At 59.5% G+C, this 126,933-nt stretch overlaps 7 protein-coding genes and 1 pseudogene across 11 annotated transcripts; 2 read left to right on the top strand and 6 right to left on the bottom strand.

Annotated features, from left to right (window-relative positions):
- Positions 1-4,079: 4,079 nt before the first annotated feature.
- Positions 4,080-10,303, bottom strand: CCDC166 (coiled-coil domain containing 166). The gene is made up of 6 exons (XM_082674398.1): positions 10,272-10,303; positions 9,677-10,178; positions 9,076-9,585; positions 8,619-8,714; positions 8,328-8,450; positions 4,080-4,948 (listed from the first exon to the last, which is right to left on the bottom strand). The coding sequence occupies exons 2-5, from the start codon at positions 10,115-10,117 to the stop codon at positions 8,445-8,447; spliced, it is 1,053 nt and encodes a 350-aa protein (XP_082530524.1). The 5' UTR covers positions 10,118-10,178; positions 10,272-10,303; the 3' UTR covers positions 4,080-4,948; positions 8,328-8,444.
- Positions 10,304-19,105: 8,802 nt separating this feature from the next.
- On the top strand, positions 19,106-25,593 carry MAPK15 (mitogen-activated protein kinase 15; the record flags this gene model as incomplete). Its single annotated transcript, XM_082675303.1, is given in 22 exon segments — positions 19,106-19,307; positions 19,594-19,667; positions 20,874-20,972; positions 21,271-21,300; positions 21,407-21,497; positions 22,387-22,493; positions 22,497-22,517; positions 22,621-22,750; positions 22,753-22,783; positions 22,969-23,036; positions 23,039-23,053; positions 23,056-23,112; positions 23,830-23,887; positions 24,167-24,233; positions 24,237-24,304; positions 24,422-24,527; positions 24,652-24,829; positions 24,944-25,077; positions 25,165-25,287; positions 25,291-25,293; positions 25,415-25,431; positions 25,433-25,593. Coding segments are annotated over 22 exon segments (1,836 nt in total). The 3' UTR covers positions 25,590-25,593.
- A 1,741-nt stretch (positions 25,594-27,334) lies between these two features.
- On the bottom strand, positions 27,335-33,651 carry FAM83H (family with sequence similarity 83 member H). The gene is made up of 4 exons (XM_082674926.1): positions 33,190-33,651; positions 32,075-32,239; positions 31,865-31,989; positions 27,335-31,646 (listed from the first exon to the last, which is right to left on the bottom strand). Exons 1-4 carry the CDS (start codon positions 33,634-33,636, stop codon positions 28,910-28,912), a joined length of 3,474 nt encoding a protein of 1,157 aa, XP_082531052.1. The 5' UTR covers positions 33,637-33,651; the 3' UTR covers positions 27,335-28,909.
- Positions 33,652-41,455: 7,804 nt separating this feature from the next.
- On the top strand, positions 41,456-72,363 carry IQANK1 (IQ motif and ankyrin repeat containing 1; the record flags this gene model as incomplete). The annotated part of the gene is given in 18 exon segments (XM_082675302.1): positions 41,456-41,570; positions 42,760-42,996; positions 42,999-43,028; positions 57,472-57,509; positions 57,513-57,605; positions 58,443-58,511; positions 58,513-58,623; positions 58,691-58,794; positions 58,796-58,856; positions 58,928-59,053; positions 70,941-71,030; positions 71,142-71,223; positions 71,313-71,392; positions 71,525-71,633; positions 71,725-71,818; positions 71,899-72,017; positions 72,020-72,032; positions 72,096-72,363. Coding segments are annotated over 18 exon segments (1,839 nt in total).
- Positions 72,364-72,619: 256 nt separating this feature from the next.
- SCRIB (scribble planar cell polarity protein) lies at positions 72,620-94,100 on the bottom strand. The gene is made up of 38 exons (XM_082674802.1): positions 93,924-94,100; positions 92,600-92,717; positions 92,413-92,491; positions 92,233-92,322; positions 92,075-92,131; positions 91,926-91,989; positions 91,760-91,834; positions 91,547-91,691; positions 91,026-91,144; positions 90,613-90,812; positions 90,341-90,507; positions 90,136-90,266; positions 89,908-90,042; positions 88,884-89,051; positions 87,982-88,392; positions 87,194-87,256; positions 86,581-86,670; positions 86,064-86,141; positions 84,870-85,193; positions 84,699-84,779; positions 84,361-84,615; positions 83,947-84,057; positions 83,555-83,848; positions 83,272-83,451; positions 77,102-77,212; positions 76,975-77,022; positions 76,739-76,813; positions 75,569-75,631; positions 74,920-75,003; positions 74,682-74,789; positions 74,435-74,594; positions 74,202-74,346; positions 73,923-74,108; positions 73,664-73,806; positions 73,549-73,586; positions 73,350-73,424; positions 73,059-73,110; positions 72,620-72,980 (listed from the first exon to the last, which is right to left on the bottom strand). The coding sequence occupies exons 1-38, from the start codon at positions 94,080-94,082 to the stop codon at positions 72,835-72,837; spliced, it is 5,028 nt and encodes a 1,675-aa protein (XP_082530928.1). The 5' UTR covers positions 94,083-94,100; the 3' UTR covers positions 72,620-72,834.
- Positions 94,101-95,123: 1,023 nt separating this feature from the next.
- On the bottom strand, positions 95,124-107,461 carry PUF60 (poly(U) binding splicing factor 60). 4 transcript variants are annotated; one of them, XM_082675050.1, is made up of 12 exons: positions 107,343-107,461; positions 102,806-102,904; positions 100,476-100,571; positions 100,272-100,361; positions 99,352-99,402; positions 97,126-97,287; positions 96,961-97,053; positions 96,601-96,814; positions 96,332-96,522; positions 96,069-96,204; positions 95,638-95,873; positions 95,124-95,550 (listed from the first exon to the last, which is right to left on the bottom strand). In XM_082675050.1, the coding sequence occupies exons 1-12, from the start codon at positions 107,364-107,366 to the stop codon at positions 95,251-95,253; spliced, it is 1,692 nt and encodes a 563-aa protein (XP_082531176.1). In that variant the 5' UTR covers positions 107,367-107,461; the 3' UTR covers positions 95,124-95,250. The 4 variants fall into 4 exon arrangements, with proteins under 4 accessions (XP_082531176.1, XP_082531177.1, XP_082531178.1 ...); XM_082675051.1 differs by lacking the exon at positions 99,352-99,402; XM_082675052.1 differs by lacking the exon at positions 102,806-102,904 and having other exon boundaries at positions 107,343-107,377.
- Positions 107,462-110,865: 3,404 nt separating this feature from the next.
- Positions 110,866-118,492, bottom strand: NRBP2 (nuclear receptor binding protein 2). The gene is made up of 18 exons (XM_082674848.1): positions 118,074-118,492; positions 117,478-117,600; positions 117,307-117,408; positions 117,120-117,209; positions 116,930-116,985; positions 116,741-116,835; positions 116,568-116,591; positions 116,412-116,495; positions 116,285-116,340; positions 116,093-116,188; positions 114,902-115,034; positions 114,683-114,785; positions 114,519-114,569; positions 114,301-114,436; positions 113,304-113,357; positions 113,149-113,212; positions 112,984-113,039; positions 110,866-112,893 (listed from the first exon to the last, which is right to left on the bottom strand). The coding sequence occupies exons 1-18, from the start codon at positions 118,194-118,196 to the stop codon at positions 112,825-112,827; spliced, it is 1,515 nt and encodes a 504-aa protein (XP_082530974.1). The 5' UTR covers positions 118,197-118,492; the 3' UTR covers positions 110,866-112,824.
- Positions 118,493-118,866: 374 nt separating this feature from the next.
- Positions 118,867-122,880, bottom strand: LOC309835690 (epiplakin-like; annotated as a pseudogene). Its single transcript has 3 exons — positions 120,546-122,880; positions 119,124-119,221; positions 118,867-118,986 (listed from the first exon to the last, which is right to left on the bottom strand). The product of its transcript is annotated as an epiplakin-like (transcript).
- Positions 122,881-126,933: the final 4,053 nt, after the last annotated feature.

The following is a 126,933-nucleotide window of genomic DNA, read 5'->3' as shown; positions in this document are numbered from 1 at the left end:
GCTCTTATTCCCAGGACTTGGTGAAGAATAATGAAGCTCTGGTGGAAGAATTTGATTTGGGGGAAAGTGCCCGAGAACGTTCATGTGTGCACTGCTGCGGGCATGGGCCAGCCTGCTCCTGTCTCCTGGGGAAGCACACAGGGTGGGGTTTAGCCCCCAACTGTCCAATCATTTGTCTGCGGCTAAGCTGCTGGTTTTCAGCCATAAATGATGGTCTCGCCACCATTTGGTGACAGCCTGTGGCTTGCTCTCTGGAATGTCAGGGTCCATGTGTATGGGGGTGGGGGACCCAGGGCACTTACAGTGATACTGGCCCCCACCTGACCCCCAAATTCCCCTTCCATTATGGAGCGTGCATGGGCTTGTGTCACTGGTTTTCCTGAATCTCCCTTGGTGCACTGAGAAGGTTCAGGGCTCTTGGGGTCAGGTGGGGGCTTCAGGGCTGCAGCTCTCACTTTCTTTGTCTCACAGATCAGCCCTCAGCACCTGCCTTTCCCCAGAGGGGCCCACACGTCTCCCCAAAGGCCTCTGCTGTTCCCACGGATGTGTCCCCGGTGAGCACCACCTCCCTGGGCCCTGCAGGCTGACCAGGACCCCAGCCCCCAGCCCACCCGTGGGAGTGGTCCACCATGGGGGCTCCAGAGGTCTGTGCCTGCCTGCCTGCCTGCCAGCTCTGTCTTACGGAGTGGGGGGAGATGTGATTCAGTTACATTGAGACCATAGTGGGTGTTACAGAAAACATGAAAACGCACTTGCTTCTCTAGGTGCTGAAGCTGCCGTAACTCCGCACACATGCATTTATTGGTTGATTTCTCACAGTCTGGAGGCTGGAAGTCCCAGATCAGGGTGCTGGCATGGTTGGTTCTGGTGAGGGCCCACTTCCTGGCTTGTAGAAGGAGAGAGAGAGGAAGAGGGTGCAAGAGTGCTCTGGTGTCTCTTCTTACGAGGACCCTAGTCCTATCGGATCAGGGCCCCACCCTATGACCTTTTTTAACCTTAAATACTTCCCTAGAGGCCCCACCTTCAAATGCAGCCGTACTAGGAGTTAGGGCTTCCGCAGATGAATCTGAGGGACACAGACATTCAGTCCATGACAGGAGCCTTCCCTTGAGCCTCAGCTTCAGGCCTCTTGAGGTTTCTTCTCCTTTGAGACCCCCTGGCCCCCCGCCTTTTCTTCCAGACACGTGCGTTTCAGCTTCTCTCCATTTACTGTCCTGCAGCCTCAGGAGCGGCCATGTCTGACGTCCTGCTCCTGGCGGGAGCTGTTTGTGTTGCAGGTGGCCATGCACTCCTCAAGGGAAGAGTGGTGGCGGTGTGCGGACCCTGGCCGGAGGGTGCTGGGCCGGGGTGTGATGCCGGCAGTTTCAGGAGCTCGGCTGAATTCAGCCTGCAGAGCCCATCCAGTCCCTCGATGGCGCCAGGGCCTCGAGTTCAGGCTAAGGGGGTGTGGGAGCTGGAGCTCTTGTCCTGTGTCTGTGGAGGGGCCGTCCTGCACCAAGTCTGGCCAAGGGCATTCTTCGTGCTGCCCTGGAGGCAGCCCCCTCTTCCTTCCTGAGACCCGTCCACCGTTAGACCTGGCCCCGCCGGCAAGGAGGGTGGGGAGAGCCTGTCGCGGTTTGGCCCTGGCTCCCTCCTCCCTGTCCGTCCTCTCTGCTTTGGGGTGGCTTCCTGGACGTTGCCCCCAGGGCTGGCCTGCACCCTCGCTTTGTCTTCTATACAGAAAACCACACCTCTTCTCTCCTTGGAGGATTTCGAGGCCCCATACCTGGCCGCATCTCTCGCCTGGAACACTGGGGTGAGCCGCGGGTTGTGGGACGGGAGAGACCCGCGTTTCAGGAAGTGCGGAGGGGTCCCCAGGGTCTCCCTCTGCTCCCAGGGGAGATCAGCGCCCAGCACCCACCGATGACGTTCTCCCCTCCCACTGGGACCGTGGGCAGGAGATGCTGTCTGACCGGACCCTGGAAACCCGGGCTGGCGCCCCGCCCCTGCACGGAGCGCTGCTCTGCTGCGTGCCGAGCCGGCGGGCGCCGTGGGCGTGCACAGCGGGGGGCCTGAGAGGGTGTGGGTGCTCCAACCTCGCGGCCGCCCCAGCAGGCGCACGCCCGGCATGAGGTCTCGGGCCTGACAGCCCTGCTCTGAGGGGCTTCGTGTGTGGCCGCGGGCAGGTGACTTATTCCTTGTGCTCGTCCCAGGGATGGTGAGGGCGCCTCCTGCCCTTACGGGCGGTGGTGACTGTGGTGGTCTTTTGTTTTTCATTTCAGATTCCCTCAGAAGTGAGATCGAGCAGACGTGTGGGAATGAGACCAGCCGGGCAGACACTGGGCTGTGAGGAGCCCCAAGACAGAGAGGGTCTCGGGTGCCAGGTTGGAGGGAAGCCGAGGGTGAGTGGTTCAGAAGGATGTGGGTCCCCGTCCCCGGCACCCTCCCCCAAGCCAGGAGCGGGGGCTGGTTAGGGGAACTGAGAGCACAGTCTCTATCCTGACTGGTGTCTTTGTTCCTGTGTAAACACAAGTATGTAAGGTGCTACCCGGCTCTTTAGGTGACCGCCCAGCGTTACAGCCCTCCCTCCTACGGGTGACACCAGCGTTGACCTAACTGGCCTCATCCGGGTGAGCGTTTGAGTTCACTTTCAGCTTTCCACCATTTATAGTTTCAGCTCGTCTGTGTGCTCCTTTCTCACTGCTGGGCCACTTTCTTGGAGTGAATCCCTAATTAGATGGGAGTGAGCTGATGAGACACGTTGTGTGGATTTTCTCCTGTCTCGCTGCCAGCCTGTGTAAGTGCCTGTTTCCTCCACCGGGCAAGGGAGGCCCTTTACCAGTGGAGACACTGTAATCGCTTCTGGCAGCCCTCGAGCCAGGGGTGGGGTGGGCAGTGGCTTTGCCTTTGAGCATTTCCAGTGTGGCCGGACCTTCAGGCGGGTCCCGGACCTTCTGCGACACCAGAGGAACTACAGAAAAGAGCAGCCCTTCGGCTGCGAGGTGTGCGGACAGGCCTTCAGCCTGAGAGGCCGCCTGGGCCCGCATCGCCAGGCCTGCTTGGAGCGCGAGCCTCACCGCGTGGCGACGGCGGGAAGGCCTCCCTGTGCGGCAAGGCTCTGCGGGCCCCAGGGCCTCAGCACCCGCCGGAGCCGCTGCGGGAAGGGCGTCCACCATCTGGGCTTCCTGACGAGGCATCAGGGGAACCACAGGCGCGGGGAAGTGGAGGTGTGCGTGGGGGTCCTCTGGCCATGTTCACATCAGGGAGACTTGCGGGGAGAGGCGACTCTTTGTTCCAGACTCCAGGCGTCTTTGCTTGCCCAGCCCCGAAGTAAAAACCTGCAGAGTGGGCTTCTCTAGGGCACCGGCTTGCACTTGGAGACTTGGTCACTGGGCAGGACACCTGTCCCCCTTGCTCGTGGGAACGCTATTTCAGGTTATCCAAAGGCTTGGTGAAGGATTTTAATTTTTGTCTGAATTCCAGAGAGAAAAACATGGGGGGCCATGAGGAGCTAGCAGAGCCCCAGAGGCATTGCACTGAGGGACCACCTCTCCCCGATTTGAGCAAACCAGTTGTAAAAAGGCTTTTTTGAGACAATCATGGAAATTTGAACATGGATTGGGTATTAGGTGGTATTAAGGAGTTTGCTGTGATAATGACAGTGTGGTTCTGTTTTTAAAAGTCCTTAAGAAGGATGCATTCTGACAAATTTATGGGTGAAATGGCATAATGTATGGGATTTGCTTTAAAATTCTAATTAAAAGAAGAAAGACAAAACAGTATTGGCAAAATGAGTTGTTGAAGCTAAGTGATGAGTATGTTTGGAACTTTCCTACATTTTTTTTCTCATTTTACAGGATATTTATATTCTAAGTTCATTAATACATACTGAAAATAGCCATTAAGTTATCAAGTTACGAAGCTGTGTCAGTCTGCTCGGGCTGCCATAGCAACACACCACAGACCAGGAGGCTGACACGGTGGAAGTTTATTTCTCACAGTTCTGGAGGCTGGAAGTCGGAGATCAGGTGGCCGGTTCTGACAAGGACCCACCTCCCGGCTTGCAGACGGCACCTCCGCACTGTGTGCTCACGTGGGGAAGGGAGAGAGCGCGCTGGTGTCTCTTCCTTTTATAAGGGCTCTAATCCCATGACGGGGCCCCACCCGACAACCTCATCTCACCTCATCACCTCCCAGAGGCCCCACCTCCAAACGGGACCACACTGGGGTTAGGGTTTCAACACGGGATTTGGGACGGGGGATACAATTCAGTTTATAGCAGAAGCTTCTCTGGGTCAGTCCTGCCCACAGCCCAGCTGGGGAAGGGCCTTGCTGCTTCAGGGTGGCCCCATCATGGCCAGTGAGGCCTTAAGGGCGCGGGGCCCATGGCCCTCTGGAATAAATAGAAATGTGCCCTTTGGAACATCCGAGTGGCTTTTCTTATTTATAAAATCCAAACTTTTGTGCCAGTGCTTATATTTTCCTTCCAGCTCAGAGCTGTGAGCAAGGAAGTGCCTGGTTTGCTCCCACCCCACGTGTGGAGTGGTGGAGGCCTTCAGGTGGCCTTGGAGTGCAAGCTGGGATGGCCTGTCTTGGGTCTTTGGGCTTGTCCTGCAGCCCAGCTGGCCGTGCGTCCAGGTCGCCTGTTTCTGGCTTTTACTCCTTTGTGATGCTTCACCTCGTGCCGCCATCGTGTGGAATTAAGTGTGGACAACACAGAACTGTGCCATCAGCTACGCTCCATCTGATGACGATTATCGAGTGATACCAGTGGCTGCCGAACAGGGGGCACATCCGGCTCCCCTTGCTGGCTGGCTTGTCCCAGCCTGCAGTTTCCTCTGTGCCCGGCTGGGCAGGCCCTGGTGGCGAACGCTTTGAGGGAGTGGCAGCGGGCAGACGGCAGGGACGCAGCTGCCTCCTTGTGTCCTTGTGCACGGCTCCCTGCGAACCCTCTGCTGGATGCGGCACCCTGGGGGGAGAAGCGTGGTGGTGAAGGCGCAGTAAGGTAGGTCTGCACCTCAGCTCCCTGTCCGCACGTCCCCAGGGGCAGGTGTCCTTAGGAAGCACCAGCCTTCTCAGCAGTGGGCTGTCCCATGGCTGGTGGAAAGGGACGGGTGTGCCCCTGGTGCCCGAGGCGTCCACCCCTCCGCACACCTTCTCCCCGGATGCACCCACCACGTGCGATCTGTCCCTGAGCAGCTGCCGCGGGACCTGGCCCGCAGAGCAGAGCATCCCACACCTCCCATTTGGGGCCCAGAAAACCCAAGCCGGTGGGTCGTTGCTGCTTCGTCCCTGTCCTTCGTGACCCGCTGGACGCCCCTCCCCAGGAGTTCCTGTGGACGTTCACCCCAGGGAGAGGGGTGAGGTCCTGGCTCCCTTGGCCGATAAATCGGGCAACTTTTGTCTAGAAAAGGGAGCCAGTCGTATTGTTTTAGTGAGATTTATTCCAGGTTAGGGGTCAAATGAGCCTCACAGTAAATGAAGTATCTCCCTCTGGGAAACGGCAAAGAGCGAAAGACCCCCTCCCCCGGCCCGAGGGATGGTCTGCGGATGGCGGAGTGTGTCCTCAAGCGCCCGTCCTGTGCTGTGAAAATAAGCACGTGGTTTTGGTTTCTTGTCCTCAAAATAATGGACTCGTTCTCTCCACGTCCTTCTACGGGTGCTTTTGTCCATCTCTTGTGGCCCTTCCGCGTCCCCATTCTTCTAACAGCGTCGTGACACGTGTCCCCCGGGAGGCCACCTCCTGAGCTGATGTCTGCATGCATGGCTGTATCGGTCTCCTGGGACGGCCGTGACGAAGTGCCACAATCTGGGTGGCTGAGGACAACAGAACTTACTGTCTCAGCTCTACAGGCCAGAGTGTGAGGTCAAGGCACCAGCCGGGCCGTGCTGCCTCTGAAGCCTCCCTCTCTCCAGCTTCTCATGGCGCCGGCCATCCTTGGCACCCCTTGGCTTGTGGCCACAGGGCTCCAGCCTCGGCTCTGCTGACACAGGTGTGGTCCTCTGTGTCTCTTTTTTTTTTTTTTAATAATTAAAAAAAAATTACTTTGGGCTGCTTTGGGTCTCCGTTGCTGCGTGCGGGCTTTCTCTAGTTGTGGAGAGCGGGGGCTACTCTTTGTTGCGGTGTGTGGGCTTCTCATTGCAGTGGCTTGTCTTGTTGTGGAGCACGGGCTCTAGGCCCGTGGGCTTCAGTAGTTGTGGCTCGCAGGCTCTAGAGCGCAGGCTCAGTAGTTGCAGCGCACAGGGTTAGTTGCTCCACGGCATGTGAGATCTTCCCAGACCAAGGCTGGAACCCGTGTCCCCTGCATTGGCAGGCGGATTCTTAACCACTGCGCCACCAGGGAAGCCCAACCACTCATCTTTTAACTGTCGCCATGGTTCTGACTTGCCCAGAATGTCACAGAGTCGGAATCATGCAACGTGCAGCCTTTTTAGGTTGGCTTCTTTCATTTAGTGATTTGCATTTAAGGTTCCTCCGTGCCTTTCCACGGCTGATAGCTCATTCCTTGTTGGTGCTGATTAATATTTCCTTTTCTGGATGGACCGCCATGTACTTATCCACTCACCTACTGGAGGACATCTGGGTTGCTCCCAAGTTTTGTCAGTTATGAACAAAGCTGCTATAAACGTACATGTGCAGGTTTTTGTGTGGACATAAGTTCTCAGTTCCTTTGGGTTGGAGTGTCATTGCTGGATCATATTATACAAGTATGTTAATTTTGTGAGAAACCACCAAATTGTCTCTTTGAGTGGCTGCAGCAGTCTGCATCCCCTCCAGCAAGGCATGGGGAGTTTCTGTTGCTCCACTTCCTCGGGGCCTATGGGGTGGCTCTCCTCCATCCCCACAGGCACCGTCAGCTGGCAGCCTGCCGGGCAGACCAGGGCTGAGTTTGAGCAGCTTGTTAAGAGGGAGATGCTGGAAAGCTGTGCAAGGAAGAAGGAACTACCAGAACCAGCCCAACAGGGTTCTGAATGTGAACTTTTTATCAAAGCATAACGTACATACAGATGTGTCCCAAATGCTAAGGATGCAAGTGGATGAATTTTCACAAAGGGTAACAATGTCTAATTTGTGGCTTAACAAAAGTCCAGGCAAAACTAAAATGTTGTTGTTATAAGCCTTCCCTGGTGGCGCAGTGGTTAAGAATCCACCTGCCAATGCAGGGGACACGGGTTCGAGCCCTGGTCTGGGAAGATCCCATATGCCGCGGAGCAACTAAGCCCGTGCACCACAACTACTGAGCGTGCGCTCTACAGCCCGCAAGCCACAACTACTGAGCCCACGTGCCACAACTACTGAAGCCCAAGCGCCTACAGCCTGTGCTCTGCAAAGAGAAGCCACCGCAATGAAAAGCCCACACACCGCAATGGAGGGAAAAAAAAAAAAGAACCTATTGATAACAAGATTTCATTTTTTTGAATAGATTTATTTATTTTTTTTTTGGCTGCGTTAGGTCTTCGCTGATGCGCACGGGCTTTCTCTAGTTGGGGCGAGCAGGGCTACTCTTCATTGCAGTGCGTGGGCTTCTCGTTACGGTGGCTTCTCTTGTTGCGGAGCACGGGCTCTAGGCGCGCGGGCTTCAGTAGTTGTGGCATACGGGCTCAGCAGTTGTGGCGCACGGGCTTAGTTGCTCCGTGGCATGTGGGATCTTCCCAGACCAGGGCTCCAACCGGTGTCCCCTCCATTGGCAGACGGATTCTTAACCACTGCGCCACCAGGGAAGTCCCTCAAGTGAACTCTTCTCAGAGAATTTGTGTTTGATGCTGCCAGCCCCCCACCAGCACTTCCAACCCAGAACCAGAACATTTAACTAAATTTCCACGGCAAGGTTGGCGGGGGCTGGGGGGGCTCTGTTTGAAAGCTGCGGTCTGAACTCCTCCCTCCACAGGGTCCAGGTCCATGGGCCACGGTGGCGCATCCGCCCTGGTCTCCCCCACGCTCCACCTCCCCAATGCAGCCGTTGATGAATGCAGACCACAGGTGAGGGAGAGCGTACTAACTGGCCTCCGTGCACTTGGACTGACAGCTAAATCAAAATTTAAAATTACCCTCCCCCCCGGAACTCCCTGGAGGTCCAGTGGTTAGGACTTTCACTGCCAGGGCCCGGGTTCAATCCCTGGTCAGGGATCTAGGATCCCACAAGCCGCAGGGCGCGGCAAAAACAAACAAAAAAACAATAGGTTAAACATAAAAACACCTGTGGCTCCCCGTGGCGCCAGAACAAAGCCCACGCCCCCCCCCCCATGGCTCTCTTGAGCAGCTCAAACCGCGCTGGCCCTCCCGGCGCCACACGCAGTGGACCAGCTCCTCCCTGGCCCGCCAGACTCCCTTCCTGCTCTCATACTACCTGTCCATGCCCGTGATGTCCATCTCTGCCACCAGACTTCAGCCCTCATGGGCAGGACGATGGCGTGGCCGGCTCCCTCTGCCCCTGCCAGAGGTCAGCTGTGGGGTTGAGGGATGCTCAATCCTGGCAGACACACAGGGCACAGGACGATCAAGCTACCTTGCAGCTTGGAAACTGGGAGCCATAATGAGTGGTCCCTGCGCCGGCCAGAAATGCGGGACAGCGAAGCAGGCGGTGCCAGAGCGGAGAGGGGTGGGGAGGGGGTCACACCTTTATTGATAATCCACTCACCAAATCCGCGTCCTGCGCACCCCCGTCTCCCCCGCACCGTCTGGCCTCATTGGCCTTCCTCCGGGTAAGTTCAGGATCTCCCCAAGGCGCCTTCGCCTGCAGCGTCACATTCACGGTCTCCTTCGACTGGGGGACGGGAAGAGCCCGACCCGGGGACGGACTTCCCAAAGAGGGTGGTGTTCTGTGAGGCGGCACGCAATGAGGACCGCGAAGGGGCCCAGGAATCCAGGCGTGGCGGGGTCAGGGACGGGACTCGGGAGCCTGGGCGCGACAAGGTCAAGGACGGGACCCTGGAGCTCGCATGCGATGGGTCGTGGCATGGGACCCGTGATTCCGCCTTCGAAGGGGCCAGCGACAGGACCCTGGAGCCAACACGCGACGGGACCAATGACGGGACCCAGGGAACCGCGAGCTTCGACAGCAACGATGGGGCCCAAGAGGCCGCGCGCCACGAGACCTGAGACGGCTTCCGGGAGGCCGAGACTGATGGGGCCCAGGAGGTCGCGCGCGACTGGATCGTGGTGGAGGCGAAGTGCTCAGGGTGCGAGTTGGCCAGCGGCGGTTGCCAAAGCGGCGGGCCCTCGGGGCCCCGGCGCAGCCAGCTGTGCACGTGGGCCAGGTTCCGCATGTCCTCGTGCTCGCGCCGCAGCTGTTCACGCTGCTCCAGCAACTGGCGCCGCGTGTCGTGCAGCACCTGGGCCCGGCGTTGCAGCCGCAGCAGCTCCTGCCGCAGGCGCCCGTTGTCCTCTCTGATGGCCTGTGTGTGCGCGATGAGCGCGCGCGCCGCCTCCCGCTCCGCGCGCCACGCCAGGGACTGCACGCGCTGGCGCGCCTCGCGCTCGAAGGCTGCTTTTTCCTCCTGGAAACACCGCTTCATGCGATGGAGCAGCTGCATGTGCTCCACGCGCATATGCAGCAGCTCGCGCTCCAGCGCCCGGATCCGGGCCAGCTGCTCCAGCTGCAGCTCCTGCGGCGGGGCCGCGGGTCAGCTCCGGTCCGCGGCGTGCACCCACCTCGCCCTGCCCGCGCCCGGCCCTCCCGCGGGGGCGCGTACTGGCCTTGTAGGGCTGCAGCTCCTGCACCTGTCGCGCCATCTGCGCCGCGCGCGTCTCCATCTCCAGCAGCTGCGCGCACACCCCCTCCTCACGCCGGCGGTAGAGCGACGCCAGCTCTGCGCGCTGCCGGTGGATCTCCGTCAGGTCCACGCGGTTCTGCTCCTCCAGCCGGACGATAGCGTTGGCGCAGCGCTGCGCGCGCGTGCTCACGTAGCTGGCGTAGAGCCGGTTCTCCTCGCGCAGGCGCTGCGCCTCGCAGTCCAGGAAGGCGTTCTCCTGCAGCTCCTGGTCGACGCGCTCCTCGCAGGCGTCCAGCTGCTCCGAGAGCAGTTTGTATTCTCGCTGCAAGTACTGAGCGCTCTCCGATTGCGGCGGCTCGGTGCCCTCTCCTGCCGCGCCAGACCGGCCCCAGGCGCTCGGCCCGCGCTTCCTCTTGGGCACCATGGGTCGAGGCCTCCAGCCCGCTCCTCCAGCTCAGCCCTTCCCCTCGACCAGCCCGAAGATTCTGGCGGGGTTCGACGCGTCTCAGGGTCACGAGGTTGGGAGAGGCAGAATCAGGAGTTTGGGGTCAATCAAGGGTCAGGACATCGTCGCCAACCTTTACTAGGGGGCTCCTTCAGGACCTTGGCCGCCCGTCGGGGTTTGTCCACCTTTAGCTCTGTTGGCGGTCAGCCGAATGGTCTCCCTGGAAACAGAACTTAGCCGCCCTCCCCAACTCCCGCCCCGTTGCTTGCGCAACAGACTGCGAGGGGTCGGGGCCTGCTCTCAAGGCCGGGCCGGTCCTCCGCAGTCTCGGACCCTGTTCCTTCCCAGAGCACACCGCACCGTGGGCCGCCCCTGCCCCTCCCGGGCTCCTGCGCCGCACACATCTGTCGCGGGAGTGTCTAGGTCGACCTGGGTCTTTTAATTTCTGTTTCGAAGCAAGGCAACCGATGGGCAGAGGTTTTTAAATTTTAAGTCGTCCGGGCCTCCCGATTCCCCGGCGAGGTGTCCTCGCGTTAAAGCTCATAAACGCCTCCTCCCAGAAGAGGTGTGGCGAGCGTTTCGTTCTCCTCTGTCTCCGGATTCCTCGAGACCGGGTTCTTCCCGGCGGGGCAATTCCCGATTACGCAATCCGGATGCAATCGAAGGTGGAGTCCTGAGGGAAGCCACGCCACGCCACGCCCCCAGCCCCGGTCCCGCCCGGAAGACCTCCAAACCACGCCCAACCCGGGCTCGGCTCCATCCCGGCCCCGCGCCCCCCGCCCGGTCCGCCCCCCGCCACCAGCCGCAAGCGTCCACCTCTGCGCTCCCAGCCCAGCCCGGCCGCAGAGGCTGCGCTTTGCCTCTGCCCCGCGGCGATTAGAGGCAGAAGGGGACCTTGTCCCCTCCGTTTCCTCGGGCTCCATCCCCGCCGACAGCCACGGGGCGCGTGGGTGTTTCCGGGAGCAGCCCCTCTCCCAGGGAAGAGGGGGGCGCCCGGCCTGCAAGCGGGCTGAGATGCCCGCCACTCCGGACGTCCGGTGGCTTTCTCTCACTGTGTTGGGAAAGCGGTGCCTGGTGTCCACCAGGTCCCACCACCGCCCACGGGAGACGGAACTCACCTCCAAGGGCCCAGATTCAAAGCCAAGTGTCACTCTTGATACTTCTCCGCACCCTTGGGGTCCTTCCCCCCTCCCTTCGTGAATGGCGTGGGGGTCTCTGTCCCTGCCGGGGCCAAGGCTGCAGTACCCTCGGACTCCGGCCGGGAGGCGTCTGGAGGGTCACTCATCTCTTGGCAGGGACACCGAGCTGGAAGGACACCGGGAGGGAGAGGGCCAGCAGTGTGCTCAGCTTCTGGCAAGGCTGCTCCCTCCCGTCCCCCTTCTCCTCCCACCCCGGCCCCTTCCCCCCAGCGGGCTCTGCTAGGGGCCTGCAAGGACCTTGAAGGCTGCGGCAGAACGTCCCACCGGCTTGTTCCTGGGATGCTGCCCTCACCACTCAGCCCCTGCCCCCAAGCCTGGACAGGCCGCCGGAGGGCACACCTTCCTGCCCTCACTTACTGTTCCTTCTGCCTCGGAGCCCTCCCGACTGAGCTCCGGAGACTTGGGGTTTGCGCCCCTTCTCAGGAGTCCCAGTGGGGTTGGGCTGTGTGTCTGACCCGGGGGGTGAGCACTTCCAGCGGCCTCTGCTCCCATTTCACAGATGGAGAAACAGGCAGAGTGAGTGAGCTGCCCACGGACTCCTGAAAGCACTGGGTCTGTGACTTGGACCTTGGTGGGCTCTTCCCACTGTGTGCACTGCCTCTCTGGCTGAGTCCTCTCCTGTCCCTGCCCTGTGCCCTGGGGCAAAGGGAGGAGCCAGCTGCTTTTAATTGAATCCCACTCCACGGCAGCCTGAGGCCACATGGCCAGTGCCTATGACCCTTCCACCTGCCAAGGCCAAGTGGACCTGTGGAGGTGGGGGTGGGTTCAGGTGATGCCAGAGACCCTGTCCTTGGAGCTCAGCCCCGGTGGGAGTCTGACACCACAGAGGCGGCCAGATGCTGAGCAGAGGTCAGACAAAGGGACCCTGGGGGCCTGGCAGTAGGGCTGCCTCAGCCCCACCCCGGTACCTTGTCCGTTGATCAGAAGCGCAGCGCTGATGGCGATCACCATGGCAACGGGGAGGATGGGCAGGAATGTGAGTGAGGTCCAGGAGAGCCTGTCTATCCAGTGCGTCCTCTGGCTGAGGTCAAGCCCTGGAGAGCCCAGACCCAGCTGTTCTCTGTGCCCTGGGCAGGACCCAAGTCTGTCCCCTCCCCTATATCCCAGCTTGTGTGCTGCCTGCAGACCTGCCCCACCCCCTCCCCTCACCCCAACCTAAGCTGGCCCTGGGCCAGGCACCCTTCCTCCAGTGGCGGCCCCTCCACAGCCAAGTACCTTGGAATCGGTGCCAGACCCACACGAGGCTCACGGTCAGCCCCAGGTGGAAGGACCAGATCCAGGCCACGATGTGCGTCAGCTCCCACAGCCATGGCGCCCCTGGAGGAAGTACCCTGTCCAGACGCGCGGTGCAGTGAGGGACACGGCAGCACCGCCACCCGAGTCCCATGAGCCAAGGCGGGCAGGAGCCAGCGGGAGCCCCGGGGTGCGTGTATGTGCAGAGCACGTGCGGGCCGGCTGGGGCTCTGCGGTGACGCTGCTGCGGTGATCCGGGCCCTGGCCTCCTCAGGGTCAGCGGGGTCGCAGCTTCGGGGAGAGGCTTCGCTGGAGCCCAGGGCCTGTGGGCTTGGCTCCCCGGTCCTGCAGACCGGGGCGGCTGGGCCTCGGGGTGTGGTCCGGGTTGGTGTGCATGCCCCCCCTCCCAGGGGTGCTCCCCTACCTGTTTGTGAGGAAGAGGATGACAAACAGAAGGAGGCCCAGAGCCCTGTGGAGGCCCCGATGGCGATGCCAGCGCCCACCTCCACGGGCTGGCTCAGATGCCCCTGAGAGACAGCCACGAGGAGGCGCCCGGCTGGGGGGCGCACCCCCTCGGGGGACCCCCGTTTCCAAGTCTGGCCACATGATCTAGAGACAACCACAGCTACAACCCCGAGGTGCTCTCCTGGGAGGGGCCCAGGCAGGTGCCTGGAGTGACCTGGGGTACCTGGGTCCATAGCCCACACTGGGAGCAGGAGAGAGGGGAGCCCAACTTCAGAGACCCAGGTGCAGGGGAGCACAGCAGGTCCACCCCACAGGGTCGGGGGCTGCACCGGAAACAGGGTGAGCGGTGGGCTACACTGTGACACACATGGGGACACAGCTGATATCTACTCAGACTTGGACGCCGAGGGGAAGGAAGGGGTGGGGCCCATACTCAGACTGTGACACTCTGCAGTGTGGGGGGTGCGACCCCTGTGAGCTGGTCTCCAGGGTCATAAGGAGGCTGGTGATGGATGAAGCAGGAGGTTTAGGCCAGATCGTTTCAACCTGGGGGGTTTGACCTGCCACACGCCCGCTCCCCCTAACTCTGGGCCTCCTGGATGAGGCCCCCCAAACTGCGCATGATCTCCCCGTGGGTCAGCTAAAAATTAAATGCACAGCCCCCACACTTCTCAGTGCATAGTAAATACCGCGAGTCAACACCGCGCTCGAAACCAAGGTGAAGGTACAACTGCACGCAATCAGACTGTAACTGACAACCGAGGAGAAAATAAACACTCGCCAAATTCACATCTGCCAGGGTATTTGGACAAGGGAAAGCTGGACTGGGTAGAAATAATGGCCCCAAGAGAAAACACATAATAGCAGATTAAAAAATTACTAATGGATGAATCACATGTCCACTGGAAATCTGATTTAATAACTAAGTAAATGTAGTAAAGTTCATGCTGCAGAATTCCTGTTTTGCTGAAACTCACTGATTTGGGGATAATTCTGCTTAGGGCCACGTTCTTGGCGGCAGAATGGCAGGGCTGAGGCCTCCTTTGGCTGCGGGTTCCTGGGGGAAGGCAGGGAGAAGAGGGGCTGGCCTGCTAGCTGGCACACGTCCCTGCTGCTCCAGGGGCCAGAGGTCCCACTGCCCCCAGCAGCTGCGTTGGACTGCTCCGCGCCCCCCCCCCCACCAGGCCCCGCTCCTGTCCACTGAGTTTACTACAGCTCCCACTTGCCTTTCCTGCTGCCCGCAGCTGGGGGAACGCCCAGCTGTGCCTTCCGAGTCAAGCATGCCGACCTTCCTGGCCTCTCGGCCCGCTCCTCACCTCGGACCCTCCGTCGTGAGTCCAGCTGTCATCCCTTTCAGCCTGTCCAAGTGGTGATCAGTCCTTCCTCCATTTCCATCGATGGGCCTTCTGTTCTCTCCGTCCTTGTGGCCATAGAGTTTTTCAGTTTATCTTTATGTTTTTTGTTTTTTTTTTTGTGGTACGCGGGCCTCTCACTGTTCTGGCCTCTCCTGCTGTGGAGCACAGGCTCCGGACGCGCAGGCTCAGTGGCCATGGCTCACGGGCCCAGCCGCTCCGCGGCATGTGGGATCTTCCCGGACCGGGGCACGAACCCATGTCCCCTGCATCGGCAGGCGGACTCTCAACCACTGCGCCACCAGGGAAGCCCTTTATGTTTATTATTGATTATATTTGGGTAATACTCCCACTCATTCAATGGACTTGCCATCTCATCTAAGTTATCAAATGTATTGGTGGGAGGTTGTTGACAATAAACCCTTATTTTCAATGTTTGAAGGATCTGGTAGGAATGTAGTTTTTCATTCCTGACACTCGTAATTCCTCTGTTAGTTTTCTAATTTTATGTTTATTTTTATATTCTGTATCAGTCTTCTTGATTACAAGATGTCAATAATATGAAAACATTTTTAATATAACAGAACATTTAATTACGTCCTCTTTCCATCAGTGCACGAGTCATTTAATGATGATTATATCAGCCATTTCCGCTGGCAGGAGGCTTTCCACTAAAGGCTCCAGCGGTTTCCACGGTACCATGTTTCTCACCAGATTTAGTTCATTTCCAGCCTGAAGAATCCCCTCTCCTGTTTGGCCACTCTTCTGATTTTTTAACGCTGGGTTCCCCTTTAACCGTACGCAGCTTCTCATCTGTGATCTCTTCTGTATGCTTTCTACACTACATTTTTAGGGATTGGTTCGAGAACTCTAGATTCACATTTTTTCCCTCTGAGTACATTAATGATGTCATTGCTTTTCCTTCTGCTTTGAATTGTTTTTTTCTGATAAAAACTCTGCAGTTATGCTTATTTTTGTTCCTCTGCATGTAAATTTCTTTGGTTACTTTTAGTATTTTTTCTTTATCTTTTAGTATTTTTTCTTTATCTTTATTGTTTTCAGCAATTTAGTTACGAGTTCCTTTGTGTTTTTCCTACCTGGGCTTCATTTAAATTCCTGGATCTGTGAATATCTAATTTTTTCTTTAAATTGGCAAAAATTTCAGCCATTACTTTCTCAAACATGCTTTCTGCACCCCCCTTTTGTTGACACTGTCCCACAGGTCAGTGAGGTTTTTTTTTTTTCCTGTGGGTTTCAATTTGGATAGTTTATATTGCTGTGTATTTGAGTTCACTGATCATTTTTTCTGCTGTGTCCATCCACTGAGTTTTTCATTTCAGATATTTATTTTTCAGCTCTAGAAATTCCATTTGGTTCTTTTTAATAATTTTCCTTTCTTATTTCACTGTATTCATGCTTTCTTTATATCCACGAGCATACTTATGGTAGCTGTTTTTAGAGTCGTTGCCAATTCCGTCATCTCTGTCCTTTCTGATTTCACTGTATTCACGCTTTCTTTATGCCCACAAGCATACTTATGGTAGCTGTTTTTAGCGTCACTGGCAATTCCACCATCTCTGTCATTCATGGGGCTGGCTCTATCAGCTTATTTCTCTCCTGGATACGGCTTCCTTTTTGCTGCTTCCTCCCAGCCTTGTAACTTCTTTTTTTTTTTTAGGTGAAATCACATAACATAAAATTAACCATATTGAAGTATACACGTTAGTGGCACTTGGTACTCTCACAATGTTGTGTAACCACCACTGCTATGTGGTTACAAAACATTTTCATCACCCCCAGAAGGAACCCTGTACCCATTAAGCAGTCACTACCCGTCTCCCCTCCCCTCAACCCCTGGGAGCCACCAACCTGCTTTCCCTGTGTATGGAGGTACTTATTCTGAATATTTCATTTAAGTGGATCACATAATATGCGACTTCGTGTATCTGACTTATTTCACTTAGCGTAATGTTTCCAAGGCTCGTCCACATTGTAGCACACATCAGTACTTCATTCCTTTCTACAGCTGAATTATATTCTATTGTCTGTATAGATAATATCTTCTTTATCCATTCATCGGTTGATGGGCATTTGTGTTGTTTTCACCTTTTGGCTTTTGTGAAGAGGCTGTTGTGAACACGTGTGTACAAGCATTTGTTTGAATACCTGTTTTCAGTTATTTTGGATATATACCCAGAAGTGGAATTGCTGGGTCGTATGGTAATTCTATCTTTAACTTTTCGAGGACTTGCCAAACACTTTTGCACAGCAGCTGCACCATGGACATCCCTCCAGCACTGTATGGGTTCTGACTTCTCGCCATCCTTGCCAAGACTTTTTTCTGAAAGTCATCCTAGTGATTGAGCGTGGCCTCACGTGTCTTGATTGAATTTCCCCGATTGCTAACGACGTTGAGCATCTTCTCCTGTGGCGCTGACCATTTGTATATCTTCTTTGGAGATATGTCTATTCAAATCCTTTGTCCCTAATTTTATTTATTTTTATTTATTTATTTTTTTGTTGTAAATGTTTTATTTGCTTAACAATATATCTTCAGCAACTTTTTCAGGGCAGTATATATAGATATAATATTGTAAAACACATTACTAGCTATGTGGTATTCTATATATAATAATAGCTGTATAGCATAATTGAAGTAAGATTAATTTAACCAGTCTGATACTGACGAACACTTACATTGCCACCAACTTTTCCCTACTAAGACAATGCTACCGAAAACTATTTTTGCCCGCTTGTGAGATTTTTGTATGACAAATTCCTTTTGAATCAAATGATACATGCATTATACCTTTTTTTATAGAGATCGCCAAATTGTTAGTGAGCTACAAGAGAACGAAGATAGATAACAATACCAAGAAAACAACACGTGAACAAAACAAGAATTTCAACGAGACAGAAATCATAAAAAAGAACCAAACAGAAATTGTGGTGCTGAAGAATCCAACAGAAACGAAGAATTAAACACCCAGTGGAGAACTTCACCAGCAGGCTCGATCAATCAGAAAAATGAATGACTGAATTTCAAGCCAAGTCACTTGAGCTAGAGGAGGACAGTGGTCCGTGAGGCTCATGGCAGATAACATGGAAGCAACGTCCGCAAGCCAGAAGGCGCCCCAGAGGCAGCGTCGGGGCCACGCGTGTGGCAGGGAGGCCTGGGCTTTCGCCTCCCTCTGGTTCCTAGGAAGCTGGCCAGCAGTCAGCGCAGGAGCGGCAGAGCAGAGGTGTAGGCTTCAGCACATCTTCCTCCCCCGCTTCAGCCTGAGCTGGGATGTCCAGGTCACCCAGGTGGCTGGAAAGGGGGTCAGCTGCCCAAGCTCGGGAATTCTCTTCACCAGGATATGGAGGCTCTTCAAGCACCAGGAGCACAAAGTTATTGTTGGGTGGAAAGTGCAAGGAAAGGATCATCCGTTACCGATTTCCTGTGAATGAAATGGTACATACATCCCCTTCCAATGCGCTTTCTCATTGGCTCCTTCCAAACCAAGGGCTTAAAGCTGTGATTGACATTTTTCCCATCATAAGTCCTCTCGGGACATTGTATAGCCTGTGTATAAACTAAACTCCAGACTTGATTCAAATTTCACCAGTTTTCCCACTGCTGTCCTTTTTCAGTTCCAGAATCCAATCCACGGTGCCTTTAGTTATCATATCTCCTTAGTGTTCTCTGGTGTGTGACAATTTCTGTCTTCCTTTGCTTTTCATGACCTCATTTATGTAGTCTCCTCTTGAGGTACTCGTAGGTTGTTTCCAGTTTTTCACAATTGCAAGCAATACTGCCATGAACTTTCTTGTATATTTTGTACAATGTGCTAGTATTTCTATGTGACTAAAAGCTTTCAGGTCCTTCTAGCTCTGATTTTTTCCATATTCCTGTTTATAGATGAGGATGCTGCAGAGTTGCAAAGTTATGTCACTTGTCCATTGTCACACAGTGAGTCCGTTCCAGAATTGGGATTAGAGGCTCCATTTCTTGACTACTAGTTGACTCAGTGCTCTATTACATATCACTGGGAAATTATTCTTGTAAAAAATTATATCCTCTAGAAAGATCATTCAGCATGCTATATAAAATCATAGGACGAAGCATCTTCTTCACTGTATCTACCAAAAATATTTATTGGGGCCTAAGAATAGGGCCCTCTATGAATGCTATAGGAGACGCTGAAAGACACAGGAAGTAGTTTTTTCCTTCAAAGTACTTGCGAATTTAGTTCTGCACATAATATTCATTAACTTAACAAATGGTTATTGGGCTGGTGGCACAGCGGTCAAGAATCCACCTGCCAGTGCAGGGGACACAGGTTCGAGCCCTGGTCGGGGAAGATCCCTCCAGCTTTGCCCACCGCCCCCTGCTGATACCTTGGTCTCCATCCCTGGGCTCCAGCCACACGGGGCCTCCTTGTGGCTCCAACGCGCCAGGCACACTCCCACTCGGGGCCTTTGCCTGGCTGTCCCCTCGGTGCTCCCACTTCCTTCCCTGGCTACCCCCGCCCGTCGGCCCCCTTACCTGGCTTCCTTTTTCTGCGAGCGCTTGACCTCTGCGCACGGCAGCCCCCTCTCAGCCAGTCTCATAGACTCCCACCGCCTCCAGGTTTGCTCTCCCAGCCGCTTGCCGGGACCCCCGTCCTGGAACTAACCCCTAGTTTCCTGGCGGTGCCTCAGCGCCTGCCCAGTTCAAGCGCTCGCACCCGCTGGGGATGGCCCGGCCCCTGCCGCCAAATGCCCAAGGAGTGGAGGGGCTGTCTGCGAATGACACCCTAACCGTCGGCATCCCCTTAGCAGAGACCGGAGAAGCAAGGCGGAGGGAGGAAAGAGCGTCCCGGGCGCTGGGCACTGCACGTGCAAAGGCCCGGATTGGTGGAGAGGTTCTGGAGGCTGCAGCAGGCTCCTTGGCCGCAGGTGGGGCGGGGGGCGGAAGGCGGAGAGGGGCACCTTCTGGGCTCTGGCCTGGGCCACGCGGAAGTGCGGTCGGCAAGGCGGCGAGGGTCCGGGGGCGGTGCCGAGGGGGCGGGACTGCGGGGTGGGGCTCCACGGCAGCCCCGGATTGGGCGGGGCTTGGGCTGCAGACCCCGCTCTGCCCCGCCCCGGCGCAGGCGCAGGGAGGGCTCCGCCGTCGGTTCCCAAGGCAACGGCTTTCAACAGTTCGAGCCCAGCTAGTGTCTGGAGGCCTCCTGGCGCCCACCAGCCGGCATATGCGCCGCCGAGATGGACCGTCACGTTGCCCAGCGATACCTGCTCAGGCTGCGGTTCGGAAAGGGGATGAGCTCGGAGGCGCCCGGGCGTCCGCCGGACCAGGCCACCTGCAGGGCGTGGGCAGGGCCAGTCGGAGGACTGTGGCCTTCCACTCTGCCAGGGACTCCTGGCCTTGGGTCCTGCCTCCTCCACGAGTTGGAGGTGTGGCCTGTTCCCAGGGAACTTGTCATCTGGCTCTGGGAGACAGGTGACAGCCAGGACCCCCAAGACCTCAGTTCGGACCCTGGTGCACCATCCACCCACCGTCCCCACCCACCACTCCCGGCTCCCGGGCTGCCCCTCCCGTGCCCACAGAATGCTCTAGGGAGACCGGGCACACGTGATCCAGTCGCTGAGGGGGAAGGGCCTGAGCCAGTAAACTGAGTGGGCAGAGTGGAGGCCAGAACCTTGTGTGAGCCCATGTGCATTTGTGATTGTGATTGTGTGAGCCTGTGGGACTGTGTGAGAGTGTATGTGTGAAGGTGGGTCACTGGGTGTGTGCAAGTGTGTGATGAGGGAGGGGAGAAAAGAAAGTTTCAGACAGTGCAAGCAGCAGTGCAAAGGCCCTGAGGCCAGGACCTGCTGGGCTGTTGGGAAACAGCAGGGTTGAGGTAACAGGATAGGAGTTCTAGGGGGATGGGCTTATCATGTGGGGCTTTGGGGAACTGCAAGGACTTTGGCTGCTACTGTGAGTGACACGGGGAGGGCAGCAGCCATTGGTACCACCTTACAAGGCTCGCCCCGCCCACTCTGTTGAGGATGAACAGTGGGAGTGGGTGAGAGAGAGTAGTTAAGAGATCAGTGTAGTGATACAGGCTGGAGGTGCCAGAGGCTCAGACCAGGGCGGGGGCAGCAGAGATGGTAGAAAGTGTTCGGATTCTGATGAATCCTGAATGTGGAACCAACAGGATTTGCTGACAGGCTGGATGAGGTATACGAGAGAGGGATCAGGGTGACTGTCGGAGAAGGGGCAGGCTTCAGATCCTGCCCAGGAGCTCCCTCCCATCTGTGACCTCATATCCTCCTGGGGCCTCCCCAGATACTCTCTGGTCTCCAATCCCCCTTTGTTCCTATCAGCCTCCACTGGAGGCCCCTCGGGGGCCTCGCCCCTCACCACACAGCATCCCTCCCCCGGAACCAGAGCAGGAAAGAGGAGGCTCATGTCTGCAGGGGGCGGTCTGGCCGGGCAGAGGATGGCCCTATGCCAAGCAGGCTGACCGCCCTCCTCCCCAGGCCTACAGCATCGTGTGGAAGGCGGTGGATCAGAGGACTGGCGAGGTCGTGGCCATCAAGAAAATCTTTGATGCCTTCAAGGACAAGACGGATGCCCAAGTAAGTGAGTAGGAAAGCGGTGTGGGAAAGGATGAGGCAGGGCTGTGGGGCGGCCCCCCTGCTGCCTTGTGGGAAAGGATGAGGCAGGGCTGTGGGGCGGCCCCCCTGCTGCCTTGTGGGAAAGGCGCAGCTTGAAGCCCAGTCACAGCAGGTTTGTGGCATTTCTCAGAGCACCGCCCCCTGCGACCTCGTGGGCCAGCGGGTGTGCAGGTGGCGAGCATCAGTCCCTTCGCATCCTCTCCAGACACGGGCTTCCTTCTTGCTCTGCAGCCACACTCACGTTTCTGTCTCCTTCCAGAGGACGGTCCGGGAAATCATGCTGCTCCGCGTGAGTGGCCAAGGCCGTCTGCCTGCTTCTCCAGGTGCAGTCTCGCCAAATAAGGGGGAAGTGTGGCCCCTTGACCCCCAGGACACAGCCCCCGCTCTCTCCCCAGGAGTTTGGGGACCGTCCCAACATCATCCGCCTCCCGGGTGTGATCCGGGCAGAGAATGACAGGGACATTTACCTGGTGTTTGAGTCTATGGGTGAGTGAGGCCTCCCTCAGACCCCAGCCCCACCTTTGTCCCGGCCCAGGATCCTCCCACCCACATCCCAGTGGTCTGGCTCCCTCTGTATGTTCCTTTGCTGCTTGGTCCCCGCAGTAGCCAGTGCACTCAGCTTGGGCAGTGTCCCTGTGGAGCTGGAGAGTGTCAGCCCCCCAGGCCTGGTGGCAGGTATCTTGAACCCTCTCTGTGAGGTTTCTGCTTTGTCCACTGCTTGCAGCTGCATTTGTTGTTTTTTAATTTTTAAAATTTTTATTCATTTATTTAACTTCTGGTCTTCGCTGCTGCACGCGGGCTTTCTCTAGTTGTGGCGAGCGGGGGCTACTCTTTGTTGCGGTGCGCAGGCTTCTCATCGCGGTGGCTTCTCTTGTTGGAGAGCACGGGCTCTAGGCCTGCGGGCTTCAGTAGTTGTGGTACACGGGCTCAGTAGTTGTGGCTCGCGGGTTCTAGAGCGCAGGCTCAGCAGTTGTGGCGCACAGGCTTAGTTGCTCCGCGGCATGTGGGATCTTCCCGGACCAGGGCTCGAACCCGTGTCCCCTGCATTGGCAGGCGGATTCTTAACCACTGCGCCACCAGGGAAGTCCTGCATTTTCTTTTTTCTACTCATTTGATAAAACAAAGGCAACATGAAATAAAGTATAAAAATAATTCCACAAACTTTTATTGCTGTGCCAACAAAGCCAGTGGACAAGCTTGAGAAGCCAGCAGGGGCTCCTGGGCAGTGCACACGTCCAGGACACGGCTCTGAGGCTGCAGTGGGACCTGAGGTCTGTGGGCATTGGGCAGGCTGAGGTGCCGCCATGAGGGCTCAAAGTGGGCCAGACTGGCCCGCTCTCCCCAGGCCCACCAGACTGACCTGCACACCCCCCAGACACCGACCCGAATGCCGTCATCTGCAAGGGCACACTGCTAAAGGACAGCCACAAGCGCTACGTCTTCCACCAGCTCCTGCGGGCCACCAAGTTCATTCATTCAGGATGAGTTATCCACCAGGACCAGAAGGTGCCGCCCAAGCCCTGTCCACTGAGCTCCACGGCCCACACCCCCACCCCAGGGTCCTCAAGCCGCCACCCATGTTAGCCCTCAGCCCACCTCTTTTCCCGAGCCATCCAACGTTCTCCTGGACACCAGCTGTTCGGTGAAGCTCTGCGACTTTGGCCTCGCCCACTCCCTCAGCGGCCTCCCTGAGGGGCCCAAGGGCCATGCCCTGACGGAGCACGTGGCCACGCGATGGTACGGGCTCCGGAGGTGTTCCTGTCCTCGAGCTGGTAACGGTGACCTACCCCCATCCTGCCGCCACCTCCCCCTACAGGTCCCCCTGTGCTCTCCTGCCCCGCCAGGGCACTTGGGCCTTCTTATGCCCCCAGTGTCCGAGACCCCCCAGAAGTACCTCCTCCCACCCCCACCTCCGCCTCTGGGGCTCCCCCAACAACACCAGCCCTCCCTGCCCCAGGTACACCCCCGGGGTGGACATGTGGAGTCTGGGCCGCATCCTGGGGGAGATGCTAGCGGGGCGGCCCCTGTCCCCGGCACGTCCACGCTCACCAGCTGGGGCTGATCCTGGAGGGCATCCCACCACCCTCCGAGGACGGCGAGTGTGTGTGCGGGCACACTGGGCACCAGGGACACTGAGGGTCAGAGCACACAGCTGTGGGAGGGGCAGCACCTGCCGGACCAGGACTGAGAACGGAGGACAGCCCGGGAGGGGATGGGGGTGGGGACGTGAAGGTGGAGGGACGGGGAGGGTCCGGAAGCCTTGGGAAGAGTGGAAAGGGCAGGCCTTGCCGAGGGTGGACCCAGAGAGGAGCTGCTGGGGGTTTCGGGGAGCAACTGGACAGAGTCCACCGGGGCCACAGGGTCCACGAGGGTCAAAGAGTGCTCATGAAGGGTCCATCTGGGTCAGGACAAGGGCACTAGCTCTGCGGAGGGGTGAAGCAGGGGTCCTTCCTTCTCCCTGGGGGAGAGGGACGAAGGACAGCGTTGGAGGAGCCCTGTCCTCTCCCCGGGTTTCTGCTCTGGTGGAGAAGGCAAGGGGCTCCCCTGTGGAGGTGGGAGCACAGGGTATGGGGGACGCGTGTGCACGTGTGAGCGTGCAGCCTACGGAGGTGCAGGACTGGCGCACGTGTGGGTGTGCTTACGCACGAGTGGCGGCGCCCGACCCGGTATTCGGGGTTGGAGCCCTGCCAGAGAGCCAAGGCCCTGCAGAGAGGAGGTCGCTCAACGGGTCAGAAGGGGTGGCCGGCGACCCCCCTGAGCTGCCCGCCCGACCACCTTCGGGACTCCTGATTACAGCGCCTTCGGCGCCCGCTCCCAGACCTCCTGGCTCTCGGCGCTGGCTCTGGCGCCTCGGTTGTGCAGCGCCTGGGGTCCCGGTGAGTGCGGGGGCTTCGGAGCCAGCCCAGCGCCCTTACCGCACCTTCAGGGTGCCCAGCCCAGAAACTGTTGCCCAGGCTAAAAACGAGGAAGCCCCAGTGTGGGCGCAGCTCGCCCTGGCCGGCGGCAGGAGCTGCACCAGGCCTTGGAGAGGCGACCTGAAGGGAAGCAGGGCTCTGACGCGCCTGCGCGCTGCCCGAGGGTGGTGCTAGGGAGGGAGCAGGGAGCAGGAAGGGGGGGGCGGACCCTGGAGCGGCTGATAGGCCGGCTGCCCACAGGCCGGGCCCGACACTGGACGCCCTCCTGCCGCCCGACACCCCCCCAGAGGTCCTGGACCACCGCGAGTGACCCCTGGTGTTTGCCCCCGACAAGCGGCTCAGCGCGGCCCAGGCCCTGCAGCACCCCTACGTGCAGAGGTAGGGGAGGCCCGGCGGCCGGGCAGCGGTTGCTGTGGGTCGGAGAGGTCACAGGGGCTCGCCCGCCGGCAGCCCAGGTCTCGCCTCTCCAGCACCCGCCTCGCCGGCGCCCCGCAGGTTCCACTGCCCGGCCCGGGAGTGCACCCTGGAGGCGGACGTGCGGCTCCCGGTGCACGAAGGAGCCCAGCTCTCGGCCACCGAATATCGCAGCCGCCTCTATCAGGTGCTCCGGCCCGCGACCCCCATCATCCCCCGTGCACGCACCCTCGAGGCCTCCCCCGCCCCAGCGACCCCCAACCCCCTGACGCCCATCCCGCGCACCTCCGAGCGCCCCTCGCCTCTCGCAGATGATCCTGGAGCGCAGGGGTAACGGCCGCGTCCCGAGGGAGACGGGCCTGGGCGGCGTCCCCACGCCCCCGGCGCCCCCACTCAAACCCAGAGCCGCGGCCAAGCTGCCCTCGGGCTCGCCTGCACGGAAGCCCGGACGCCGGCCTCGAAGTAACCCCGGTCACGGCCCCGCGCACGGTGTGTGGTCTGGCGGCCGCCCGCGCAGAGCTGCTGGGGTCCCTGCTGTGTGGGGCCACCAACCGCCAGCAGCGCGGGACCCCTGACTCGGGACTGGAGCTTCCGACCCCACAGATGTCCCCGGCGGAGCCAAGGACCCTCCCAGGCAGAGCTCGGCCCCCCTGCACCAGCCTCCGCCCCCAGGAGGTCTTGGGAGAGGGAAAGGGCCCCGCTGGGCGACGGCAGGGCTCCCCTCGGCATCCTGCTGGGTAGGTCGTGGGAAGGGGGCACGGGAGGACCCCTCCCGCAGATCCTTCGCGACGGTGCCAGTGATCCTGCGACACACCCCTTCCTAGGTGAAGCCCAGCGGGAGGGGGGCGGCGCCCTCCTTGACCTCGCAGGCCGCCGCCCAGGTGGCCGTCCAGGCCTTGATCCGGAGTGACCGGAACCCGGGCCGTGGTGGCAACGCGGCCGGCGCGTGACCGGTGAGCCCGCGCCCCTCCCGCCCTCCCCTCCCTTCCACCTTCCTTCCCCGTCCCCCGTCCGCTTCCCTCGCCTCAGGTCGCTCCCTCCACGCCTTCTACGACGGTCCTCGTCTGCTTGCAGGTTCCTCCCCGGCCTCCCCGGAGGCCGGCCCGGCCGGAGGATGTTCAGCGCCTCGGCCTCGCAGGAGGCCCAGGGGGCCGCGCGGGCCGTGCTCGGGGGCTGCTCCCAAGCCTACGGGACCGTCTGCCACTCGGCGCCGGGCTGCCTGCCCCTGCTCCCCGGACCCCGCGCCTGAGCCGCCCTATGGGGTCTTCAACCGGCCATCCCCGGCACCCAGCCCCGCGCCCCTCCCCTAGTCCCTGGATTGCCCCTCCTCCAGGCCTCCCGCCCGCTCGCCCGCCCCCCCCCCCCCCCCCCCCCGCCCCAGACCCCAGCGCTCTCCACCCACCTTTTCCCCAACCCGCCCTCTCCTGGGCACATTTGAGTTCTGCAGCTTGTCCAGGCCTCTCTGGGGGAGTAGATGAGGTTCACACTCCAGCCTCAATCACCTTCTCCAGTAAAGTGTGGTCTGTGTGTCCCAGCCTGCCGACCCAACCTTCCTCCTCGGCTTCCTGCAGCCCACCCCTTTTCGAGGACACAGCCCTTGAGAAGCCTCATGGGCACCATATGCTGTCACCCTGGGCTCCTGTCTGGTCACCTTTGTCCACAGCAGGCCTGCCTGGCGCTTGAGCACATCAGATCCCAGCTGGGGCTGCTGCAGGCTGTCCCCAGGGTGGTCCTGGCAGGAGAGGGTCTTGTGTAGTGCATCTGTTGCCTGGGTGCAAGCTACCATGTGACCACATTTGTGGCCTTGAGCCAGAGCGGGAAAAGGGACAAGATGGGGCAGCGCCCCTGACTGTAGCCATTGTCAGTCACCCCAGCCCATGCCCCACCAACACAGTGACTGACACCCAGTTTGTCGCCAGGCCTTGGTTGGGGGAGGGGGAGAACAGCTGGAAATGTCTTGTGGGGCTCAAGGCTCCCTCCTCTGGTCATCACCAGGCAAAGGGCCTGGTGTGAGCCCAGGTGGTGTTGGGGCCAAGGAGGTGGGAGGGGCCCAGCGGGCGCTGAGGTGTCTCCTGGTCCCAGGCACGCCTCACACCGCGTCTGACCCTGGGCAGCGGTCAGGACACAGGGAGGCCACTTCCTGGCTGCCTGGCCGGAGGAGCTCACAGCCTAAGGGTTTCGGCCTGTGCGGTGCTGCCAGGAGCAGGAAGCTCTGCCCTACTGTAAAAGACACGGGCTGCTGCGGGGGAAGGGCGAGGCTTGGGCAAGGAGAGCTGCACAGAGGGTGGACCCAGACCTGGCAGCTACAAGAGAGATTCAAAGGCAGAGAGAACAGGGCTTGGGGGAAGGCTAAGCGTGGGGCCACCACAGTTCTGGCTTGGAGGTGAGCTATTCACGAGATGGGGACTGCCCGAGGGGCAGCTGTTTGCATTTCTAGAGCCTGAGGCATAGCCCCAAGTGATAAACAGGGGGACAAATGAGACTAGGATGAGTGCCACTGCCCAGAAAGGGGCAGGGCGCCCAAGAAGTCCAGCCCTGAGTGCAGAGGCAGTGCTGCTGGGACTGGAGGGCCAGGGAGGCCCAAACAACTGGCACCCAGGCCAGGGGAAGCCCCAGGCCGATGGGAGCTTCAAGACGAGGCTGGGAAGTGTCTGCTGGGCTAGGCAACCAGGGGCTGTGCCGACACAGAGGGCCAGGCGGCGGCGAGGATGGGCAGCAGGCAGCTAAGTGTGGCAGTGAAGGGAGGCCTGCACAGGAAGGGGCCGAGAGGTGGAAGGGGGCTGTGTTGGTTAGAAGGTGCGGGTAGCGGTATGGCAGTGGAGAGGGGGAGGGGCCCTTAGTACACGCAACAGGGATGGGTGGTCGCATCCAGAGGGAATCGGAGAAGGTCATAAGGCTACAGGTTGCAGCACAAAGCTGGGTGATTGTATGCATATAACTATACACACACACACACACACATTGGGGAACGTGCTGGAATATTTTGTGCCTTGTTTTATTAACACCAAAATGTGCAGCATCACATTTGAGGAGACGTCTTATTGAGCACGACGTGGAGGACGCAGGTGGCAGGCGCTGAGGGCCTCTGGCCTCTCCCTGGGCAGAACCTCCCTTTCCTGCGAGGGCCTCCCTCAGCGATAGGCCCGGCCAGGTCTGCTAAGAACAGCTGTGCACCAGGCCAGGTGAAACCAAACTCCTCAACAAGCACGTGAAGGCCCAGAAATGCCCCAGCTTGTCCGGTTCCCCAGTGACCTTTCCCATTCGAACCAAAGTCTCTGCTGTTACCCCTACCTGGGTGGTGGCTTTGGTAAACAGACTGCGAGCCGCCAGGGAGCAGGTGTCCCCCTACCCCACCTCCCCTCCGTTTACCAGCTACTCGGTCAGAAGTGCTGCCTCACTCAGCAGTCTGGTTCCTTACATCCTTTCCCAGCCAGAGCAATTAGGGTTCCTTATACTTGAAAAAAAAAAAGAAAAAAGAAAAAGAAAAACAACCTATTTAAAAAGAAATAGCGCAAACACTAATTTACCAGTACTAGCACCTACTGTGGGGGGATTTTAAGCATCTGGTGCCCAAATGTGCCACTCCAGATCTACTGTCCGGAGGTAAAAGAAAAGATACAAGAAAGCTAAGGGGGGAGCCTTGGACAGATTTTGGGGGGCTTGGTGACAAAGGTGGAAGGAATGCAGAACAGGGTGGAGTTGGGGTCTGCTGGGCACCTGCAGGGCAAGGACCACTCCCACCTCACGGGGCATGGAGACCCCTCAGAGCAGTGGGCTGGGGCTCAGGTGCCACTGCACCTTGTCCTCTGCCCTCATGGAACAAGAGCTCCGCATCCAGCCCCTTTCTGCGGCATGGCTGGGGATGGCACCTGTGAACATGTGTCTGCCAGGGACCTTTGTGAGGGCAGCACCCACAGTCCTGCACAGGGCAGCCCCTCGGGGGCCACCTCCCCACGCTGAAGGGATGGGCCGCCAGGAGAGCTGCCAGGAGGGTGGAAAGGGGCAGGGCAGGAAGTGAACCCGGCGACCACGGATACAGGTGGGGAGGACAGGTCCTGAGAAGGGGGGAGGCCTTGAGAGAGGACGGGGCTGCCAGGCACAGAGGAGAGGCCACAGCACAGCCAGAAGGCCACGAGCAGAGGGGACCCCTGAGACACAGACACCCTGAGACACAAGGACCCCAGAGAATGGGGGACTGAGGCACAGAGGCGGGCCCCCTGAAAGATGGGGGACTGAGGCACAGAGAGATGGGTCCCTGAGGTGATCCAAAGGGGACCTGAAGCCCAAAGAAATGGTGCAGTCAGACGCAGGTCAGGTGGCGCTGAGGGTCCAGAGACTGAGGTGTGAGAAGAGCGGGAACTGGGGAAGTAGGGCGGGGGGCAGCTAGGGGCTGGAGCCCCCAGGGAGGAGAGGCCAAGGGGCAAGAGGCAGGGAGGACCACCGGGTGCGCCTCAAGCGGAGGCAAGCTCTGGCTGTGCTCAGCCCGGTTCCGAAGGCTTTGGCTGAGGACCAGGTGTTCTGCCTGACCGTGATGCCGGCACCCCGACCTGGGCTGGTGGGCCAGGAGACTCACTTCTTGCTTTTGAACGTACCCAGGAGCTTGGGCATGAACTTGCCCACCTTGCTGTCCCTGGTGTCCTCCGCCGGGCCCTCCCCGGCCCCCGGGCCCCCGGGCTCCTCCTTTTTGCAGAAGACCTCGAAGCGGCTGTAGACGCGCTTCTCTTTGCGCATGCTCTCCATGCGGTGCAGCAGTCGGTCGCGCTCCGCTGCGCTGGCTGGCAGCGTGCGGTTCAGCCGGCCTTGGGTCCCCAGGCTGTCTGCGAGGAAGATGGCAGAACATTTGTCCTTGTCGGACATGTCAGGGGCCCGGCCGCCGGCAGCTGGAGGGTGGCCCAGCTCAGGGCTGCTCTGGGCCGGGGTTGGCGCGGGGCCTCCGCGGTGCTTCTGGCCGTGGGCGCTGATCTGCTCCAGGATGGCTTTCGTATCATCCCGCAGGTTGCTACTGTACAAGGCATTGGCCGTGGCCGAGGCCACGCACCCCCGCGGGCCCCGCTCATCTCCTGTGGCAGCCTCGGTGCTGTCAGCCCGGCTTGGCGATGGCCGCCGGGGGCTCTCAGGTTGCCCATTCTCCTGTGGCACCGGGAAGCTACCCTCATCCTCCACGCGCCGCTCACCCTTGGGGTTCAGCAGCTGCCGCAGCCGCGCAGATCCCCTGCGCAGGATCTCCATGGGGCCACCAGGCGCCTCCTCTGTGGGCCCGGTCTTTGGAGACTCCCCGGAGAAGGGGAGGGGGAGGCTGCCCCTGTGCTCCGGCACAGGGGGCACCGGGCTTCCCTTGTGCTCAGGGTAGGCAGAAGCGGGACTCCCCTTCTGCTCGGTAAATCCCGTGGTGGGCCTGTCTCTGCAGCTGGGAAACCCTGCAGTGGGACTTCCCTTCTGCTCGGGGTAAGCTGAGGTGGGGATCCCTTTTGGCTCAGAGTGGGGCGGCTGGTGCGCCCCAGGCCCCTCTGGTGGGGGGCTGTCCCGCCCTTGCGGGGAGGTGGAGCGGCCCTGGGTGGAGAGGAAGCAGGAAGGCAGCCGGTCAGTGCCGCCGCTGCTCCCGCCCAGTGTGTCCAGCAGCTGCGTGGCGGTGAGAGCGGCGGCTCCCGGCTGCCGCTTGGCCTCCTGGTGCAGCTGCTGCGTGAAGGAGTCGCGCAGGTCTAGCAGGCAGCTTTCGAGGCTGCGGTGCTCGCTCCCACCGCCCCCAGGTGCCGACACCTCCTCCCGCCACGCCTGGGACAGGATAGCCTTGCTGTGGCTGGCGACCGTGACTGCTGCCCCCATGCCGCCGGCGTCTCGAGTCGGGCCGTTGTATTTCTCCAGGAGCTCGGCCACCTTGGTGGAGACAGCAGAGCGCATGGCCTTGCCACCGGACGCCGGCATCTCGCTCACCACCTGCTCCTTCTCCGCGGTGGCCGCAGCAGCTCCGCCTGTGCCCTCCGCCTGTGACGCGCTGAAGATGAGCGAGGAGCGCAGCCGCGAGCTGCGCTGGATCAGCGGGTTCGGGCGCAAGCGGAAAGTGTCCTGCTTGGCCAGGCCGGCCTCCAGGCCCTTGGGCTCGGAGCTGTCGCCACCACCGCTGCCGGAGCCCGGGAAGGACGTGGGCACACGGAAGCTCGAGGTCAGCAGGTCCCCGGCGGCCACCCGGCCCCCAGAAACCAACACGTCGTCTTCATAGGCCTCGGCCTCCATGGGTGCGGGCAGGCCCTCGTCGCCAGCATCCTCACCGTGACAGCCGCTCAGGTAGGAGGCGAGGCGCCAGTGCCGCAGTCCCGCCCGCCCCTCGGGCCGGCCTCTGCGCTCTGGCTCTGGCTTGGGCACAGTCTCTGGGCCTAGCCTCGTCACCGCTTGGCAAGGGAAGCGCTGTCCCAGGTTGGGAGATGGGGCCCCGGCCGGTTCCAGACCGCGGAGCCTGGGCCCGAAGGCAGGGTCAGAGCCATGGCGCACCTCCCGTGAGGCACTGGATGGCACGTAGTCCAGCCGCTGGTGTCCGTCCGGGCCGAGCTCCGGAAAGCGCTGCCCGGCGCCCAGCGTGAAGTCGTCATGGTCCGCGAAGCCAGGGCGGCCAGCGCGCAGCTTCTCGAACGGGCCCTGTGGGCGCGCTGGCGCAAGCTGCGGATCCCACTGGTAGTGCTGCTGGTAGAGCTGGTCGCGGTGGAAGTGGCTGGTCTGGAAGCGTAAGTCATCACCGTAGCCGAGGAATGTCTGCCGTGACACCTGTCGCGCGGCAGCGAAATTCTCCACGGCTCCCGTGCCGTCGGCGGCCGCGTAGCTGTGCCTTTTGAAGGCGTCCATCTCTTGGTGCCGTGCCTGAAAGAAGCCCCGCGGGCCCAAGAGCTCCCCGCCTGGTCCGGCCTCGGTGTCCAGATGCCGCGACAGTGGCCACAGCCCCGTGTGCGGCTCCAGGGCGCCCCCCGGCATCCGCGGTGACTCCTCTCGACGGAGGGCCGACAGGAAGTGGCGGTCGGGGTCAAGGAATGAGGGGAAGCCCAGGCCTTCTTCCCGAGGCGGTGGGAACAGGAGGTGGGCTCGTTTGGGTAAGGAGAAAGGGGTCAACGCCCCGGTCACCTGGCCACCCATGAGGGGCCCAGCCCCCGCGTATGGAGCCAGGGCGTAGGCGTCCATGCGAGCTAGCGCCCCGGCGGAGGGTACCAGCGGCTCGGACTGTGCGAAGAGGATGCGGAATTCCTCATCAAAGCTGGAGACCAGCTCGCCCTGGAACACGTGTGCCAGACTCCGGTGGATCTTCTCGAAGGACCACATAAAGCTGGGAGTAGGGTGGGGCCAGTCAGAGGGAGGGGGCGAGACCAGTCGGGGGAAAGGGCGGGGCCTGGGTTAGAGGGAAGGGGCGGGGTCGAGTAATGACCCAGGCCAGGCTGGGGCAGGACCGGCTGGAGCTGTGTCAGGGGCTCCAGGAGGAGGGCTTCTGGAGAGGAGGCCCTTTAATGGGGAGGGGCTGGGGGAGGGCAACGGGGCTGCGCGCACCTGTAGCTCCCGCTCATCACCACGGCACAATCCACTAGGAGGAACTTCTCCTTCACGTGGCCCTTGAAGGACTTCCCGGTACGGCAGTAGTAGGTGGGGCCCGCCACAGTGCGCACGCGTAGGAACTGGGGCAGGAGAGGCGTCATGTCTCTGAAGAGGGATCTTACCCCTTCCCTCCCAGCCATCCCCTCCCCCCCTCCGGTCACTCACGTCCACGTGGTGCAGGTTGATGTGGCACTTGTCAGCCATGTCCAGGAAGTGCTGCGCGTTCACCTCATCTAGGAGGATGTAGACTGGCACGCGGCGCGCAGCGGCCTCCAGCACTTCACTGAGAAGGTCCACGTCGGTGAACATGTCCATCACCACGGCCACCACCTGCGGGGGGGTCGAATCAGGGACGGAGGACAGACCCCTCCACGGTCCCCACCATTCTCTAGCCATACCTCCACGCCCCCGCCCCCAGGGCAGGTTGTCTCTGGATGCCAACAATGGCCACTAGCTCATCCCAGGGGAGAGTGGGGCCCTGTCATGGAATGGGGGTCAGAAGGGAGGGGGCTGTCAGAGGGGATATGGGCTGCTGGTCTGCTAGGTGGCCTATGATGGAGCCTGAGGCAGGCACAGGGCCTGCAGCCTACTGGGGGCGGGCTGTCCTCCAGCTAGGAGCGGGTGTTCAGCCCAGGGCAGAGCCCTGATGGCACAGGGGGCAAGGCAGATGAAGCCCCCCAAACACCCCTGCCTTACAGACGGCTGAGCTCCCAGGACCCCAGGGCAGGTATCAGGGCTGAGCCCGAGGCTCCATTTCTGCCCCTGGGAGAGGGTTGCCCCGGGGGGGGGGGCGGGGGGCAGAGGCAGAGGCAGGGGTTCTTAGTGTCTGAACCTGCTGCCTTAGGGTCCATGGTTTAACAGCCTCCCTTTGCTATTTGCCAACTGTTTGGGGTGCTGAGGGCACAGGGGTAAGAAGCTGTCAGCTAGGTCAAGGGCAGGACTAGAGAGAATTCTCTCAACAGTAAAGCCAGGCAAGGAGGGACCCCAACCATCCCAGAGCCCCTGAGTTTCTGGGCACTGGCCATGACCCTGGGCAAGCAAACCTGTGCAGTCTGCAGCTTGAAATAACCAAACCCCTGATGACCCGGGAAAAAGTCTGCCAGGGAACCCTCATCACAGCTCGAAGCCTGGAGACGCCTAGCCAGCCAGCCCTGGCCCCGCCCTTGCCCCCTAAGCTGGGCATGCTGGTATTTCTCCTTCACCCTCACACTCCTATTCATGCTTCACGGTCCAGCTCAGGCTGCCCTTCCCCACTGCCTGCTGAGCCTGTGACAGCACACCTGCTGGGCAGAGCGGATCATCCTTCGAGCCTCATCCTTGATGCAGGGGCTGTCAGGTGGCGGCGGCTGCACCAGTGTGGTAACCTCAGTGCCCTGGAAGCCGAAGGTCAGGGGCCAGCCCAGGTCGAGTTCAGGCACTGCCTGGTCTGAGTTCACAGGCCAGTAGGTGCCCGAGGAGCCATCGAAGTCCATGTTGGGAGGGCTGCTTTCGGGGGGCTCGAGGGCAACGTGCTGTGGGGCCCGCAGGTGGCGGCTCACGTGCTCCAGCTCCTCAGGGCACAGGAAGGCAGGTGCCCCCTCGGACGCTAGGAAGCTGCTATAGGCCTCCGGCCCGCCCTCAGCCAGTGCATCCACTGCTAGGCGGTAATATTCTTTGTAGTGGGGTGGCAGGTACCCGGGTGCCAGTGGGTTATCCCCCTGCGAGGAGCTCTGGGAGCGACGGGCCATGGCGGGGCCAGGGACCTGGGGGAAGGGCAGGAAGACACGTTACAGAGGCAGGGGCTCTGGGCCCCCCCCACACACATGCGGACACACATCATAGAAGGGGCTGTCAGTGACCTTGCGTGGGCTGTGGAGTTCAGCCCGTGCCTGGAGGTCTTCCAGGGCAGCCCCAGAACCTAGCATGCCCCCTAGCTGGGGGAACATCAGAAGAATGCCCCGACACAGGCACCCCAGCTGTCTCTCGCCGCTCTGGCCGTACCAGCCAGGCCCCTGCTTTCACCAGGAGCCAGGGAGCATCTGGTGCCCCAGCTTCCTGCCAGGGGCTCTGGCTCCACACAAAACCCACTCAGGTTACTTTATGGCCTTGTGGACCCCTTCCTCCATTAAAAACAAGAAAACACTAATGATATGATAGTTGGAAGAAAGAAAATATAATCCAGCCTTTACTGTTATATTTACTTTTTTCTTCTGATTTTATGACATGAATGCATTTTCGTGGCCCCTGGCACTGTGCGTGCTGGACAAGCTGGGCCGCTGCCTATGTCTCTGCCCCCAGTGCCGGGGGAACCTGGGCTGCTCCCTGTGCCTCTGGCCTGTTACCTCCACTGTAAAATGCACCTGTCTCAGCCATAAAGAAGAAGGAAATTTTGTCATTTGCAGCAACGTGGATGAACTTGAAGGGTATTATGCTAAGTGAAACATCACAGAAAAACAAATACTGTATGATATCACTTGTATGTAGAACCTAAAAGAAACACAACAATCTAGTGAATGTAATAAAGAAGCAGACTCAGATATGGGGGAGGGGGAGGTACAAAGTATCGGGTGTAAGATGGGCCCAAGGATGCCTTGTACAACAGGGGGAATAGAGCCAATAGTTTGTAGTAACTGTAAATGGGTGTAACCTCTAAAAATTGTATTAAAACATTTTTTTTTTAAATGCAGCTGTCAGGGTTGACCTGATAGCACACCTGGCCCAGGACACAGAGCTTGTCCTGGGATGCAGCGTTAAGCCCCATCCACAGACCCTGGCGGCTCCTGCACCTGCCCTACAGGGTCACACACTCTGTAGGTTGACCTCTCAGCCCTCCGAACCCCGACCCCTGTCCACCATCCCATCTCAGACACCTGCCTGGGCCACACCCCGGGCACCAGCCCTCCCCGAGGCCTGTAATCCTGGCAGGAGCTTAGAGGCCTGTCCCTGCCAAGCCCGGCCCTGTGTGGCAGCAGCAACCTTTCCAAGTTTCTGGTCACTGCCTGGCTCCCTGCCGCACTCCGGAGGAAGTCGGAGCCCTTTGCGGTGGCCACTGGGCTCGTCCCGCGCTCTGAAGGTGGTGCCTCCCCACCTTCACTGCTCCCCCAACTTCACATCAACCACGCCCACGGGCTCCACTCCAGCCCACCTGCCTCCAAAGGGCCGCATGGGGGCCTGGCCTGGGTAAAAGCGGTCATTGGTCCTGGAAGGCCAGGTGGGGGCTTTATTTGGCTCCCAGGGCCCATCGCCCCAGGACCCCTGAACTGCCTGGATGCTCATCCCCTAGCCTGGAACGAGGGTCCGCTGGAAGCCAATCCTGCCTAGCCTGTGGCTTCCTGAACATCGGTCCTGGCTGGGGAGGTGGTTCTGCCAGACTGCCCCCCCACCCCCACCCCCTGCAGGTGCAGCTGGACGCTGCTGACTGGATGGGATCCATGCCCGCTGGAGACTGTTGCCTGAGAAAGTTAGGGGGTCAGGATGACCTGGGGAACCTCTCCTGCCTACCTTCCCTGGGAGGTGACAGGCTACTGAATGTGACATGGAGGTGGGGATGGGGCATACCCGCGTGTCATTCAGTCACACCTGGCGGAGATGCTACTTGTCTGATTGTCTGAGGAAAAGCTACTCTGCCATGCCTTAGAGGGGGCACCGTCCCCTGACTGTATCCGGTTACATACGGCCTCATTGTACCAGGACCAGACCGAGGCTGAGCACACGCGGGTACGAGGTGTGGGCCTGCCTGTACTAGGTTTTCACCCTGTACCGGATGACACCGTTTTTGTGTGTGTGTGTGCGTGGCGGGGTCACACTGTATCTCTTTTTTTAAATTTAATTTTTATTGGAGTATAGTTGCTTTACTATATCGTGTTAGCTTCTACTGCACAGCAAAATGAATCAGCCACACGTATAAATATATCCCTTCCACTACACTACAGTGTGTTAGGTAGCGTTAGGACACTACAGTGCGTTAGGTAGAGCTCCTGTGCTATCGATATGTTCCCATCAGTTGTCTATTTTATACGTAGCATCAGTAGTGTCTATGTGTCAATCCCAATTTCCCAATTCCTCCCACCCCCCCCCACACTGCGGGGGACCCCCGTATCTGGAAGCAGGGTGTGTGTGTGATCTCGAACTGTATGTGACTGGGGTGGGGGGCGCTATCCCGCTGACAGCCTTTGAAGGTGCCGCTTCCCAAGCCGGGGAGACCTGCTAGAAGTGAGGTCATCCCCTCCTACGTCACTGGGAAAGGGAATCAACACGAACTGTCCAGGCTGCATGCAGTTGGGGCACAGGGGATCCCAGGTGGGCAAGGAAACTTCTCATCCGACAGGACTGGTCAGGAAGGACTGGTCTCACCCGTCCAGTGAGCCCGCCAGGTGGCCCTACCCTGGCCCACACGGCTATACCCACGGTCCCGAAGACCTTATTCCTTTGCCTGTTTCCTTTCATGGGTCTGCACACCCCTGAACTGTGGACTGGGCAGTGGCCACTCCCAGCCAGCTGTGGAGAAGCCAGCAGCGTGCCTCCTCTCACATTTGCCTACCAAATGCCGGCCCTAAGGGAGGGAGGGGCGCTTATCCCACCCAGGCCGATGACTCAGAAGGAATCACGCTCTTTGGCAGCTGACCTCTGACCTCTGACACAGCGACAAAGCCTCCAGGCACGGCCCTCAGGGCTCTAGTGGGCTCCCATACCAGGGGCCTCCACCGTAAGTCTTTCCCACAGGGCAGGCCTGGGGTTTTATCCGGAGGGAAGGATCTGGGGCGAGTGCACGCGGTGGACGGACCCTGCGCCAGGCAGACAGAGGCATTAGGCTGAGTGGAAGAGCATGGGGGTGAGGTCCCGGCAGGGGAGGCTCACGGTCTGGAAGTGGGTGAGCTGCAGTTTTCCGGTGCGTACTGCAGGGCCGGATGGGGTTACTGAACCCCAGGGAGTTAGACCGACTGGGCCGGGTGTCCCATCCACCCACCCAAGTCCAGGGACTTGGGCGCCAGGGAATCGGGGCCTTCTGCTCTCCCTGCACCCTACGGAGGGAACCGGACCGAGCCCTGGCCACTCGGGCCACCCACAGGCCAGGCCATGACGGCCTAGAAGGGGCGCCCCAGGGAAGGGTCCAGGCCAGGCCCGGCACCCTCTCCGGACTCCAGCTAGGCCGCGAGGGCGGGAGCAAGTCGGGCCAGCCTGGGCTGGCTCGACCCGGGCCCGGCGCCTATTCCCGCTCGGCTCCTCCTGGGCCGGCGTCGAGCGAGGGCGCCCGCGTCCACACCGGCACACGCGGCCGCGGCGCCCCCTCGCCCCCAGCTCGGGCAGACCCGCCCAACCCCCGTGCACGCGGCCGCGCTTGCGCTCCCACCGCCCCGCTCTGGGTTGCGAGGACCCAGCCCAGGTGCGGGCCGGCGGGCCGCCCAGGTGAGGCCGCGCGGCGGGGGGTCGCCGGTGGTGCCGACCCCGCCCCACCCCGCCGGCCCGGCCGCGGCCTCCCCCTCCCGCGCGCCCCGCCCAACTGAAGCCCGGGGAGGGGGCCCTACCTGGCCAGGTGCGCGGGGTCTCGGGACAAGGGCAGCAGGAGCCGACCGCCGCCCAGCGGCCTCGCGGTCCGGTCGGTCCGGCAGCCACTCCCTGCCGCGGCCCGCCCGCCGCGCTGCCTGATTCACGCTCCCGCCCCCGCCCCGCCCGCAGTCCCCGCCGCCTGCCTGTCCGGGCAGCACCTGGGGGCGGAGCGGCCCCACCCGCGGCGCGCCCGCATTCCTCCGCCGGCCGCCCGCCCGCCGCCGCCCCCGGGACCCCCGCCCGTGCCCCGGCTCCCCCGGACCCCGCCCGCGCCCCGGACCCGCGCGTGCCCCCCGGCGGCGCAACCCGGGACCCTGGCCCGCTACCCCCGGAGACTGCTGAGGCCCCGACTTCCAGGGCCCCGCGCCCCCAGGCGCCCATCTGTTCGCCGAAGGCTTAAAGTCCCTGAGCCTGACCCCTGACCCCTCGCCCCGGAAGTCAGGGTGACTCGAAGTTCCGGCTCAGTCGCTAGGAAACGGGCCAGCCCCACGCGGGGGGCGGCGCTTCTGGCCTCGCCTACTGGCTGCGGAAGGCAGGTGGAGCAGGTGAGACAGTGGGGGCGGTGCCGAGCCCCGGGCAGGGCAGGGCCTGGGGACCTGTGAGCACAGGGGCCCCGCACCACACCCGGACGTCCCCCACCCCGACGCCCGCACAGAGACGCCCGCATACTCGGACGCCCATAAGTACCTGGGACCCCCCCGGGCACACAGGGACCCTGACCGCAGATCCCCGACACACGCCGACCCCACACACGTATAGGAAAAGCACTGCACCCAAGGGACCTTCATTCCCACACGTGTGGACACCACCCCACACCAGTCCCCTCCCAGACCGATCCCGGCACCGAGCCCCCTCCACATAATTGGACCCCACTGGCATGCCCACGCTCACGCGTAACAGACCCTGACTGCATGGGGTCCTCTGCACACACCTGTGGACAGGGGACTCTACAGGCACACAGTGACCTGCACACACAAGGGATGCCACATGTACAGAGCGCCCACATACATAGGACCCCCCGTGCACATAGAACCCTGCCTCCATACAGGACCCTACAAGCACACCAAGTCCTGCGCCTGCCGTACTGGGACACATGCCAGTTTACACACATACAGGGCGCTCTGCAGGCACGGTGGGTCCCTCATGCACTGACCCCCACAGAACCCTGCAACATACAGGACACTACGTGAGCACTGAGAGTCCCTCACGAACTGGGGACCCTGCATTGCCGACTCCCACACAGACATGGGACCCTGCAAGCACTCTGAGCCCTACATGCTCCTTCCGTGTGCGTGTGTGCACACACATGCACAGACACACACGGAAGCCCTCAGCTGCCCCTAGGTGCCTCGGTCCCCCCAGCGTCCCCCGCAAACACTTCAGATCCCTACTCAGAACCCACCGCCTGGGGCTGGCCTCCCAAGGAAATGAATTCTGGGGTCAGCTGAGTGGACTAGGGAGAGGGGTGTTGCTTCCAGGCCCTGACAACACCACCTGCTGAGGCCAAGACGAGAGAGGGTTGGGCATGCCCGGTGTGGGCGGGGTGGGGGGGGGTGTTTGTCAGTGTCTGGTGGCGGTGCTGGGGAGGCTTCAGCAAGGCAGGGTTGGCTCAGGCTTGTGTTTAGGATGAAGCTGGTCCAGCTGGCAGCCCAGTGGTTTGGAGCAGGGAGATGGGTACCCGACATCGACCCTGGGGTGAGGATGGGTGAGCCAGGGTGGAGGGGCCAGGGGAATGAGGGCAAGGGGGACAAGCTGTGGCCAGATGTTCTTGCCAAACATTCCCACTCAGGCTGCTGGGCACACCCCCCACCCCAAGAACCAGGGGCAGGCGGGTGGGCCAGGAAGCCGGCAGGAATCTGTGCTGTCGGGGTGATCCTGTGTTCCCCAGTTCGGCACCTGCTGTCCGTCCACACAGGTCCAAGCCAGTGTGTGATGATGCCCCTACGGCCGCTGCCACTCTGACCACACCCTCCCTGACCTTTCCTACTCACCCCCAGGAGGATGAGCAGTAAGAAGGGGGGACCCGAAGCTGCCCCAGGGAAGTGGCAGACGTCCTTCCACAGAGCCAACCCGAGCCGCTGCTGGTGAGTGTGAGCCCTCTGACCTCCAACCCTGCTCAGACTCTGACGTGTGATACATGCTATGCAGCCACCCAGGGACAGTACTTCTGGGAAGACCTTTCTCTCTGAGAATGGCCTTCAGGGGATCTCCGAGTCAGGCTTGAGTGTGGTGGACTGAGAACTCAGAGCTCAGATGTCCATTCCAGACCCTGACCCTGAGTCTTGTACCCCTGGGGCTGGGACTGGGGTTGGGGTCCCGGGGACAGTGTTCAGAGGAACGTGGCTTTAGGACACATGGAGATGGGAAGCAGGCCCGTGTGGACTGAATATAGGTTCTGAAACAGGGCAGGGCTTGAGTTCATGTTGGGGATTCTCAGACTAAGCATGTGGTCCACTCTGACCCTCTGCTCCACCTAGGCTATCCTGTGCTTTTTCTTGTCTGCTGCCTCTCCCTCAGGCCATCCTCTCTTTAGCCACTTCCAGGCTGAAAGGTGACAGCTTGTCCTTGGCCTCCTGGTCCTGCTATGGGCCAGGAAGGGCATCTCTTCCCATGTCCACCCCTACCCATTGTTACTCTTCTTCTCTGAGTCCCATTTCTTCTCCGTCATGACACTCATCTGAGTTCTTTGCTAAGCTGCCAGCACCTTCCAGGCTGCGGCTCCGGGTCCTCCCAGTACTGGGGTCTGTGCTTGCTAAGAGAGCCCCACACCCTGTTGCTCTGCTGCAGCCCCTCTGCTTGGAGTGGGCCTGGACCCCAGAGGCCTCCCAGATCCCAAGACCTGGAGGGAGGGTGGCGACTGCTCTCCACGCCAAGCCAGGTTAGCCCCTAGCTCCCCAAAACAGCCCCAGCCTCATCTGAGGCGGCAGCTGTCCAGGAATGAGGACCTGTCCAGGAATCAGGCGCCACGTGTGGCTTCCGCCATCTCAAGCCCTAGGAACAGGCTCTGCAGTAGACAGGAGGCTGGGCCGGTGGGCCAGGAAAATGTCGGGGAGGGAGGGGGGATGACGGACCTCAGTTCTGCTACCTGCTGACTGTCCACCTGGGCCCTGGACCCAGCCCTCACCCCACACATTCCGAGCACTGTGCTGGGCAGCTCCCGCCCCGCCCACCTGGCCAGGATGCCTGGGTTCTCTGCAGAGACACCTCTGCCTCAGTTTCCCTAGACAAGCTCCCTCCTTGGGCTCCCTCTACCTGTCAAGCATTGGGCCAGCCCGAGAGGGCTTCCTGTGCAGCGGTCTTTGCCGTGCCCTGTGTGGTGGGCACCAGCCTCACTGTGCAGACATGAAAGTGGGCCCACAGGTGTGCCGCGGCGCACATCCACCGGGCTCCGGCCTCCTGGAGCCCTGCGGGACCTGTAGGTGGCTCGCGGGGTCACCACGCCCCCGGGGCTTGTCCGGAGCCTCCCACACCTCCACACCCCCTCCAGGCCTTACCGGGTCCTGGGTCCGAAGCGCCTCAAGGCCCTCGCACCGCAGTTGCTCCAAGGCCATGGCCAGCTCCAGCCCCTCCACTTGCACCCAGGCCTGCTCCTCCTGACACAGCTGCATCTGCAGCTGGACCTGCCGCCGCTGCTCCTCCAGCAGCAGCTGCTCCTGGGCCAGGCACAGCTGGACCTCGCGGAGCCTCAGCGGCTCGGGGCCCCAGCCCGGCGTGAGGCCGCCCACCCTGCAGCCTTCCACGTCCGCAGCGGGGACCGGCACCGGCTCGGACCCCAGAGCGGTGGCCTTCTCCGGCCTCTTGGCTACCTGAGGCTGCTCTGGTCTGGCCACTCTGGGGTGTCCCCGGGCAGCCAGCTTGCTGCCGGTCACGTGCCCCGCAGGGGCCACCCCTGCCTCGTCCCGAGGGCCCCTAGGGGCAGGGGGCGGCGGCTCGGCCTCGGGGCCCTGCTGGCTCGTGGTCTTCCGTGCCCTGCCCGTCCTCCTGGCCCGGGGTTTGCGAGCTCGACTTCGTCTGCCAGACATGGCCCTGACCTGGCGCCTGTGTCACCAGGTGTCTACTCCCCGGGGGCCCGGGCTCATCGGCTGGCCGGCCTCGATCAGGCGGGCTCAGAGGTCATCCCTGGGAGGCCACGGCGGTGGGCCCTCTGCTCCTGCAGCCCCTCGTGTCTGCCCTTCCCCTTGGCTGGTGCCCACAGCGCCGAGGCTCTGGCCTGGGCTCTAGCTGTGGGCCTCACAGCACCACTCTGCACGCAGGCTGGGCCACGCCAGAGAGTTTACAGGGACTTGGCAGCGCGGTGGCTCACCCGGCGTGAAGGCTGACTGACGGGCTGACACAGCACAGGATTGTATGGGCACGGGCCTCTTTGGCCAGACTGGGAGGGAGACTGAGAGAAACTAGAGGAGGTGACGCCCGGCAGCCAGACCGCCAGGTGTGTGTAGCGATGAGTCTGGTCTTGCCCTGGGCGGGCACCGGTGCCCCACCACCCCTGTCCCACCCTGTCCACCCCCGGTCTCAGGAAACTCCAGCTGCAGCCCACAGGGCTAGGAGCCGCCTCCCCAGACTCCCTGGCCATCCAGACAAGACGCTCCCCAGCCACAGAGAGTCCTAACCCAACTACCACGGGAGCCCCTGGCTCAGCCCGCGCTCAGCACCTCAACCCCCAGCCAGCGTGCTCGGAGGAGCCTGGGGCGCCCAAGCTTGTCTGTGGCGCTCCCTCGTGTGGACTCCTGCTGGGGGCCAGGCTGCGCCGGGGGAAGAAACTGGACCTTGAAAGGTCCAGGTGGCATTTTGTGGACTGAGATGGGGTGGTAGGAAGAGCCGGCCTGCCCTGAGGTGGGGCAGGGCTCTTGGGGACGCCCTGGTTGGGGGATCCGGCTGCTCAGCCCGCAGGGGCCCAAGGAGACCCCACGTGGCCAGCCTTTGGAGCCTTGGGGACGCAACTGGGGGAGGAGGTGCAGGGGCAGCCTGAGTGCAGGTGGGAGGGAGGCTTGGGACCGACTCCTCCCCAGCATTTCCCCAGCCCGGGGCCGCTGACTCACACCCACGCCCAGGGCCCCATCCCAGCCAGCTCTGTCACACTGGCTCTACTGGTTTGCCTGGCCCAGCCCTGCCTGCTGCACCCCCTCCCGCTCAGCCCTTTCCCCAGAGGCTTGGCGGGGAGGTCGACAGCCAGCACCGCCGGGGAGCAGGGTGGGCGCCCCGCAAGGGAGTGGCACCAGGGGGGTGGGGGGAGCAGTGTTAGGGGTTAGGTAGGGCGGGCAGAGGGTCTGCCCACCGGAGGCCTCTCCACACCTGGGCTCGCGAGCCTGGGCTTCGGGCCCCAGGTGCAGGGCAGTCCTGCCTGCGGGCGCTCGCCCTGCGGCGCCCCGCGGAGGCCGTGTTTGCTGCGAAGGCCGTGGCCCCGTCGTGGTGGCTTCGCGACGCGGCTGCAGGCGGCCGCTCCTGCACAGCCAGGGCGCGGCCCCTCTTCCGGTGGCCCGTACATGTCCGCAGCTCCACCGCGCTGACCGCCCCCCTGCCCCCGGGGAAGCCAGGAGAGAGGAGCCAGCCGGCGACGGGGCCCGCACCCCGGAGCGCCCCGAGGCCCCGACAGGTGAGAGCCCGCGGGCCCCGGCGCTCTCCGGCCGGCGGGAAGGGGCGCCCGGACCGTGCGTGCGGAGCCCCCCTCCCCGACGCCTCCAGCTCCAGGTGATGGCCTGGTCCGCCCCGCCGGCCGCCAACCTCCGGGCGTGGGCAACCCGGGGACGGCGGTGGCCACCCTCCGCCCCAGGCCCTGTCTTCTCAGCGCGCAGCCTCCGCTGTGGCCTCTCGGCAGTGGCCTCCAGAGCCGAATCTTTACCCAAAAATCTTTACCCAGGTCTTGCCTCCTGCGGCCCAGACCCACATCCAGGCGCATCCCAGCCCTCCCCTGGGTGTCCTCGAGCTCCACAGCGCATCCAAAGCGCACACCCGTCACGGCCTTCCTCTCGTGCGTCTGGTCTGCCGCGACTGCTCCCTGCTGAGCCTGTGCCCTAGCCCCCACCCCCAAGGACGGCTCTCTGTGCTCCGGCTTCCTTCACTCCCTCCCACCTTGCTGGCCGCTCACCCCGGCTCCGAACCGGCCTCTCCATTCTGCTCGGTCTGGTGGCCACCAGCAGCCAGTGTCGCGTGCAAGTGTGATCCTTCCCAGGGTGGTGCTGGCCTTACCCCCAGATAAACTCCCAGCACCACCGGTCACCTTTGTACCTCCGACCCCCCCAAGGGCCAGGGTAAGGAGCCTGACCTTGTCCTGAGGACAGAGCCGGACCACAGGAGGTTTGCAGAGCCCTGACTGTCAATTTTATAGAAGTTGTATGTGCCCAACGTATGTATCGGAAGGACGTCCAGTAGCAGGAGATCTGGGTTCGGCAAGAGGCAGGAATGAGGGAGTGGAGGACACGGGCAGGTCAGCCCCGGAAGATGTCCCGTTAGGATGTCCAGAGGCGGCGGCCGCTGCTGTGCTCTCGACTTTGCAGCTCCGCTGAGGATTGTCTCTAATTGTCCATGTCCTGGCGTCTCTTTCTCAAGGCCCAGGCGCCTGGTGAGAAGTCCAGTCTGCCCTTAGGTCATGCTCCCATTGTCAGGCAAAGGAGGGACGGATGTCTGTCGCCCTTCCCCCATTTTGGTTTCTGTAGTGGGAAGTGGGCTCCCACTGAATTTTCTAGAACAGAACCCAGCCTTACAAGGTAGGGGTTCCGAGTCTTCAACAGGCCAGCGTCACGTGGAGAAGCTGCTTTCCCGCTCTGGGTCTGCTCCAAGAAGTCCATCCAGAGAGCATCTTCCCCAGCCTCCCGTCACCACCCGCGTTCTTGATGATCTGTCCAAACTGTCAGCCAGAGTGGATGAGTTGATATAAAGAAGGTTATTTGGTAGGACGGTATCTGGTCTAGATCAGCCTTGATTAGAGGGCCTTGTGCTGTTGGGCCCACGTGTCACTAGCATCCCTGCCACCACGGCCACTCTGTTCGTGGGCCTTTGCCTAAGCACTGGGTGGCCGAGGAGAAAGGCTGGCCAATGTCCATAGGGCAGTTGTGATGTCTACCTGGGTGTCTGATGCCTCCTCTGCAGTGGACCCTCTCTGGGGGCATCACCGTGAGACGCAGAGCCAGCCCCGCACGCTCGTTGCCCGCAAACCTGGCCCCCGCTGCTGGTGCATCCGCGTGCCTTTCCCTGGGCCTGCCTGTCGCTGTTGCTCCAGGCTTGTTCATTTCAGGCTCCCAATGCACCGGCCAAGCCCTTCGCCGTTGCCCTGCGCACCGCACGCCACTCTCCTTCCCATCCACGGGAAGCTGAGAACCAGGCACCCCGGGAGATTTCCCTCCTCCGCTGTCCTTTGGGACCTCCCGAGAGAGTAGCTGTGATGTGGCAGTGGTCAGTTTGACTAGTGCCACCGTGTGGACTGAGCTCTGTGAATCAAGCCCGAGTCCCTCCTCCACCACCTCCCCCAGGAATGCCATTGGCGTGGGCTGGGGTCCTGGGAAGCGGCACCGACCCTCCGCAGAGAGAGGGGTGTGGACATCTTCCTCCCGCTGGATGTGTCCTTTCTGTCGTAAAGGATCGCTCTGTGTGTGCCCGATGCCTCAAGTCCGTGGAGCGAGGACCCCGGCTCAGGGTGGGGAATTCAGGCTACTTGTCCTCTGGTGCCCCAGTTGGACTTCCAGGCTCCACTGGGGCCGACAGCATCCCGGGAGCTGTTCTCCAGACCTAGAACTGTGTTCTAGCAGGGAAGGCGCAGCCTTGCTCTGGAGCCTGAAGTCTGTGCCGCGGCCCTCCCACCGGGTTGGCCGGAGGTCCCACACAGCATCCTTCTCCCCACAAATACCTGCAGCTTATCAGACCTGCTGGCCACCTGGCCCGGCAGCCTGGCAGCTCACGCCTCTGCCGTGGCCTCTGGGCTTGACCGTTAGCCCGGGTCTCCCAGGACGTGGGTGGGTGCTGTTCCCGGATACGGCACTTGCTCCGGAGCCTTGAGAGGCCTGCCAAGCGCTGGGCCTCTTTCCTGGCGGAAGGAGGTCCAAGGCGTAGCAATTTATTTTTTCCTTTAAGGTGCCCTGGCGTGTCCCAGATCTATGAACCCTAAAAACTTCATTAGCGTGGTTCTATCTCCCACCCTCTGGAACTTCCTGGATCAGTGAACTGTCGGGATGGCCCAGGTTCCTGTGTTAGTTCCCTGTAGCTGCTAAAAGAACAATTAACACACATTTAGTGTCTTATAACAGCGCGAATTTATTATCTTGCAGGTCTGTGGGTTAGAAGTCCGACCTGGGCTTCAGTGGGCTAAAATCAAGGTCTCGGCAAGCCGGCCACGCTTCCTGCAGGCTCTGGAGGACCATCTGTGTCTTCATCCTCTTCAAGCTCCTAGAGGCGCCCACATTCCTTGGCTGGTGGCTTCTTCCTCCAGCTTCAAAATCAGCAACCTTCTTCCAAAGTCACAGCTCCCTCTGCTTCTCCGCTGTCCCCCTCTTCCACTTGTAAGGTCCCTTGTGATCACGTTGCACCTACTCAGATAATCCCGGGGGGTTTCGCTATCTTAAGGTCAGCCGATTGGCAACCTTAGTTCCATCTCCAATCTTGATTGCCTTTTGCCATGTAACACAGTGTATTCACCAGCTCCCGGGGACAGGACAAGGACGTCGTTAGGGGGCTGTCGTTCTGCCCACCGCAGTCCCTATGAGCTATATTGTGACAGGAAGCCAGAGAGTAACCGTGGTCCTGAGACAGGACAGGGAAGGCCTGCTGCGTGGACGCTCTGCAGGCACGGACAGGAGGAGAAAGCTATGGCCAGTCAGCCGTTACACGCCACAGTGCCAGAGGCTGTGTGGATCTGCTGCAGTGGAGACGCCACTTCCAGCCTGGCAGCCCTGATTGCTTCTGCTGCCTGCGTAAGTTTCCTGTCATCCACCGTCTTCCACGGTTATTTGTTTCTCGCAAAGGCCAGACAGGTGAGTTTAATGGAGATGTGATGGGCCCCACCACACCTGTTTTCCTCAAATCTTTTTTTTTGTTTGTTCGTTTTTTTAAATTTAGGCTTTATTTTTTTAGAGCAAAATTGAGGGGAAGGCACAGAGCTTTCCCATAGATGCCCAGTCCCCACACACGCATAGCCTCCCCCATTATCAGCATCCCTCACCAGAGTGGGACACTGGTGACAAGTGGCGAGCCTACACAGACACCGTAATCACCTGAAGTCCACAGTCTGCATTAGGGATCTCGGTGTCGTGCATTTTATGGATTTGCACAAATGTATGACATGTGTCCATCACTGTGGTATCGTACAGAGTATTTTCACTGCCCTAAAATTCCGCCGTGTTCTGTCTCTTCCTCCTACCCCCTTCAGTCCCTCACAGCCACCAATCTTTTTATTGTTTCCATAGTTTTGCCTTTTCCAGAATGTGAAATTGTTGGAATCATACAGTATTATAGCCTTCTCAAATTGGCTTCTTTCACTTAGTAATCTGCATTTAAGGTTCCTCCATGTCTTTTTGTGTCTTGATAGCTCATTTCTTTTTAGTGCTAAATAACATTCCACTGCCTGGATGGACCACGGTTTATTTCTCTGTTCACCTACTGCAGGACATCTTGGTTGCCTCCAAGTTTTGCCTCCAACTGTGAATAAAGCTGCTGTAAACATCTGCGGACAGGATTTGATGTGAACATAAAATTTCCACTCCTTTCGGTAAATACCAAGGAGCACAACTGCCGAATCTTTAGAGTATATTCAGTTTTATAAGAAACCTCCTGTCTCCCAAGGTGGCTGCGCCGTCCTGCGTCCCCACCAGCAGCGGAGGCAGTTCCTGCTGCTCCACACCCTCGCCCGCGTCTGGCGTCCTAAGTGTCTGCAGTAGGTGCGGAGTGGTCCCTCGCTGTTGTTTTAATTTGCATTTCCCTGATGACAGATGACACAGAGCAGCTGTCATATGCTTACGTGCCGTCGGTATATGTTCTCTGGTGAGGCGTCTGTTCAGGTGCTTGGCCCCATTTTAAAATCAGGTTTCTTCCTGTTGGGCTTTAAGAGTTCTTTGTATATTTCAAATAACAGTCCTTTATCATTTGTATCTTTTGCAAATGTTTTCTCCCAGTCTGTCTTTCGCAGAGCAGAAATTTTTAATTTTTTTAAAATATTTATTGGCTGCGTTGGATCTTTGTTGCTGCACGTGGGCTTTCTCTAGTTGCAGCAAGTGGGGGCTACTCTTCGCTGTGGTGTGCGGGTTTCTCATTGCGGTGGCTTCTCTTGTTGCGGAGCACGGGCTCTAGGCGCGTGGGTTCAGTAGTTGCAGCACACAGGCTTCAGTAGTTGTGGCTCGCGGGCTCTAGAGCGCAGGCTCAGTAGCTGTGGTGCACAGGCTTAGTTGCTCCTTGGCATGTGGGATCTTCCCAGACCAGGGCTTGAACCCTTGTCCCCTGCATTGGCAGGTGGATTCTTAACCATTGCTCCACCAGGGAAGTCCCGAAATTTTTAATTTTAATGAAGTCCCACTTATCAATTGTTTCTTTTTCTTTTTTTTGGATTTATAGCTTTTGCTTGATACTTGGCAAATGCCCTTAGGATTAAGCAACTTTGAATGTTGGGCTTATCTCTTTGGGTTCTGCCTTATTCTAGATGTTGTCCCAGGAATTCCTTACTATTTTTATTTGTTCTTTAATACTTCTAATGGACATTTTTTTAATTTTTATTGGCGTGCAGTTGCTTTACACCGTTGTGTCAGTTCCTACTGTACAGCAAAGTGAATCGGCTCTACAAGTACATACGTCCCCTCTTTTTTGGACTTCCTTCCCATTTAGGTCACCACAGAGCACCGAGTAGAGTTCGCTGTGCCATACAGCAGGTTTTCATTAGTTGTCTTTTTTTTTTTTTTTTGCGGTACGCGGGCCTCTCACTGTTGTGGCCTCTCCTGTTGTGGAGCACAGGCTCTGGACGCACAGGCCCGGCGGCCATGGCTCACGGGCCCAGCCGCTCCGCGGCATGTGGGATCTTCCCGGACCGGGGCACGAACCCGCGTCCCCTGCATCGGCAGGCGGACTCCCAACCACTGCACCACCAGGGAAGCCCCATTAGTTATTTATTTTATACATAGTATCAATAGTGTATATATGTCAATCCCAGCCTCCCAGTGCACAGTGAACGCTGGCAGAGGCCACTGACCCCTCCAGGTAAGGTTGGGAGAATAGCCATCATTGGGAGAGCGCTTCTAGAGGCATCGCACGGTTCTTCTCCAGGGGCATCTGGCATCTTCTTCAGTCTAGGAGCTGTGAATCTTTGACCTTGACTTATGTCTGGGAACTAGACAGTAGTGGCTGATGTCAGATTTCTGGCGGCAGAGCCTGCTGTTTCTCTGACTACACAAACTGAGCAATATCCCGTAGACTGCCCTGCATCTCGCCCCGGGTCACGGCTCCTGACCGCCGCCCTGCCTGCTGCCTATCGCGATACCATCTCACCTCCGAGAGTTAAGCGCTGCTGCTTAGCGTCTTCTGTGCTGGTATCCCGTCACCGCATTGATGTTAGGGCGATGAATCTGGCCTCCCCAGTACCAGCCCAGCCTCCAGAGGAGAGCCACCACTGAGCTCACGGGTGTGTTTTTTCATTGTTTTGATGAAGGGGTGCCCTCTGAGCCTTCCCAGGGGTCCTAGTCAGGTGGAGGCTTCAAGGCTAACATTAGCCATTTCCTGTGAGAACAAAGAAACCAACGTTGTTCGGAAGTAGTCCGCCTCTTCCTGGAGCCGACCTGCAGTTCCCCGCTCCATCTGCTGTGAGCCCTGACTCTGACTGCTGGCCTGGGTGCAGCAAAGGGGGACCTAGGGACTTCAGGCGAGGTCCTCGTGGCTCAGAAAGACCGCTCTCCTCTGGCAAAGGGGCGGGAGACGTTTTCTGGTGCGGAACCAGCAGCTCGTGCTGGCGAGTGTGGCCGCTGCCGGGGCAGCACGAGAGCGTCAAGGACACAGAAGAGCGGAGCCCCCTCTGCTGCCTCCTGCCTGCAGGTCCCCTCGCGTGCCCCCTGCTGGCACAGGAGCTGCGTGGTTTGCTGCGGCCCCAGCAGCACAAAGCGGACCATGGAAGGGTGGGCTTGATGCTCAGCGGGAAGGCGCGCTGACCGGCGCTCTCGGCCTGGGCTGTGACCCGCACACACGCCCTTCCCACGCGTGGGAGCTTCCACACGGCAGCGTGTGCTTCTGCCTGACGGTGCAGCCGTCCTGGGTGTGGATGAAGATTGTTTTCACTTTTTGGAAAGACAGTGAGACCATGTCCCGGGGGCCTCTACATCCCTGGGTGATATTAACTGCGCCTTAAATTCATTCACGTCTCACCTGGAACCTGGATTTCCTGAAACTTAAATACAGAATTGTAAAGCTTACCAACACCAACAAACCTGACATAAAATATAGGAGAATAAAACAGAGTGGAAAAGGAAATTAGTCAATATATACAAATACATGGAACAAACAAGGAAGAAACAGACACAGCCACTGCTGTTCTCGTCTCCGTAACTGACCATGGGCTCCCTCCCTCCACTGCCCATTCCACGTGCCCTTTGCCCTCAGCTAGGACACCTGCTGGTCTGGGTTCTTTACCTGAAGGATTTGAATGGTCATCGGTGCTTATTTGTTTGTTGTTTGTTTTCAGTTGCTTTAGTTTTGCATTGACGTCTCCTATCAGATGTGTGAGTAACAGGCTCCCCAGGGAATACCTTGGGTTCCAGACAGTCCTCCTTACCCGCGTGAGGGGCAGTGAACTGACCTTCCTGCGTAGTCATAACCTATTACCCCAGTCAGCGCAGTGACTCCCTTCTTTGTCCGCTAATTTAGTGGTCAGGCAGAGGTCTCAGTGTTCAATTCAAACCATCCTCATGTCACCTGGTGGAAGTGTTCCTATCCTGGGAACTAAGACTTCTCAACCAGCAGACCTCAGAGTCATGCAGAGAGGAAACAAAAATACCTTCGGTGGGTCATTGGACGTAACAGCGAGAGAAGCCGCTTCTGCTCTGCCTGCTGGCTCCTGGCGAGTCCTTCGGCTGGGGGAGCACCAGTGTCAGTTACCTAGCGCTGCTTCACAGATCACAGATTTAGTGGCTGTTGTGTTACCGCGTGGTCTCTGTGGGTCAGGAATCCAGGTACAGCTCAGTGGGGCCCTCTGTTCAGTGTCTCACAGGCTGCTACCAGGCGTTGGCTGTGGCTGTAGTCTCACCTCGGGGCTCGACTGGGGAAGGGTTTGCTCCCTTGGGGACCTTGGATGAGGGACTCAGTTTCTTGCTGGCTTTCGGTCTTGTTATGTGGGCCTCTCCAGAGGGCGCATGGGCTTAGTCGCTCCGCGGCATGTGGGATCTTCTTGGACCAGGGCTGGAACCCGTGTCCCCTGCATTGGCAGGCGGATTCTTAACCTCTGCGCCACCAGGGAAGCCCCATAAAACATTCACAGTAATAAAACGTTGACCGCATTCCCCGTGCTGTACAATATAGCCTTGTAGCTGATTTATTTTATACACAGTAGTCTGCACCTCTTAATTCCCTACTCCTATCTTGTTCCTCCCCCTTCCCTCTCCCCACTGGTAACCGCTAGTTCTCTATATCTGTTCATCTGTTTCTGTTTTGCTATATTCATTTCTTTTTTTATCTTTTTTTTTTTTTGCGGTACACGGGCCTCTCACTGCTGTGGCCTCTCCTGTTGCGGAGCACAGGCTCCGGACGCGCAGGCTCAGTGGCCATGGCTCAGAGGCCTAGCTGCTCCACAGCATGTGGGATCTTCCCGGACCGGGGCGCGAACCTGTGTCCCCTGCATCGGCAGGCGGACTCTCAACCACTGCGCCACCAGGGAAGCCCCTATTTGTGGTCTTTTTGATGATAGACATTCTGACAGGTGTGAGGTGATATCTCATTGTGGTTTTAATTTGCATTTCTCGGATGATTAACAATGTTGTGCATCTTTTCATGTGCCTCTTGGCTATCTGTATATCTTCTTTGGAAAAATGTCTATTCAGGTTCTCTGCCCATTAAAAAATTTTTTTGATGTTGTATGACCTGTTTATTATATTTTGGTTATTAACCCCTTATTGGTCATATCATTAGCAAATACTTTCTCCCATTCTGTAAGCTGTCTTTTCGTTTTGTTGATGATTTCCTTTGCTGTGCAAAAGCTTCTAAGTCTAATTAGGTCCCATTTATTTATTTTTGCTTTTATTTCCTTTGCTTTAGGAGACAGATTCAAAAAAGATATTGCTGTGATTTATGTCAAAGAGTGTTCTGCTTATGTTTTCCTCTAGGAGTTTTATGGTATCCAGTCTTACATTTAGGTCTTTAATCCATTTGAGTTTATTTTTGTAGATGGTGTTAGAGAATGTTCTAATTTCATTGTTTTACATGTAGCTGCCCAGTTTTCCCACACCACTTATTAAAGAAACTGTCTTGTCTCCATTGTATAGTCTTGCCTCCTTTGTCATAGATTAATTAACTGCAGGTGCATGGGTTTATTTCTGGGCTTCCTATCCTGTTCCATTGATCTCCACTTCTGTTTTTGTATCAGTACCATACTGTTTTGATTACTGTAGCTTTGTAATATAGTCTGAAGTCAGGGAGTGTGATTCCTCCAATTTTGTTCTTCTTTCTCAAGATTGCTTTGGCTATTTGGGGTCTTTTGTGCTTCCACACAAATTTTAAAATTATTTGTTCTAGTTTGGTGAAAAATGTCCATGGTATTTTGATAGGCATTGCATTGAATCTACAGATTGCTTTGGGTAGTATGGTCATTTTAAGAATATCAGTTCTTCCAGTTCAGGAACACAGTATATCTTTCCATCTGTTTGTGTCATCTTCAATTTTTTTTTTATCAGTGTCTTATAGTTTTCCTAGTACAGTTCTTTTAATTCCTTAGTAGGTTTATTCCTAGGTATTTTATTCTTTTTGATGCAATGGTAGATGGGAGTGTTTCCTTAATTTCTTTTTCCAGTAGTTCATTGTTAGTGTATAGAAATGCAACGGATTTCTGTATATTGAGTTCATATCCTGCAACTTTACCAAATTCAATGATGAGCTCTAGTAGTTTTCTAGTGGCATCTTTAGGATTTTCTATCCTAAAGTCATACATTACCATGTCATCTGCAAATAGTGACAGTTCTTTCTTTCCAATTTAGATTCTGTTTGTTTCTTTTTCTTATCTGATTACTGTGGCTGGGACTTCCAAAACTGTGTTGAATAGAAGTGGTGACAGTGGGCATCCTTGTCTTCATCCTGATCTTAGAGGAAACACTTTCAATTTTTCACCATTGAGTATGATGTGGGCTTATCATATATGGCCTTTATTATGTCGAGGTATCTTCCCTCTATACCCACTTTGTGGAGAGTTTTTGTCATAAATGTATGTTGAATCTAGTCAAAAGCTTTTTCTGCATTATTGAGATGAGCATATGACCTTTATTCTTCAATCTGTTGATGTGGTGCAGCATGCGGATTGCTTTGCAGATATTTAACCAGAACGAACTTTTTGGCCAACCCAATACATGTAATGTAATCAATCACATATGTGTGTTTAAATCTCATCTTAGTGTTTACTTCATAATTTTCAATTTACTTGGTGTCCCTTTTTACTCTCCTTCTTGGCCTTCTTTTAATCTGTAAAAATGTTTTATTATTCCAATTTTTTCTACTCTTAGCAGTTAGGTATAAATTTGTATTTTCTGTGCTGCATAACAAATTACCACAAACTTAGCACCTTAAAACAACCCATATTTACTATCTCACCGTTTCCGTGGGTTGGGCATCTAAGGGTGACCCACCTGATGCCCCTCAGGACCTCACAGGCTGCAGCTGAGGTGTCAGCTGGGTCTGTGGTCTCACTGGAGGCTTGAGTGGGGAAGACTCCACCTCCAGATTCATTTGGGTTGTTGGCAGTATCTGTCTCCTTGGAGCACCGAGTCCTGGCTTCTCTCTGGCCATTGGCTGGAGGTGCTCTCCAGTCCTGGAGGCCGCCCACAGCTCCCCATAACATGGCCCCTCTGCAGCCAGCTCTCAACACAGCCATTTGCTTCTTTAAGGCCAGCAGGAGAGTCAGTCTGCTAAGATGGAATCTTCCACAATGTAACGTAACCATGGGAGTGACAGCCTGTCACCTTTGCCTGATTAAGGCTACTTCACAGATTCTACCCACACTCAAGGAGAGGGCTCACACAGGCATAAGCCACAGGGCATCATCTTAGCGTGTGTCTGCCACAACGTTCTCTTACTAATCTTTAGTAGTTGCCCTAGAGTTTACAATATATCTTCGAATTCTCAAGTCTACTATAACACTCTACTTTTCTGACAATGCAAGAATCTTAGCCCTTTTAACTACACTTACCCTCTTCCAAAACATATGCTATTATTTTGTGTGTGTTTTAGCTGTTATATATCTGTGATGTTGGTGCTACTGTTTTGCACAACTCTTTTTTTTTTTTTTTGCGGTACACGGGCCTCTCACTGTTGTGGCCTCTCCTGTTGTGGAGCACAGGCTCCGGACATGCAGGCTCAGCGGCCATGGATCAGAGGCCTAGCTGCTCCACAGCATGTGGGATCTTCCCGGACCGGGGCACGAACCTGTGTCCCCTGCATCGGCAGGCAGACTCTCAACCACTGCGCCACCAGGGAAGCCCTTGCACAGCTCTTATGTGTATTCTTTCCAATGCACCCTCCCTACCTGCACCTCCATGTCCCATTTGGCTTTGTCTCTTCTGCCTTTTTTCTTTCTCTTTTGTCTTTCTCTTCATTGTTGGTCTGCTGCTACTGAACCCTCCTAAAGTTCTGTTTGTCCAAAGGTGTGTTTATTTTGCATTAAAAACTGTTTTTTTACCCCTTTGAAGGGGTAAAGAAGATTGTTCTCATTTCATTAGGTTTTGGCAATTATACTACGGTGTGCTCTGGTGTTTGTGTGCACTTGCTTGTTTTTGTACTCATCCTGCTTGGGATTCTTCATGCGTATCAAAGCTCTGACTTGATCTCTTGTTTGTTTTGAAAAATTCTCTTTGAACGCTGCTACCATCCTCTCCTTCCCTCATGCCTGCAACTCCCACGACATCAGCGTCAGACCTTTCCTTTTGTCTCTCTGTCTTTAATCCAAATATTTTCATTTGTACTGTATTCCAGGTTACTAATTCTATTTCCAGCTATGTCTATTATGCTGTTAAACTTAGCCATTGAGCTCTCAATTTATGTTTTGTATTTTTACATTCTAGAATTTCCATTTGGTTCTTTATTATTGTTTCCCATTCTCTGCCCAAACTTTTCAGTCTTATCTTTTAATTCCTTGAATATATCACTCATAATTATTTTAAAGTCTATGTCCAAGAACTCCATCATTGGCTGCATCTGGGTCTGTTTTTATTGTTCATCATTTTTCTTGTTTTTCACTCATATCTTCGTTCCTCATTAGCCTGATATGTTTTGGTTGCTGTACATTGCCTATTAAAAATGTGCTGGACAATGACATCTTCCTCCAGAGGAGACTTATTTAGTTTCCGGTAGGCACCAAGGCTAGAGGCAACTCAGATTACCTTAATCTAGTCCGGGGGTTGAGTGATTTGAAGCTGAGGATTCCGTTCCCACGCGCGTTGCTTTATTTCCCAAAGGATGGAGTTCTTCAGGATTCTTACTCAATAGAATTGCCAGATAAAATACAGGACACTCATTTAAATTTGAATTTCAGATAAACAATAAATCCTTTCTTACTGTATGTCCTCAGGATTATGTTCTGTATTTTTATTAGCTAAACCTGGCAACCCTAAGCCCTTACCCGGTGCTCTGGAATACAGATTTTGTCCCCTTGTTGCTGAGACCTGCAGAAGCCCTGCTCACATTGTGCCCCTGCCCTCCCCCTGGTGCTGTGATTCTGGTGCTCGTGGCTGCTGCCAGGGGAAGCCTGTCTGCTGGTCTGGGGCCACTCCTGCGCTCTCCTGCCCTGAGCTCACCTCCTTCGTCTTTGCAGTGCCTTCAGACACGTTTCACAGCATGTTCATTCTGTCCGTCTCTTCTGTTGCTGTCATTGGGAAGACTGGTCCTAACCTCCTTCACTGACATGGCAGAAGCAGAACCACGTGCAGGAGCTTCTGGAGCTACTCTTTTCCCTTTGGAATTCTGTGAATACTGATTCATTGACTTCTACATTTGATGCTGCTATAAAAAGTCCTAGGAGAGGGACTTCCCTGGTGGTGCAGTGGTTAAGAATCCACCTGCCAATGCAGGGGACACAGGTTCCAGCCCTGGTCCAGGAAGATCCCACGTGCCACGGAGCAACTAAGCCTGTGCACCACAACTACTGAGCCTGCGCTCTAGAGCCCGTGAGCCACAACTACTGAGCCTGCGCTCTAGAGCCCGTGAGCCACAACTACTGAGCCTGTGTGCCACAACTACTGAAGCCCGCATGCCTAGAGTCCGTGCTCCACAATAAGAGAAGCCACCACAATGAGAAGCCCGCGCGCCACAACGAAGAGTAGCCCCCACTCACCACAACTAGAGAAAGCCCGCGCGCAGGGAGGAAGACCCCACACAGCAAATAAATAAATAAATTTATTTATTTTAAAAAAATAATAAGTCCTAGGAGAGCGTAGTTTGATTTCTTTTCTGCTTGGGTCCTCGAGTAACTTTATATATATATATATATATATAAAATATTTATTTATTTATTTGGCTGTGCCGGGTCTTAGCTGCAGCACGCGGGATCTTCATTGCTGCAAGTGAGATCTTCGTTTCCGCATGTGGGATCTTTTTTAGTTGTGGCAAGCGGCTTCTTAGTTGTGGCATGCCGGATATAGTCCCACGACCAGGGATCGAACCCGGGCCCCCTGCATTGGGAGCACGGAGTCTTAACTACTGGACCACCAGGGAAATCCCAATGACATTTTTTTTTTTTAAGAGTCAGCAACCTTAAAAACAACCTGCCAGTTTTTTTGTTTCCTGGTATATTCTTTGTCCCTTTTGTCTTAAGATTCATTTCAGGAAATTTTTTTTGTATTTTATCTCTAAATACTTTCCCCATCACTAGTATCCGCATTCTAGAGACACTAATTATTGTCACGTTTTATTGTCATCTTCTGTGTCTCCTCCTTCCGGTTTCCGCCCCCTTGCTAGCATTCACCGTGACCCTCCCAAACCCTTCTCTCCTGCCCCGAGCTCCACTCTGCACCACATCGGCTCTGTTTTCATCTGGTCCTGTGTTAGCTGTTGGTCTGCAGAGCTGACTATTGTTTTCCATTTGTCTTCTTTTCTGTGATGACTCTTTTACCTCCTCATTCTGTTTTTCCCATCTTGTCTTTGATCCCTTGTTTTATTGGATTTCTGTTTTTATTAAGTTCCTCCCTAGCTTGCGGTGCTTTTGGAGAGCTGGCTTTTCTGCTTGTTTTCTTCCAGCGTCTTCTGAAAGCCGTCTCATCCCTTCCCTGTGGCATGTCCGCACCTTCTCACCTGCAGTTCTTTCACAGTGAGCATGGCCCCTGGGTCTGGCTCTCCTCTGCTTGGAGTCTCAATTATGGAAACATAGGTTGAGCAGTTACTTTCAGGACTCACAGTGTTCTATTATTGGACTGTTGGAAAGCCCTGTGGGGTGTAGCTACCATCACCCCATTTTAGGAAAGGGACACTGAGGCCCAGAGAGGCTAACTGGTCGCCTCATCACATGGGCAGAGAGTGGCAGGTGGGTGTGGACGTCTCTCCTAGGGCAGGCGTTCAGACCCTCCCTGTAGCCAAGGGCGCTGCTGGGGCGATGCAGAGTGTGCCGCCAGCGGATCACAGCTCTCAGGGGCCTTGGGCTCCCTATTCTGAGTTCCAGTGGGCTTATGGGTTGAGACACCCCCACTTCAGCCCAGCCGGTGGATTACTCTGGTTTAGTTATGTTTGTGGATTTTAGAACATTTTTGATCCTTTCGTCAGGTCAGGAGGGAGTGCGCTTGCTCCGCTCGCCTTGTTAACCTGGAGCTCGGGCACACCTGGTGTTGGTCCTGCAGCCGCGTGGACCGCAGCGTGGAGCGGAGCACTGTGATCCGTAGCCCTCTCCCCACTAGCAGGGCCAACCGCGGCGGACCAAGCAGCCACCACCATCCAGTGAGCCTTCCGGAAGCTCCTGGCGAGCAAGGAGCAGGCCTGCCGTGAGCAGGACCACCAGGACTACCTGGAGCTGATGGAGAAGCTGCAGAGGCAGGTGAGGTCTACGGGGTTGGGTGTCGGAGCGGGGCATGACTGCAGGGCTGGAGGCGGGGACGCGGGGCTGGGGGCGAGGAAGGAGGGCTCGGGGCGGAAACTGCAGGGCTCGGGGGCGGGAACTGCAGGGCTTTGGGCGGGGACGCAGAGCTGGGGGCGGGAACGCAGGGCTAGGGCGGGGGGACGCAGCGCTGTGGGGGACGCAGGGCTGGGGGCGGGGACGCAGGGCTAGGGCGGGGGGACGCAGCGCTGTGGGGGACGCAGGGCTGGGGGCGGGGAAGGAGGGCTCGGGAGCGGCAACTGCAGGGTTGCGGGCGGGGACTCAGGGCTGGGGACGGGGAAGGAGGGCTCGGGGGCGGAAACTGCAGGTTTGGGGGCGGGGACGCAGGGCTGGGGGCGGGGACGCAGGGTTAGGGCGGGGAGACGCAGCGCTGTGGGGGACGCAGGGCTGGGGGCGGGGAAGGAGGGCTTGGGGGCGGAAACTGCAGGTTTGGGGGCGGGGACGCAGGGCTGGGGGCGGGGACGCAGGGTTAGGGCGGGGGGACGCAGGGCTGTGGGGGACGCAGGGCTAGGGCGGGGAGACGCAGCGCTGTTGGGGACGCAGGGCTGGGGGCGGGGACGCAGGGCTGGGGGCGGGGACGCAGGGCTTGGGGGCGGAAACTGCAGGTTTGGGGGCGGGGATGCAGGGCTGGGGGCGGGGACGCAGGGTTAGGGCGGGGGGACGCAGGGCTGGCGGCGGGGAAGGAGGGCTCGGGGGCGGAAACTGCCGGGCTCCGGGGCCCGGACCCAGGGTTGGGGGCCCAGGGCTGGGGCGGTGACCGCACTGGGCTGCCCGCAGGCCTTCGTGGCCCTGTTGCGGCGGGAGCCAGAGGCGGTCCGGCGGCAGTGGGAAGAAGCGGCGGCGGCAGGAGGAGCGGCAGCGCGGGGCGCGCCTGCTGGAGGCGCGCCTGCTGGAGGCGGGCCTGCTGGAGGCGGCCTTCGACGGGAACCTGGGCGAAATCCAGGCGGTCCTGGGGGAGGTGGGCGGCGGGGCGGCGGGGCGGCGGGCCCTGAGCTCGCGGCGTCGCTGACCGCCGCCCGGCGCAGGTGGACGCGCTGCTGAACCGCGAGGGCGTGAGCTGCGACGCGGCGCGGGCGGCGCGGCGGCTGCAGCGGCGCCTGGCCCTCGTGGACTTCGAGGACAGCGACGGCGGGCGGGCAGTCCCTGGCCATCCAGCTGCTAGCCGAGCAGGGCGCCAGTCGCAACATCAAGGTGGGCGCCGGGCGAGGACTGGGGGCCGCGCCTCGTCCGGGCGGGCCGTGCTCAGTGAGCGCGTACAGCAGGGCGCCTTCGGCCGGACGCCGCTGTACCGAGCGGCCTTCGGGGGCCACCTGGAAGCCGTGGAGGTGCTTGTGAAGCTCGTAGCTGACCCCCGGGTGTGTGCGGACGACGGACGCACCCCCGAGCAGGTGCGCGGGCGTGGGCAGAAGGCCCCGGTGCGCTTGCTCCCCCACCCGCAAAGCTGTCAGGAGCCTGGGGGCCCCGCCCCGGCTGGTCCTGAACCTTCCAGGACCCAGAACCTTTGCAGGCCCTTCCTCTCCCAAAGTACTCGCTATGAGCCTTACCGGGCACGCGCGATCAAGACCACAGCTCCCGGTTTCTTGGGGCCTCCTGTGGCCGGGGTTCTACTCACGTCCCTGGGCCCTCAGCCCACCTTGGAAGCAGTGTTACCATGGGAGGTGGAGAAACAGACTGGCTCCTCGGGAGCCAGCGCGGGAGCTCTGGGGCACTGAGGGCAGCGCTAGGACCACCCACCTGGCCCCTCACTCAGAATTTCCACGTCTCTGAGAAAATTGAGCCCTAGGGCTTGGAGCCATGACCCTGCCCAAGGCAGTTCAGCCTGGCACCTCCTTCGTGGCGCCCGGGAACGATGTCAAGGGGCCTTTTCACAGGCCCTGGGCCAGGCTGGGGACACGGGCGCCTGGACTTCTCCCCGGCCCAGGAGGCCAGGTCAGATGAGGCTGACCCAGGGCCTGTGGGAGCAGCCGTGAAGCCAGATCACCTAATGCCACGGCCTTAATTTCTTCAAATGAGTCTGACTGGAATCTCAGGCCCTCGCCCATCTCAGCCGTGTGTCCTTCCACCCCAGTCTGTAGAGCTGAGGTGTTGGCTGGAAAATGTGGGACTGGCCCGGGTCTGCTGCTGAGCCCCTGCTTCCACCCGTGGGGTGCCAGGGCCTTTGCCACCTGGGGACCCCGTGTCCTGGGCGCCACCTTCACCCCCCGCTGCCTCCTCAGGGTGCTGCTCCAGGCTCCCCCTTGTCCTGGAAGGCATCCCCTCTGCTCTTCTTGGCTTCTCCTTTTTAATAAGCAACAAGCCAAGCTTGAAAAGACCAGCAGAGCCTCTGGCTTCAAACTCCTCCTGCTTCCTCCTCAAAGGAGCAAAATGTGAGGCTAGGAGGACCGAAGGGCCTGGCCATGGCCTCAGAGGGGCTGGAGCGAGGAGGGGCACAGGGAGGCCCACCTCTCCGCGGGCCATGTTGGGGCAGGCCCGGGCGGTGGGCACAGGGCATGAAGGCTGGAGAAGCATGCAGGCGGCCTTCCGAGGGGTGCTGAGGAGGATGTCCAGCCCGCCGGTGCCTGAGGGTGGGGCAGGGGGCACTGAGACGAGCAGTACCCTGTGGAGCAGGGGAGGCCACTGGCTGCAGGAGGGACAGTCTGGTGCTGGAGCAATTGGACGTCCACAAGCAAAGGAATGAACCTTCACCTAAACCTCAAACCCTATATAAAATGAACTCAAAATGGATTAGTATTTAAATGTAAACTGTAAAACCTTCAGAATAACACAGGAGAAAATCTTTGGGACCTATGGCTTGGTAAAGTGTTCTTAGACAAAAAGCACAATCAATCGATAAAAGAAAGAAAAAACCCAACAAATTGAACTTCCTAAAAATGTAAAACTTTTGCTCTGCTGAAGCCCCTGTTAACAGGATGAAAAGACAAGCCACAGAGAGGGAGAAAATCCTTGCAGACCACGTATCTGACAGAGGACCCACATTTATAACGTACAAACAACTCTCAAAACTCAATGGTGGGCTTCCCTGGTGGCGCAGTGGTTGAGAGTCCGCCTGCCGATGCAGGGGACACGGGTTCGTGCCCCGGTCCGGGAAGATCCCACATGCCGCGGAGCGGCTGGGCCCGTGAGCCATGGCCGCTGAGCCTGCGCGTCCGGAGCCTGTGCTCCGCAACGGGAGAGGCCACAGCAGTAAGAGGCCCGTGTACCGCAAAAAAAAAAACAACACCTCAATGGTAAGTGGTATGATCTAGTTATAAAGTGAGCAAAGGGCATGGAGGGAAATTTCACTGAAGAGGATATAATGATGCCAATAAACACAAGCTGTCCAACTCCGTCGCACCTGGAAGAAATGCTGAAACGGGAACCAGCGGGGGCACAGGGCGCAGAGAAGCCGGATCTCACCCAGTGCTCGTGGGAACGCAAAGGGGCTGAAACGGGAACCAGCGGGGGCACAGGGCGCAGAGAAGCCGGATCTCACCCAGTGCTCGTGGGAACGCAAAGGGGCTGAAACGGGAACCAGCGGGGGCACAGGGCGCAGAGAAGCCGGATCTCACCCAGTGCTCGTGGGAACGCAAAGGGGCTGAAACGGGAACCAGCGGGGGCACAGGGCGCAGAGAAGCCGGATCTCACCCAGTGCTCGTGGGAACGCAAAGGGGCTGAAACGGGAACCAGCGGGGGCACAGGGCGCAGAGAAGCCGGATCTCACCCAGTGCTCGTGGGAACGCAAAGGGGCTGAAACGGGAACCAGCGGGGGCACAGGGCGCAGAGAAGCCGGATCTCACCCAGTGCTCGTGGGAACGCAAAGGGGCTGAAACGGGAACCAGCGGGGGCGCAGGGTGCAGAGAAGCCGGATCTCACCCAGTGCTCGTGGGAACGTAAAGCGGGGCAGCTGCCCTGGAACACAGTGGGTGTGTCTTAAGAAACTGAACATACATTTCCCGTGGGACTCAGCACACGCTGCTGGGCATTCTATTCCAGTAAAATGAGGACTGTGTCCACACAGAAGTGTGCACATGCATGTTCACAGCAGCTTTACTTGTAACAGCCCCAAACTGGACGCAACCTAGATGTTCTTCAGTAGGTGAAAGGTTAAGCCAACTCAGGCCAGTCCACACCTCAGAACACTCCTCAGCTGTGAGAAGGAAGGAACTAGTGATAGAGCAACACCTGCACGGGTCTCAAGGGCCTTTTGCCAAGTGAAAAAAGAGCGCATCTCACAGGGTTACATACTGTCATTCCATTCACATAACATTTTCAAAATGACGAAATTATGGAGACGGAGGCCAGATCAGTGCTTTGCGGGGTGGGAATAGGGGCAGGGAAGGAAAGGGGACAGAGGTGATGTGACTAGAAGTGGTGACACAGAGGAGCGTTGTGGTGATGGGACAGGTCGCATCCTGACTGGTGGTGGGTACACAAACCTACACGTATGATAAAACTGCATGTAACTGTAGGCGTACAAAGGGATACATGTGAAACTGTTGAAACAAAGTAGGTGGGGGTCTGTGGATTGTACTGTGTCCATATCCTGCTTTGTATATTGCACTATAGTTGTATAAGATACCATCACTGGGGAAAACTTGTTAAGGGTACATGCAAATTCCTGTAAGTCTGTAATTGTTTGCAAATAAAAGTTTAATAAAGTTACCAGTCATGCAAGGAAACAGGAAAATATAACCCATAGTGAAGAACAAAATCAATCAACGCTGACTCAGAAATGACGCAGCATAAGTGGACAAGGGCATTAAACTTACAGCTGTATCTCACACAGCACACCTCCACATCCATCTGTCTCTATTTTTATGTACATACTCCTAAACTTCTGAAAACTGCAATGTTGGAGGTGAAAAACACACTGGATGTGATTAATGGCTGATTAGACATTGAAAGAAAAATTAGTTATTTAGAAGACATAGAAATTACCCAAAATGAAACACAGAAAGAAGGTGGAAAAAAAATGAACAGAGATTTCTGCTTCTAGGATGGAGTAAATGCAACCTGATTTATCCTTCCACCTGAAATACGACAAGGAAACCCAGACAGAAAATATGAAACAATGGTTTTCAAGACACTGGGCATCAGGGAATAATCGGTGATCCCCAGGAGGCTGGAAATAAACTACGTGAGCTCTTTGATTGCCCAGCTAACCACCTTGAGAGCACTTCCAGGCTGTGGTGCAGGAGCGGGGTATCCAGGCAAAGCCTGGTCAATTCCCTGAGTTAAGGAGACAGGGTTCAGAGTCCAGGGATTCCAAGGCAGTCAGACTGGAAGGGCCAGAGAGAAGAGAGCTGCAAAGGGAAACAGCGTTTCAGAAATAACGCCATTTGCAGCAATACGGATGCAACTAGAGATTGTCACACTGAGTGAAGTAAGTCAGACAGAGAAAGACAAATATATGATATCGCTTATATGTGGAATCTAAAACAATAGTACAAATGAACTTATTTACAAAACAGAAATAGAGTCACAGATGTATACAACAAACTTATGGTTACCAGCGGGGAAATGGGGGGAGGGATAAAGTGGGAGATTGGGATGGACATATACACACTACTATATATAAAATAGATAACTAATAAGGACCCGCCGTATAGCACAGGGAACTCTACTCAACACTCTGTAATGGACTATATGGAAAAAGAATCTAGAAAAGAGTGGTTATATGTATAACTGATGTACTTTGCTATACACCTGAAACTAACACAACATTGTAAATCAACTATACTCCAATAAAATAAATTTAAAAAAAAGATAAAGAGCATTCCAGAGGTGTGTAGGGACCCCTTTGGGGATTCAGGTGAGTACTCAATGGCTCATGTGTGTGACGGAATGTCTCAAGGTTGGGGACAGAGCCATCTGTCAGGAGGGAAGGAAGCAGTGCCTAGCCTTTTCCCACCAGCCCAAGCAGGAGACCTCACAATCCATGTGGCACTGGGTAGGGCACTTAGAAGGATCTTGCCTCAGAGGAATAATTAGTCCTAGAGTAAATGCCGCTCTGGTACAGCCTCACCAATCTTAAAGCAAGACCCAAAGGATAAAACTTTCCAAGTAATATAACTGTATCCCAAAACAAATTTCAAGAATACATATAGAGATACAAAATATACAGCTCCTAACAAGGCAAAATGTACACTGTCTGGCATCCAATTAAATATTACCAGACATACAAAGATGCATAGAGATATGACCATAATGAGAAGCTCAACTAATCAAGACAAACCCAGAACGGATGGGGATATTAGAATTAGCATAAAAGACATTTAAACCGCTGTTATAACTATATTCCAGATGCTTGAAAAATTGAATAGAGACACGGAAGGTATAACAAACAAATTCTAGAGGTAAAAATGACAGTGTCTGAGATGAAAAACAAACAAAAATCTATGGATGGGATTAATGTCAGATTAGACACAACAGAGGTAAAGATTAGTGAATTTGAAGGCTTAACAATAGAAACTACTCCAAATAAAACCACACAGAGAAAAAGGAATTCCTCCAAACGAAAAGAGGATCAACGAGCTGTGGGACAGTTTCAAGAGGCCTCATATATATGTAATTGGAGTCTCCAAAGGAGAGAAGAAAGAAAGGATGGAATTCCCTGGTGGTGCTGTGGTTAAGAATCCGCCTGCCAATGCAGGGGATATGGGTTCGAGCTCTGGTCCGGGAAGATCCCACATGCCACGGAACAACCAAGCCTGTGTGCCACAACTACTGAGCCTGTGCCCTAGAGCCCGTGAACCACAACTACTGAGCCCGTGCACCGCAACTCCTGAAGCCTGTGCGCATAGAGCCCGTGCTCCGCAGCAAAAGCCACCGCAATGAGAAGCCCGCGCACCACAACGAAGACCCAATGCAGCTGAAAATAAATAAATTTATTTTAAAAAAAAAGGAAACAAAAAAATATATATATTTGAAGAAATAATAACCTTAAGGTTTCCAAATTTGATGAAAAGTATAAACCACATTCCTAAAACTCAACAAACACCAAATTTCAACAAGAAGCAGGAAGGAAAATCAGGCTAAAGCACAATTTGATAAAATTTCTCCGAGCCAGTGATAAAGAGAAAATCATAAGAGCAGCCAGAGGAAAAAAAGACATGTTACAGACAGAAGAACAAAGATAAGGACTATGGCAGATTTCCTGCTGGAAACAATGCAAGTGAGGAGACCGTGGAGAGCATCTTTAATGGTACTGAAGGGGGAAAAAAGTCTTGTCAACCTTGAGTTCTATACCCAGTGCATATATCGTTCATAACTGAAGGCAAAATAAAGACATACCTTTCCAGACATACAAAAGCTGAAAGAATCAATCACCAGCAGACTCACACTATGAGAAATGTTAATGGAAGCCCTACCAATAGAAGGGAAGGGATGCCAGCTGTGAATATGGATCCACTCAAAGACGTGAGGACCACTAGAAAGGGTAACTACCTAGGTAAATGTACGAGATAGGGCCTTAGTACTTAAATTTATTGAAAAGGTAATTGAAGAAACAAAAATAATGGCAATATGTCATGGGATTTTATAACACATGTAGATACACATACTAAAAACTGTACAAATTATAGTTGTTTGGCTCCAATGTGTGACAAAAATAAAGGTTGGCAGGGGAAATGGAAATATACTGTGGAAGGTTCTTATACTGTATGTGAAGTGGTACAGTATCTTCTGAAAGTAGATCGTAATAAGTTGTAGGTGTATATATGCTGTAAACCCTGAAGTAAGCACTAAATATCAAGTTATAGTTAGTAAGATAATAAAGGAGACACGATGGAATTCTAAAAAATATCAGAAAGGAGGCAAAAAGGAGGCAAAAAGAAAGGAGGCAAAAAAAGAAGAAAAGGAAAATAAAGAACAGGGACTTCCCTGGTGGTCCAGTGGTTAAGATTCCACGCTCCCAGTGCAGGGGGCCCCAGTTTGATCCGTGGTCAGGGAACTAGATCCTGCATGCCACAGCTAAGAGATCCCACATACCACAACTAAAGATCCTGCATGCTACAACTAAAGATCCCACGTGCTGCAACTAAAGATCCTGCATGCCACAACAGAGATCCCGGACGTGGCAACGAAGATCCCACGTGCTGCAACTAAGACCCGGCACCGCCCAATAAATAAATAAATAAATAAATAAATAAATAAATAAATAAATAAAAGAACAGATGGAACCAGTAGAAAACAGTAGCAAAGGGTAATTTTTAACTCAACTATATCAATAATCTCATTAAATGTAGATGGTCTAAACACCACAATTAAAAGGCAGAGATTGTCATTCAGATTTAAAAAATCCAACTATAGGGACTTCCTCGGTGGTCCAGTGGTAAAGAATCCACCTTCCAATGCAGGGGACGCAGGTTCCATCCCTGGTTGGGGAACTAAGATCCCACAGGCTGCAGGGCAACTAGGCCTGCGCGCCTCAACAAGAGAGCCCACAGTGCTGCAAACTACAGAGCCCATGTACCTTGGAGCTTGCGTGCCACAACTAGAGAGAAAACCTGCAGGCCACAACTAGAGGGAAGCCCGAGTGCTGCAGCAAAGAGCCCATGCACCACAACGAAAAAGATCCCACATGCCTCAATGAAAGATCCTGCGTGCTGCAACTAAGACCCAACGCAGCCAAAAGAAATAAAGATAAATTTTTTAAAAATCCAACTATATTCTGCCTATAAGAAACAAACTTAAAATATGGGACTTCCCTGGCGGTCCAGCTGTTAAGACTCCACACTTCCACTTCAGGGGGCACGGGTTCGATCCCTGGTCAGAGAACTAAGATCCCACATGCCGTGCAGTGTGGCCAAAAAGTAAAATAAAATAAAATAACATAAAATAGATACAGATAGGTGAAAATTAAAAGGATAGAACAAATATGCCAGTATAACACTAAATATAAGGAAGCTGAAATGACTATATTAACATCTGAAAAAGTAGACTTCAGAACAAAGAATATTACTGAGAATAAAAGAATCACTTCATAAGGACAAAGGGATCATTTCATCAAGAGGACATAAGAATCCTAAATGTTTTTGCAGGTACTAACAGAGCTTCCAAATACATGAAGCAAAAACTGACAACTACAAGGAGAACTAACTCCACAATTATAGTAGCAGATTGCAACATACCTGTCTCAATACTTGGTGAAACAAGTAGACAGAAAAATCAGTAATGATGTAGAAGAGCTAAATACTATCAATCATTATCTGTCCCTCCGTCCGTCATCCCTTTATCATTATCTGTCCCTCCGTCCGTCATCCCTTTATCATTATCTGTCCCTCCGTCCGTCATCCCTTTATCATTATCTGCCCCTCCGTCCGTCATCCCTTTATCATTATCTGCCCCTCCGTCCGTCATCCCTTTATCATTATCTGCCCCTCCGTCCGTCATCCCTTTATCATTATCTGCCCCTCCGTCCGTCATCCCTTTATCATTATCTGCCCCTCCGTCCGTCATCCCTTTATCATTATCTGCCCCTCCGTCCGTCATCCCTTTATCATTATCTGCCCCTCCGTCCGTCATCCCTTTATCATTATCTGCCCCTCCGTCCGTCATCCCTTTATCATTATCTGCCCCTCCGTCCGTCATCCCTTTATCATTATCTGCCCCTCCGTCCGTCATCCCTTTATCATTATCTGCCCCTCCGTCCGTCATCCCTTTATCATTATCTGCCCCTCCGTCCGTCATCCCTTTATCATTATCTGCCCCTCCGTCCGTCATCCCTTTATCATTATCTGCCCCTCCGTCCGTCATCCCTTTATCATTATCTGCCCCTCCGTCCGTCATCCCTTTATCATTATCTGCCCCTCCGTCCGTCATCCCTTTATCATTATCTGCCCCTCCGTCCGTCATCCCTTTATCATTATCTGCCCCTCCGTCCGTCATCCCTTTATCATTATCTGCCCCTCCGTCCGTCATCCCTTTATCATTATCTGCCCCTCCGTCCGTCATCCCTTTATCATTATCTGCCCCTCCGTCCGTCATCCCTTTATCATTATCTGCCCCTCCGTCCGTCATCCCTTTATCATTATCTGCCCCTCCGTCCGTCATCCCTTTATCATTATCTGCCCCTCCGTCCGTCATCCCTTTATCATTATCTGCCCCTCCGTCCGTCATCCCTTTATCATTATCTGCCCCTCCGTCCGTCATCCCTTTATCATTATCTGCCCCTCCGTCCGTCATCCCTTTATCATTATCTGCCCCTCCGTCCGTCATCCCTTTATCATTATCTGTCCCTCCGTCCGTCATCCCTTTATCATTATCTGTCCCTCCGTCCGTCATCCCTTTATCATTATCTGTCCCTCCGTCCGTCATCCCTTTATCATTATCTGTCCCTCCGTCCGTCATCCCTTTATCATTATCTGTCCCTCCGTCCGTCATCCCTTTATCATTATCTGTCCCTCCGTCCGTCATCCCTTTATCATTATCTGTCCCTCCGTCCGTCATCCCTTTATCATTATCTGTCCCTCCGTCCGTCATCCCTTTATCATTATCTGTCCCTCCGTCCGTCATCCCTTTATCATTATCTGTCCCTCCGTCCGTCATCCCTTTATCATTATCTGTCCCTCCGTCCGTCATCCCTTTATCATTATCTGTCCCTCCGTCCGTCATCCCTTTATCATTATCTGTCCCTCCGTCCGTCATCCCTTTATCATTATCTGTCCCTCCGTCCGTCATCCCTTTATCATTATCTGTCCCTCCGTCCGTCATCCCTTTATCATTATCTGTCCCTCCGTCCGTCATCCCTTTATCATTATCTGTCCCTCCGTCCGTCATCCCTTTATCATTATCTGTCCCTCCGTCCGTCATCCCTTTATCATTATCTGTCCCTCCGTCCGTCATCCCTTTATCATTATCTGTCCCTCCGTCCGTCATCCCTTTATCATTATCTGCCCCTCCGTCCGTCATCCCTTTATCATTATCTGCCCCTCCGTCCGTCATCCCTTTATCATTATCTGCCCCTCCGTCCGTCATCCCTTTATCATTATCTGCCCCTCCGTCCGTCATCCCTTTATCATTATCTGCCCCTCCGTCCGTCATCCCTTTATCATTATCTGCCCCTCCGTCCGTCATCCCTTTATCATTATCTGCCCCTCCGTCCGTCATCCCTTTATCATTATCTGCCCCTCCGTCCGTCATCCCTTTATCATTATCTGCCCCTCCGTCCGTCATCCCTTTATCATTATCTGCCCCTCCGTCCGTCATCCCTTTATCATTATCTGCCCCTCCGTCCGTCATCCCTTTATCATTATCTGCCCCTCCGTCCGTCATCCCTTTATCATTATCTGCCCCTCCGTCCGTCATCCCTTTATCATTATCTGCCCCTCCGTCCGTCATCCCTTTATCATTATCTGCCCCTCCGTCCGTCATCCCTTTATCATTATCTGCCCCTCCGTCCGTCATCCCTTTATCATTATCTGCCCCTCCGTCCGTCATCCCTTTATCATTATCTGCCCCTCCGTCCGTCATCCCTTTATCATTATCTGCCCCTCCGTCCGTCATCCCTTTATCATTATCTGCCCCTCCGTCCGTCATCCCTTTATCATTATCTGCCCCTCCGTCCGTCATCCCTTTATCATTATCTGCCCCTCCGTCCGTCATCCCTTTATCATTATCTGTCCCTCCGTCCGTCATCCCTTTATCATTATCTGTCCCTCCGTCCGTCATCCCTTTATCATTATCTGTCCCTCCGTCCGTCATCCCTTTATCATTATCTGTCCCTCCGTCCGTCATCCCTTTATCATTATCTGTCCCTCCGTCCGTCATCCCTTTATCATTATCTACCCATCTACCAGTTTTCATGTTTATCCATTGAATACCATCTCTTTTCCCAGTACTGACTTACCGTTTCATCAATTCACACATTTTCTCATTAATTTATGAATGATTTATTGATAAACTTGCCAGTCTATCCCCTCATTACTGTATCCACTTTAGCCTTACTACCATCTTAAGTCATCCTCACGTATTCATTTATTTAACTACTGTTAATTCACACATCTCTTCATCGTGCATTCATACACACATTCGTGCTGTTTACTTGAGAGAAAATTTCGAGAAAGCAGGGACTATGTTAGTTCACGTCACAGCTGTATTCTCCAGTGTCATACACTTTGGTTGTCACATGAAGGGCACTCAAAAGTTGTGTTCAATGATTGAACTCACCCATCAATTCATCTATCCATTTGCTCAACCAACCATCTACTTATCTAAGTTATTCATCCATTAAATCCCTTCATCTATTAATTTTTCATGTATCAATTCGATTTTCATGCATTCATTCAATCCAAGAATCCTTCATTCTTTTATCATTTCATTCATTCATTAACTTATTCATCTGCTCATTATTTGTCCATTCATTAACTCACTCATAAATTCACCCGTTATTATTTTATCTGGTCACTCATTTAGTTTTCCATTTCTTCTGCTTGCAAACTAACCTTCGGCAAGTTTTTAAACTTAGTTAAGTATCAGCTTCCGTACGTTCATAAGTGGGGCTAACAGGTCCTGTATTTCAAAGACGAATGAGACAATGAGTGGAATCCTTCAGCACAATTCCTGGCGCACAGTGCTCAATAAATGGCAGCTGTTACTCTTAAGTAGGTATTCACAGTTCCTTGTTAATAGTTCATGGACCCATTCCTGTGTTCACTCTTCCATTCATTTATCTGCTCCATCCATCCATTCCTCTCTCATCCTTGATTTTACACACCTTTGAACTTTCCTTTCTAAAATACAAACCACATACTGAACATTGTACAAATCAAAGTTGTGTGGCTTGATTAAATGATAAAGGAAATACTCCTGGATTAACCTCCTCAGTCAAGATGTGAAACATTGGAGAACCCTACCCCTCCCTTCTGAGAACCCTGCTTTCTGTGGCCCCTTTATCACTCCGGGGTGGGGGGGGTGGCGGGGGGGACTTCAGAGGAACAGGAGTGGTAAGACTTGGGATGTGTGGCCCCAAGGGCTGTGTCTGTAGGGAGGCCGCGACGGCGGGGAACTGCAGCCAGGGACCTGCATACAGTGGACACAAGCAGGGAGCCTGGGGGGCCGGTGGCAGGGTGTGGAGGGAGGAGGGCAGGAGGGGAAGGTGGAGGCCTGTGTGGTCTTGGCAGGGGGACTGCAAGGACCTAGGGGGCATCATGGTCAGCACTTCGGGGCTCATCCCTGGCCAGCTGGGAGGGCCACATTTCTGAGTCGGTGCCTTTTCCGCTGAAGTGGGAGTCCGACAGCATCTCTCCAGGTCGGGCAGAACACAGAACACCCTGAGCTTTTGACCACTGGCGCTAGGTGGCCTCGCTGGACGTGGTGGTCAGCGTGCTGCAGTCCTGGGACCTGAGCCATATTCTCCAGAACATGGAGGCCCAGCGGCAGCGCCGGGCCAGGGAACCAAGCAGCACAGGGAGGCGGAGCTCAAGTGGCGCTGAAGAGGGGGGTTGGGGTGGGGGGAGGCGGCCAGGAGCTTCTCTGACCCGCCTCCCCCGACCCCAGCATGAACCTCAGAGTGCAACAGCTACCCAAGGAGCAGCCAGTGTCACCAACAGGTGTGCAGCCAGCCCCCCGGAAGGAGCCGGTGGGAGGAGAGAGAGCTGGGTGCTGAGAGGCGCCCCGCGAGCCCCCAACCTGGTCCGGAGGGCTTCAGCTGGCCCCGCCCCCCCACAGGCCTAGCGCGAGCTCAACCCGAGGATCGACAAGCACAAGGGTTAACGGAGGGCGCGGGCATGGCTGAGCTCACTCGGCAGGTTGGCTACTCCCCCTCGGCGGGGCGGGGCGGCCCCCCTCCCAGCCCCTTCCTTAGGGGTCCCGGCTAAGCCCGGCAGGCAGGGGTGGAGGTCCGGCCTTGCCCTGAGCGGAGCGTAGGGCCCCTCCTCCAGGCCGTCAAGGACGCGGAGGCCCAAGTAGACAGGCTCCGGTTGGAGGCCCAAAAGGCGGAAGAGATGCTGGCCCTGGCCAGGCTGGAGTGCGGGGGGCGGGCCCAGGAGGGTGGGCGGGGCTCGGGCTGGGGGCCAGAGGGGCCGGGGAGGGGGATCGGGCGCCAAGGCCGCCGGTTGGCCCCCCACTTACATCCCCACAGGGGAGGAGGAGGCGCCCGGGCTGAAGTGTCAGGTCACTGAGCTCCACGACGTGCTGTTGAAGGACGTGGGTGATCGCATCCGCGCTGATGGCAGGTCACTGGTCCCGGCCGGCGAGGGGCGAAGGATGAGCCGAGGCTTCGGGCGGACGGCGGTGACCTGGCGGCCACTCCCAGGTGGCCTCTTGTCATCGACCCTTCGGGCCAGGCGGCCACCTTCCTGCGCTACCAGGACACCAACTATGTGGACGCCGTGAACCCAGACCACCTGAGGCCGGAGAAGATCAGGCTGGCGCTGCTGGGGCGCTCGGGTGAGGCTGGTGGAAGGCGGGAGGCCCCGGCCCTCCCCGCCCCACCCCTCGCCCTCCCCGCAGCTTCGGGAAGCTGCGGGTGTCCGACTTGCGTGAAGTGGACCTGTTCCTGGCGGCGCAGCGGCAGCTGGAGGCGGTGCAGCCGGGCCTGGCGCAGGAGCTGCTGGGCCGCGGGCTGCTGGAGCGGGAGAGGTTCCTGTCGCTGCTGCGGCCGACCGATGAGCCCGAGTACAGCCCCAGCCAGTGCCAGGAGGCGCGCCTGGGGCACTTCCACCTCTTCTATGTCACCAAGGTTCGGTGGCCGCTGCGCCCCAGGGCGCCGGGTCCGTGAACGTGCGCATCAGGAATGTGGGCGTGCGCTGTGCAGGGGAGGGGGCCGGCCGGGAGCCCCAGCTGGGGGACCCCGGCTGGCGGGCCCTTGGGGGCAGAGTAGGCGGGCCCAATCAGTTCCTCCCGCTGTGGAGCAGTGCACAGTTGGGACGACGGGGGAGTTCGTGGTCCCCGCACCGGCCCCAGATTTGGAGGAGCAGAAGGGGTGGGCGTTGGTATGCCGGCGGGTGGACAGACAGACAGACTAGAGGTAAAACGTAGTCAATTTTATTCTCCTTAAACCACAAAATAGAGTCTTTGGTTGTACAAACATCACTAGTTACAGTCTCGCCAGGAGGTCCCGGCTGGGGAGGGGGCAGTTAGCGGCCAGAACTCTTGAAAATGCTAACGGCCGGGTTAAAAGACTCGAGGCAAGGGTGGTGCTGGAGCTGGCAGGGCCCCCACCCCAAGTCGGGGGAGGTACCTTGACCCTCTAGGAGGGCACCGGGCCCAGGCCCCGGCGCCCCGGCCGCACGGCGCGGCGGCTGCTGCATAGGGCCACCTCCTCGGGGCCCGCGGCGCCTGGCGAAGGCCTGCCCAGAAGCACCATGGCCACCTCTCCATCCTCCTCTGGCAGACCTGGCCGACGGGGGCGGGGAGTGAGCTGATGGGCCCCAGGCCCCCTGGGAGCACCCGGGGCCGTGCCTGCCAACTCACCAGGGCTCGGAGATGGTTCCAAGGACCTCAGCTCCTCAGCAAAATCTGGGGACTGTGATGGGGAGAAGGGCTGCTCAGGGTTCCGCCCCAGACCTGCCTGAAACCACCCACCTGAGCCTGGGTGGGTCCCTGCTGAGCCCTGGCTGGAGGATGGGAGGTGGGTGGACAGGACTGGCCACAGAGAGACGGGGAGGGTACCAGAAGAGGGGACAGGGCTGGGTGACAGGCACAGCAGAAAGGTGGCAGGAGCTGGTCGGGCTGTCTTGCAGAAGGGCCAGGAGGGCCCGGTACCTGCATGTCATAGACAGGTCTGGAAGAGGGGAGGGCTGCAAACACCCTGTAGTCAAACTTCCTCCCAGACAAGGCCTTGAAAGGACAGCGTGAGGAGAGAGGTAAAGAGCGTGAGAAGAAAGAGGGCTGGGGGAGTCTGGATCCCTGCCCCCCACCAGGGGAGGAGTGCAGGGAAGGGTGACAGCCGTTGGTTCCTCACCAAGCGTCCCAGGGAGGTGCCGGTCTGGAGGCCGAGGTCTGGAGGGACAAGAAGTGGACGTCGGGAGAGGTCCGCGCCGCAGGCTGAGCCCCCCGCCTCCCCACGACGCACAGACCTTCCAAGGGGGTGGGTGACGGGGTGGGCGCGGGCGAGGGGGCCTCGGCCAGGCGCTCCAGAGGCCCCCGCTTGCTTCGACCCTCCTGAGACTTGCTGAGGACCATCTGTGCGCGGAGAGCGTCCTGTTCCAGAGACTTCATCCTGCGGGCAGGGGAGCGGCGGGCGGGCTGGGCAGGGTCGGAGGGCGAGGGCGAGGGCGGGGAGGGGAGGGGAGGGGAGGGGAGGGAGCGGGAGCAGCGCGCGGGGCGGGGCCTCACCTGGCCGCCCTCCACAGCGCACGCTTCTCGGCCTCCAGGGCGCGGCGCTCCGCCGGGGACAGGGTCCGCTCAGGAGCCGGCAGCTCCGGGCTCTGCACGCGCAGCCGCTCCTGGTGGCGCCGCTCGGCCTTGGCCGTCCGCACCGGAGCGCCGCCTCCCTGCGGCGGGGGGGACGCGGGGCCAAGCCTGGGCCGGGCGACAGGAGAGCCGGGTGGAGGGGCGCCGCGCGGGCGGAGAGGGGGGAGGGGGAGACGCTGGGGGGGCCCTCCCCCAGCTCACCCTGCGGCGGGGCCCCGGCCGGCCCAGGGCGGCTCCTCCTCGGGCTCCTCGTCCTCCGGGGCCTCGCCTTCCGGGCGCCCCGCGTCCGCCGCGTCCCCCGCCGCCTCGCGCAGCATCTGCGTCCTCTTCTGTTGCAACTTTCGGGCTGGGGGAGGGGAGGGGAGGGGCGAGTCAGGTTGGGAGCCGGTGCTCCCCTCCCCGACCACCCCCGCCCAACCCAGTGGGCTGCTTACCTTCCTCCTCCTGCATCTTCCGCAGGTCGTCGGCACCCACCAGCGACACGCGCTTAGGGGGGCCCCCGGTCTGGGGCACCCGCACCTCAAGCTCGAAGTACTTCTGCCGCTCGCGGAAGGACAGCTGCTCCGGGGAGGCCGTGGGCCCAGGCTTGGGGGGCTGGGGAGAGCACGCCCTGAGAGCCGGGCCCTCGCGTCTCGCACCCTGGCAGGAACACGCAGCAGGGGACCGGGGCCCACCACCTACCTGAGCAGGGGCCTCCAGGGGTGGGTGCAGGCCGGGCACGGCAGCGAAGGTCCTATACGCCTGCTTCACGTTGGCGGGCAGCTCGTCAGGGGAGGGCGGGGAGGGGGGCTGGCGGACGGGGCACAGCGAGCTGTGTGGTGACAGCTGTCCCGGCTGCAGCCACCGCCCGTCCCACCACCAGCTGTCCTTGCTGACTGCCTCCCCGCCCCCCCGCCCCCCCCCGGGTCAGGGCACTCACGGACTGGGGATCACCTCTGCCCCTGAGGGCCGGGGAGCCCCTTGGCCAGGCCTGAGCCACTGGCTGGATCACCCCAGGCTTTGTCTGCAAAGGGCAGGTGCAGGGGCCAGGAGGAATCGGTTCAGGTGAGGGGATGTGAGGATTGGGGGGAGGACGGGGAAAAAAGAGAGATGGGGCCCAGGTGGGCGGCTGGGCGGGTGTCCAGGGTGTGAGGCCGTGCTGGGAAGGGGCAGAGGCTGGGAGCCGGCCTCCAAGCAGGTACTTCCAGTGCCCACCCCTACCCTGCCACCAGGCGAGAGGAGGTGCCCACGCCTGGCCCTCCCCACGCAGCAGAACCGGGGAGCCTCTGCAAGCAGGTGGGGGTGGGGGCAGGGCCAAGCTGGCCCCTAGGGGCTCCCAGACGGGAGGACGGATGGGGGTGGGGCCGCCCTGACCACCCACAGCCCATCTGCCCAAGGAAGCCACAGGAGCTCCCCAGCCCCATGCCACCCAGCTCTGCCAGGAAGGGGCCCACAGGTTGTGTCCTCAAGAGTGACAGATGGCAGCTGGGGGGAGGCGCTGTCCCCTGGCAACCCCCTTCCCAGAGGAGGGGGCTCTGCAGGCAGCACCTCCCTGGAGTCCTCCACCCCCCAGCCCCATGTGCACTCACCTGCTGGTGGCCAGGGGAACAGGGGGCCTCAGTCATCTTCCCGCCACTTGCCCCAGACGGCACCTGGAAGAGCCGAGTGGTGGGTGGGATGAGGGCTGGGCAGGGCTGGGGCCCCACAAGGAGGACCTGGGGGCTGGGGTGCTTGCTTTGGTCGCACAGGCTGGTCCTCAGCTCCCTGACCTGACCAGCCCAGGGAATATCCCGAGATAGGCGGGCTTTCCCCACAGCGAGGCCACCCACCCTCCCCGTGAGCTTCAGAGATCCATGAGCTGGGGAAGCCCCGACTCCTGCCAGCCACCCTGCAGCTGTGCCCCTTCTGCTCAGAGGACACTGGGCTCCCATCCTGGGGACTTCCTGCTCTTGCCTGTCTGTGGTCAAGGGAGGGAGGGTCTTCACAGAGGCCCTGAGCAGGCTCCCTTAGCCCCTAGGCCCCACTCGGCCTCTCACCCAGCGCAGCCTCCTCCCGACCACTTATGGTCGGTCCTGCGGGGTCTCCCAGCAGCAGCTGGTGGGGCACACCCTCCGGGAGGGGTTATTTCAAGCTTTGGGGAGAGGAATGAGAAGCACACGCCTCCCTCTCGGCGTCCCCACCCCCAGCTGGGAGTGCTGGGCCTCCTCGCCAACCATGGTCTCTGGGGCTCCCGCAGCTGCTCCAGCCCGTCCTCCCCACCGTGGCTGGTGCCCGATCCCACCCTGACCACTCTGGTGGCCTCAAGCTGTCCCTGCCTCTGGCCCTGTCCCAAGCCCTCTGGGCCCACACAGCTCCTCTGCCCAGCCTGCCTGGTGAGTCTGACGGCAAGAGAAGGGTTGGGGCGGAGGCCAAGGGCCTTCTCAGAAGCTGGCCCTGCCGCGCCGCACCTCACGTCCTGGGCTCTAAGGAGGGGGCAGAAGCATCTGCTTCACGGCTTGGTTCACGGATTCAGGAGGACGAGACACGTGCCAGGCTGGGAGGTGGCGCTCCAGCTTGGGCACGCTGGCCAGTCCCCTCCTCCAGCCCCTGTGCCATGTGAGGGCCCCCACAGGCCTCAGCCCTCCCCCTGGGGGCAGCCGCCTGAAAGCCCTGCCCTGCAAGGGTCTCAGGCGGAGGGAAGGAGGTTAAGGCAGGGGCAGGACTGACGGACAGGTAAGCAGACAGAGGACAGGACAGGGGTGTGACGATCAGGGACTGACCCTCTGCACACTGCCGGTGCTGGGTGTGGCAGCCAGGGCGCGGCAGTCCAGCTTCAGGCTCTCCAGGCTCCGACACTGGGGGGCAGAGTGGACACAGTGCTACCAGGGGCCGTACCTGCCACCGAGTGTGGGGCAGGCAGCTGCTAGGGGGGCGGGGCGGGCAGCCAGAGCTCGGAGCCATGGGCCCGTGTGCGGAGAAGCCCACCGTGCAGGGCACGGACAACCCGGACACTCACCATGGCCTCCGGCCCCCACTGTGGGGTCTGTCCAGGCAGCTCCTTCTCCTGTGAGCAGAGACAGTGGTCAGGACTGACGGCCTTAGGCTCCCGAGCCCTGGGGCTGCTGGCTGCGGGCGGCTCTGACCTTGCCGGGGCCCTCGGGGCTCAGCTCCCGGTCGACGGAGGAGATGCTTTCCAGGCTGTTCCGGCGGCCCATGCCTGCTGCAAAGGGGTTGGCGATGATGCCTGGGGACACCTGCGGGAGGAGCGGGCTGAGTGACCACACATACCTGAGGTGGCCTCTGGGGGCGGGCTCTGTGAGCAGCGCCGCCGCCCACTCGGGACACCATGCCATCATCCTGTCTGTGACTTGGGGCACCCACAGGTCACATCTGTACACTGCATGCACCAGAGGATGTCCTGATGCGGGGCAGGATTCCCAGGCAGTGACGCTGGGCCATGGGGCAGAAAAGGCTGGCCACGTAACCATCACCCCGGGGAGCAAAGAACTGACAACAAGATGGCGGGGGTGGGGGGTGGAGCCGCAACGTGCCTGACAGCACAGAGAGGGACTGAGGCGGAAGTCCAAGTGGCAAGGAGGACAACACTGGTTCTCACATCAGAAAAGTCTGTTCGAATTTGGAAGAGCTGACCCGTGGTGCCGACTGGAATGAGTGATAAAGGCATGATGTGAACACATGCTCTTCCAGAATTACAGAGATAATCGCGGATGCAAACGTGCCTACGTTCACGGGTGTGATTCCAGCCACTGAGAGGTCCTGAGACCATGACACCCCGACAGCCGTGAGCATGCCCAGGGCCCAGACTTTGACTTCTAAGTATCACTTTGACTAAAGGAACCAGTGCTCCTGGGTGGGAAAGTATGAAATGACCCCAGACATCTTGTGGCGGAAAGTAAGCCGCTTAAAGGAAGGTGGGTCGTGCTAACAGGGCCAGGGCCAGCCAGAAGCCCCTCTCATCAGCCGAGTCTGGGATGGCTTGAGCACCAAAATCAACAGCAGTAGTGACAAACTATCACCTGTGAAATAAAATGGAAACTGGCAAATCTACGCTAAGGAAGAAGGGAAAACTCCTCCTCAGGGCAGGAAGCCGCTCAACACGTGTGGAAGGGACAGGGACGGCACACGAGCTACCACCAGGGACTGAGGCATGGACAGCGGCGGGGCTGATGCTTGGGGGGAGCCCGACAAAGAGCAGGACAGTTACACGGCCTCACAGCACCTCCCCACAAAGCACCTGTTAATTTCAAGGGAAAAGCATCACTTTGCAGTGGAGCAACCCGGAGACGCCCCCGTGGAGAGGGTCACTGACAGGACACCACCATCCATGCGTCCTGGTGGGAGGCCCTTGAAGACAGTGTCACCTCTGTATTAACCCTGCCAAAAGGGCATCCACTGAAGCCCGTCCTGAGGAAACACCGGACAGACCCACAGCGAGGGCTGTTCCACACAGTGATGATGGCCTGTGCTCATTCGAAGTTCAAGGCCAGAGTCAGGGAGACTTGAGCAGGCGTGGCAACCAGACACCCGCATGCCCCAGACCGTGGCCTTTGGCGTAGCCCCGAGACCACTGGTGGGACGCACATGGGGCCTCTGAGTGAGTGTTCTTGACGCTTTCCTCCAACTTTTTTTTTTTTTTTTTGCGGTACGCGGGCCTCTCACTGTTGTGGCCTCTCCCGTTGCGGAGCACAGGCTCCGGACGCGCAGGCTCAGTGGCCATGGCTCACGGACCCAGCCGCTCTGCGGCATGTGGGATCTTCCCCGACCGGGGCACGAAACTGTGTCCCCTGCATCGGCAGGCGGACTCTCAACCACTGCGCCACCAGGGAAGCCCCTTTCCTCCAACTTTAAAATTATTTTATATATTTGCTTATATCTTTCAGAAAGAAATAATGGCAGGAGAAAGCAACACTAAGGCAGATGACGGCCTGTGGGGCGGAGACGGGACTGACTCCTCAAGGTGCGAGTCCGTAGTTTTGGCTTTGGGGCCACGTAAGACTTATAATAAGAAAGTGATCGGGCTTCCCTGGTGGCGCAGTGGTTGAGAGTCTGCCTGCCAATGCAGGGGACACGGGTTCGTGCCCCGGTCCGGGAAGATCCCACATGCCGCGGAACGGCTGGGCCCGTGAGCCATGGCCGCTGAGCCTGCGCGTCCGGAGCCTGTGCTCTGCAATGGGAGAGGCCACAACAGTGAGAGGCCCGCGTACCGCAAAAAAAGAAAAAAAAAATACAAAAAAAAGTGATCTTTTAAAGTCATCTCTAAAAACAGAAAACGAGTAAGCCTAACTGTATGTCAAGTTGGCAATAGAACAATTCAGAGAATTATTTCAAGTGACTTAAAATCACAGTATTTTGACTGTGCCTCCTCAGTGGATAAACCCTAAGGACATGAAGAAATTTAAGATGCTATTAATGGGGACTTCCCTGGTGGTCCAGTGGTTGGGACTCCATGCTCCTAATGCAGGGGGCCCAGGTTCCATCCCTGGTCAGGGAACTACATCCCACATGCTGCAACTAAGAGACTGCATTCCACAACGAAGATCCCACATGCTGCAACTAAGACCCGGTGTAGCCAAATAAATTAAAAAAGAAAAGACGCTATTAATGGTTTCATTATTAGCAATAATATTGATATTGCTTTTTGAAATTATAATTATGGTAATGTTACTTAATTTACTGAAACAGTTTTTAAGATGAGAAAAAGAAATATAAAATCAAAAAAGCCAAAATCCTGTAACCTTAAATATGAATTGAAAGTAACAGCACAAATTCATGATTTTTCTCCTTCCAAAAATATTCACTTCCCAGGATTCATGTGCTACAGAGGCCCAGGAGCAACCACAGCTCAGAGCCACAAGCACCCGGCCAGTGACAGCTCTGAACGCCACGCCCAGGGCTGGGGCAGGAAATACATGGACACCTGGTCACACCAGAGAGCAGGACGCTAACGAACGACAGGTGTCACACTCAAAGGACACTGGAGCCACACTGCCCAACGAGGACGGCACACCGAGAATATACAGACCCTAAAAACAAAGACAGAAAAACACCTCTGTAGCCATCTTTGGGGGTTTCCAAGGCACCAGCTTGTTATTTAAAAAATCAACAAATGAAAGGAAAGAATCAAAGTATTTATCACACCTCTCCTGTATAAAATCTTATCTTAGGATTAAAAAAATAGCTGATAAAGAAAATTTCTTCCTTACAGAAAGGTCAGTAGAATAAAAGCAACAGATGCAGAAGGAGTAACTGAAGGCTTCTTCTTTAGAGCAGTAATCAAGGAAATACTAAAAAAGAAAGGCAGTCTTGATCAAATCCTAAAGCTGGTTAGCTGAAAAGTCCGTTCAAATACACAAGACTTTGGTGAGTATGATGAGGAGGAAGAGGCAGCAGAAATCAGATCAAAAAGATGACAGAACCACAGAAGAGGAGAAGAGGCGGAGGAGAGAGAATATTCCCAACCTCGCACCAGCATGCCGAGAACTACAGCGAGGAGGCTTCTTGGAAAGTGCACAGCGGCCCCCGAGGCCCTGCAGCCGAAGACCGGCCACCAGGGCTGTCCGACTGTACAGGAGCCCCCAGGGGCTGTGGCCCAGGAGCAAGACAGGCAGGTACTAACGACAGTCCGCCCCACCACCGTGCCGAGCACCCGGGAGGAGGGACAGGGCGCGGGCTGACACAAAGGCGGGTTTGCAGAATCCAATCAAAGTTCGGGGAAATGGCTGCAAACTCGGATTCCTATACGGGTCACATGGGTCAATGCAGGTGAGTCAGGTGGGCCGAGGTTCAGAGAAACGGGGGTGGGGGGACGAACGGTGTTACCCCTTTTCCTTTCAAGCACCAAGCCAGCCAGAGGAAACCTGTGCGCTGAGCCTCAACCCCACCTGGCACAGGGCTGTAAAAACCATCAATGAAGGGACTTCAGAAAACTCAACACCCACTTCAGAGAATAACTCTTACGGGTTATAAATGGAAACAGCCCTCCAAATTTAAAAAAAAATGCTATATGAACTTCAGCCTGGAAGTCGGCACAAGCGAAGGCCACTGGCCACCACCACCACCGGGTCCTGGGGGGACGGAGGAGCCTGACCTCCCAGGAAAAGGGGACCCGCAGCCACCAATCGGGCCACACGCAGGGCTTCCACTAGGGGATGAAAAAAAGCCACCGACGACAATTAATAAGGAAACAAGATCAATCTATGAATGTGCTTGGGGAAAACTTACACAGAGATCAAAGCTAATCCCTGAGTCCCAACCAACTTTTGTTAGGGAACTTGGCAGGTCCATTCCTAGGAAACACATGAAAATAGACTAAACTTTTCAAAAGAAGAAAAAAAAGTGGGTGACTTCACAACACAGTCTAAAGTGGCTATACTGAGGACAGCAGCATTGGCCCAAGGGCGCATCCGGCTCCCCAGGGCCACATCCTGGGCCACAGGAATGTGGATCTGACCCACAAGGAAGTCACATTTCCCCAAATCAGTGGGAGAATGACAGACGTTTTAGTGCATCCCACTGGGACCAAAGATCCATCTGCTTGAAAAGCAATTCCGGGTGGATTACAGAGCTATATGTTTTCTAAAAAAGTTCTTTGACAATCTTGCAACGGAGATTTTCCTAAGCAAAAACCAAACCCAGGGATCATAAAGAAGTTTAGAAGACTTAATTCACAGAAGTCTCCATTTCTGTAACCCCAGAGAGACCGTTCCTAAACAGCAAAAGACAAAACCACTCATGCCCTATGCAATAAAAGACTGAAACTTACAACACAGAGGAGCAACTGCAAGTTACACGAGTTAAGTGAATTAGTGACTAAACACAAACTCCCAAAAGGAAAAGGACGAGGAAACTAGATGGCACTGCCTGCCAGATCCCACGGGAACAGAAGCTGGTGCTGCCCGAGGCTGGGAGGGGGTGGGAGACGGGGCAAGCCTGTGGCCTCTGGCCCAGCACCCACTCTTCCAGGACTCCTTCCTGCAGAAACTCCCCCCAAAGCAGAAAGACGGGCTCCCGAGCGCTCTGGCTGGTAACACAGCACAGATACAGCAACGCTGGAGAGAAGGCCAGACGCAGGAAGTCAAAGAACCACCAGCAGAACACAGCGAGGGCCCCCCGTAAAGTCTGGAACACACCAGCCCCCACCCTTTACCCTGAAGCTGTATTCACTCTCTTTCTTTGTACAAAAAGCTTTAAGTAAGTAAATGTATGGACTAAAACACTTAAATACACGTTTTAATTAAGTAAATGGAAGGCAAAGCCTTCTCTGGAAACCTGAGAGACTGCTCCCCAGAAACGACAGGGTTCCAGTGACTACACAGAGATGTGGGCACGGAAGCCAGCAGAGGGCGGCCCCAGAACCCAGGGAGTGGGGCCTCCAGCCCAGCATCCAGCCCTGGAGCAAAGAACACGAATGCAGAGTCCTTCCCCGTTCAGGAGAAACACACAGAATGAGGCTGATCCCTCCCTGGCAGCGCAGGGCAGGCGGGGCAGTTAAGTCGCCATCCCGAAGACCCACTGCAGCCAAACAGGGGACGGCCCCACCCCAGAGGCTGCACCAGCAAGGGCGCCTCAGGGTGGGGCTGGCAGCCACCGCGGGTGAGGAGCCTTCGGAGGCCTGGGTGGGCATCAGCTTATGCCAGGCGCCCGGGGACAGCCGTGGAGAAAACAGAACGGAGAAGAGCAGGACAGCGGGACCCTCCCGAGCAGAGGGGACGCTGAGGCTTGGAAGCCAGGCCTGTCCAGGACACAGACTGGGCCAGGCACCAGGCCTCCAGAGCCCAGACACTCTCCAGGGGGCTAGGAGGGAAGACAGCTGGGTTCTGCCACAGGCCACCTGGGATGGGGGGATCCTGGGTGCCGAGCTCCCTGCTGAGGCGCTGCCAGAAGAGCAGGGTGGCGCCTGGGCCAGCAGGGTGGGGTCCTGTGCGAGTCTGCAGGGAGGCCGTGTGCCCGGCTCTGCGTCATCCTGCCCTGGCCCAGCGGCCACACGGTACAGGTACTGCTCACCTGGAAGCAGGTAACTCAGCCTTTTCTTTTCAAGACGCGACCAGGCCGTCTGTGCACATGCTTCGTCCAACCCGGGCCAGAGCCTCCACAGGCCATGAGCGGTGGCCAAGACCAGGGCCCAGCACCGCCCTGGTCACCCCTGAGGCTGACTCACGACGGCCGAGCGCTTCCCAGGCTTGGAGGCGGAAAGGGTCAGCTGTCCCGGCCCGCACAGGGTCAGGTCACCGGGACCCCTCCAGGGAAGGACCCAGTCCCCGTGGCAGAGCACCGGCCGGGCGGGGGCACTGACCTCGGGGGCGCTGGTGTCGAAGCCGTCACAGACAAGCACAGTCAGGGTGTCGCCCACGCTGCGTAGCAGCTGCACGGCTTCGCCGTGCGTCAAGCCCAGCAAGCTCTGCTGGTTCACCTCCAGCAGCCGCAGCCCCACCCGCAGGCGACCATCTCGCCCGGCCGCTCCTGTGGGGCTCACCTGCGGGGAGACCCGGCCCCAGAGCTCAGGACCAGCCCATGCCCGAGCCCCCTTCTGCCCCGAGGAGTGCAGTGGAGCAGGGCCGACGAGGCGGGACGCTCACCTTGGAGATGAAGATGCCCTCGTCCGTGGGGTCACAGGGGTTCCCTGCGTGGCCCTTGGCGCCCCCACGGATGCTGATGCCCAGCTTCTCCCCAGGGGCCTTCTGGATACAGAGCTCCCGCATGCCCGGGGGCGGCGGGTCCCTCCGCACGAGCAGGACCAGCTCCAGGCAGGGCCGCAGCAGGGCGCTGACCGCTTCCTGGTGGGTGGCGTCCCGCACATCCTGCCCATTCACTCCCAGGATGCGGTCCCCAACCCGCAGGCCACTGCGTGCAGCCAGGCCCCGGGGGAGCACCTGTGGGGGACGGTGGTGCGCAGTGGGCGGGGGCCCTCGCTGCCCTGTGCTTGGGCCGGGCCCTCGATGCATAAGGGTGCCTGCGGGGTCTGCCCTACCTTAGAGATGAACACGCCGGGCTCCTGGACGCCGAATGGGTGGCTGGAGTGGTCGGAGCCCCCGACGATGCTGAGCCCCAAGGGGCCCCCAGCTCTCGGCAGACAGATCTCCTGGGCACGTGGAGGGGTGGGAGGAGTGGCTGGAACGGGCCTGGCAAAGTACCAAAGGGGCGCTTTCCAAGCCCAGAGAGTGTGTGGGATCAGGGCGCTCCACTGCAGGGAGGCCGTTTTGTGTTGCACAGGAGACCACAGGAGGAGGCGACCCGCCACTGAATGACGCCCTGGTGTTCTGGAGCCGCAGAGGGCGTTAAGTACTTGCTTCCCCACCGGTGCGGCTAGCACCCCATCCCTAAAGCCGTGTGGACGTGGAGGAGGGGGCCGGGGAGTGGTTAAGGGTGGGGACTGGGGTCTCACCTCCACTGGGTACGGCCCCTCCAGGGCAGCGGCCAGCAGACTGGGGGCCAGCCTTAGCGGCCCAGGCTCCCCAGGGTTGGCAGTGGCCATGGTGGTGGTGGTAGCAGCAGGGGGTGGGGGTGAGTGTGGCGGAGTACCAGGGGCAAGCGGCCCCCCGGCCTCCCGTTCCAGCAGCAGGGCGATGGTGGGAGAGGCAGCGGTCAGCAGGGAGACGGCGTGGTCGTGCCTGGCCTCCGTCACATCCACCCCGTCGATCTGCAAAAGCGTGGCCCGTCAGGGGGCCCCATGGGGCGAGTGAGGCGGCTGGGTACTGGGAGGGCCCCACTGCCCCCACTCACGGAGAGGACGCGATCGCCGACCTGTAGGGTGCCCGCCCGGTGGGCGGCGCCCCCCTCAGCAATGCGGGAGATGAAGATACCCTGCAGGGAAGAGGGAAGGAGAGCTCTTTACGACAGGCTGGCCTGGCCCTGCCCCCAGCAGCCCTCCCTGGCCCTGCCCACCCGCCTCACCGGGTCTCCGGCCCGGTAGGGCGTGGAGCCTTTCCCCCCAGCGATGCTGAAGCCCAAGCCCTTGTCGCTGCGCACGAGGCAGGCCACGCGACGCTGGCGGAGGGGCCCTGGCGGCTCGGGCTGGCGTGGGCGCGGGCGCAGACCGCCTCCCCACCGCTCCCGGGGGCTGTAGTCGTCCTCAGGCCTCAGAGGCGTGACGGTGACCGCGTTCTCGGGCTCCACCATACGCTCCCGCCACAGCCGCACGTGCACAGTGGTGCCCGCGCCACGCAGTGCCTCCACGGCCTGTTGATGCTCGGCGTCCTGCAAGGCCACGCCGTTCACCTGCAGGCACAGCGCTCGTCAGGGCAGGCCCCTCTACAGGTAGGCAGGCAGCGCAGGGGACGGGCACCAGGGAAAGTGGTGGGTCGTCAGCACCTCTGCTATCTACGTGCCCACCGCCTGTGCAAGCCCGGGGCCAGGACGCCCGCAGGCCGAGAACAGCAGGCGGAGGCCCCTCCTGCGGGTCCACACCTGGGTTCCCAGGTCTGGAAACCCCTGCCACGTTCTCATCTGAGCAAACCCGCAGCCCAGCGTGCCTGCAGTTTCTGGGCTTCCAGCCCCTGCCTCCACCCCGTCCCTGACTCAGGCTCCCCCAGCCATCGGGGTGCAGCAGTTCTTCCATAAAATTCGGATGTAGGACCAGCCCCACCTGGCCCCGCAGCCTTCTGTCCACTGGCCCCCCTGCCCCGTGGGCCGGGCACACTGCCCTCAGACCTGCCCTATTGCGACAGCTGTGAGCACCGGCACGTGGCCTCCCACGATGAGCTCACCTGCCAGGGCTGGGTGGCCAGGTGCACGGGCAGGGGCTCCAGGGCAGAAACCAACCCGCCACCCAAACGTGTTAGAAGTCCGAACCCCTCCTAGATCAACCCTCAGGAGCAGATCTCTCCTTGAGATCGCTGCTCCTAGCACGGCCAGGGCCCCACCCCACCAGGCCTCCCGCCCAGACGGGGGTCTCTGCCTCAGGGGCTCGCATCTGAGCCCCCTGAAGCTCTGGCTTATGAGCTGCACGCCTCACCAGTGGCCCTGTGCTTGGGGCTCTCAGGAGAAGAACTGGCTGCCGGGGAGGCAGCCGAGCACCTGACAGCCAGGATGTGAGGCCCCGAGGGCCCAGTATTTCACTCAGACAGGGGCCGGGGGCTGCCGACTCACCTCGAGGAGCTTGTCGCCTACTCGGACCCCAGCCTGAGCCGCAGGGCCCTCCTCAGATACCCGCGAGATGAATATGCCCTGGAGGATAGACAGGAACTGAGACCGAGAGCGTAGGCAGAGGCCACGGAGGGGCCTCACCCTGCCCTTCTGGGGGAGGGGCCCTCGGCAGCTTTGAGAGGCCCTGAGGCCCCCAAGTTGGGGCTGCAGAGACGCCCAAGGGTGCGGGAAAAGCAGAAGGGGGCCTGGGGTGGTCAGTGGGGCTGGGCGCGGGCCGCCGCGAGGTCCCGGGTGTCAGGGAGCGAGAAGGTGCCGGTCAAAAGCTTCCAGAGAATTTTGACCCCATGCCTAGTACAGCGGCCACTAGCGAAGGCAGGCGAGGCTGAAGACTGCAGGCAGGCGGGGCAGCCCCGACCTCCAGGTCCCCGTTCATCCTCTGGGGGACGGGGACTCCACAGTCCTCAAGGCCACCAAGCGGCGCAAGCAGGACGGAGTGGGCAGGGCAGCAGCGGCTGCTCACCTCGTCGTCGCCCTTGTAGGGGGTGGAGCCCTTGCCGCCCGCAATGCTGATGCCCAGGCCCCCCGTCTGCCGCACGATGGTGAGCGTCAGCTGGAAGCAGAACAGACATACGGTGTCCAAGGACGGCCGAGGGAGCGGGGCTGCCGGTGGACTCAGCAGGAAGCGGGGAGGGCCCAGGCCCCCCGGCCACTGACCACCTCTCCCAGGGCTGGCTCGGGCCACAGAGGAGCTGGACAGGGCGGGTAATGCCGGGGTTGAGGGAGTACAACCTGGAGAGAGCCCTCGTCCGAGGATGACGAGGCTGCCCTACGGTGCCTGGGCCGAGGTGCCGCAGGCAGGGAGGTGGGGGACGCCCAGCACCCCCCCGAGATTGGCCACCCTCACCTGGAGGCCAGCGCCCTGTCCCCCCCCATCTGTGCCAGAGGGCCGTCAGGCGCCCCAGGCCCCGGCTCTGAGGTGGCAGGAGGAGGCCTGCGCAGGAGCGGGGGAAGGAGACGCAGCGCCCACAGCCCAGGAAGCGAGGCCAGCGGCAGCCCGGGGTACAGAGCACAGGGCGGCAAGCGAGCAGCGGCAGCCCGGGGTACAGAGCACAGGGCGGCAAGCGAGTACAGACCTCTTCCTCCTCAATGCGAGCGGGCTCTATCAGCAGGTTATTGGCCTGGTCAAACGACACTCCCTGTCAGGACAGGACCAGCAAGGGCATGCAGGTCAGCTACGCCCAGCCCCGCCACCGCCTTGCCCGGCCCCACCTCGAGCAGGAAGGAGAGAAAAGACCACACCAAGCTCCCACAGCCTGAGTGCCGGGCCCTTCCTGCCTGTGCCCGAGCCTGTGCCTGGTGCCGCCCCCAGGTGCGAGGTCCCCTCCAGTCTGGAGGCCTGGCTGCTTCTGCCAACCTGCCAAACGGGGTCCCAGGGGGGCCCCACCACGGGCTGAGCCTAGGCCTGGCTGTCCCGGTTTTGACTGTCCAAGGCCCTCTCAGCTGTCACGGCGTCATGCCGCCGCGCTCAGGGCAGAATCACCGACGACGCAAACACAGGGGCGCTGTGGCAGCGGGGCAGCCCACGGAGAAGACCGGACCCCAGGGGCCCCGTGAGAGGCACCTGAGGACCAGGGCAAGGAGGCGGGTGAGGGCCCCACGGCCCGCCTGGAAGCCAGCCCTCAGGAGAGCCAGGGAAGGCAGAGGAGCCCGGGCAGAGAAGAGTGGCCGCCCGAGCCCTGGGATGGGAGCTCTGGGTGGAGTCAGCAGCCAGCCGGGAGAGGAGGGCGGGCGGGTGGGGACAGGCACCTCCCTCCACAGCTGGTTTCAAGACACGGGCCTCGAGTGTCATCTGAGATCCCGCCAGTGCGGACCGAGGGGCCTGGCCGGCCTGGCCTGGGCTGGCGCGTGGGGTCAGACCCACCTTGACAGAGGGTGGTGCAGAAGCCACAGCCCCCTCGCTCTCCTCCTCCTCGCCCGCCTCCACGGCTCCCGCCGCCACCGCCGCTGCCGCCTCCTCGGCTTCCTCCTCCTCCTCCTCCTCCTCTTCCTCCTCCTCGGCTCGAGGAGCCCAGGGCACGTGGGGGCCGTTGTGCCAGCCCCCAGACCCTACTGGGCCCTCACTGTCCGGCTGTGCTCCTTGCAGCAGGGCCACCACGGCCTCAGGCTGGGGCAGCTTGGAGATCTTGAAGTGCTTCTTGTAGTGGGGCGTGTCCTTGCGGATGAGCCGCTGCCTCTCACCCGGCACGGGCCAGGGGGCCTCCAGCTGCCCCGCCTCGCTCTCGCCATCCTCCCCGGGCAGGAGCAGCGTGTCCTCCGCGAAGCGCACCGTGGGCTGCGAGAGGCCGAGTGGGAGGACGTCGGTCTGGCCCACCCCCACGTGGGCCCAGGGAAGGTGGCAGCAGACAGGGGCTCTGAGAGACTCCCCGCTGCTCGGATCAGAGAAGGATGGGGATCGGTGGGCCAGGAGGCTCTGCCCACCCCGTGCGCTGTACTCTCAGCAGCCTGACGCTGGGGTGCCCATCAGGGCCACGATAAAGGTCCCTGGGGGGTCCGGGAGCAACCCAAAAGGGGGATGTGAGGCGGTGACGGATGTAGGAGGGCAGGGCCCATGCCAAACCTGGCCATGGGGTGGAGGCCCTCATCCCCAGACCCTCGCCCCTGCCTGGGGCAGCAAGGCTCCTGCTGGGCTCCACATAGAAAAAAGCACACCTGCGGGGCCCTCCTGCACCTTGACGGGTCCTGACAGCAACCTGTTTGGGAAGGAGGAGGGGCAGGGGGAGGCAGGCCCACCCCTGGGCAAGCAGCCTTCAAGGCCAGTCTCACCTCCTCATAGATCTCCTCTGTGACCTCCTCCTGGGAGGTTGGCGTGGATTCCTGCTGGCTCGGCTCCTCCACCTCGGCCAGCGGGCCCTCGGGCTCACCCTGGGAGGCTGTGCTGGCAGACAGGTGCGAGTCCGCACTCAGGCCAGACTCGGTGCTCAGCCTCTTCTCCTGTGGCGGGGTCAGGTGGTGGGTCAGGCCACCTATTGGGGGACCCCACATCGCAGGCCACCCACCCTGGGGCTCCCTGCTTCCTGACCACAGCACCTCGTGGGCTCCCCCCTCCCAGCTGCCCCTTCCCTGCAGGGAGTGGAATCTGTGCTCAGCCCTCTGGGGCGCCCACTGTCCCACCCCCGGGAAGCCACACTCCACCAAACAGCTACGGGCACACAAAGCCACTGCTCTGTGTTGCAGACCCTAAAAGGTCTTCCGAGTACTCAAGATGACACCAGCACGGGGAAGGACAGGCACCCCAGAGTGAGCACGTCTCTGCAGACAAGCTGTGGCAGCTTCCCAGGATGGAAGGCTCTGTGTCACAGACAGAGACCCTGCCACTTGTCCCCCAGGCATCAGACGTCCTGCTGTACCCCAGGGGCCCTAAAGCTTCCCCTAGCCCTGCTGCCAAAGCTCCTGAATGAGTAGAGTCAGGCCTGCCTGGTTCTTGCCCCAGCCCCCTTCACAAAGGCTGACAACGTAGGCGCGCAAGAAAAACACCACAGGGAATGGGCCCACTACTCAGTTCCCTCTGCCGAGGACCCAGCTGCTTCTGGCTCCTCTCTTGCAGCTGCCCGCACGTCCACGCCACACGACCCCCGTGTCTGCCCGGCAGCCCTCGGTGGGGGCAGCCTGCTCTGCGGAAGGGTGTGGGCGCTTGGCCCTGAGCCCCCCCACTGCAACCTGGCGCCTCTCCTGGCCGGTTCCCCATGCCCACACAGGGCCCCGGAACGCTGCCCCCAGCCTGGGGCTCCCAAGCAGGAGAGCCCGTAAGGCGGGCATCCCTCCCACGCCCCGCGGGCCCCCCAGGCACCTCCTCCGAGGGCGGGGGTGAGGGTGAGTGCTGTGCGGAGTCGGGCCTGCAGGAGGCGGCTTCGCTTCGACGCTCTACGCCCCTCTTCATCACCTTGAGCTCGCTGGGGTGAGGCGTAGCCCGACGCTGCAGGCCCTGCAGTGGGCACAGGGGTGAGGGGCGGGGCGGGGCCGGGGTCAGGCAGGGGTGGGGAGGAGGGAGCCCCCCAGGGACCCCACCCCCCCATACCCGTTTCTCGGCAGCAGCCTCCTCTGCGTCCTCGTCGCCCGCAGGGGCCTCTAGGAACTGGATGACGCTGACGCGGCCGAGCGGGGCATCACCCCAGCTCTCCGAAGGGCTGCTCCGCGGCCCCGGGTCCTCTGCGGAAGCGCGTGTCAAGGGGAAGCCCCTCCCCACCCGAGGCCACGCCCCATCCCGCCCCCCAGCAACCTACCGAGGCTGGGCGGGGGTTGCTGGGGCAGCAGGTAGCAGGTGAGCACCTTCTCGCCGGTCTGGGCGTCGTCCTCAGTCTGGAACCGAAGCATGGGCTGCGCCTGGTTCTCCGCCAGCCACAGGGCCTTTAGGTTGAGGTGCGTGAGGGCGAACGGCAGACTCTGCAGACTGGGGGCCGGGGCACGGTTAGCTCAGGGTGGGGGAGGTGGAGGGGCACAGCGGGCACGGTCAGCTCAGTGGGCGCCAGGCCAGGAGGGCACGGGGGCTACTCACCGGTTCCCGGCCACATCCAGCACATGCAGCTCGGCCGTGTGGGCGAGCTCCGGCGGCAGGACAGCCAGGCGGTTGTCCCTCAAAGAGAGGACGCTGAGTGCCATGCAGCCCCCAATCTCAGGCGGCAGTGCCTCCAGGCGGTTCCGGTCCACGTTGAGGTTGGTCAGCTTGCTCAGCTTCCCCAAGGAGCGGGGCAGGGCCTGGCCGGGAGGAGGGACGATCGGAGATCAGCAGAAGCCCCCGGGTAGCGTGAGGAGGGAGCTGAGTGCTTTCGGAGGGCGGCCTCTGCCCCTGCTCCAGGGCCCCGACCCCTCCAGCCACTGGTCTCTTGCCACTCCGCACGCCTCCAGACGTCCCCCCGTCTGCATCCCATGCTAACTCTGAAACCAGCCACCAGTGGGGCTGGGCCCCACCGTCAGCAGGTTCTCCGTGAGGATCAGCTCTGACAAGTTCTCACAGTCCCCAATGGCCTCCGTCACCTCGCAGAGGCGATTCTGGTCTACCTTCAAGATGGACAGCTGCTTCAGCTGACCTGGCATCAGGAAGACACGGTGACGGGACTCGGTGAGGCACGGAGCCCAGTCAACCACACGACTGAAACAGCCTGCCCCTCACCCTGCCTCCTGCACCTCGAGAACGCTGAGAGCTCACCCCCCCACCCTTGCCATCCTGCTGCCAAGCTGACCAGGCCCACCAGCTCCCATGCACCCGCTGCCCGCGACCTGCCATCGTGCCCTCACGAGCTCACCATCCCCGCCCACCACCACAAGCTGCCTCGGTTCCTCAGGAGCAGCCCCAGCCATCCCACTCTGGCCTCAGGCCGGTCTCCCCCTCCTTGGGGCTGTGTCCCAGGACCCAGCAAAATCAGGATCCTTACCCCAGAAGCCCTCTCTAGACCTGGTTTCATCCCCAGCCACACCCTCCCAGCACTAACCAATGCCGTCAGGAAGCCGCTGCAGCCAGTTCTGCGAAAGCAGCAGGTCGGTGAGCAGCACCAGCCCCCCGAGTTCCGCAGGCAGCTCCTCCAGCCGGTTCTCCGACACATCCAGGCACACCAGGCGCCGCAGATTCCCGAGTTCCTGGAGACAGGTGCAGAGAGTCAGGGGACGGACAAGCATGAAGCGGGGGCAGCCACACCCTCACTCACCGGGGGCAGGGCCGACAGCTGGTTCCGGTCCAGCCACAGCTCACGCAAGTTGGGCAGGGCCCCCAGGGTGTCGGGCTGCAAGAAGAGACAGGGACAGAGTGACGGACGAGGCTCACTAACCCTGCCTGGCCCCGCCCCACCCACGACAGCCCCGCCCTCTCCACACCAGCACTTCCAGATCGTTGCCTCCCAGATCCAGCTGTTCCAGCTTGACCAGGAAAGACAAGGACCTGCAAAGGAAACAGAGCAAGTTCTGTCGCGGCCACACGGCCCGAGAGGCCTAGGGCGGCTGCTGGCAGGGCCAAGCCCACTCACGCGGGCAAGGACTTGAGCAGATTCTCCCGGAGCTCCAAGGTCACCAGGTTGGCGAGACTGAAAAAGATCAGGGCGGGGCGTGAGAAAGGTAGGACGGTGGGGAGCGGTGTAGGAACAGGGCTCTCCTGAGCGCCCCCACCACCCAAGAGTGCACTCACTTGCCCACGTCCCCAGGCAGCGCCTGCAAGGACACATCATTCAGGGCCAGATGAGCCAGGCTGCGCAGCTGAGTGAAACCTTCGGGGAGCCTAAGGGGAGCAAGGGGTCCTCAGATGCCCAGGCAGAGGCTGCGGGACCTCCCAAGCCCCACTACCACCCCTGCCATGGCCACCACCCACCTGGACAAAGGATTCCCACTGAAGTCTGCAATCTCCAGGGCTTTGCAAAACTTGATGCTCTCGGGGATCTCAGGGATGTCTGTGAGGAGAGAGGGATCACCACGGAAACATGCCCACAGCCTCCAGGAGCTCAAAGCCCTTCCTGCCACCCTCAGATTCCACCCCAGACCCGCCCCAGGCTCCACACCATTCCGAGACACGTCCAGCTCCACCAGTTGCATGAAGTTGGCCACCTCAGGGGGCAACCGCTGGATCTCGTTGTCACTCAGGCCCAGCTTGCGCAGGTTCAGCAGCCGAAAGAAGGGCTGTGGGCAGGGGGTAGGGTCAGGGGTGACGGGCCCTGTAGCAGAAGGCCCCTCCCTGCTCCAGGCCACACAGGAACCCCGGGTCCTGTCCCATCACCCTGGTCTGCAGTGAGAAATGCAAGGAGACAAAAACAGATACACATCTTCCCGCACTTCTGACTTGTGTCACCTCAGAATCATCCCCCCCATACAACGCTGCCACGTGACTTGCCCTATGCGCTCAAGTCTCAGCTGGAAAGTCACTTATTTTTTCTGATCTGATGAGTCCCTGTTCCTTGCTCTCTGTGTTCCCTCAAGGCTCCACCCACCCCCTGAATCACCTCTTCCACCCACCCAGCAAGTGGGCCCTCCAAGGCCTGTGGTGGTTTCTGCTACTGCACCCCAGCAACCACCCCAGCCTGAGCCCATGACAAGAATTTAACAACTACCAAAAAAAAGTATAAAGAAGACAGGAGAGAGCCACAAATACGGGCTGCACGCGCGCAGGGGCTGCAGGCAACGTGTGGTGGGACCTGGAGGTGACCGTGAGGAGGCCCGGTCCAGGCCCAGAACGGAGCCACACCCTTTGTGGCACACAGCCCCCAAGCATTAGGCCACTTTGCACCCCATCTCCAAAAAGGAAATCCTTTTGTGACCTGCTTCCTTTAACCTCCTCTCCCAAGTGGCCTTAAAAGGAGGAAAATACGTTGTCCAAAAGAAACAAGGCAGCGAGAAGTAGACGGACCACAGACCTGCCAAGGACAAGCACCTTAAGACAGCTACCCCCGACCCCACCCCAGCACCCAGGAGGAAGAGAAGAGCAGTCCGGACAGAAGCGTGGCCTCCCCACCTCCAGAGCAGTCCAGCAAGTTCCTATCAGTCAGTCACGCCGGGTTCACCTTCCACCCTGATGCACTCCAACCCCATCCACCTTCCCCCACGGCTTTCAATCTGCAGCTCCTCCTCTAGGCTGTGACCATCCCCGCCCCCAGGCAGGCACCCGATGACCGCTGCCACCTGGTGCCAGCGCCGGCGGTGGGTGAGGAGGGTGGGGCTGGCCGGGGTGGGGCTCCGGCCAGTAAGAACCATCAGGGCCGACTGGAAACTGTGGCGTCCCGCCCGGGCCAGCGCCTGCTGAGGGCTCAGAGGAGCGGGCTGTCGCAGCCAGGCCGAGCCCGCCGACCCGGTGCGAGGGCTGGGCCGGCGGCAGGTCCAGCGGCCGCTCACCTTGGGCAGCTCACGCAGCTGGTTGGCGTCGAGGAGCAGCTCCTCCAGGCTGCGGCTGTAGCGGTAGATCTCCTCGGGCACGGCCTGCAGCGAGCAGTGCCGCTTGTCCACCGACTCCACGTGCCGGTTGCAGCGCCACAGCGGGATGCACTTGAGCATGGTGCGGGCGGGCGCGGGCTCAGGAGGGGGGCGGGGGGCGGGGCTCGGCCCGCATGAGCGCCGGGCCGGCCCGGGCGGGGGAGGTGCCGGGGGCGGCCCGGGGCGGCGGCGGCGGCGGCGGCGGCGGCGGCGGCGGCGGCGGCGGCAGCAGGGCGGCGGCGGCGGCGGCGCTGGGCCCGGCCCGCGCTCGGGACGCTCGGACCACGGCGGCCTGGGCGGGGGGCGCGGCCCGGCCGACGCTCAGACTCTCAGGAGGCGGCGGCGGCCCCGCATCCCGCCAGGCCCACTTGACCCGGCCCGTCCGCTCGCCCGCCGCTGTGCCGCAGCCGGAACCGCCGCCACTACCCGCCGGACTGCCCCGCCGACAACCGCCGGCAGCCGCGCAGCCCGCCGGGAAGCCGAGGCCCGCCCTCGCCGCCCCGAACTGCAACCCCCACAAGGCCTCGCGGCGCCGGTGCGTCCGAAGACCCGTAGCGGCCCCGCGCACGGCCTGTCGGGAAGCTCGGTTCCCTCCCCCTGGCGCAAGGCATGATGGGAACCGAAGTCCGTTCAAAGCCTGAGCTCCCGCACGCCAGCGCCCCAACCGTTCCCGGGACCGAGGCTTCCTGCCGCCCCGCCCGCCCGCTGCGCCCCCTCCCCGGGCTTGGCCTCAAGACCCCACGATCCTGCCCGCCGCTCCTCTTACAGGGACGTGGGCTCCCGGAGGGTAGGGCGCCGGGCCAAGGCGGCGCTCATTTGCCTGACAGACTAAACGTGTCCCGGGACTTCAGGGGCTCTGGGCCAGCCTTCTCGCAGCACTTCCTGCGCAGGTGACAGTGGAGCCCCACAGAGCAGGAAAGCCACCCCCACGTTCCTCCGCGGCCCCATGCGGGTACCAAGTAACCAAGCAGCCCCTGCTGACCCCGGCGAATGCCCTCCTCCCGGCACTGAGGTCTCGGCCGCCAAGGCCCAGTGCCTCCGCACGGCCCGGGTGCTTGCCCTGAGCCGCGCCCGCGCCCCAACGGGACCCAATAAGCACAAGACCACTGTCAGACAGGAACGTTCAGGGCCAGCAGCATCTGCACCTTTATCCACAGGCTGGGCGGCTGGGCCCAAGATACCACCGAATCTCTCTATAAAACCCGGAGGAAACAAGGAGAAAGTGCAAGTCCAGGGAATGGGTCTAAGGTCACGCGGAGAGGTCACTGTTATCAAAACGCTCCTGGTCATACACTTCAGCCACCACCTTGCGGCCAGCAAACCAGCGCCCGTTGAGGGCCTGGATGGCCTTGTGAGTCTCAGAGGCTACGGAAAACTCCACAAAAATCTTGACAATGATCTCTGCATCCTCCTCCTCGCCCTGCTTCTCCTGGTAGATGATGACACGGTTGACAGCGCCAAACTTGCCACACTCCTCGGTCACCTCCCCCTCCAGGTCGTCATCGATGTCCTTGGGGTCCACCATGTTGCGCAGAACCATCACTGTGGACTGTGGGGGGGGGGGACAGCTGAGAGCTGTGGCTGGCTGCACCACCCCGTCCCACCCCGCCCCGCCCCACCGGCCCCGGCTGCCCACCTCCTGCTTGCGGAGGAGCTTCTGCATCACCATGTGGCGGGCGCTGCTGCCAGAGATGCTCATGTGCTCCTGCTCACTCAGCATCTCTGGCCTCTCGGACTCAGGGAACAGCTCCTCCTCCTCCTTCTCTTTCTTGGGCTCCAGGAGACCGAGTGTCGGAGGGCTGGCCAGGATGGGGTTCACCACTCCCACAGAGGGGATGGTGACCGGAATGGGAGGCCGGGCCGGGGTCACACCTGCAGCAAACCCACCAGGTCCAGCAGTCACTCCCCCCGCCTCCACCATTCCCAGGAAGGAGCACAGCACCGCTGAGCATGGCTGAACTGCCCGGGGCACAGGGGACTAAGGAAGCTCATTAAGGGCAGCTGAAGGCATCAAGCCCAGAGGAGGGGGCAGGGGAAGGAGGGAAACCTCGACCCACCCAGGCTCACCTGTGATAACTCCCGGGGCCTGGGCAGCCATGACAGCCTGGGGTAGAGCCCCCAGGGGCTGGGCCAGAGTCAGGGCAGGGGACACCAGTCCAGGTGTGGCTAGAGTACCCAGTACCGCTGCTCCAGCCACTGCTTCCTGCAACCAAGGCCACTGTGCTTAGTCCCCGGTCTGGCCGCCTCCACTCAAGACCAAAGAGCCAGTCCGCACAGGATCGGGGGCCTGGTGCCCACCACCAAGCCCACACAATCCCACCTGCCCTTACCTGAGCCGTAATCTTGGCTGTGGCTGCAGCTGCGGCCACAGCAGCAGCAGGCGGGAGGCCTCCAGGTGTGGCAGGTGTAAGCAGGGGCATAGGGGGGGTGACAGCCTTGCCCACCCGCAAGTACTGGCCACCCAGGTCAAAAAGGTTCATGGAAGACACGGCATCCTGGGACGACTGGGCCTTCTCATATTCTGCAGAGCAGGAGTGGCAGTGAGCGCCGGCCACGGTGTCGGGTGGGCTTCACCGCCACCCCGCCTCCCCAAGCTCACCGATGAAGCCATAGCCCTTGTGCTTGCCAGTCGTGGGGTCCCGAGCCAGTGTGCAAGATTTGATCTTGCCGAAGGCCTCAAACACACTCTTGATGTCGTCGTCCGAGAGGTCCTGGTGCACAGAAGCCACGTAGATGCGGTTGAAGGCTCGCGCCTCCTCGGCCAGCTGGTCTATGATGGGCTGGGCCTGCCCTATGTTGCTGGGTCTGCCCACCTGGGGGAGAGGCAGGGATGAAGAGTGCCCAGTCAGCCTAGGCCGGGTCGCTGCAGGCTCCTGGAGGGGCTGCTCTGCATCTCGGGGGGACTGAACACCGCACACCCGTGCCACGTGCTGACCCCGAGGTCCACCCCCGGCCTCACCTTGATGTTCCTGCCTCCCAGCATCACGGAGTTCATCTGCTCCAAGGCCAGCTGGGCGGCCTCTGGGACCTCGTACTCCACAAATGCAAAGCCCTGGACGCAGGAACACGCTGTTAGGCCTGGAGAGCCCGGGGGTGGGGCGAGGCAGGGAAGATGGAACCTCACCTTGTGCTTCATGGTGACGGAGTCCCAGGACATGTCAATGCTCTTGATGGGTCCAAAGGGGGCAAAGGCCTGGCGAATGGTGTCCTCCCCCAGCTCGTAGTAGATGGAGCCCACGTAGACCCGGCACATGATGGCTAGTGCCCGCTGTCGCTGAGCTGCCATCTGGAGCAGGACACAAGGGGAGAGAGAGCCACTGGCTTGTGAGGGGGTGGTGGGAGGCTGGGCTGCCCATTCCCCTCCTGGCCCACCCACCCAGCTCCGCTTGGGGAGGGCTCCCCACACGGCAGCGTGGTACAGGCTCAGCCCCTGCAGTCAGGGTGGTGGGGGTCGGCAGGACCCCACCCCCAGGAAGGAAAGGCAGGCCTGGAGGCAGGAAACGAACGCACCCCGGCCCACCCAGGTCCCGGGCAGACTGACAGCGAAGCTGACAGGTGGTCGCAAGGCAGGGCCGCAAGCCCTCCAGTTTGGGGCCGGGCACCCAGGTGGGCTGAGAGGTCCTCCCAGGGTCCTGGCCGTGCACTCCGACAGAGAGGGAAGGGGGAGCCGCCAGGCTGCAGGGACCCACTGGTGTGGAGGCGAGAGAGGGGACAGAAGACAGGGCAGCTACCGCCCAGAAGAGACCCCGGGGAGGAGGGGAGGAGCCCAGACAGGGGCTCCCTGGAGAGAAGACGAACAGCAGCCGCTCGCGCAGGGCCCCAGAGCCTGAACCCTCACAAAAAAGGGCTGCTACTCCCCGGGAACATCAAGAGGTGGCAGAGCCGCCAAAAGGAGAAGCCCCTGGGCTCTGCTTGGGCAGACACACCGCCTCTACGCTGGGGCGAGCATGGCAGTTGTGCCGAGGGACCTCCCCATTCCCTCAAGGAGACAGTTCCCACCCTGCCACCTCACATATGACATGCCTGGTAGGGAGGGTCCTAGAGCCACACGCCATGGGCCACTGGGAGGAGCTGGGCCCAGGGAGGAGACCACAGGCCCAGGGCAGGCAAAGGAGACGGGGCCCTGGCTCTAGCCCCTCAACAGGGGAGCCCCACACCCTCACGAGGTTCCCCATAACCAGAGGCCAGCTTCTTTTAGATACATCAATTGGCCTAGAACAGGCCGGGCCCCCCGTCCCTCAAAAAGGGGCCTACAAATAAGGTCCACATCTCCCCCAGACTAGAATTCCCCCCCACAAATGGGACTCCCCTCCTCAAACTATACTCTCAACAAACAGGCCTCAGGCTCCCTGCTGAGACCAAGGACCCCCCCAAAAGTACAATTATGTCCCCTCTCGCACCAGGCGCCCCAGACATAAAACCAGCTGCCCCTCAGGTCAAAGTTTTCCAAGATAGGAGCTCGTCTCCTCTTCAGTGTGGGCTCCCCAACAGCAGGTGTGCCAAAAGCCCTCTCCCTGACCTGTCCCCACAGACAGACGCTTCCTAGAGAGGACACAGGGACTGTCTGGTCCTCGAGGTCAGGACTACGTCTCCCCTGTGAGAGCGGCACACCCAGGGGTGACCCCCAGAAAAGGCCACGTTTCCCCCTCGGACTCCCCAGAGGGGCCTGGCCTCCTCCTCAGCCTGCCTCTGGGGGATGGAGGGGCTTCTCCTTCCCAGACTCCTGCTGATAGCAGCCAGGGCTGTGGCCGCCGCCTCTGCCTGTCCCCTGTCCCCTCTGGCCGCCGCCTCTGCCTGTCCCCTGGCCGCGTGGCCTCCGCCCCTTGCTGACAGCCAGGCCCGAGGCCCAGTCCTCGTGCTTCCCTCTCTCATTTGCTTGGGTCCCCCCAGCCCCCCACCCCATCCATCCGTCCTCCCTCCAGGGTTTGATGGGGCCATGAGTTAAGACCCTTCTCTCCTCGGGGGCCTGACCCCAAGCCAGGAGCCGGAGCAGCCTGGAGACCGGCGGAGCTGGAGGCCCGGCGGTGCACCCCGTGTGTGCAGGCGGCATGGGTGCAGGCGGGCCTGGCGTGGGCAGCTACCCTCCTGGCCGGCTGCCCTCCGCAGTTACCTGGCCGGTTAGTTTTAAGGCGGGCCCTCAGAGCAGATGTAGGCCTCCCCAGGGGCGGTCCCGGGGTGGGTGCCCCCCACACCACTGGCCCCGCCACGCCTGGCGCTCTGTTGCGCTTGTCCCGAGCTGGCGGGCAGGGCCGGCTACGGGGAGCAAGGTCCCCAGCACGCGGGCCGCACTGCCCCCCTCTAGCCCTGACTAAGGACATGAGCCCCGGAAGAAGTGAGCATGTCTATTGACCGATTGCAAAGGTGAGAGAGGATCTCCAAAGCCCATTGTCACTGCTGCCATCTGAAAGACAGTAAAGACAGAGTTCAGTCTGTTGGAGCCGAGCAGTCTCCGCTCTCGTCACACCTCACGCAGACAGCGGCAAGGCCCGGAGTCCCCGCCCTGCCAGGAGGCCCGCCTGCCTTCCCACACTGCCGGCCAAGAGGCCAGCTGCCGGCACCTGCCCAGGGGGGCCTCAGAGCCCCAGGTGCCCCGCCCCGCAGCCTGGCTGGCGGGGCAGAAGGAAGGGGGAAGGAGGAGAAGGAGGAGAAGGAGGAGGGGGAGGAGGAGGAGGGAGGGGGAGGGAAGGGGGAGGGGAGGAACGGATGGAGCACAGTGAAGAGCCAGGGCATCTCCTGGCAGCGTGAACATCTGAGGGGGAGGGGGGCAGGGGGCGGTGGGGGGGGGCTCGAGGCCCAGGCACCTGTCAGCCTCACCCTGTCCTCTTCCCCAGAGCCGAGGCAGCCTTTGGCCACAGGCCTAGAGCAGGGCCCCGTGGAGGCGTCCCCAGCCTGTCCTCTCAGTCCTGGGCCCCAAGCCGAGGACTGAACTCCCTGCAGGGGGGCCCGACTGCTCTTATCCGAGGCCATGGGGGTGGGGAGGAACATTCCTAGGGGCTGCAACACCAGCCATGCCGCCTGGGGGCACACGGGCTCAGGGCCACAGTCTGAAGTCCAAGAAGAGGAGCCGATTCGGGAGGGGCGGTGGGGCGCAGAGGAGGGTTGGGGGGGGCGTGGGTCAGGCTGGGCCACTCGTGCCCCAGGGAGGAACCCGGGCGTCCCAAGGAGTCCTTGAGAAACCGAGCAGCACGACACCTTGCGGGGACAGCCGCAGGCACAAGAGGAGGAAGAGAAGGCAGAGGAGGCGGTGGAGGGGCGGGGAGGGCAGCTCACCTGCAGGTTGGTGAGCTGCTGCTGCTGGTGGGCGATGGTCTGCTTCACCAGCACGCTCTTGATGCTCTGCTCCATGGCGTACTTCTTGGCCTGCGAGAGAAGGTGTTGAGGAGCACTGGGGGGCCTGGCCTGCGGGGAGATGGGCCTTCCCCCGCCAGCGGCTTCCCCCTGCCGCAGCGCCCCGGGCAGGACACACGCTCTCACCTTCTGGAGGGCCTCTTGCTGCTCAGGCGTCAGGGGAGGCAGTCCCAGCTTTGCGGCTGTGCTCTGCCCGTTCTCCATCTTGATGGAGTCTGTCCCCTGGTGATGGGGAGCAGGGAAGGCATTAAGGACAAGTTCAAGACCTCCCTCACACGGCCCCAGGAGCCCACCCCACCTCCTTCCCCGACAACCGCACGTGGCCTGCAGCTCAGCCCGCTCCCAGGGGCAGACACGTCCTCACACAGACTGTCTCCCACCTAGCCTGGACGTGGGTCTGCCCACCTGACACCACTATGCCTGTCCCAGGCCGGTCTCCTCCAGGATCCACCGGGAGGACACACACCGAGGCAGACAGACACCTTGGGGGCCCTTGGCCAACCCAGGGCAGCTGCAGGACCCAGGCTTGCAGGAGTCACCCAGACAGGTACAAGTAGTGAGAGGGCCCAGCCCTCGTGGCATGCCTGACCCCAGAACCCCCGTCCCATGCTGCACAAGAGAGCCAGCCTCAGCTGTCCTCTAAGACAAGGGGAGGGGGCCAGGGCTCGCTGGAGGTCCTGGGACTCCTCACTCCCGGACCGCCTGGCACCCACACTTCCTCATGGCCCCAGCCACGGCCACAGACTCGGCTTCCCTGCTCGGGACGAGATCCAGGGGCCACTCAAAGAGCAAGTATGGGCAATGGCTCCCTCCCAGCACAGCTCCAGGCGGTAACTCATCCCTGCATACTGTGCACACCGCCCGGAGAGCCCGGAGTTGTTCTCCCAGGCCACGGCAGCCCCAAGGAGGGCTCCAACCCACCTCCACCAAACTCCTCCCTGGGCTGTGCATAGGCACCCTGGCAAGAGAGGCCAGAAGCAGGCCAGCCACAGGGGGACAGAAGTGGACACCCACCAGCACCCTAGGCAAGCACAGGGAGGAGGAGACGCTTTGGTGGCGGTGGCGGTGTCCCAGCCTGCTGCAGACCACAGTGGATGCTACTAGGACTGTTTACATGCCCTCTACCAAAACTCATTTCTAAGCTGTTTGCAGGGGAAAGAAAACAGTTGTGTAAGCTGGAAGAGAAGCACGGCCACCAGACCCAGAAGAGCACGTGTGTCGGGAGTTAGAACACACCTGCCTATCCACCAGTTACTGGGTGGCCAGCAAGCGCTCCAGAGCGGGTATCTGCAGCACCCAGCATGAAGCCTCGGGAGGGACAGCAGAGAAGAGAGGCAGGTCGCCAGCACAGGAGTGACGAGCAAGGACAGAGGTACAAAGGGGGCAGGAAGGGGCTGGATGACCCAAACCCCAAGAACCACCATCCTGACCAGCTGGAGTGTGGGGTTTCCAGCACAGGGTCAAAGGGCAGGAAGCCCTGGAAGCCCCTCCCCTGGCGACCCAGTCTGGCCCCTGCGAGGCTGTCCTTCCCGCTGGCTCCAAGCCCAGTTCTCCTTAGTGCCAGAGAGGCCCGAGAGCCTGGGGCTATGACTCCAGAGCAGGCTGTCACCATGGTAACCAATGCTACCCCCTTTCAGCCCCTTAGAAACTTTTCAATCTCCTCTTTGTCTTGATAAACAAAAAGCCCTTCTACCAGCCAATGGCTGGCTAGACAGCCAGCCAGGGTCGGGGAGGGCTGGCTAGAGGGGCCCACCAGCTTCAGCCCCCGTAACTTCCTAGGGTCCAGGCTGCGTGCCATGGCCCTCCCCCCAGCGTGCTGGGGGCCCAGCCGAACAGCCCCCCAACACTCTGGACGCAGGCGCTGCCGTGGAGAAGCGTGAAGAACCTTCTTACCCGGCTCCCCCTCCCACACTCCCACCGGCTCTGCGACCAGAACTGGCCAAGATCTCCCACGCCTACCCTGAAGCCCTGCCCCGAGGCCGCCAGACTTGGACTTTGACTTACACACGGTTCTGCTTTCACGTTTTACTTAAGTCAGAGATCTGAAGTGAAACTGTATCTCTGGCTCTTAGCAATACCCTGCACGTTCGGGAACAACACGTTTGCCCTTCTGTATGACACCGACGTGAAGGGCTCCCACCGGCTGAGGTTCACACCCCACCTGACCACAGCCACCATCTGCCTGGTGTCTGAAGACACATGAGGCTTCAACCCACCACAGAAGCAGGGAGGACGCCAAGTAGAGGCAAGGAGGAGGAGGCTACAGCCAGGCTGGAGGCTGGGTGGCGAGCGAGAGGGCAGGACAGAGAAGAGTCCCTCGGGCTCCTCCCGCCCCACCCCCTGCCAGGTCTCTCTGGGCCCAGGGACGCGAAGGCAGGCAGGCAGGCAGGCGGGCGGGCGGGCGGGCGGGCGGGCGGGCAGGCGGGCCTGAGGGCGAGGATGCTTAAGGTCAGTACCTGTGAAGGTTTCCATTTGTCTCCCGCTGCCACCACTGCCGCCGCCGCCGCCGCCACCGCCGCCGGCTCGGACCCCCCTCCTTGCTGGCCATTGACCTGCTGCAGGCAGGAAGGAGATGATGTGACGGACGTCCACAAGACCCAGCCACCCAGGCCCTCTCTCGTCTTTCCTGGTTAAGAGCTGAGCTCCGCACGGACCAGGAAGGGAGGCCGGCAGGGGCCCAGGAAGGAGCCAGCTGTGACATGGCCCCTGGACACTCCTGACACTGCCTCCCTGCACCTCACCCTGCCCACTCCTCCAGCACACCTGCAGCTGCCCAGAGCCCAGCACAAGGGGCTGGCCTGGCAGAAACCAGAGCAAATCTGTGGCAGCCCCGAGCTGGCAACGAGTCCCCAGAAAGAGACAGGGTAGAGAGCTGAGCTATGCTTCTGCCCCAGCCCAACAGAAGGCAGGAGTGGGTCGAGAGCTGCCCTCTGGCCACACAGCTGAGGTCCTAAAGATCACTTCCTTTCCTACTGGTAGGCTGGGCCAGGCCGGGCAGGACAAGATGATAAGGAGCGCAGATGGCCGTCTCCCTCCTGAGGCAGACAGAGGCACCTCTTCAGCACCCTGTCCACATGCCTGGGCCAGCCCACAGCTCAGCGTCAGCCCCAATGCCTTCAACAGTCTCTGGCCAAAAAGCCCCTGGGGCAGGTCCCAGGCCCCTCCTGAAGACAGCTCCGAGGAGGGCTGCCCTCTGAGTGGCAGGGCCGGGCAGGGCATCTGCATGTATAAGCCTCCCTCCCCCAGCAAACTGTCCAGGGCTGTCTAACTCGGGGCAGATGAGAGCTTGGCCATGCCTAGAGGGGCCGAGAAGCACTGCCATGCAGAGCCAGCCCAATGGAAGGAGAAGCTGCCGACCCGGCTTAGAAGGGTGGCAGGCCAAGGGCAGGAGGTGGGCAACGTCACAGGGGAGAGGGTCTTAGTGGAGGCGCCCTGAGACTTCCCCACCTTCTCAGATGCCACACAGCAGGAACCCGCTCCCAGATCAAGGACGAGACCCACAGGTATCTTGAACACAGGCGACAGCCATGCCCACCCTCAAGGGTCCGTGCACAAACAAAGCCAAAGGCTGGGCCAACGTGGCCAGAGCATGTCTCAGGAGTTCCAGCCTCAAAGGAGAGACAGCAGCACAAACCTGACTGCACTGGAGACGTGGCCAGCGGGCACAGAAGCTGTGGCCGACCCAGCCTTGCTGCCTCCCTGGAACCCCTCTGAACTCGGCACCACTGCTGCTTAGAAACTGTGCCCCAGAGACAGACAAAGGAAAGGGGGGACCTGCTGACACAGGTCCCACCCAGTGGGCACATGGCATCTGCGGACAGGGTTAGAGTCTGGCTTTGCCCCAAGTTCCCTGGCAGCCCCCAGAACACACCCAGAGCAGAGGCTGCCTCTTAAGACCCGCAGCAAGAGATCACTTCAGGTCTGGGGATACGATCCAACCTTTAGACCCCTGTGAACAGAGTCAGCTTGAGGGCACACTTATAAACCACTCCCCCAAATTACTGTAACAGCCAACAAAGGAACCAGGACAGTGCTGAGATCAGAACCCAGCTCAGAAGAGACTTCCCAGGAAAATTCAGTTCACCAAGAACTCTAGGAAGGACATCCTACCTCCTACCTATTCATGGCAGAAACAAAGTTTCCAGTCCCACTGAGCCTAGGGTTCTGTTCTAAGCAGATGCTAAGAGAGCTTAAAGGAAACTGTCATTTATCATTACAGCTAGCCCTATGCTGTCATCCTCTGGCAATGAATGAAGCATGCCCTGCAGTCACAAAGCCCCCCACCCCGCCCCCCACCAGGCAGCAGTGCCTTGAGGGGTGCGAATCCTCCTCCGGCACGTGTGTGTGTGTGTGTGTGTGTGTATGGTGGGGTGGGGTGCAGTGCTGCCCCATGATTGTGGGCCCCAAATCCCAGCACTGTCAATGATCAACAGCCCAGGGCAAAAGGATTATTTCCACTAGAAGAAAAGGAAAGTTACGTAATTACTTAACATCTCCAGGCTTCAGGCCCATCAGGCCTGTCTCCTGGGGCCGGCAGGAAGATTCAGTGAGTGGCTCCACACAAAGTGCTTAAGGCAATCCATGTGCACGTGGCAAGCAATCCATAGGTTTCAAGGGTTATTAGTACTATCACAGCACCCAGAGTCAAGTGGCCACAGCAGGGCCACTGCAGGACACTGCCTTCCTTCCGTTCAGTCCCCTTGACACGGTGCCATGCTGTCCACTGCATGGCCAGGCTCTGTGCAGGGCACTGCAGATGCAGCAAAACAAGACAAGAGGCATGGCAACCAGCACCTACGTGAGATCATTTCTGTAGTTAACAAGTGCTAAGAAGAACATCAAGCACAGGGTGGGAAGAGCGGGACTACGGGGCACGCTGGGCCCCAGCACGCAGGGAAGGCCTCTCTGGGAACTGACATGCAGGCTGGGACCCACAGAAAGAGCAAAAAAGCAACTGTGCCCCTGGGGAGGGGGGAGGGTCCCAGTGCTCCTGCCAGATGGAACCCAAGGATGATGGTCCCAAGTGGGAGTGAGTCCAAGTGTCAGAGGAAGGGGCTACGGCCCGTTTCTGCAGCCGCCAGGTGGAAGGCACACCCACGTCAGAAGAGGCGCTTCTGTATCTTCCTGGGTCCTTCCTCAAGAGATCACGTGCCATTCCACTCCACCTCCCACAAGAGCTGAAGCCACAGCTTTGGACAGCAAACCAGCACTGCTCAGCATGCATGGACCGGAAGACAGAGACCAAGCTCTCAATATGCCCCAAAAGGACTGCAGGGAAACAGGTAACCCTTCTAGAAACCTATCCATTCAAAAGGTCGGAAAAGGAATGTGTTGGACCACAAGCTGGACTTCACTCCCACAAGCTGATGAGGGAAGCCTGGGCCTCTACAGTTTACGTACACCTATTAGCATACACGTATTAACCTCTTGAAAGGAGTCAGACGCTCAGTGAAGACCCTTATTGAAAACCCCAGCTTACAGGGTTTAGACTCAGTGCCCCTATCCACCTCTACTATGACACCACCTGTGTCTGGCCCTGTGCCACAGCAGAGCTCAGTTCCCCTGAGCAAGGCTGAGGCATGGTGTTGACGCAGGTCTGTGGACGCCTGGGGACGTGACTCTCACTGGCCTCTCCTGCTCCTACACCTTCCCAGTTTTGGTGGCCTCCAAGCCTCCACCTTCACCTCTTTTCTAACGTCTCTCTCACAAAGGTAGTTGCTCTCGTGGCTTCAACAGGAAGCGGCTCATGGCAGAAAGAAGACAGTGAAGTTAGCTAGGCCTGACAGTCACACACTGGGCCCCCCTCATAGCCTGGGGCCTCTCTCTCACTGGGGGTCAGTTTCTTCCCCAGTGCAACAGGTTCGGCCCCCTCTCTGGGCATCAGCCCCCAGCTGAGAGCATGGCCAAGGCAGTCTAAGTACACCCCCTGACCCTGAGATATCTCCCCTATCAGTCCAGCCTCCATCTACCTGCAAATGCTGCCTTCTTAGACACACCTCACCACATCAGTCTGAGTACAGGTCGGGGGAGAGTGGCAGGTAAAGAAAGGGATGTACCGTGTGAAGGGTCCCAGAGGGGAGTCAGTCGCACAAGCCTGAGAGGAAGAAGAGTGAAAGGAGATTTCACCACGGAAGTGCTGTGTGAGGAGGGGTTGTCCATCTATGCTAACTGCTCCATGTGGCTGAAGGATGAGACCACTAAGCAGGGCAGGAGGGGTTCCTTCCTCTATGTGCCCGCACCCCCCTAGCACTTCACGCACCCTGGGTGGGAACTGGTCTCCAGTGCCCACCAGACCCCGGAAAAGGGCAAGACTGCCTCTGGTTCCCCACTGTTCCCTCAAGTCCTCGCACAGCGCTTGGGACAATGTGATCGCTCAGGAAACATGCAATGAGAGACCACGTCTTCCCTTCCTGAGTGGGGCTAGCAGGACGGAGTCCCTGTTGGCTGGAAACCTCTTCCCCGCTGAGCATCAGCGAAGAGCAAATTCACAGCTGTGTACGCAAGAAGCCAAGGCCTCTCTCCTCACCAGGCCCGATCGCTTCCTACAGACCCCCGCACGCCCAATGGCCCCTTTCACACTAGCGGGAGGAGAAACGCCACGGTTCCCAGGAGCCCCGCCTTCAAGTCGGGGACACAGGCGCACCCCGTCGACAGAAGGGGACGACCGCCGCCGGGGCCCGACCGGCCTCACCGCGAAGGGACCCGGCTCGGGGCGCGGCACGGCCCCCAACTGCGCCCCGGGTCCCCACCGTGTCAGGCCCTCCCGCGCCGGCCCCCGGAAGCTGCAATCTGCGGGCCGGAAGCTGCGGCCGCAGGCCGGCCCCCGCCTCGCGCCCGCCCCGCCCCCGCCTCGCGCGACCCAAGGACGCGGGAGCTCGCGCGGGGCCCCGGAGCGATCGCCACATCCCCAGGGGACCCTCGGCGCCCTGGCCGGGCCGACAACCCGCTCCCGCCATCTGAGCGGCGGCCCGCGGTCACGGGGTGCTCACTTACTAGAGCTATGGTCGCCGTCGCCATCTTGCGCCCGTCGCGGCCGCCGCGCGCGCGCCGCACGCGTCGGCTCCTCCCGCGGTCTCGCGCGATCTGGGTGCCGGCGGAGAAACTCTCAAGAGGACGGAACTCTCGCGATTAAGGCCTTTTCCCCCCCCCGGCGACGTGGAAGGAAAAAGGAGCGCGCTTCCGGTGAGGGGAGAAACAGTTAACGCTCCGGGAGGGGCGGGTAGAAGGGGCGGGGCCAGGGGGTGTCGGGGGCGCGCGCGCTGCCGCCCGGCCTCCGCTCGCCGCCAGCCCCGCCCTCCGCCGGCCTCCGTGCGTCCCAGTCCCACCCCTCGCTTCGTCCCGTGCCGCCCTCCGGCCTCTGCTCGGTTTTCTGCCTGCTTTGCAGGAAAACCCGAGGCAGGTCACAGAGGGCCCGATCCTCTCCAGGGCTGCGGTTAAAAGCAGTGACAAAGAATCGCTGTATTTCGGACTCAGATTTCGAGATGCATCTTTGCATCATAATATCTCCGAATGCGCCTACCAATGCATGGTGTGCTGTCACCTAATGGCCGCATTTTCTCTTTCCTACTGATCCATAAAACAGTGCATCTTTCGCACTGATGGCGTCGTAGAGTCACTGACATACAGTCGGTAGAAGTGCAACCCAAGAGACAGGCTTCTGAACCAATCCCGTGGGAAGGGTATGCACTCAGAGTCCCCTTAGTTCTGAACTGTTTTTTAAAGGCTCCAGGTGTCCATCCCTGGTGTTGAACTGCCCTGGACGTTTGCTGCATGCCCACCCAGTCCCAAGACCCTCACTCAGTGAGGCTCAGGCCCTGAAGTTGTCAGCTTAGCAACTTCAGCCTGCCTGAGGCAGCAAGGTGTCTTCCCCAACTAGGCAGGTCTCTTCTGCATCCTGGGAGAGTTTGACATGAAATACAGACACCCCTGGTTAAACCCAACAATATTTGCCTCATCTCCCTTCCCTCTAAAATGATAGGAAAAGGATTTTTATAAAGGAAGCAACCCATGAAGACAAAGGGGTGGAATGTTGTGGAGCTGAAGAAAGGTGGACAGCGGCAGCTGCTTTCGCATCTTGGAGGTCGGGGTCCAGGAGATCGTTCACGCAAGTGCGACTGTGAAAAGGAAGAGACTCCAGGGCTCAGCCCCTACCGGCAGTGGCTGGGAGGTGAGCTCCAGCAGAGGCGCTCTCGGTTGGGTTGGCCATCGGGGGCAGGGTCCTGTTCTGAAAGTGGGGGAATATGTGAGATTCCCGCCTTTCTGCCACCTCCACCCCTGGCTCCGAGTCCGGCCCCAAGCATGTGGCACCCACAGTCCTCAGAGAGAAGAGCTCATCTCTGCAGTAGCTCCCAACACAGAAGAAAAGCCTGGCAGTTGGGAGGTGGTCAGGAGAATGGCCTGGCTCGATCCTTGATCTCAAAGCTCACCAGGCAATAGGCCCCAGCCACTAAGATTAAATGCAACTGGGCGACCCAGGATCACCAGACAGCTGAGGGAGAGGAAAAAACAAAAAAGCAAAAGGAAAAGGGACTCAGAAGGAACACAGCCAATAAAGCGAGCAGAAGAAGGAGGAAAAAAGGAAAGCTAAAACCGTATCCTCGGAGATATTAGAGAGGCTGTTGCGTCTGAAAACATGAACAAGAGGCTGGAAAGAAAGAACATTCAGCAAACGAGAAAGAGCACTTATAAATGGAAAGCACGAGAGGAAAACGAACAGTTAAACAGAAAGGTTGAAAGATAAAGCTGTAATTTTCCAGAATGTATGACAACGAAACCATATAGCTGGAAAGCAGACAATGGAGCCATTGTCACACTTGTCGGCGCTCCCCAGTGCTAGAGCTGGCCGGGCGCCTTAGAGGCCTCCACAACGGAGGGGGGGATAAAGGGGTGGATCGGCGGGGACTTGCCACCTCCATTGTGGGGGGCAAAAGCACCACCCCCTGCTGGCAGCTTCCCCTGTGAAAATCTGGCATTGCTGCTTTCAGAGTGCTTGTGTGCTGGGCACTGTTCTCGTTACTTTTCACAGTTAACTTGTGCGATCTCACAACCACCCCATGAAGTGTGGACCATTATTATCCCCATCTTTACTGGTGAGAGAGTGGAGTCACAGACCACTGTCACACAGCAGGAAGCAGCAGAATGGCTCCAGAGCCTATGCCCTTAACCAGCACATATTGCACCTGTCAAAAAACAAGTCCAACATCTAAGTAAGCATTCCAGAAAAGGAGAGGGGAGAAATCACCACAAAAGCAAAGAAAGCTTCCTAGAACTGAAGGGTTGGGATCTCTGGACAATAGATGAAAGAGGTCATAAACAACAAGGTCCAGGGACTTCCCTGGTGGCACAGTGGGTAAGGCTCTGCGCTCCCAATGCAGGGGGCCCAGGTTCGATCCCTGGTCAGGGAGCTAGAGCCCGCATGCATGCTGCAACTAAGAGTTCGCATGCCACAAGTAAGGAGCCCTCGAGCTGCAGCTAACACCGGGTGCAGCCAAATAAATGAATGAATAAATATTTAAAAAACAAAACAACAAGGTCCTACTGTATAGCACAGAGAACTATATTCAATATACTATGATAAACCGTAATGGAAATTGCTGTACAGCAGGAATTAACACAACATTGTAAATCAACTATGCTTCAATTAAAAATTAAAATAAAAGAAAGAGCAGGTCTACATCAGGACACGTCGTTGAGAATTTCCAAAGTACTTGGGTAAAGAGAAGAACCAGAGAGAGAGAGAGAATAAATCACAAAGGGTCAGAACTCAGACAGGCATGGGAGTTCTTGGGACTGGAAGAAAATGACAGTCCTGGCAAGAAGTAATCTTCCACCAGCCCAACACTGTCCCTAGCTGCACGAACAAGCAGATGAGAGAGTAGTGAGGGCGAACAGGAACGACTCCGTGACCCTGCACGCATCCTCGCTCAGGATGTTCCTCCTCAAACAGAGGGTGAATGAAGGAAGAAGAGAGCATGGGTTCCAGAGACAAGAGGAGGGAGGTGCTGGTGAAGGCGCAGCCCATGCTGACAGCTGGGTCACAAACCCAAGAACAAGTAGCCTGGGGCAGAGAGTGGGCAGGCTGGGGGCTCCAGGAAAAGATGACGCAGCAGCCAGCTATGCAACAAATCTGAAGACAGAGTCGGTTCGCACTTCTGCGGGAGAGTCTAGGGAGCAATTAATGAGACGCGTAGAAAACTAAGCCCCCCAAAAGGCAATGATTAACTCCAGGGGAAACAAAACGTTGTGCAAGGAAGCAAATATAATCCTAGGACACCTTGTTCTGTGCTGAGACCTGTGGGAATGAAGCGGTAATACTACGCATCACACTGGGATGACGCTGGGTCAGGGGGTTGAGGCCAGTGACCCCCTTCCCCCCAGAGGACACCGGCAGGTGACATGTGATGTTAAAATCCAATAAAAACACAGTAAAAGCATGTGTGCGATTTTGTGAAACATGCATTTTAAATGCCTGAAGAAACAGCTAAGAGAGTTGAATTTGGAAAGGGTCAGGGTTAGAGACAGTATTTATTATTTATTTATTATTGGCCTAAGAAAATTCCACTTTTAAAATAATGTGTATATAACTTCGAAAAGATAAAAGTTAAAATGAAAACATCAACATAGGCATTGAACGAAGCAATGATAGTATTGATCCTTTTGAGTTCAGTTTAATCACTGGTACAATCTGTTATGCATTGGACACTCAAACTGTTTTAAGATGACGCAGAATCAGACAGCATCAGCGTTTCCAACTAGATGTGTAAGTTATTTTAGAATGTAATTTTAAATTGAAAGGTGTGAGAACTTGAATAATTTTGTAAAGAGTATTGGAATGTTTAAGATAACTTGAGATTCACCGTATTGGTGCATTTATTTCATTTGATACATCTTGGTAAGGTGTTTTGGTTTAGGGTTTTGGCTAGGGTGATGTGGTAGGTGGGATAATGACCCCCGCCCCCTGCCCCTTGCAAAGATGTCAGTGTCCCAACCCCCAGAACCTGTGAATATTACTTTACTTGGTGAAAGGTATTTTGCACATGTGATTAAGATTAAGGACCTTGAGATGAGGAGATCATCCTGGATTATCCGGGCGGACTCAACCTAGCCACACGAAACCTTCCTGGTGCAGAAAACCAGACACACAGTTTCATGAGACAGACTCCACCCGATGTTGCCGACTTTGAAGACAGAGGACGGGGCCGTGAGCCAATGGAGGTGGCTGCCTCTAGAAGCTAAGAGTGGCCTTCAGTTTACAGCAGGCAAGGAAGTGGGGACCTCGGCCCCATCACTGCGAGGAAATGAATCCCTGCCCTGTGCCCAGCGCCGCACCTGGCACCTGCAGGCCAGCAACCTGAAGGAGCAGGAAATGGGTTCTGCCCTAGAACCTCCAGAAAGACACGCAGTCTTCCTAACACCTTGATTTTAGTCTGGTGGGATCTGTGCCAGACTTCTGAGCTACAGAACTATCTAAGTGTGCTGGTTTAAGCCACTGAGTTCGTGATAAACCCTGACAGCAGCAACAGAGAACTAACACGGTGGTGAGCTTTTCTTGTTTGACATTTGAAATGCTTAGAAACCTGAATGTGCTCAGTTTATACATGCACTTTAAAATCTTTAAGAGTGATCAACTACATTTGAAAATGAAGGGAGGTGGTCCAAGTGAATGGAGGCTAGGGTTATGGGGGGTAGCGGTGGGGGAGACAGGGAGCTGGGCTGGTAGCCTTAGGACCCAGGAAGGCAGCTGCCTGCCACAGGCGGAGGTAAGAGAGGTAGCAGGAGGAGTGGTGAGCTTGGGAGGAGCACGGAGGGTGCCTGACCCTGACCACTCGAGGCCAGGGAACAAGGACAGAAAATAGCCCTTTGGAGGGTCTGCACTGGCCGGGGGGTGGGGTGTGAGAGCCACATGGAGCTGCAGGGCCGTGGCCCTGCCCAGTGCCCAGCACCACGCCTGACACCTGCAGGTGCTTTACCATGGGCTTAAGGCGGCGATTCCGGTTCCTCGTGTGGCTCTGCGGTAGCAACTTGGAATGGAGCGCTTCCCTGGGCACACATCTGTCCAGGGCCGACCCCCACCCCTCAGCCCCCCAGCACTTCCGCGTTTCCCTGCAGGGCAGCCTCTCGTGACCAGACGGCATCGGGGGTGGAAATGAAGGGTGCGGGAGGGACGCTGAGCTGTGGAAGCTGGCCGATGGGGGCATCCTGATCCTAAGGACATGTGGGGCTAACCAGCCCCCCAGCCCCAGCCCTGGCTCCCTCACCCCTGACGGGCCTGCCCCACCACCCTCAGCCCCACTGCAGGGTTGCTGGGAGCTGTGGAAGGGGGAGGTTCCTCACTAGCAGGCACACAGGCAGAGGGGGCCCCTGGTCCCCCACCCAGACGCCGGGGGCCAATGCCGAGCTTCCCCACAGGAGCCACCAGGTCTGGTTCCGGGGAGCTGGGGAGCTGGAGAGCTGGAGCGCTGAGGTGGGATCAAGGTCACGGCTGAGCTCCGCGGTACTTGAGGAAGGTGCTGTCTAGGAAGGCGGCCAGCTTCGGCCGATCGTCCTGCAGGGCAGGAGGGAGGCATGGGCGATGGTGGGGCGCGGCCCACCCTGCGGCCCTCCCAGGCTGGCCGTACCCGGCTGCGCACCTCACCTCGTGGACGAAGCCATAGTGCACCAGCTCGGCGGCCAGGTCCTGGGCACTGTCGGCTGCAGCAGGGGCGTGAGGACCGGGCGTGAGGCCGCAGCGCCGCCCGCCGTGCCCGCCCCCCCCAACCCCCCGCTCCGCCACCGCCCAGGGTCCCGCCGGGCGGCCTACTTGGGAGCAGGTCGTAGGTGAGCTGCCGGTGCAGCCTGTCCTCCAGCACCAGGAGCAGAGTGAGCTGGGGAGGCGGGAGGGCAAGGTGGGCTCGGGAGTCGGCCCCGCCCCTCCCGCGCTCCCGCGCCTCTGTGGGTGGCGCCCCCCCCCCTCACATGCCAGCGCGCCTGGTCCTCGCTTCTCTCCAGGTTACACTGCATCTGGATCACCTGGGGGAAGGGGGAGGCCAAGGTCACCCACGAAGGCTGGAACTCAGCAACTGGGCAGCAAGAGCAGATGCTGTGTCAAAGGGGCCCAGACACAAAGGGGTCGTAAAGACCGGAAATGAGGAGGGTCTCCAAGGGGAGCCTAGGAAGCACATCTCACTGCTAGGAGCCTGGCGAGTTGAGGGAAACTTCCAGAGTAGATATTGAAGCTGGGTACCGAAGGATGAATAGGAGTTTTCACAGGTGAGGAGAACACCTGAAGAAAGAGCGAGCTGTGGGAAGGGGGTGGGGGAGGAGCGAGGTGCGCAGGGATATGACAGCAGAAGCACAGGATGCCAGCAACACCAAGCCTCAGAGTGCCGGGCCAGGGGCGGGGGCGGGGGCGTGCGCTGAGGACCCCCAGCTGTGGCTATCAGAACACGAATTCTGGCTGGAAAGCTGGGGGAAGGCGGCCAGGCTGGGGGCTGGTGCAGCAGGCCAGTGGGGAACAGAGGGGGCCCAGATCAGGGAGGTAACCATGGAGACACACCCAAGGCCAAAGCCAGAGGCTCTGGAGCCCAGTGGGTGTGGACAAGGAAAGGGAGAGGGTGGCCGGGGAGGCCCCTGGCCAGGGGGGAGCCTAGCAGGAGGAGGGGACGGGGGAAACACAGGGCCTGGGGGCCTTGGCAGAAACACCAGGTCACAGATGTCAGCGAATCAGCAAGCCAAGGAGGTGGGATCCGAGAGGCAGCGTGTATGGGACAGGGGCCTGCAGGGGTCTTCCCCTGGAGCCTCTGGGAAAGGGGGTATCCCAGCTTGTACGACTGCCCCCCAAGCCCCACAAAGAGGTCAGCCAGAACCTGGTCTCTCCTGGCAGCCTGGAGGAGAGCCGGGCTGGGGGACTTGAAACCCCTGATACGGGCACCCGTCTGGGCGGTGGGCAGGCCTGTGGAGGCTGGAGTCTCACCTTTCTGGTCTCTGAGTCAAAGGGTTCTGGCGTCGGGGTCTTGGCCTTTGGGACTTCCTCGGGGGGTGGGGCCAGTACACGGGGCAGCCCCAGGGGCCGAGCAGCAGCGAAGTTCATCAGTGGGTAGATCCCATTTCTAGGGACACAGTGCGGGGTGGCGGCAGCTGAGGGCTCAGGCCTGACAGTTACCCACTCCCCAGCCTCACTCCAGCCCTCACCTGACATCCTCCAGGAACTTGTCAAGCTCCAAGCAGGAGACCTCTGAGTACCTGGTATGGGTGTGAGGAGAACATGAGGGTGGCGGTCCTGCGGGGGCGGCGGGCAGGGCTGGGGGGGCGTGGCCGGGAGGAGAGGGGAGGCCTCTGGGCTGCAGGCTGCTCACCGCCACTGCAACGGGGGCCGGGGCGGCCGGGGGATCTCTGCCAGGACCGTGTGCGGGTCCGTCGCCTTGGTCTTTTCCTCCACCACGTTCTCAGGCATGAGGTCTGCGGGCGGTGGGAGCACACAGGGCAGTGGGCCCTGAAGCACGAGGTCCTGCGGGGCCTCCTTCTGCATCCCGACCCCAGGCCCTGGCCCACCCCCAGGCTGGCCTGCCCCTCACACTGGTGCTGGATGAAGCAGTGAGCGGCCAGGAGCTTCAGCGAGTGCACCTCAAACAGCACACGGTGGAAGAGGAGGCTGTGAGCGGAGGGCCGGCGGGCAGGGTCCCGGGCCAGGCAGGAGAGGATGAACTCCTGGGGTGTGGAGGGGGGCTGCAGTCGGTGGAGCCCCTCCACTCTGGCCCCACTGTGTGAGGAGAAGCCCCCCAACCCCGTGGGAGCCTTCAGGGAGCAACGTGCAGAGAGTAGAGGAATCCTGTTAGCAGCCAGGCCAGGACCTGATTCTTGCAACAGGACAGTCGAGTCTGCCCCCGGGCCCAGAACTGCCCGTGCTCTACTTCCAGCACCCCTCACAAAAGTCGTGGCGGGTTGACACTGTCATCCCCAATTCACAGGTGAAGCTGCGCTGCTCAGGGAGGACCCCAGCCCCGCCTCGCAGCCCTGGGGCTGGGCAGAGTGCTGAAAGATCAGCGCAGGCCCTCGAGGCCAGTGCAGCCTAGCCTGAGCCCGCCTACCTACAGCCTGCCCCTCTTCCGGTTGCCTCAGGTCAGGCCTGATTCCGGAGATGACCTTGAAGTGTCCCTGCCCTGCCCCACATCCGTGCCCTCCACTGGCTCTCGGGTCCATCCTGGCTCCACCTCCTTGTCAGTCCTGTCCAGGCCCCGTCACTTCCCTCCCCCATCCCCAGAGGTCACGCGGTGAAGCCAGACGGTCGCCAGACTCTGGCCAGAGAGGCTGTGGCTGCAGCTTCTGTCCGTTCGCAATCCCTTTGCCGGCTCCCCACCCACCTTGCCCCCAACACAGGCTAGGACCACGTTCTTTCTAACTGGTCTCCTGAAGGCTTACAGGCGGGGACGTGGAACCAGGCAGACCTGGATGCAAACACCGGCTCCACCACTCGCTCTAAAGCCTCTCTGAACCTGTTCCTTTATCTATAAAACGGGCATAAAAATTGTGCCCACACGGGAAGTATCTCTCCGGTCTCTCTGTGCTTAGCGTGTGCCCTCAGAGCCTTCACGTCTGCAACTCAACACGCACGCCCAGTAAGGCCCTCCTTGCGGGGGAGGGGGGGTGGAGGCTCACGCAGCGGACCTGGCCCAGACCTGCTGCACCTCCAGGCCTTCCCGAAGCACCGCACCGGCCCTCCTTGGAACACTGAGAGCCAGCCGGTAGGGGCAGGGCCAGCTGCTTACCCGCATGTTGGGGTCACTCAGAGAATGCCTGGCGCGAGCGATGGCCTCCTCTGTGACCCGGGTGTCCCCGTTGGCCTGGATCTCCAGCACAGCCATCTGGGGGGCAGGGCAAGGTCAGGCATGGGGAAGGGACAGCACAGGTGGGATGGGGGGAGTTAGCTGGGAGGGGCCCAGAGACCACGGGGTTAGTACCTCCAGCGCACACATCCCAAAAGAGAAGATGTCCACGGCAGTGCCATCGGCAACTTCTGAAAGGGGAGAGCAGATCAGGGCAGGTAAGGCGGATGCCGGGGGTGAGGGGGGACCCCCCCAGACTCACCTCCGTACTCTGGCGGGAAGAAGTGCAGGTTCCGAGGTTCCTCCCGCTCAACACGGATGGGGCTTCTAAGATCGTCTGGGAGCGCTGCGGAGAGCGCGCGGGATGAGCAGACCGGACCTCTCCCCCACGCTCCGTCCCCCCAGGGTCCCCACGCACCATTGGAGAAGATCCGGTGCCACACTGCGCCGGTTACCGCGGGGAGAAAGCAGGCGTCAACGTGATGGGGCAGTGGGCATCGTCCGCCCCGTTCCAGACAGGTCCCCCAGCCCCGCCCCCCGCCCCCGCCCAGCCCCGCCCCCCGCCCCCGCCCAGCCCCGCTCCGCCAGCACCAGAGCCGATCTTGATGAGGCCGTTGTGCTGTATGAAGATGGTGTCGCTGGTCAGGTTCCCGTGGATGATGGGGGGACTGCAGGCGTGCAGAAAGCTGGGGAGGAGGGGAGAGCAGGGGGAGCTGGGTCAGGGGTGCCAGAGGGGCGAGGGCGCCAGGGGCAGGTGCTCGGGCAAGCCCAGGCCCTCACCTGAGCGCCGACAGGATCTGCGTGCACCAGCGCTTCCAGGCCTGGCGGCGGACGGACTCCGTGGGGTGAGCGCAGGAAAGGCAGCTGGGCCTGAGGTGCCCCGGCCCAACCCCGCTCCTGTGCCCAGGGCCGCCCAGCGCACCCCCGACCCCACCCTGGCCCTGACGCTGACCCAGCCCGCTCCCTGTACCCTGGCGTTCATGGCCTTGTGGTTCTTCTTGGTCTTTTTGAGGAACTGCTTGAGGCTGCCCGATGACACGTACTCCGTGATGAAGATGACCTGCGAGGCGGCAGGCTCACGGGCTCCACCAACGGTGGGTGCTCGCGGCCGCCCCACCCACTGGTGCCCCCCTCCCTGTGGTGTGCCCAGGGCTCACCCGTGCTCGGGCCTCCGAGGCGTCCAGCCAGTACTTGTGCAGCTTGACAATGTTGGGGTGGTCCACCAGCGCCAGCTGCTCAAACATGAGCTGGATCTTCTCCTGGGAAGGGGGGGCGGTCACCAGGCTGGGGGGGAGCTGGGCGTTGGGGGTGAGGGCAGCAGGCCTTACCTCGTGGGCCGAAAAGGCCTTCCTGTCAGCGAAGTGCAGCTCGTTCCACACCACCTCCACCCCCTCCTCCGTGTCCATGGCCAGGAAGGTGCTCTGGACGCCGGGCATGTTCCCCTGGTTCACCTGGTGGGGGGGCGGGGGGCACGAGTGAGCTGGTGCGTGGGGGAGGAAAAGGGTGCGGGCTAGGTCTCCGCTCACCTCCCTTCCAGCAGCCCGAGTATGTGAGGCAGGCGCTGGCCTGCTCTGGGGGGAAGCTGAGCACCCAGGAGCAGAAGCTTGGTATCCTGGGGCTGTGCTGAGGGGATCTGGGGCATGTTCCGGGTGTTTTTGAGGCTGGTCCCCAGAGGACTAACAGCTGGTCCCAGAGGCATGGGGAGGTGGTCTCGGGAGGAGACTTAGAGAATCGGGGGTTCCTCACCAGGGCGTGGGCGGCAGGCTAAAGGAGTGCAAGGGCCCGTCAAGAAGGGGGCCGCCTGCGCGACGCTTCGGAGAGGTTTCGGGCCTCTGGCTTCCCGAGAGTCCGCACGGCCCCGCGTGGTCTCAAGGGCCCCTCCGCCGGAGGTGGGCGGCGACCCGCCCCTCCCTGCCGTGCCCACCTGCTCCCGCCGCTTCTGCCAGCGGCCGCACGGGCTCTCTTCCAGGATGTCGCTCTCGTCCTCACTCTCGTCCTCCCGCTCCCGCTCCCGGCCCCGCCTCGGCACCGGCTCCGGGGCCGCCATGGCTCGGCGGGTCCAGGCCGCCGCCCTCCGCGCTATCCGCCGCCCAGCGCCGCCGCCGCTCCCCTCCCGTCCTGGCCCCGCGCCCAGACGCCCAGCTGGGAGCGGAGCCGCCGCCGCCACCACCTCGAGTCCCTCCTCGGGCTCCGGGAACTGGGAGGCGCGGGCGCGCGGCCGGCCCGGGGGTGGAGCCCGCCTGCCCCACCGGAGCCGCCTCTCCTGGCCGGAGCCCGAGCGGAGATTCCCCGTAGAAGGCAGAGCCCTTGCGGCGCCCAGCGGAGACCCCACCTGTCCCCCGCCCAGGGGCCCAGCGCGTGGGGACCCACCCCGGCCGAGGCCCCGCCCACTATCCCCGCCCACATCCACGAAGGCCCCGCCTCGCGGACCCCGCCCCGTCAGAGGCCCCGCCCGCCCCGTCTAGGGCCCCGCCCCGAGGCCCCGCCCCTCCCGAGGCCCCCTCCCGGTGGAGCTGCCTGGTCCCAAACAGGCTCCTCCCGGGACTCGCTGCACTCGGCTGCCCCGGCACCAGCTTGAGGCGAGCGGCCCGGGCGCAGGGGTTTCCGTGGCGGCCCGGAGCCGGGTCCGTCGGGGCCTCCCCGGGCGCGCGGAGGCCTGCGCCGACCGGCCCTGCCCAGCTCTGGGAGCCGCTGGTACTTCCTGCACCGGTTCCCCATCACACGCCTGCCACACACATCCTGAAACCCGGCCCAGTCCCCGGGCGCCCACCTTGGGGTGAACCCAGCGTGGAGCGGGCCGGGCGCAGCCCGCTCAGCCCGGGGATCACCGCGAGGGTCTGGGGGAAGGGCAGGAATGCGCGACGGGGAGGCCAGCTCTCCCGGCACGTCCCCCATCCCCTAAGGAACACGTGGGAGGGTCCCCGAAGGAGACAAAACTACGCAAGCAGGTGGACTTTAATTAGTGACCACAGACCTCCCACTGGCCTGCAATTCGGTGTTTCCCTTTCATGTCCACACCCACCTTCCCACATTCCCAGATGGCCCTCTCTCCGCTTTCTGCTGATGGCTTTTCTGGAACAGTGGAGCCATCAGAAGGGAGCCCTGACCCCAGAGGCCATGCCAACAGGGGATGTGCTTTAGAATTCTTGTCTAAAACCCCCTTTATCCCAAACCCCCACTACCTTTCAATAGTCTCCCGCTCACACCTGCTGAGTCCTCCCCCTCCCTCACTATGTCCTTCTGGAGAGAGAAGTAGTGGACACGCGTGTGCCTTCTCCCAGACGTAAACCACAACCCTGACCCCCCCCCCCCCGGGCTCAAAGGCCTTCAGCCTGTTGGTCTCTCAGAGTCCCCTGCACACCTCTCTTCCTCCCAACCTTCTGCATAGACATAACTCCACCACCGTCATCCTGGTGGACCAGCATAGCCCCCGCACTCCCCACTCCACCCCCCTCAGGTGATCCTGTGAAACCATCACTCACACTACTCAGAACGCGCTGTGTCGCAAAGGAGGGACCAGCAAGACTTGGTCCTCTGTCACCTGCCCCAACCAGACACTGTGCAATGAGTGTCTGAAGTTCCAGGCTCATCCGCGTCTGACACCTGAACTGCAGTGTAAGCAGAGACCATTCTGGATATGACTGTATGCCACCGTAGGTTGTCAGTGCTTCTCTCCTGTGATTAACCTCATATCTACAATAAGGATAGAGTTCTGTGGATGAACCTTCAAAAAACTGAACTCAAAGAAAAAAGCTTTGCTGACATACTAACAATTCTTTGTACGTTGTTGTAAAGGCCATACCTCCAGAACAAAGCTGGTGACGCAAACCAAGGGGGTCATACCAACTGGGAGAGCTGCACCAGGGGACAGAACCAGCCCCTGCCCCCTCAAAGCACAGCCATAGGATGGAAAATAATAGCAGGTCGACCCCAAATTGAGACCCAAAGGCACTTATTACTGCGAGAAATTGATGGGGAATGGTTTACTCAACGAACAGGAGAAAAATCGATAACTGAAAGGAACGGATTTAATTAAAATGGGAATATAACAAATTGATGCATACGCTTCAGTGTGATAGGCCAGGGAAACAAAGGAAAGTCCTTCACTCTAACTGCATCAGAGTCTATCAGAAATGGCCACTTGTGAAATTCTAATTGAAAATTCACACCTGATAACACCAAGGGTGAAGAGAAAAAAATCATACAGGACAATGTCTTTCCTTTAATGCAATGAGGAACCATAAGCAAAAAAGGACGGAAGAGAGTAGAACGTCGCTGTGCACGTAAGCTGAACACATTGCACACAGATACTGGCACGCTAAGAAATGTTTTAAAATGTTGTCATATATTTTTCAGGGTTGAAAAAAACAACCAATTAGAAAGAATACCCACTCACTTTCCAGACAGAGAAGAAACAAGAGGCCTGTTTCTGGGTCAGGAGTAGCCCTCTGGAGCAGCTGCACGTAGGTGAAGTTCTCGTGTGTGTTGCGGTCGAAGAAGCCCTTGGTGTCGTCGCTGGGGTCCTCCAGGACGCGGTTCATCCCCTCGTCGAAGTAGCCGCGCCAGTAGGCCACGTCCACGGGCAGGCGGCGGCTATGCACAGGGTCGATGACGCTGCTCGTGGCGATCTGGGCCTCCAGCAGGCGGATGCCGTGCTCCGGACGATGAGGTCCTTCTTCATGGCCTGGAAGAGGGAGATCTGCTCCCCGGTGTAGGGGTCGGTGTAGCCGGTGACGGCGCGCTCAGCCGACAGCAGCCTCGCGAACACGTCGGGCCCATGATGCCAGCCCTCAGTGCCTCCTCCACCGAATACCCCTTGTTATCTTTAGATGATGAAGCCACTGGCTGCTCACGTCTCCAGGAGGGTGAGGGCTGTGCCGGGCCTGAGAAGCCCCTTCCTACAAGTCTCGTGGATGCCGAGGGGCTCCTGGGAGCCGGGCACAGCAAGCCGGCGATGCAGCCGGTGCCTCGCAAGTACCTCTGCACGAGGCCAGGCTGCCCATGGTCCGGCCTCGTTCCAGCTGCTCGTACATGCCCTGGTTGATGATCTCCACTCTCAGAAGCTCTCCTGGAGTCACGGGCATCCTCACCCAGCCAAGGTGGTCCCGGCAGTGGCTGCAGCCTGCTCGTGGGTGGCCCTCAGCGCAGCCACCAGCTCCTCCACCAAGAGGGCCCCGTCCTTGTGCTGCTGGGTCAGCGTCACCCTCTGCTCCACGGGGACTGCCTCGGAGAGCGACATGGGCCGGCCCTGGAACTTGCCCATGGAGACGGTGGCCACGGCAGCTCTCAAGGTCTGCCAGGTGCTGTGCTCAGTGAACGGGGGCCCCTGTGGCTCCGCTCCAGGGCTCCCCACTGAGATGGGCGGGAAGGCCAGCCCCGTCTCTGGGTCGGTGACACAGTGGGCCAGCAGCTGCCCACAGCTGAGGCTCTCCTGCATGCCGGGGTCCGAGAAGCCAGCCGCCTGCGAGAGATGCTGCTGAGCTCTTTGTCCAGGCAGCCTAAGTGCAGGGTGGCCTCCCAGGGCAGCCGGAGCCTGCGGGCAGGACACCCTAGCCTGCCTGTAGCCAGCTGGGCAACCAAGAGCCTCAGCAGCGGAGGCCTGTCCACCAGCTCCCTCGTCATGGCCTGGAATAGGGGCATTCGGATGCCACTGAAGGGGCCACGATACCCCGTCACCACCTGCTCTGCTGCCAGGAGCTGCCTGTGGAGCTCTGGTCCAAACAGGCCTGCCCTGACCGCCTCATCTGGCCACAGCTGCCGGCCGGTGGCTGGGTCCACCAGCATGCGGGTGGTGTCCTGAGCCTCCCGGACCGGAAGCGTGGCGCCCGTGGGGAGCAGGTGCTCGGCCGAGGCCTGGAAGCTCTTGTGCCCTGCAGGCAGCAGGACGAGCCCTGCCACACCGCCGGTGCCCTGCGGGTGGCGCTGCACCTCGGTGCGTGCACCCACATCCGGCACTGCCAGCCTGCCCTCCCGCAGGCCTGGGCCGTCTCCACGTCCAGGACCCCCACCTCCAGCGGCCTGGCCAAGCTCGGTGCCCCACTCAGCGTACGAAAAGTGATCTTGAGGAGCAGCAGGCCCAGCCCCGTGCTGGGGGCCTGCACACACCTGCCTACCAGCTCCCGGTACGGCAGCCGCTCCGGCGTGTCGGGGTCCAGGAAGCCTGGGGCACTTGAGCTGGGCCCAAGCTCCAACAGCCCACACCACGTCTCCTGGTCCAGGAGGCTTTGCTGGCAGGCCAGCTCAGGGGCCACACGCATGCCCTGGATGGGGTCCACCAGGCCCCCCGTGGCCTCCTGGGCCTCCAGCCAGCTCCACCCCAGTGCCCTGTCCACAACCTCCTTCCCTATGGCCTGGAAGAGGGCCAGCTTCCCACCCCCAGAGGGTCAGGGTACCCAGTGACCACGTGCTCGGCGGCCAGCGGCTTCTCCTTCCTCTCCAGGCCCACCAGGCCCTGCTGCAGGGCCTCAGACACGAGGAGCAGCTGGCCCTGCCCGGGGCCGCCTGGGCCTCCAGCAGAGCAGCTCGAGCCCAAAGGGCAGGAGACCCTGCTTCATGACAGCGTAGAGACGCTGGGCCTGGCCCGAGGCCTCCACATACATGCCGGCGAGGCTCCTGGCCTGGGGCCCGGATGGGGTGCCGGTGCCCAGCACGGCCTTCACGGTCTCAGGGACGACAGCCGTCTCAGTGCCATTGGTGACCAGGAGGTTGAGAGGAGAGACGTGGCTGTTCATCGCACAGAACTTGTTCAGCCAGGGCCCACCGTCTGCTCCCTGTGGGGATGGAAAGGCTGTGAGGGACCCGAGACAGCCCAGGTGGGTGGGAGGGCAGACACGGTCAGGAGGTCAACCCTGCACTCTGGACCCGCCTCCAGGGCAGCCGGCCCTCCTGAGGGAGGGGTGTCACATCCAGCTTCGGTCCCTCCCCTTGCCCTGCGGCTCCCAGGAGGGGACCGTGTGAGCACAGGGACCCCACGGTAGCCTTGGGGGGTGCGGGCTCTGTTTTCTCCTATAGGCCATCCTCTGGCCTCCATCTCAACCCCGCACCCTCGTCCCCCTCCCCCCAGGGTCCTGGTGCAGAGGCTCGGCCTCCACCCGCCGTTGGCCTCAATACCCAGCGATGACCAGTCCCTGCCCTGCCCTCGGGTGGTCTCCATGTATTCGTGTGCTTCTCCCTCCCCCTTCCCAGTGACCCCTCCAAATCCTTCCCCACCTTAACCCACTGCTGCCCTGGCCTCTGCTCCCTCCTGGCTCCCCACCGGGCTTCAGCCAGGTTCCTGCCCTCTGTCCCAAGTCTCTCACCTCAGCCCGGCTGTGTCCCCCTCTGCCCACCCTGGCCCCATGTCCTCCGGGCCATGGCCTCTGGAAATAGGGTCTTTGCAGATGTAATTAAGTTAAGGTTAAGGTGAGGTCACACTGGTGTAGAGAGGTCCTTATTCCAACACGACTGTGTCCTCACAGGAAGACAGACGGGGACGATGCCCAGCCCACAGAAGCAGACTGGAGGCGAGCAGCTTCAGGCCCCAAAGCTAGCATTGCCACCAAACGCCAGAAGCACTGATTCCAGATCCTGGCCCCTCAGCTGTGGAAGAAGAAGGTGCTGTTGTGTGAAGCCTCCCGGGCTGTGGTAATTGTTCCCTCCCGGCCCCAGGAGCCAGTCCACGTCCTGCTTCCACAGAACCACACCTGCAGTCCCCGGTCCTGGTCCACACTGTCCTCGCCTCCCGCAGCTCCCCAAAGCCTCACACGGGGTCTCGGGAGAAGGCTCAGCCCCACGCGCCCTCGCCCCCGCTCCGCAGCTCTTGCTGAGGTAACCTCGGACTCCAAACTGCCAAACCCCACAAACGCATTTTCGATTTGACCTCCCGACCTCTGGGGCACGGGGCATGGGGGACCCTCCTCCCTGGTGACATTTCCCCATTCAGCCGGAGAGCTCCCCTGACCACAGCTGGAGCCCAGCCTGTCCTGGGGTCGCGGAACCGCGTGTCCAGCTGCCTCCTGGACACCTATGCCCAGCGGTCTCGCAAGGGGCCTCAAGTTCCATGGTGCCCCCAGAAGTGCTGGCTGTGAGCAGCTCTCCGTCACCCGCTCTGCAGAGCCTGAACCCTAAATCCCCCCACGGCCCCGCTCTCCCCATAGCTGGGCCCAAGAGGTGCTCCTCTGTGTCTGCTGAGACCCCTGGGCAAAATCCTGTTGCCCCCTTTCCCTGCCCGGATGTTGGGCCCAGAGCCCCGGTGGCGCCTGCAGCCGGTCTGCCGCTGGGTCTCGGAGTGCGTGCCAGGCCCGGGCAGACGTGGAGGCGGTGGCTTGGTGCTCACCCGCCCCGCCCCCGCCCCCGCCCCCCCCGCCAGGTTCCAGGAGGCACGGCACTTGTTCAGCTCTCCCGAAGCGAGCAGGCCATGCAGTGTGGGCGCGCAGGGCACACCATCATGCCTTTGAGAAGGTGGGAAGAGGACATGGGGTGGGGAGAGAGGAGCGTTGTTGAGATCCAGGCCTTGGGCTTCCCTGGTGGCGCAGTGGTTGAGAGTCCGCCTGCCGAGCAGGGGACGCGGGTTCGTGCCCCGGTCTGGGAAGATCCCACATGCCGCGGAGCGACTGGGCCCGTGAGCCATGGCCGCTGAGCCTGCGCGTCCGGAGCCTGTGCTCCGCAACGGGAGAGGCCGCGACAGTGAGAGGCCCGCGTACCGCAAAAAAAAAAAAAAAAAGATCCAGGCCTTGGGAAAGAACACAAAAGGCTTTGTTCGAGTGACCAGCTGGACGCCTGAGTGGGGTTCCAGGACTCGGTGTGACCGTGGTGGACGCAAGGCTGCCCTGACCTCCTTCTAGGGGTGGCTGAGGCCGCCCTGACCTCCTTCTAGGGGTGGCTGAGACTCTGCACCACCAGCCAGCTTGTCTCCCTGCCATCTGCTTCCTCCCCTCCTTCCCCAGGAGCCTTCCCGAGGCCACTCCCTGAAACCGTGTCAGGCTCTGCTCCGCGAGCTGACCTGGACGCGTGCTGTGCTGCCCACCTGCCCAGTGACCAGCCTGCTTCCTTTGTATGGTGTGCCTCGCTCCAGGACGGCCTTCAGAGGGTGTGTGAGCAGAGGAAGCCTCAGGTAACAGGGCCCCCGGGGTGGCTGGAGCAGTGAGCTGACCACCTGAAGTCGGGCAGGGGACCAGGGTGGGAAAGAAAAAAGGTACTTCACTACCCAGCCAAGGCGGGAGGGCTTTCTGGGCCACGGGGTCAGGAGCAGCCAGTGGGGTGGGGGGTGGGGGCGCTGCAGGCTGTGTTGTCCCGCCGGGAGCCCAGCAAGGAAAACCAGAGGAGCAGGACAGACTCCTGCCCGGGAAGCTCAAGTTTCCTGAACAGCAGGGATTCGTGGGAGGGAGGGTGCTGGGGCCCTGAGGGCCATTGTGGGGGAGGGCCTGAGGGGCTGGGAGAGGCCCTGTGCCTGCGGCTCTGCCCGACGCAGCTGGGTAACCGTGGCTGGGCCATGGCCCATTTGGTCAGCAGCGACCTTGGGCCTGGTACGAGCCTCCCTGGTCCCTGACCAGGCAGGACATGAAGAGGGGCCTGGGAGTGGGTGCCTTGAGTCTGAAGTGGGGACCTTGGGGAAGCAGCTGGACAGAGAGGTCTGGAGCTCGGGAGAGACAGACCAGGGCATGTGAGGGGTGTCCAGGGCCTGGGGAGTGGGAGACAAAGCAGTTTCAAGGCTGGGAGACACAGAAGAGCCCAATCGCACAGAAGCCAAAAGACAGGCGTCCCAGAGAGGCGGTTACCAGCAGAAGTGGCAACGGCACGTGGCTAGAGGGGAGGGTGGCCTCAACGGCACGTGGCTAGAGGGGAGGGTGGCCTCGTGGCTGGGGGAGGGGCCGAACGGATTTCCCAGGACTGGAAAGGGACTCTGAGAGGAGGCCCCTCCTGTGGCTTCCTGGGAGCAGCCCCACTTCAGGTGGCCCAAGGGGACAAGAGGTGGGAGGGCAATTCCTGAGGAGGGTGGGTCCACATCCCTGGGAGGGGGTGTCACCTACCAGTACCCTGAAGGGCAGGCCGCACACGCCAGGCTGGGCTGGGGGTTGCGGAGGGGCCTCTCTGGCTGTCCATCTAAGCCAAATCACAACAGAGCCGGATGGCCAGGCTGCCTCAGGCTCACACATGGAGACAGTGACCTTGGTTGGCCTTTGGCCCACTTTGAGCAGCGACAGAAAGATCCCACCCACCTGCACTGGGTGCAGACTGCAGAGATCAGTGGCCATGCTGAAACTCGGGACGATGGGCAGGTCAGGGAGAGAGCAGAGTCGTGGAGGCTGGAACCCATGGCAGAGCCCCTCCCGCCTCTACCTCCCAAGGGTCTCGAGATGGCCCCACGCAGGGTCCCTGGTGCCCATCCGCCCCCGACGGCAAGTAGCTCCCTCCATCGGTAAGCACTGGCCTCCCTCACCCAGCAACGGGCCAGGAGCCATCCCACCCTCTCAATTTGTCAGCCTAATTGCCTCGCGCCCTGGGCGCTCGGACCGGCTCCAACGGCAAGGCAGGGGGCGGGGCAGGAAGGAATCAGACCTGCACGGCCTCACCCAGGCGCGCACCAGTCCTACCCGGAAACCCCTGGGCAGGCGAGGCCCCTGCTACGTTTCCCACGCCCGTGCGGGGAACCAGGCTCGGGGGCGACTGCCAGGACTCCCGCGCACCAGGGCTAGTTGGGAGGGAACCGGGCCTCAGAGCCCCGCTTGCCCGGAGCGGAGCCCAGAACCCCGGGCCACCTCCGGGCGCGTCGCGCCCGCCCCAGCCTCTGCAGGCCCCGGGCCGAG

The sequence above is a fragment of the Grampus griseus genome (assembly GCF_964374135.1).
Source record: "Grampus griseus genome assembly, chromosome: 17".
Taxonomy (NCBI): Eukaryota; Metazoa; Chordata; class Mammalia; order Artiodactyla; family Delphinidae; genus Grampus; species Grampus griseus.
This window is presented reverse-complemented; position numbering and strand designations above follow the sequence as displayed.

Excerpts from the sequence above, each read along its gene's own strand:
- CCDC166 (XM_082674398.1), bottom strand. The coding sequence starts at position 10,117 with ATGGTGCCCAAGAGGAAGCGCGGGCCGAGCGCCTGGGGCCGGTCTGGC. Across the intron at positions 9,586-9,676 it reads AGGAGCTGCAGCCCTACAAG|GAGCTGCAGCTGGAGCAGCT; the intron begins GCCAGTACGCGC and ends GCCCCGCCGCAG. Across the intron at positions 8,715-9,075 it reads CCTCCCGGAAGCCGTCTCAG|GCGAAGGCGCCTTGGGGAGA; the intron begins GTCTCGTGGCGC and ends GTGACGCTGCAG.
- FAM83H (XM_082674926.1), bottom strand. The coding sequence starts at position 33,636 with ATGGCCCGTCGCTCCCAGAGCTCCTCGCAGGGGGATAACCCACTGGCA. Across the intron at positions 32,240-33,189 it reads TGATCCGCTCTGCCCAGCAG|GTGGTGGCCGTGGTGATGGA; the intron begins GTGTGCTGTCAC and ends ACCCCCCCGCAG. Across the intron at positions 31,647-31,864 it reads GTGATGAGCGGGAGCTACAG|CTTTATGTGGTCCTTCGAGA; the intron begins GTGCGCGCAGCC and ends CCCTACTCCCAG.
- SCRIB (XM_082674802.1), bottom strand. The coding sequence starts at position 94,082 with ATGCTCAAGTGCATCCCGCTGTGGCGCTGCAACCGGCACGTGGAGTCG. Across the intron at positions 86,671-87,193 it reads CTCGCATTGAGGAGGAAGAG|CTGACGCTCACCATCGTGCG; the intron begins GTCTGTACTCGC and ends TTCTGCTTCCAG. Across the intron at positions 84,616-84,698 it reads TCGGCGATCGCGTCCTCTCC|ATCGACGGGGTGGATGTGAC; the intron begins GTGAGTGGGGGC and ends ACGCTTTTGCAG.
- PUF60 (XM_082675050.1), bottom strand. The coding sequence starts at position 107,366 with ATGGCGACGGCGACCATAGCTCTA. Across the intron at positions 100,572-102,805 it reads ACAAATGGAAACCTTCACAG|GGGACAGACTCCATCAAGAT; the intron begins GTACTGACCTTA and ends CCCCATCACCAG. Across the intron at positions 96,205-96,331 it reads CAGCCAAGATTACGGCTCAG|GAAGCAGTGGCTGGAGCAGC; the intron begins GTAAGGGCAGGT and ends CCTTGGTTGCAG.
- NRBP2 (XM_082674848.1), bottom strand. The coding sequence starts at position 118,196 with ATGGCGGCCCCGGAGCCGGTGCCGAGGCGGGGCCGGGAGCGGGAGCGG. Across the intron at positions 117,409-117,477 it reads AGGCCTTTTCGGCCCACGAG|GAGAAGATCCAGCTCATGTT; the intron begins GTAAGGCCTGCT and ends CCCCCTTCCCAG. Across the intron at positions 112,894-112,983 it reads ACTATGGCTTCGTCCACGAG|GACGATCGGCCGAAGCTGGC; the intron begins GTGAGGTGCGCA and ends CCTGCCCTGCAG.